Below are 141346 nucleotides of genomic sequence, written 5' to 3'. Positions count from 1 at the left end.
TAATTTTTTGATATTCTGCTTATGTTAATGATCTGCTATGTGACGTCATTTTAAATTGTTGTTTGTTGTTTTGTAACCTTCACTGTGGTATTTAAGACAGAAATATGATTTCACTTTGAATGTAGCAATGCTTGAAATGGTGACATGTTAAGAAAATTGCTGCATACATTCTGATCCCACAATATGACATCACTTGAGAGCTGGTTCTGCACTGTCCACTTTGCCCATATATGACCATGCTCAAGAAGCCTTCTGACCCTTTGGGGCATAGAAAATGCAGTGTAATATTGATTCCATGAATTTAAATAAATACTGTTGATGCATAATTACAAAAGCCTTGATTATTGTCTTAGAAAATGAGTGAATGCTACATTTTGTTGTGACAGGCCCAGGCTACACTGTTGTACTGCCCTACCTGTGGTTACATTTGTGACAGCAAACCTTTCATACACCCTATTAGCTACCCTTCAGCTGCAGTGTTATAGCAGTCTAAATCCAATTCAATTTTGCCAAGATAAACAAAATCAGATCCTATTTTAATTCATAGACGCACCAACGTAATGGAATTGTAACGCAAGATGATTTAGTGCTTTACACTATTTACTGTACGATAAAGTAACGCATACGCGAAGACAAGAGGCCAAAGATCTGAGACAATTAGTGAACTGAATAAGATCTGATTAAGGAACAATTGAACGAATCCTCTCAGTACAAACAACTCCCCTACCTTTGAGATCTGCACTACTAACAGCTTTACGCTACATGCAGGGCAAGCAAAAGTTTGCAGATATTTTGTAACAATTGTAACAACTTTTCTCGAGTTTGTGTGAGTTAGTAATACACAGGTGCTGAGAGCGTCATTAGCGGTGTCACGCCCTATTGTGCTTGAGACCACGTGTTTTCCCTCAGCAACATGGCGACCCCCATAGATTTGGAGTTAAAAAAGGTAATGTTTGATGCATTATTACGATATTTCGGGGTAATATCTGCGTTCATGATGCGGTTGTTAATGTTCAATGTTGCCATTGTACCATTCAAAATATCCATTGTTCCATTAAAAATGGAAAAAGGCCCACAACGTGTACTTCACGGTATTTGGCTAACATTTTGGGGTAGCTTGAGCTTGCTAGCTCGCTACTTGGCTGAAGGTTTAACGTTTGGCCTAAAGTTTATTTAGATAGTATTGCGTGCTCAATGTGTCAGTGGATTAATTGATATATGAACTGTTTCATACAGTAACGAGATTATTATGTCAACATTTTCGTCCTACTGCGCTAGCTAGCTTCATAGCAATATAGCCTTGTGTTTGGAGGTAATTTGTTTTAAAGTCTGATGGCGCGTATGATAAACGCGAAAACATTGTCATAACTATGATTTGTAACTCTCTGATAACGACTCACGTTGATAACGTCTTGTGTTGCCTGTTTTTCCTACCTACCCTCCCCTGCAAAACATATTTGGCTATTATATGTTCGCTTTGTCCTAACAGGCCTTCGGAGAGCTGCAGTCTAAAGTCATTGATACCCAGCAAAAGGTGAAGTTGGCAGACCTGCAGATTGAACAGCTGAACCGTATAAAGAAACATGCCAATTTGACACATGCCGAACTAACACCTCTTCTTGATAGTACGCGGATGTACGAGGGAGTTGGACGAATGTAGGTATCGCCTTTGAGCTGTAACAATGATCGCCCCCCCTTCCCCCTAAGGATATTTTCATTGAAGGCCTTTCTGGCTGTCGGTTATAAAAGCAAATAGTAGAATTGATAAATACAAATTATGTATATGGCACCCAAATTGCCTTGACAACTATTAAGCTAGAGAAAATATTAATATTTTGTTAAACTGAGTATCATCTCTGTGTTTGTAAGGTTTATCTTGCAATCTAAAGATGGGATCAGCAATCAACTGACAGAGAAGCAGAAGACAGCAGATAACAAGATCAAGGAGCTTGAGGTGAGCCTCATAAAGTGTCTGTATATAGCACTGTGATCTTGATGTACATTTATTGAATTGAATATTTGATTGACATAACCACTGGTGAATTATGTTGCAACACTTGTATTTGAACATAGCACGTAGAGCAGGACAGTAGTAGACTTAGTTTATTTGCTGCCTTCATCTTATTTGCATTTTTTCTGACAGACTTGGGTCAGACTAATGGGTTTTGTTCTTCGCACAGAAAAATCTCTTTGTAGTTGTTTTGTGGCACATAAGTGTTTATAGACACTGGAGGTTAAAACTGGTCTCCCTCAAATTTCATAGTATGGTTTAAAACAGTATAGTATGTTTAGATGTCATTTCAGTCATACAAAGGAAAAGATGTTAAATCCTTGAGTTACTGGTTGGGAACTTCCCATAGCGGCCAATCCATTTACTGTCACTTGCAAGCACTTATAGCCAGCAACATAACCAATATAAGAATTGCCCAACCATAGATACAACAAGACACAACTGACTATAGACCGCTGCAACACATGCTGTATGTTGTAACAGAGATCCGGAAAGGCACTCCTTCACTGCCCTACCATAAAATCTGAGTAGCAGGAAGCAACATTCATACATGCCACTACCAGAGACAACAACGGATACACCTTGACAAGATTTCACGTTTCCCAGTTTTAGTTCAGGTTAATTCACGACCCCAAGTAGTCTGTGAGCGCCTCAGCTACAACCACTGGCTCACTTTTTCATCAGCCTCAGACAACTCCTTTAAAGCTCCTTTGAGTGACCATCTTTGAAAACCAAAATCCAACAGAGGTGCTGTGGTTGATTTAGCTACAAAGCCTCTAATACCTAATACCACTGGTCCTGTGTGGGCTTGCCAACCTCATTGCCTTGCTTCCCCTACCAGTTCTACATACTTCCTTTCAAATGCTTCCTCAATCGCATCTTGCATAACTGTTATTAACTCAATACACAATGCGCTCCCACTCTGAATACACTGTGTCTGGTCTCATAGCAGTCACATACAGCATCACTACTCCATTGCATCTGCATGGAAGCTCTGATGAAAACCTACGTAACATCTGTAATGAAGAAGGCTCTCGTCACTGTGGTTTAGGATACTGACTCAGCTGGTAATTTCCTCATATGTTGAAATGAATTTAAGTTCCTTTCCAGGGTAGATGACTGCAAGTACCACTTTAGGAAACGTCAACGCTTTGGTATTTCCATTCTGTCCTAATAACCTAATGGCCTTTCACTATTCTTGTTTTCACTTGGCATCTTGGATCTTCAAAACATGCAGAGCAATGCATTAGATTCATGATAAGATGCTGAATATAAGGGTGTCACTGCGGCTTTGTGGCCGGCCACCCTCTGCTTGTGGACATGTGACCCATGGCAGACCATAAATATATGGTTCGTCCAGAACATCTATTTTAAGAAAGAAGCCGTGTTTTTTTTCTTCAGTGCAGCATGGTTAGCCAAAACATAGAGGACAACCCTCAAACCATACTTGCTTAGTGACCTTACTTTACACACAAGCCTGGATACTTGCTTAGTGACTGACCTTACTCTACACACAAGCCTGTTGCTTAGTGACTGACCTTAGTCTACACACAAGCCTGGATCTGTTTGGGAACGTGTGTGTGTGGGAACAGGTGTGAGTGAGGGTGTGCCATGAGGGTGAAATGACCAGGGCATTGCAGTGACTCACCCAGCAGGCAGCTGTGCCATCGTTAGTGCGTACGTCATGAAGGCATCCTGGTTTAAAAGGCTGTTGTAATATTTTGGCCTGTTAATTAATAATCAAATACTTTCTGATCCCCCTCATTTGGGAGGCTGTTTTTTTTTTTTTTTAAACAACATTTGGTATTTTTGCGATTTGGGATATTTAGGGAAGGTACATTACAATTACAACGTCTCAGGCTGGTGTTTGAGGTCATACCCCACTGTGCTGTGATGTGTTGGGTTCTGCACGGCGTGTTTTGCAGACAGGTCAGAGAAATCCATGGGTTACCGTTTCCTCATTGCACAGTATTGCATATAATTGTTTCTGATACAGACTGACATACTGTCAGAGAGCGTGTGGATTTTGAATTTTGTGCCCAGTCAAGAGCAATGTGTCAGACATGTCACTGAAAGCACTGAGGCATGTACAAGACTTAAGTGTATCTTCATCCTCTCCCACACAATATTGTAATGCGTATCCAAACATATGCGCACTATATACAATCTATATACAATCCTTTTAGTGCCCTATCCTGGCACTTAGTCTTAGCCGTGCCGTTACAGGAAAAGCTGACTGAAAGACCACAGGAAAGAGAATGAACTGGAATGTACTTGAGTCACTGGTATAGTAAAAGAGGTTGGCAGATCAAATGAAGGAAATCGGATGACTTGTTTCCTGTCTGGCAGGAATTGTAGTGGCTTGGGTTGAATATTAAGCTCCCTGACTGACACTGTGCAGGTGGCAGGCAGCTTTCTACAGACTGGGAGGGATGGGTCATAAATTGCTGATAGAATGCGCTAGACTAAACCTCAGCTCCTCAGGACACGTCTGTGCAAATCCTTCTGTCGGTGTGTGTGTCGTAATATTACTAGTGTTGTGAGAGTGATGGAATGTTTACTTTTCTGATTAGGGAGAAATAAATGATTAAAAAATACGATTTCCTGGCTGTCCAAAATCATTACCAAATCATCAGATGAGTTTTCACTCATTCATCCAGTCATTAATTCACTGTTTGTGATTTATTTAACTGTTTTTTAGCAGTCTCTCCAATTCCTTTGTTGAGAAGTTGTGAATTTCATTGAGGGTTAGTGCACGTGATGTTCTGAGGTCTGTGTGTGTGTGTGTGTGTGTGTGTGTGTGTGTGTGTGGTACTGACACATCTCTTAGTCTGGCCGGACTGACGTGTGGCATTCAGCAAGGATGTGTCTGGGTGAGTGTATGGCTGGGTGACGTATGATGTCTAACATTTGTGCCTTCATGTTGGCCTTGATCTTTTGGAATCCTTGAGACATACATCAGATAAATGTTTTATCACTTTTCTCTCTGGATGCCTTCATCGTTGTGGATTTGTTTGTCATCAGCATGGCAACCGTTTTTTCCCCTCTCTTTGTCCTAACATGCCACTCCACACAACCACAGTTATGGGTGTATGCCACCCAGTGGACAACATTCCCTTTTTTTCTCTTTTGGAGAGTTGGAGAACAAGTTCTTACAAAAAAGAAAATCATAATTCAATGGGTATGTTGGTGACCAAATCAGTATGCGTCCTGAATTTGGTGCATGAAAACAAATTCCTTTTCATAGCTTTCAGTATCAATGATGTGTCTTTCATAGTAACTGTTGCTTACAACATGAACTCTTCCATCAAGGCCAGGAAATGTGAACTGGTTGTCATTACATTTAAGCTATGAGTACAATGTACACTCATCCACTCACACTCACTCACTCTCACACATACACACTCACACTTAGTCACTCACACATACATTCACACATACATTCACACACACACACTCACACATACACACATTCACACACTCACATTAATATATACACACACACACACACTCTCACTCACTCTCACTAACACTCACACATACACACTCACATTCACTCACTCACATTAATACATACACTCACTCTCTCACACTCACTCTCACACATTAATACATACACACGCACTCACTCTCCTACCCTAACAAATACACACACACTCACACATACACACACTCACACTCACACACTCACATTGATACATACACACACACACACTCTCACTCACTCTCACTAACACTCACACATACACACTCACATTCACTCACTCACATTAATATATACACTCACTCTCTCACACTCACTCTCACACAATAATACATACACACACACTCTCACTCTCCTACCCTAACAAATACACACACATACACACACTCTCACTCTGTCACACTTGCAGGTATGCATTGCATGCTTCCCCCAAACACTCCAAGGCAATGAGCATGTGATGGGCACAAACAAATTCACATGACATACTCCTGTTTAATCAAAATGATGTGAAGAAAAGCAAAGCTTGGGGGGTGAAGGAGTGAGCTATGGGATGTGTGGAGGAGTGCACTTGAACAGAATGTGACCTAACCTGGTGCTCAACATGAAATCTGGAGAGGAGAGTATAGAGGAGAGTTAAGCGCACATTATCTCAATTAAACGTACTGTATTCATGAAGCTATAAAGTAAGAAATAAGTAGTTGATTTGGAGCTTATCCTACATGCCTATATTTTGCGTGCACTTGAGGTCTTAGCTAGTATATTCCAACCCTTGAAACGTAACTAGTTTCATTCATTTATTTTGTGTTCTGTGTTGGAATTTCTTTAAAATTATTGTACAGTTATTTTTTTATTTACTTACTTATTTTTTGGATGCCTGTGTCAATCAAAAATCCCTATGAAATAAACCAAACTGACCAGAACCTTGTAGGCCAGTATAAATATCTGTAAGATATAAGATTCCACTTGATCATTTAGGATGTTCTCCATCACAGACTTATTTGACCATTTGTCAACTCAACACAATAGCTTGAGAAGTGGCTCTACTCCTGTCCCAGTGATGACTTGCAAACAAAGGACTGTTTATTTTTTGTTGTTTTTTTCATGGCGTCATAAGCAGAAGGTGACAAACTAGGAGACCCATTCACTGAGAGACAATGAAGAACCTTTGATTTGGCAGATAGAGCAAAACCACAGCTTCCCCCAGACTCTGCTTCAGGTTTCTGTGGCTAAAGCTGCTGTCTGTCTGTCCAAATATGTGTAGACTGACTACATTGCACCCTGTTACCCATCATATCTGTTTTAAGCCTGTGTGATACACATGACTTCCATGGGTCTGAATTCGCATGTATTTTTTCCCACATTGTCATAGAGGACTTCCACTCTGATATTACATTAGTGTGTGGTAGAACTTTGGAACATTGGCACTACAGTCTGGTTGAAATCTGCTTAAATTCTTGGGGGGTGTGTGTGTGTGTGTGTGTGTGTGTGTGTGTGTGTGTGTGTGTACACGTCAACATCAGTGGACCAGAGGATGACCTCAGTGCCTTGGATCTAGAGCACTGCCTTTCCTTTGAGTTTTTGTTTTAGTCGCGCTCTCCTGCGTCACCATGCAAGCGCACGTAAACTTCCATATTTAGTGAGGCGTGCGCACCTGCTGGACACAGGGATGACAGTCACAGCCCCATGGGTGTCGGCACCTCAGCATATCTGGATAAGGACCATGACCAATCTCTGACCTCTATTTTTTTAACGGCTGTTTTCAGTCCCCCGCCTTCCTGCATCTCCACTTGCTATCTAAAATGCATGTTGGGTAGTCATGCTTAAGACCTAGAAATGAGCAACTTAGCTTGAGTCAAAGCCTTGGAGTGCATTGTTGATGCATGTTTCTTTGATCAAAGCCAGCCTTGTGTGTCTTGATGGGACAGCCCTGTTTCAGATAGCACCACCACATTGACTACAATAAGATGACGTCCTACGCTTTCTCTCTCAGTTCCCACCGATTTGTTTTGCTATTGTACAAGATAACAGTTGTAAGACATGAAGACAATGACTACTCTGTCAGGGTGCCTATTTTTGTATACTGGATAAACCAGTTACAATAAGTAACCTTTAAAAAGTTGTTATCTTCTTTTTTTGTTCCCTCTGTGGATGTTGCTGGCTGGAAAGTGTAGGCTTGCACATCCCTACTGACTGTAATTCCACTTGCAGGTGTTTTATTTAAAGCAGTTTATAAGTGAAGTGAAGTGATATGCAGGGTGTGTAAGACACGTCCAGTCATCCACCAGTCGTTTCAGATGTCTAAGAGCAAAAATCAGTGGCTCTTGGCTCAGAAGAGTTCACATGAGCTTACTGACTGCTTCACCATCTCTCTACAAGCCTCACATATTGAATTTAGTGTTCAACAAAGCCCATGAAAAGCAATTTGGTTATTTGATATGGAACATTTTCATGTTGTTGAGTGTTTACTGTGAAGTGAACTGTGTGTGTGTGTTTGGTCGTTTGAGGATGTGTGTGAAATGCTTATGTCTTCTCTCTCTACAGCAAAAGAAGACTTACCTTGAGCGCAGTGTGAAGGAGGCTGAAGACAACATTCGAGAGATGTTGATGTCCAGGAGGGCCATGTGATTTATGTGTTTATGCTCACATTACTCTCACACACTCTCACACACACACACACACACACACACACACACACATATATGTAGACACACACTTTTTCTAAGTTAAAATCCTGTAATACACATCAGTAGGTTGAAGTGGCTGAGTTGTTGTAGACAGCCTCGGTGTCTCTTTGCTCAGTGCATGATGCATGTGTCTGTGTCGAGTGAGGACTTGAAAATAGGCAGGAAAAAGGTGCAGTGACCCAGAACTGGGGCCTAAGGACTTTTCTGTTGCAACGTTAGTTTTGTACAAGATTAAATGGAAAACTGTTTGTTTGTTAATTTGGCACAACAATAAATCCTGTTATTATTTATTGTTTTGAAATTGAGGTAGTAAAGCTGTCATGGTTGCTCTCCAATTCTGTCTGGATTTGTTTGTACTTGTGTTGTGATCCCCTCTCGTACATGTCTTCATCTTGTCTCAGTGGAAGGCCCTCTGCCTCAGCCTGTTCATGTACTGATGGTTGGAGCTATGGAGTGGGTTTGACTCCCATGTAACCCTCCTTACAAAGAAAGTACATTTCCTAGGTAACAGGTGAGGACTACATGCACTTGGATACTTGTGATATTTATATTTCCCATATAAATTATTTAATGTTTAGAACTCGATTAGTTCCACATTTCAGTAAATTTTTTACCCTTTTCTCGCAGTCTATTAAGAGGCTAGCAAATGTAAGTAGTAAGGAATTATTAATATTTAAAAAAGGCTTCTGTAATCTGGAAGAAACCATCAGTTGACGTGAATTTTTCAGAGTCAGGTAGGACCTTGAGAATGTTTCAATACCACATTATAGGTGAGAAGTACTGAACCCTATGAACAAAACCTGGGGCTGCCAGTGCATACCTGCTAAATATATCAAAGTTGTGTTGATGCTCGGCCCCTGGAGTAATATTAGCACCTAGTTTCAGACAGCTTACCTTTCACATACATGTAGATTTATTGGTGTTGTCCACCCTTGCGGTCTCCAGGGTGAGCTGTTATCTGTGAGAATCTTTTAGTGGTATTAGGTAATTCAGCATTTTCATGTAGCTACTAATAGCATAGTTAGTAAAGGTCCTGTGAGGATGACCTCTCTAGCGCTACAGATAAGAACAAATCTAAACTCCATCTCCACTGAGGCAGTCTGTAAAATGATTGTCGCCCCCTTGTGGACAGTACATAACCCTGGTTTGCAAGGGGGCACATACTGTAAGTCTACCCAAGAACTGTTCTTGTAAAACAACAATAGCAGTTGTTGACACAAATTGTACTATTCTTCACACTTTCTCATGGAGTTTTTCTCAACTTTATATATATCATTTTATATAAATAATTGTATTAGTAAGTTGTGTCATTGCATTCCTGCTCTTGTTTGTTGCCACCTATCATATTAAGATGTATTACCCCTGCACAACCTGGCCAAAACAACAATAATATATACTTGCGTGTTACAAAAGGAGGGGAAAGGTGATGTGTTTTTCCTAAAGCACACGCACAGACTTGTTGAGGTTTTTCTTTATGAATTCTTTTAACTGGATATCGTGGACATAGCAGTGGTCCTGTAGTTTTTTTGGATGTGGTCGAAGCACATGAGCAAGCCATGATCTCCCAATCCAGGTTGAGAAGAGAAAGGGTTGTTATTAATGAAAAACAACGTGTTATGCCACAATGGAGTATGGAGAAAGGCTGAGAAGATATAATGGACAATTTACCTGGTGTTTTTTTAGCTGGGCCCTATTATCACATCTTTTGGGGTCCAGATTTTTACTAGGGACAAAAACGAGCCACTGACTCATAATGAGCTCATCATTTTGTTAAAGGTGTCTGAGAACATGGAAAGGATCCCTACAGACAACAGAGAAATAAGACAAACACACATTTCCAAACTTTTTTTTCCGAGTTTAAATAAATTTCGCCTTTCGTTTGAAGAGAGGGTCTCTAGCCTCACCATCCCAGTTGAGTTTAGTCATTGGCAGAATCTCTGATTTGGCCAGTTGATGGAGCCAGACACCCTACTATAATTACTGATCAGCAGACAGACTGATTTCATGGTGGTGAGACTGATAAGATGCCTGAGATATGTCCACATTGCCTAATGGAAGCAGCCATTTTTCAGAGCTATATGTGCAGTGGTATATCTGGCCAGCCCATCTGGGTGTTTCCCAAAAGCATAATTGAACAGCTACCATAGTTAAATGATAAAGAGACTATCATTTTGAACACTCTCTCTCTCTCTCCATGGTTACCACGGTGGTCGGTCCATGGCGTTTTCAGGAAGCACAGACCAAGCGGTGAAGTTCCAAGACTGCCTCTGTGAAGTGAGTTTCCTGTTTAAAGCAGAGATCAGATCTAAGTTTATTTAAGTTCATATTTTTGTTCTTTGTGCAGATTGATATAGTAGTGACTGATATTTAGTATGTGACGATGTGATCGTCACTACGGATAAATATGCTCTCTGGCTGCCATGCCATTGAGCCGGGCTCTTTGGTGTGGCGGTCAGAGAGCATGTTTGGCACCCTGTAGACCTGGGTTCGAGTCCGAGTAGGGTGACCCTGCTCTCCCTTCGCTACAAATGGTGTCAGAAGTGGGATGCCCTGCTGTGAGGTCATCGGAGGCGCACCCGTGAACATTGTGTGAGGGACCCCCAGGAATGTTGACCCCGTGTGAAGGACCCCATGGTTGGGTGAAGCACTTGTGTGTGTGGGGTGCTCTGGATGGGAGAAGCATGATTGGTGTATGCGTGAGGGATGTCTGTGTACGTGAAGCGCATGGGTGCGCTTCCCGAAGGTGAGGGCAGTGTGACGATGTGATCGTCACTACGGATAAATATGCTCTCTGGCTGCCATGCCATTGAGCCGGGCTCTTTGGTGTGGCGGTCAGAGAGCATGTTTGGCACCCTGTAGACCTGGGTTCGAGTCCGAGTAGGGTGACCCTGCTCTCCCTTCGCTACATAGTAACAAAGTGTGCAGCACAGATGTGGGGGAAGGTTTTAATGCACAAAAACAAACTTGTAACAGAAACATGCAAACGCTCAGAGTTGGAAGGTCAGTTGAACACCCAACTGTGTCTAGCAGGCCTGGAGTAGAGTTGTGATATTATAGCAGTTAAGCCATTGTCATTACATCTTAAGATTTGTTTTCATAAGCATTAGGCATGACAGATAAGAGGGAAGATGGAGAGAGAGCTTATGGCGAGGTAGTGGGACATAAAAGTAAGAATCCTAATAAAGAGTAATGATAGCCAGGAGGAGTGAGGTTGCGGTGAAGTGTAATGATGGGAAGAGAGGCCTGCCTGCTCATAAACATCCTCAATACATTTGTGGCATAGCACAAGCACATACACGCATGCATGGTTCATTTTCTCAACCTTCCTTTCTCAGGAACTCCAAATTCCCGCCATTAAACTATTAAGATCGGCAGTTATGTTTTAGCTCTCTGCTCTCTGTTCACAATAACTGACTCCAAGGATTGGTATGAGGTAGTGCCACTCTAGCCAAGGGGTGATATTTGGCTCCATAAGCAAGTTTGTCAGAGATCAAACTCACCCTATTGCCATTCATTTGGTTGTTGTGGTAAATGTGAAAAATAACTCTGCATCGCTCCATAATCAGAGGTGGGAACTGTTTACCATTGAGTCTTCTCCCGAGACTTCTGACATATTCACGCTGCTTGAAATGTTCAAACTTGGCAAGAATGGGCCTGGGTCTGATTGGTGCCACTGGAGTTTGGAATGCGTTTGCGTATGTTCTCTTTGTCCCAATCCGGTGGACTCGGCGGAGGTAATGTTGTTTATGGGCTCTTCTGGGATGTTGAGTTTGTTTTTCAGTAATGTTTTAAGTAGGCCTAGGCCTAGTTCCTCTGGAGTTTCCTTGTTTGCCTCTTGAATTCCATTAAATATTAGATTGTGTAGTTTCTCCCATCAGCCCGGTTTGTCTGGTCTAGTCTGTCGTGTTGTGTGTCATCCTGTTAGGTGAAATATCACTCGAGTTACCTCAGGACTCCGGAGTTGCATATATATTATATTGAACAATAACAAGCTTGGCGGGCTCACCCACGTCTTGGCAGGCCAGATAGAGGCCCACTCTCAGACTGCAGCAGACGAGAGAGAAGCAACATTAAACACATTACACAAGGTATAAATAGAAAGAAGTTAGCATTCTCTGATGCCAAAACATTTTGCCAGCAGGGATAACCACGTGGTTGGTCTCTAACGTCCGAGGTCATCTTACTATGCTTTTTGCAACGTAATGCATCAGCAAGGCAGAAAAGAAGGACTACTAGTTCTTCTTATCAGCCCTTGCTTACGCACACACACACAGAAGGTAATATTAATAATTTATTTTATTTGTAATGCACCCTTCATTCAAAAGAATCTCAGAGTGCCAACATATTAAAAACTAACTATAATAATACAATAAAATAAAAATGAATTAACATAAGCATAATAGAAAACTTTTTAACATTTTAACATACGATTTAACACAAGGCCAGAAATGCCTTCCTGAATAAAAATGGTTTTAGTGCAGCTTTAAAGGAGTCCAGCGTCTGCGTTGCCCTTAGGTGGTCAGGGAGGCTGTTCCATAAGCGTGGCGCTGCCGAGCAAAAGGCCGAGCAAAGGTACACTTTTTTTAGCACATACAGAGTTAGAATCGTCAGCACTTAAGAATCAAAGATACACAGAAACAGAAAAGTCATGTTTCAGCTAACAAAGGCATATGATTAACACACATACATACTTGATTACAGCCAGAGTTTCATATTTCCCTGTCACATCCTTTATATGTGAATATGTAAATGCAAAGCATTATGTATTTTTTTGTTACTGTGATGCATCATACTGTATTTTGTATTTTGTAATTCTGTATTTAAAAAAAAAAAAAAAACTCCTGGGGACACATGGTGTATGATGAGTCACAGATAAATGGAGGTACATCAGCCCAAAGGTTCACATTCCACACTCCTTCTCTCTTTATGGAAATGAGAGATCCTTCTTGCAATCTCCTTTCTGGGAATGAATGTTGTTACATGCTGCAGCTTCCGTACGTCTTGATGAGCAGTAGTGGGTAAAGTCCAGGCGAAAGGGGAGATTATTAACCTGGCTAATCTGCGGCCCCTCTCATTCACGCCTCCTTCAGTCAGTGGTGTCCTGTCAGTGAAGGAGGTCAAGAGCTCAAGTCTACAAACAGAAGCAATCTACAAACATAGGTGCACATAGCCACTGGCATACGTACCTACACCGGCAAGCCAATGAATCACATTGACGGCACACTGGACCACAAGGTAAAGAATATGTCACTTTATTTGATTATGACTTAAGAGGTCTGTAGTAAGAATGAAAAGGTTTTTCTTGCAGTGGTTGCAGGATAGGACTCAACGGTTTCTTGTAAGTTTTTGTAATTTAAAAAAGAATAAAGAATGAACTGGTAAAATATACTATGCCAAAGACTGTATATTACAATATTTCATGGGGAGTACAATTATAATTTTGGAAATGTACCTACATACATACATAAACGTTTCTGTTGAATATTTCTTTGAGTAAATTATTATTGGAAGCATATCTCAACCTGACAAATTGTCTAAACATATCCACACTAACCATTACCTAAACCCTGAGCTAAATGTGTTGTGGAACATTTCTGCCCTTAAACGAGGTAGTCGTGGGTACCGTCGCAGTTACGAAAGTTCTGAGAATTGTGTGATTTTGACATTCCGGATTCCTGCCAGGATGAGGACAGGCAGGAGCAGCCTGTTGAAAATGGTGGGCCACCCTGCACAGCGAAGCCCCAGGCGGGGTTTGACATGATCTACCGGATTGAGGATGTACCACCTTGGTATCTCTGTGCGCTTCTTGGCCTACAGGTGCGCACACATGCACTGCTGCACAATCATGCATAAATGCTGTTCATCTTTATCACTTGTCTGGCATGTCGGGGTTGATGTTTTAATGCGTCTCTGTGTGGTCCAGCACTACCTGACCTGTTTCAGTGGAACCATCGCCGTGCCCTTTCTGCTGGCGGATTCCATGTGCGTGGGCAAGGACCAGAACACTGTTAGCCAGCTGGTGGGAACCATCTTCACCTGTGTGGGCATCACCACCCTCATTCAGACCACTTTTGGTGTCAGGTAAACATGAACTGTGGGTGTGTATGTCTGTGTGTCAGCCTATCTTACATGCCTGCCTTCCCACACACGCAAAATGAGGAATTATTCAAATACAAAATTGAATTTGTCCTCTACAGGCTTCCTTTGTTCCAGGCCAGTGCATTTGCCTTTCTCATCCCTGCTCAGGCCATTCTAAGCCTGGATAGATGGGAGTGTCCTCCCGAGGGTAGAGTTTGCCCTACATCCCATCCATCTCTTTAGACACGAAATAAATAGAGCACAATTAATTATTTATCTTCTGTGACATCACACCGTAGTGCTGTCTTTAAAGTCTAGCTGATTTGCTTGTCAATTCCACAGAGGAGATTTATGGGAATTGGAGTCTTCCTCTCAACACCTCTCACGTCTGGCACCCCAGGATCAGAGAGGTAATTCCTGACATGCCATGTCTATAGGTATATTTCATACTGCTCACCTAGACAGCCTTAGCATTCCTAGTTGGTGGAATTGAATGGATAGTGGCTGGTAGCCAAGATGTTTGTCTTTAACGCTGTCTCTTTTGTGTGTGACCTGCAGATTCAGGGTGCCATCATTGTATCGAGTTTGGTTGAGGTGGTGATTGGTTTCTTTGGACTCCCAGGCCTACTGCTGAACTCCATCGGCCCCCTGACGGTCACACCCACCATCTCTCTCATCGGTCTGTCTGTTTTCCAGACCGCAGGGGACCGGGCCGGGAGCCACTGGGGTCTTTCTGCGCTGTAGGTCGGCCTTCTGTTCTGTTCTGGTCTGTTCGGATGTCTTCTGTTTCTTCTGCTCTCCTCTTTCTCTCTTCTTCTCTTGTTCTTCTCCTTCTTCTTCACTTCTTTTAATTTTCTCTTATCCTCTGTTTTAGGTTCTGTCTCTTATTCTGTGAGACTCCAACTGCTGTAAATCTCACTTAATTCTCCTCAGTTTACCGCCTCGATGAAAGTGTTTCATATTAATGTCGTGTTAATTATATTACTGAAAGCCATATATCATATTAATCATCAAATAAGATCCTATAACACTTTTTAATGTTGTGCAATTGTGTGTGACATTTTCCAGGTGTATTTTCCTCATAGTGCTGTTTGCTCAGTATTGGAGAGACTGGTCTATGCCCATACCCACCTACAACAGAGAGAAAGGCTGCACAACAACCAAATTCCAGATATTCAAGATGTTTCCGGTCAGAGCCTATACACACTCATAACACACTCATAACGCACCCATACACACTCATACACAGCCATACACACCCATAACGCTTCAAGAGACCACCTTCCATCACTTACTGATACTGATTACCGTATATGCAATAGACTGGTCATGTGTGTTATATACATATGGATGCATTGGGGTTTTATCGGACTGGGCCATTTCTGTAGTTTACATTAAATTGTCTTCAGACTGGAACAGCCAGGAGCCCACTGAGGAATAAACATATTCCTTAAATGTAGTGGTGGTGAATGTTCTCGAAAAAAGCAGCGGGCAACCCTGTAAATAGACTTAATATATCTGATGTATTGTGATTGTAAATTCAACTATTCATGTTACTTATCCCCCCTCTACATTGACAGACTGGTTCAGTGTATCATGTGACTTGTTTTTTTTTATGTGATAAATATGTGTACACACTCTGCACTTTCCCACAAACCCAAAAGCTTGGTATTTTATTCCACCCCCCCTCACAAAGTCACAGATGTTCATTGCAAAGAATAATAACTGTATCCACACCAGCGTTTTCTTCCAGTGGTGCTCAGCTGTTTGTATCCTAATCTATAGACTTTGCTTTATTTACAGTGCTGATGAGAACAGACAACAATGAGAGTTTCTCCCTGTTAGCTCAAAGGTGTCTAATAGACTGGTAGATATAACTAGACATGCAGGAATTACAAACTCCTGACATAGTTTATCTTGACACAGGATACCAGATCAAGTATAGAGTTGTGTTTTGTAAATGTTTTTTTCCCCCAATTTAACATCAGTGCTGAACCCTGCTTTGTGATTTGTTTAGATCATCATGGCCATCATGATAGTTTGGCTGATATGTTACATCCTCACACTGACTGACCTTCTTCCATCGGATCCAAACAGCTACGGCTTTAAGGCTCGAACGGATGCCCGTGGAGATATCATGTCCCAGTCCCCCTGGTTTCGCATACCCTACCCATGTGAGGAGCATATTTAAGCCTGTTCATATCACCCAGCTATCCCACTACATTATACAGGATTGACCAAAGGATTCACACTGCTGTATTACTTCAGACCTGATTAACCTCTAAATAAACTTAAGATACCGGTAGATCTTTTTTAGTGTTTTAAGGGAAATGTCAACCTTGCCAGTTTTGTAATTGTTCTTTAATTGCAAAACATCCCTGACTGTGATTTTATAGGTCAGTGGGGTTTGCCCACGGTAACCATTGCTGGGGTGATGGGCATGTTTAGTGCCACCCTAGCTGGTATCGTCGAGTCGATTGGTGATTACTACGCCTGTGCCCGCCTCTCGGGGGCACCCCCACCCCCTGTTCATGCCATCAATAGGTGAGAACTAAATTATCTTAACTTAATTATTAATAATTAACTTAATTATCTCATGAACTTCCTGCACTTTTTTTTATTTTCTATGTCGTTTTTCTATTTCTTATGTAAAGTAGTATTTATTGTTACACCAGGTTTTTATTGCTCTTAGCTCTCCCTTGTACGTCGCTTTGGACAAAAGCGTCTGCTAAATGACTAAATGTAAATGTAAATGTATATCGGAGCTTGAACAAATGTGAGTGAGATGTAGTCATTTGCTATTGCTGTCATACTTCTCTCATCACAGGGGGATCTTCACTGAGGGCATATGCTGTGTCATAGCAGGACTTCTGGGCACAGGGAATGGCTCTACCTCATCTAGTCCAAACATTGGAGTGTTGGGCATCACAAAGGTAGCTAATTAATGACAGCCCGTTTTAAAGATAATACATAATAATTGTATTTTATTATAATGAAAGTTGTATAGTCAGGAGATATAGTCACATGTGGAGTATAGACAGAACGTGGGTTACATATCTCTAAATCAGACCATGTCACAGATGAAGGGGTGTGTCAGATGAAAGGCCACAGAGATAATTAGTGCTATCGTTTCCAAAAGCTCTCACGTGGTTCCATGTAAGATAGTATCCCTTCCCTTGTTTATTTGCCCTCATTCCTTTGCCCTTCTGTGGCAGGTCATGTCATGTACACCTGGAATCTGAGATACGGCTCATGTAACATACTATAAAACTGTGTGTAAATTGATGTAATTTTACAAAACAGTATATTCTCTAATATCACTGCATGTGACTGGATGTTATGTTTACCATGGTTTGTCCCTTAAAATAGGTTGGCAGTAGAAGAGTGGTCCAGTATGGAGCCATTATTATGTTCATTCTGGGAACAGTGGGAAAGTTCACGGCCCTGTTCGCCTCTCTGCCTGACCCCATTCTTGGTGGCATGTTCTGTACACTCTTTGGTAAGGAAGTGACATCCTTGGCATGGTATGTGGTCATTGACTGTAATACCCAATAATGCCCACTGGGTGGCAGTATGGTGATGATAAGCATTTTGTTTATGCCTAAGCTGGTGACATTTTGGAAATAGTTGAATCATGTCTCTGTGCATACGTTTGTCTATGTATATCCCTATATGCATTCCCCTGACTCTGTGTTCTGTCTTTTCCAGGAATGATAACAGCTGTGGGACTGTCCAACCTGCAGAGTGTGGATCTGAACTCCTCCAGGAACCTCTTTGTTCTTGGCTTCTCCATGTTCTCAGGACTCATGCTGCCCAATTACCTTGATTCGCACCCAGGAAGTATTCAAACAGGTCAACTGGAGTAGATTTATATAATCACATAATCATGCAGCTATTCTTCAGGGTATTGTGTGTCTTTTTAAGCCATAGTTGTTTTCCATTACAGATACCTTCTAGAAATATTCATATATGCATAGACAAGCCATTACATGAACTCTAAGTCCACCTAGAGATGGACTTACATATACTCATTAACTGTTCATGTACTCTTCCAGGTGTTCCTGAGCTAGACCAAATCTTCACTGTTCTACTGACAACAGAGATGTTTGTTGGAGGTTTCCTTGCATTCCTATTGGACAACACCATTCCAGGTATGCTGAATCCTTGCATGCCCTGCAGAAAAGGAATTCTGTGTATATTTTTGTACAGGGTTTCCGTTTCACCAACCCTTCCTATGTATGAAAATATGACCGAAGGGCAGGTTTTCATTATTTCCCACTAAGGCACCTAAATGTGATAGTATTACACTGTATCATACGTCAGTGTTGGTAAAATGATCACAGTTGAAAAAGGCTGTTGAATTAAATCCAGCAATTGAAACGGCTAGAACGAAATGTGTAAAAGTACCCATTGGTGTTTTATGAACAGGGACGATGAAGGAGCGTGGACTACTGGAGTGGAAGTCAGATGGCAGCTCTAGCGGGAGCTCAGTGGACACGTCCACATACGACTTCCCTATCGGCATGGGCTGTGTGCGGCGCCTCGGCTGCCTGCGACACCTACCCATCTGTCCCAGTTTCCGTGGGTTCAGCCTGTTCAAACGAAAGGCCAGGGCACAAGGAAGGGAGGACCTGGAAGAAGATGAGGTTGTGGAGGCAAATCATTCTGTGAAAACAACTTCCACCAAAGTATAACCTCACTGATGTCCTTGTTGAAACAGTTTGATAAATTATTTTTTATAGGAAACTGCATTTCTCACAGATTACTTCTCAGCTGTGCTATCAATAATGTATTTCTTATTTATCAATCATTAAAAAGTAACTCAGAAAAATGTATTAATTATATTGTTTGTATTGAATGTTTATATGTGTATTTTCAGTTTGCCTTTCGTCCACTGCCAGCCTGGGATAATAGAAGTCTTAAAAACTCATTGCATGTCACGTGGTCCCGACTAATCTCAATGAAAGTTGGACTAGGTTGTCAGTTATGCTGTCAATTATCCTCACGAGACATGTCTTATTTTATACAGTATTAAATTACAGCATTAACAGGCCTCAATGCTTTCATAGTTTTTTTTTTCCACATGTGTCATGGCTGCACTCACAAAGCAAATGTAGGCTGCTACAAATGTATTGTAAGCTGTCTGTGGTGAAGGGTCATGTTTGAATTCACAACCTAATATTATTGTTGTAAAAATAGTTTGCATACTTGGTTCAGCTCTGAGAGGCAGTCTTAATCCAGCCTAGTGCAGACAGAGTCATCACATCACACTATCCGCCTACTCATGTTTCACACATTATCATGTCAATTACAGTTTTTAATACCATTTCAGTACTGAACAATAAAATCACCAAGGATATTAATCGTGTATGTCTTATTTATTTCTTAAATGTACAAAATGAATATTCAAGTGATCAGTGTTGTTAGTTATGCAGTAATTTAAGAGGTGAAAGCAATAACATAGGCATGGAATATAGTACAAAGGTGCAATTTGTCTCTATTAGGAGTAAAAGGTCAAATGTAAAATTTTCGATGCACATACTAATATTGTCACTGTGTGCTGCAGTGAAAGAAAGAGTAACAATCAACAGTAATTGCCCACTATTTACAAATATATTATCATGAATACAAAGAAAACTGTAACACAGTTCACAAATATTTAAAGCCATCTTTACCATGAAATGAAAAAATATTATTGTATAGTAGCTTAATGTACCTTGGAATCCAGTGCAGACAGGACAGTACATCCAGTAGGTTTAAGGACTGATTTAAGAGAGGGCATGTTTGCAATGATCACCTACAACTAATCAATCATAGCAACATTGATCCCCTGACACTAATTTGAGAAGTTCTGTATCAAAAATGACATTATATAAACAATCCAGTGACATTTAAGTTACATTCAAGAAAAAAAAACACTCCCAGTAAACAATGGTGCATAAGGCTGTTCAAAATCCCCCAAAACTCTGCTTTACTCAATTCAAATAATTACACATCACCCAACATAAACACTGTATACAAAAATATAAGAACTCTTGAGTCAGTCAATTCTTATTTGTCACTTTTCGGCACACTGGAAAGGACAAAACAACTGAAAGGTTAGTTCAAGGAAGTGCGGTTTTCTATTTAGAACATCTACTGTACAGAACACAAGTGAGCAAGCACCACTCCATCTATCACTTACATTACCATAGAAACTATTTCCACCATGTCATTGTTGCTGCTGCTCTGGGAAATATGAAACCATTTCCACCCCTTCAGTGGATTCATCAACCAGGGAAGAGGTCAAACTCCTTTTTTCCTGTGGTGTGCTGAAGTGTGCTCTCAATGTGTGTGTGTGTGTGTGTGTGTGTGTGTGTGTGTGTGTGTGTGTGTGTATCAATTTGTAACAATCCTTTTTAGAGGTAGACTGTTACATGTACATTCCATTCACTTTCTTTAGGTTTAGTGGGCATCCTGTTTTCAAGTAGAGATCATCCTCTCCAACACAGCCTTGGAGCAGAACATCTGCAACCAATGTGGGAAGTGTCTTCTGTCAATGGTGAGGGCATCTATCTTTTGGTTGTCAGAGGTTGTTGGTATTTTGGTTAAACTTTACTTTACAGTGATTTATTTATATTTTATTGTTCACTACAGATTTTGTAAAACATCTGGGAATACTCTGTTGAGGAATCCTCTTGCCCATCATTGGGATGTAGTCTACAGGATCTTTAATCAGACGCCTTCTCTCGCTCTTGCTCTCATTCTCTCTGACTCTCTCCCTCTTTTTCTCTCCCTCTCTCTCTCCCTCTCTTTCTTTCCCTCTCCCTCTCTTTTGCTTCCTCCCTCTCTCTCTCTCCTTCTCTGCCTCATGCTCTCTCTCTCTGGGCCACCCTCTTCCGTTGGCTCTGCGTTCCCTCAGTTCCACCCCTTTCCTTCAGCTATGCTCACTGACAAAAACTCACTATGATACATCCTTACCAAACATACATAAATTGATAATGTAAAATAAAAATATGCATCAGTGTAAGAGACAAAGAGGCTAAATGCAAAAGGTTTTGACTTCTAAACTGTCACTGTAACTGGTCTGACTGTTGCACAGGCCCTAGAGGCTGGAAAATGCTTGCAGATCAGAATAAAATAGAAAGGAAGTTATCACACACTGATAAAAACTGAAGACTGATATGATTATTAACTGGGACGTTGCCCACCCATTCAAAAATTGACCATCAATATTCTATGTTGATTTTGAGTAAACTACACCATGATAGCAGTTAGACACATCGTAATATCAAGCTCTTTTGATTCCTTACATTGAAACATAACATATGACATATTCAAGAGGCTGTTTCTTGCAGATATGGTTCACAAAATGCTTCCATTATTGGTTACAGACATTCCACCCCACACAGTGCATGGTAAACCTCTATGAGCAGCTTATGGAAACCTCGGCACCATTCTTCAAGATACAGGTTACCTCCAGGTTACCTCCAGGTTACCTCAGGGCCCGGGATGTGGCAGCACCTGTGTGTGAGACTGCATGTAGGGCAGAAAGTTGGGGGTGTACACGGCCGGGTAAGGGAGCGGCATAGCGCACGGAGGGGACATCACAGCGCTGGGCAGCGACTGCTGGGGCAGCAGCACCTCTACGTACTGGCATGTCTCTGGGTCGAACAGCATCTTGCGCTGTGGCTGCAAAGGAACGTCCACGTAGAAGCACCTTCCGGTCTCGGGGTCCAGCAGGAGGTGGCGAGGAGCCCCCTGCCCCTGCCCCTGCATCAACCCCCCGCCCCACTCTGGGTAGATCACGCTGGCACTGCTGTGTCGACCCTCAGAGGTAAACATGGGGAAGGTGGTCTGGGTGGCACACAGGTAAGGCTGCGCTTCGGGAGAGGGCATTTTTGGCTCACGGACCAGACCCCGGTTCTCTCCATTTCCGGTCTGCTTGGGGGAGCCCTTCTGTCCCTGACGTCTCTCTGTGTAGCAACTCATGGCTGGCTGTTGGCTGTCCTCTGACATGTGCTTCACCAGAGGACTGGGTCCAGTGGATGAGACGGGCTGAGCTGACGCCTGCAGTATCACTGGACCCTGCACAAAGCCCATCGCGCTCATGTGCGGTGACATTGCTGGGTAGCTCAGAGGATTAGCTTTGTAGTAATACGTGGGCAAGACCTGGGCAGGGGTGATGGTTCTGGTGAGCACACAGGCAGGGGGGGCCTGGCAGTGGGGTGGCAAAGATGGGCTCTGGAAGCTCTCCTTGAGGAGTGCTGGGGATGGGTAGCACTGAGATGCTGCAGCAAAGCCATGCAGAGGTACTGCTTGTTGCTGCAGGTGCTCTTCAGCGGGACCTCTCGAGCGGGACCTCTCATGTTGATCTTGATTGTTGTCTGACACTTCTCCATCAGTCAGCAGCTCAGCAGAGGGTTCCGGTAAGGCCTGCGGTGGCTTCTCTGCTCTGTCAGTGTGTTTACATTTTGGGTTGTCACTCTGAGCGTCAAGTTTACACAGGCTATCGCTGCTATTCATTCCTTCCATGCCGTCTGACTCGAGACAGCTGCTGGCAGCGGACCGACTGTTTGGACTAACCTTTGTAAATCTAGTGTCACGCTTATTAAGGCCTCCTCGGGGAGTGTTGTGTTGAGAATTTAAATCCCTCATCTTCTGTGCCTGCACAGGTGGAGATGAAAGGGCCTTCTTCCCCAGCTGTTTGTCTCCTGACTCGAACACATTGCCTTTATCGCCTGCTCTTTTGCATGATTGTGTGGCTGGTTTCAAAACACTAAAGCTTTCCTCGAGTCCCTGCAGTGTGCCACCAGGTCCCCGGAATGAGAGGTTATAGGTGTTTTTCACCAGACTTCTCATATCCCTGACCACATGAACCGGTGCGATTCCTTTCAATTTGTCATGGGTACTCACATTGCCAAATTGTCCTGGTACCTTCAGGTCCCCTTTTTCTGTTAGCTGCTCCTTCTCTATCCCTGTAGTGCACTCAGGTGTCAGGGGCTGATTACTTTCATCTGGACGTATCTCCAGATCTGAGAGCAGGCTGGAGATCTTCTGTGGGCTTGGTGGCATTTCTTTGTTGCCACACAGTCTATCTTTCCTGGCGTCTTTCTCCCACGTCTTGGGTTCTGGTTGGTTCTTGGTGTGCTGTTGTTTATGGTTTCCCTTCCCCACGCAGCATTCCTCAAGTGTGGCTTTCAGGCAGGCCTGGGAGCCTGTGGCCCTGCTTATCACTGCACTCGTGTTCCAGCCTCTGCCCTTTGCTGAGTCACACGATAACTTCTCTCCCGGGCTCCAGCGAGCCAGCCATGTTGCCTCGTCTCTGGGGATCGGCTTCTCTGCTTTCTTACCGTCCGCAATGGAGGTTATTTCTGGGCTGTCCTGATCCTGAAACTCAGCCCATCCACCTCCACAGCTGAGAGGATTGAATCTGTTATTGGTGATGGGTTTCTGTTGGGGTTTGGAGTTGACCCTAATGTATTCTTTGATTGAGCAGCTCGGAGCCTTCACTGGAGGACTGTGTGAGGGCACCTTGTGCTGTGAGGGTACACTTGAACTTAAGTTAATTTTTGTGGGTTCAGCAGGGAGTTCCTTGGCAGATGGAGGTTGGTAAGTATCATTACTGTTGGTTTGCGCCGTAAGAGTGGCAGAAGCATTCTCCTGCACTTCTGCATTCCGAAAGCCCTGCTCATGTTGCATCTTCTTTGACAGGACATTCTTTATCAGACAGGAGGCCATTTTGGTTCTGCTGGAAGTCTCGTCCAGTGACAGGGATTTCTGCAGCCTCTGTTTACGTTCGGCCTGAACTGACCTCTGCTCAGGCCCATGCGACTCCTGGTGAAAGGCTGCTGGTGTGCTGTTCTGACGCAGAAAGCCGTCCCTCGGACGACTGGGCCCTGGAGGGGCCTCCCGGGGCTCGTCGTGGTTTTCGTTGGTGTTCGACTCCGTAGTGTCCTTTCTCTTAAGCTGGATCTGTCTCTTGGGTACCGTCTTCATGCTGCCTCTTTGCACCTCCTCATGGGTTTCCAGGGCAACGTCAATACATTCAGCGCTGCTGGCCTCGGACCACGCCGATGTGTTGTGGTTGTTCAGCGAAAAAGCCATTGGCAGCTTAAAGGAAACCTCGTCCTCCGCCCAGCCATTGAAATTGCTCTCTATGTAAGGCTGGGTGGAAGACCTGCAGGTGAGGTTGTAAACATCCAAATAGTTTGTCTTGGGGCAAAAGAATGTCTTCTTTGGCAGGTTACTAAGAGTCTTGACCTCACTGTCAATCTCACTGAGCTTCGTGCCCATGTTGTTTTTTCCACTGCTCTGCTGCGTGGCGCTGAAGTCTTTCCCAGAGCTGCCGCTGAGTTTCTGAGGGAGCGCTCTAGACCTCCAGGCGACTTGCCCGCACTGCTTTTGCCACCTCCGCAATTCGGGAGGACTATGCGGCTGGTGTTGCTGCCCGGTTGCGAGGATACACTCAGAATAACAGTGAGGCGGGATTCCTGGCTTGTGCACACTGCCTGTGAGTGTCGAGATGCAGCTTGCAGACACTTTCCTATTTCTGTCCCTGACTGACAGTTCAGCCTGCTCCACTCTGCAGCTGGCCATCGTGCCCTGACCCTCCCCCCCCCCAACCAGGCTCTTCTTCATAGGCTGACCCTGGTGCAGTCTGCTCCACTCAACCATATGGCTGCTAGCAACCTCTGCAAGACATGGCCCATGTTTCAGGAGCACCTCTGTTGGCATTTTGCCACTGATTTCTCTTACCCTGTCCTGGTTGTATTGATTTCCCTCAGGCGTGATCAAAATAGTTTCGAAGTTAGACTGAAGAGGTGGAAAGCAGAATCCTTCCTTGGTGTTGGTGTCAGTATGAGTAGACATTTTGACTTTAACGATATCTTTTGATGGGACATTAATTCTTGGGGAATGAGAGGACTCTGACAAAAATACACTGCCTGTTTGAAAACCGTTGTTGGTGGAGCCATGTGCTGTTTGTTTAAAAGTCTGATTTGTTGTTGTAGGTGCTGGTGAGATGTGATGAGTTAATGCCAAGGAACTCCTGGATGTCTGTGATGATGAAATAGAGTCGGGCGAAAGTGAGATTTCCACAGGTTCATATGAGGAGGGCACAGAAAAGGACTTCTTTAAAATGTCTGGATCACTGGCCTCAAGAGATATAGCTGACGAGTTTTGTGCAGGAAGTAGAGCAGTTTTACTGTCGATCTCTTGTACAGGAGCAGGAAGAAGAGCCGTTTTAATGTTGGTCTGTTGTACAGGAGCAGGAAGAAGAGACGTTTTAATGTTGATCTCTTGTACAGGAACAGGAAGTAGAACAGGTCTACTGTCAATGTCTTGTATTGGAGCAGGAAGTAGAGCAGTTTTACTGTCGAACTCTTGTATAGGAGCTGGAGCCTTGCCTTCAGGGGGATTTCCTGGTCCTAAGCAGGGGCAACAAGTTTTGTCCTCAAGCATCTCATCATGGTCACTTAGAGAACAGACAGCAGAGCAGTATGAGCTGCATGTGTCATCGATAACACTGTCGCTCAAATCAACGTCACTATCTTCCTCTTCTGTCATTGGACAATGTGATTGGATGGCATCCTCAAAGATGTCACAAGGAGAAGACCCTTCTGACATGGCAGTGGTTAGGTAGATTCACTGATGTGTCTGGGATGGTTGGTCAATGCTGCAGGACTTGTGATCAGTGACTCACTCAGTCTTATAGTGGCACAGTGTTATCACAAGCAGAAGCCCTAAGGTTCTGGGGACATGAATACTGCAGACAGCAATAGACATAGAGAGAGAGAAAAAGAGAGAGAGAGAGAAAGAGAATATTTAAATTACGCAATTGAAATGAAATACTGAGGTCAAGATTGTTAACAGTGGAAACAACCAAAAACACCAAAACATAGCCAATTATATCAATGTTTTTTTTGTAGTATCACTCTGAACTACTATGTGTACACACACAGAAAGTGATATTCCATATTCAAAGTATGTGAGCAGCCTTAAAACTCAGAAAACTCTACTATACCCCCTAGTGTTTGTTTATTATATGATACGTGTCAGCCACGTGACAAAAAACAGCTCTCTGTGACTTTAGCGAGCCGGGCTCCAGTTTCCTTAGTCCTAGGCAAGCATATAGGCGCATCTCCATCGACTGTGTGCAGGATATATGTAAGTGCATATACTAACCTACACTTAGAGCGCAATCCTTCAGTAATATTCAGGCATGGTCTTCTCCGACTTCTCAAACTCTGAAAGAAGAGTCACACACCTTTAAATTGCAGATGATCACACTATCTATAAATCTAAAACAAGAAATTAGGCCACATACCCTCCAAAAAAAGCACCAGGATGGGGGCACTGGGCTAGATGAATCAGACCCTTTTCTCCCCCTCCTGAGGTTTGACCCAAGTAATGTGGTCCAGGCCCTGCAGGAGCAGAGGCGATGGTCGAGAGGTGGCAGTTAGCTCTAACAGCAGGTGCTGGTCAGGCTGAGATAGAGCATGCCTCTGGAATTCGGTTAACATGGCCAGTGCAGTCACAGGGCTGGATAAATATAGCCCGACCAGTCCCACAACACTATCATCAGGGAGATATGGGGGTCCTATGGGTACGCCTTGGGAAGTACCGGGCACACAAAGAGGTTGCTTCAAATAGCTTGCTTATGTGTGTATATGTGTTTGCTGTTGTTGGGGGTGTGTGTATGTGTGTGTGTGGGTTTGTGTGTGTGTGTGTGTGTGTGTGTGTGTGTGTGGGGGGGGGGGGGGGGGGTATTGAGGGGGGTCATTGGATTCACAACATATGCTCTTTACTGTACAAGACATGACGGACAATCTATGGAAGAACTGCCAAGCATCTCATCTTGAATAAATAATGATTATTTAATACCACTCAGCTCCTCAGGCCTGAGCGGGGTGTATGGGATGGTGCCAGTAGTCTTTGGCTGACATAGATTTCATGGTGATCGTGACATGATGGTTGTTAGTTCCTCCGTGAGAAATGTGTGATGGTGTCGTGCCAAACGGTTCTGGGAAAAGAGCCCAGTGTTTGAGCGGAATGGGGTGCTGTATGAGCATTTGGTGTAATTTATCTTACAAGTGCCAATTGGTTGGATGCTGTGAAATGCTTATGATGAATATGAGCTCCGCTATCCCTCCTACACAAGACTAAAGCTGTCCCATATGTGAATGCTAACACATACTATGCACAGTAGATTAGGGATATCAGTTCCTGTGGCGTGAAGTTGGCTTTGAGGGGACATTTCTATGATATTCTATGACGGAAATCAAAGTAATGTTTACTTTATGACAACATCGCACATTTTCCTCTGTTTCAATTTGACTGTTGATCATTAAAAAGTAAATATGACCCAACAGTAAAGCTCATTCCAAGCATATCACACAGCATCGATGAGAATGTTTTCTCTTCATCATGTATGTTTCATTTGTGGTTGAACAGGTTCAATGTCCAATCATTTACAGAGAGATTTTGATGCCACCTGTTGGTGAAATAGAAAGCCAGCACTTTCCTTCTGAGAGAAGTTTTCCATACGTTCTAAGATTAAAATGCAGTTACTTTCTAGAAAGGCCCGATTCAGTAATTGTATGCTATAGATAGAACACTTCACCAATCTGTTGTAATAAAATAAGCTGGACAATCACATGACTACATGACTCGTTTTGACTACATGCTAATTTTCTCAAAACTAGTACATTTCAGTCAATCAAATTTTCTTTGAAAATCTTAAATTAATCAACCACCACTTTATTGGTTCATGTCTGTCAATTCGTGAGTGCAGAATCAGACAGCAGAGAATTTAGAGTAAATTCCTTTTTAGCAGACTAAAAGTAATTTAAGGATCTGATTAGTTGAACGCAACTTTACTCAAACACAAAGGGTTAAAGACTCAGTTCAGGATCCAAAGTTTATTCTCCATGAAATAGAGGAAGCAACAGAAGACCTCAAATCACTTAGTTTTTGGAAATTAGGTGAGTAGGTATTTCCATGTGTTATGTGTCTATTTGTGTAATCCACTTTATTTTCCTTCATAACTGGGTTCATTAAAGTCAAAACAACAAATGCTGGTCCTTAGAGAGTCCCAGTTTATCCTTCTTTAGTCCCTGGAAATGAACATGAGTTCACAGTACACAGTACACAGTACAACCTGTCTTTAAATCTGCCCTTTAAACATTTATAGAAACAGTTTGACATTTTTATAAATGTAGGTTTCACTGAACATAATTGCAAGGGCACTTATGCCTCCATCATGCTGTTATTACAGCAGTTATTTGAGGGATTTGAGGGTGATTTAATGAAAACCAAAGCTACTCATGCGCTTTTTGATCGTTGATTAAGGGTAATTTCGCTCTTTGGTAAATGTCTACAAACAGGTATATTTCCCATTTGGTTTATCTGTTTTTTATAAAGGGGTTTTAAGTGTTGTCTTCCTGCAACACACTCACTCATGAAAAATTCAAAGTACGCATAACTGAATGAAGTTATTTTGCATTTTAATTCATAGTACAAGTTTGAGGTTACCAGTGGTACACAGGATAACAGTGATACTGTAACATGAATTAAATCTTCTTGCTGATTCTCTTGAGGACGATAGAGCCTGTGGTTGAGATCTACATAGAGAAAAATAAATAAAATATTAATAATAATCATATATATTTCACAGTCATTATGTATCATCTTTTCTTCAGAGAAGATTGACATTGCAAATCTCACCTCAATTAGTTTTCCACCACTGATCTCAGATGTGTGATGGTAATTGGGAAACTGTACACTAAGTTTGCCCCCATCCATGGAAACCGTGGCCTGAACAGAACAGAGAAAAACATGATCCACAATTCTTCCATTGTGAATCTCTTGCATCATAACCAAAGAAGGTGGATTTAGTACTGGCACCCTTCACTGTAATGTCTGAGTTAGAGAAAGGGGTGGGGGTGAGAGAGAGCGAGAGAGAAAGGGAGAGGGAGAGCGAGAGCGAGAGAGAGAGAGAAAGAGCGAGAAGGAGACACTTAAACAGGAGATGGTCAGAGAGTACAAGCTGCCAGAAGATTCTTTTACCTTGAACTTCTTTCCACCAATAGTCTCCATGTCACTCTCCTTGCCGACGACAAATTTGTTGGAGACCGAGTGGTTTGCAGGATAGTGCTGGGTCCAGGTGAACTCATCACCATTCTGGACCACTTCAGTCACCAGTTTGTAATCACGACCTTTCTCAATGACGTCATCAGGAATACCTGGAAAGGTATAGAGCATTAAATCATAAGCATAAGCTAGACAATGTTGGGTATTTACCGACAGCAACAGTGTTTTACACAACTCAGAACAGGCAGTGGATTCCAACACATTTATAGCATATTGTAGGTGTAATCCAGATGCTGCAGCTAATTTGAATCTCGGTGTGCTACAAACTGTTGCTCAGTGGTTTCAATTTTTTCAAATGAAAATTTCAACCAAATCTTCTTCTTACAAATATGAAGAAACAGACAAAACCCATGTTGGTGAACACATCCCATGTTGGTGGTACACATGTGTAATAGGACAAATTCAACAACAGTCCACAGCAATTCGGGCAAAATAACAGTATGTAACAAACAGAAAATCTGATAATAATCTGTTAATACAGAAAGTTACAAGATTTGTAAGAGATTGCAAAAGTTGTCTTACCCATGATCTTGCAGAAGGCATCGTACCCCTCCTGGGACTCAGTCTCGTACTTGCCGGAAAAGGCCATTGTAGATCTGGCGTAGGTGGGTCACAAGTGTGTGAGAAAGAGCGATGGGTGAGATGAGTGAGAGAGGTAAAGAGGTAGAGACTCACTTGGCTTAAATAGGGGATTCTTTCCTCAAACTCAGCCCACTTTTCAATAGTACGATGCTTATGTCACCATCGCCAAAAGTGCCATAAATGTTTATGGGTGACAGTACAATACTCTTAAAAAAAAGCCTCAAGTCATCAAGGAGTGTGTGACCATGGGGTTGATCACCCCCAGTGATCAGGAAGACTTAGATGAGCATGTGAAAGGAGGACTGTTGATTTCTTTAGATCTTGCCTCAGTCTTAGTTTATGACACATCTTTCTAGAAGGTGCACTGTGTAACTTAACCCAGAGGCAATTAACTGCCTTGCAGCTGCATCTGAATTCATTATTATCATCTTTATTTCAATGAGTTTATAAAAAAAATAGGCATTACTCAGAATTAGTCAGTATGTATGTCAAGTCAAGTCAAATGTATTTATAAAGCACATTTAAAAACAACTCACGTTGACCAAAGTGCTGTACAATTAAATCACAATAAAATATCAAATCAAATAGAAAACAGAAACAAAACAATTAAATTATGTATGTTAGGAGAAACAGACCTATGTTAGACAAGGCGACTATTATCAAACCTAAAAAAGGCCAAAGCATAATTGTCTAAAGGAGGTTGAATCATATTGCTACAAACTACATACTGCAACAGCTTTACAGACCAAAGACAAGGCAATACAACATCTATATTCTTTCATGTGCTTTCCCACGTCATTGCATATTTTGTCTGTTTATTGTTTATTCAGTTAATTTTTTTTTTAAACTAAACGCTATTGTTATACTTTACTGCTAGGTCTGGCAGACGTTCAGGAAGGCTCAGACTGCATAGAATGGCTGATAGTAGGGTAAAGGGAAGTGTAGTCTTGCAATGAATACAGTGTAGGCCAGAAAACCTCTAACTTAATTAAACTTGACTTTCACTCTAAGTCACACAAGTAAATGTGAGTGAGGCCTACCTTGTCATGGCTTAGTTGTGAATAGGCATTCATAGTGAATAGCCCTAGAATGATTTAAGGTATGATTACATCTAGTAGCACATGGTTGATGTCAGGTTTTGCCCATAGCTTGTACCAAAAGTATAATAGCCCAATACGTGGGCTTTTTCAGTTCTGAACTGTCAACTGTTCAGTGGGTAACTTGATTTTGGGCAAATGATGGTGTCATGGGCAAATGATGGTGTTATTTTATCCAAACATGTCTAGGATTGTTATTAGTGTTATTACCCAGGCTCTGGTCTGATAAGAACTGCCTTTGTTAAATCAGGATAAATGACCAAAGACAATCTGCATTCAACGTCAGAAGCCTTTAATAAAAATATGGTTCTCTATACAGCAACGACAGATTGTAATAATGGCTCTTTAAATGTTTCTCTAGCCCAGTGTTTTTACTTGTCATAGAAAATGACACTTAAAAACGTTAATCACACTTTTCTGAATATGTATAGTTTGTATCTACACATCTATCTTGTCACTTTTAAGCAACTTATGAAAAGGGTCCGACAGGTCAACCAACCCCAGAACATGAGAAAGGAAGCACACCTAGAATACGTAGTGACCTTTTGACTACAGTTTTACCTTTTTTTAAGTGCCCTATAAACTTCTGTGTCCTTCATTTCCAAAATTCCCGCCTTGGGAAGCTTTGATTACTGTTGTAAACTTTGGTAAAACATCAACTTTTACAAGGCTAAGATTATCACTCCGAGCAAAATTTAATTTGGGTGATTACAAAACTGGCATAGATATTACTTAGTGTTGGAAAGGTATAGGCCCCAGTAGGATAAGCATACGATTTTTAGCAACTCCTCTTTGCAGCCTTAAACTGTCGTAAAAGCCATGCTATAATGTGGGCAAAATTCCAACTCTCCAACTCTCTGTAAGCTGTAATGTGGTAAAATGTTTACCTGGGTATTACCTCTGGTTTAATAGAAACATTATCAAAATGCAGTACAGCTTGACTAATCATTATCAAGAACTTAACATTTACATTTAGTCATTTAGCAGTCACTTTTATCCAAAGCGACATACAAGGGAGAGAACAATCAAGCTACGAGCAATAGAGACCTAGTGTAACAATAAATACTATTTTACATAAGAAATAGAAAAAAAAGTGCAGGAATGTAACTGCTGTAAGTGCAAGTTAAGTACTAGTATAAGTGCAAGTCAACTGCACTAGTTACTGCACAAGTTAACAATGCTGTAGTAGCCCCTGACGATAAAAGAGAATCTCTAAAGTATGTCTGTAGGTCACCAGACCTTGCTAAAGGTCACTAGACCTGGCCATGTACATTTACTGTCATCTTGTGGTTGTTGCTGCCATCATTTCCTCAGGTGACAACACCAGTGGCATTACAATAGGAGATACAAATGCTGTCACTGTTTACAAATATGTAAAACATTTATGGAAAAATTACAGCAGGTTACAGTTAGAGGTTAGCCTACTTCTTCTTTAGGAAAATTCTTAGAAGGCTATACTATATTCTGGCTAAACCTAGGCAGGCAGTTATAAAACTGCCAAAGAACTGTATATCATGAGAGTTTAAAGGCCTACTTGTTAGGCTTTAAATCTCATGTCCTTAATTACTATAAATTCATAATTAACATCTGTACTTTTGGGACTTTTTGGTTACAAAGTTGTTACATATGTTGACATTTTCTTTATTTTGACTGTGTATATTGACACATAGAAGGATACAGACTAATAAACACTGACCTACAGCACAAACTCGGATTCATATGGTTTGTGGACGACAGTGGATGGGCCTAGTTGCTAAATGAAAATAAAGGTAATATTACTGCCCCTTGTGGCACTAACGTTTAGTCTCACAAAGACCAAGTGTATTGACAAAAAAGAAGCCAATTACAGTCAAGTTTCCAGGGATTTCTCTTGATTGACGCTTTAACGAACACTACAGTTATAGCTTTGTACTTTACTAACCAATCCCAAGTGTCATTGGTTTTTAGTGGGCGGGCTCACATCTTATCAAGGGAGAGGGCCAAGGACTGGTTGCAAATCGGAAAGAAAAAATGGCGGCCGTGGCTGCAGAGCCAGGAGCTGCTGCGGCATCAACAACAGCAGGGGAAGAGGTCGAGTTCGAATCGGAATCAGCTGATCATGAGGTAAAACTGAGTGCAGACGTAACTCAGGGCTCTACGCCGATAATGGACCTTTGTCAGCAACACAGAGATGTGGATGCAGTTCAGGAATGCAGTCAGCTCCAAATGGAGATAGTGAGAAGGCCGGACATAGAAGCCGCGGGAAAAACCCTCTTTGCTCATGGAGATGATGAGGACGACAAAACTGGTCGTCTCAGTAGCGAAGGGCACAATACCGCGGATGATGATTTTAAGGACTACAAACTGAAAGACAATTTAATGACGGAGGGGTGGAAAGAACAGTGTTCCCCTAATTTGGAGGCTGCAAACGAGGTCAGTCCTCACGACTCTCACGCCTGCCTTTTGCCTAGCTCCATCTCCGTCTCTCAGCCATCAGTGGTCTTTTTGCATTCTCTCCCTGCTCATCCCTCTGTAACAGAAACTGGGTTATCACTGGCTGAACCGGCCGAACCAGCAATCGTGGGATTGAACCTAGAATCCATCGATCATTTCAGAGAACTGATAAAGCCCTCTTGTGAAACAGACCCAGTTCCCGAATCCGCATGTGATGCTCCTGGTTCAGAATCCATGCCCCCGGAAGATGCTCTTCACGAATGCCCGCAACATACCGACCATCCACAGTCTTTGTCAATTTCAGAGAGTAATTCGAATCTCGGACCATCCGTGGACGAAGGCTTCACAGGTGACTTTTCAGCCGTTACTGCAGAGCACTCACCCCAACTTCCCCTTGTTGGGGATACGGTCCTGTCATCTCCAGTACCAGTGGACTCATGCTCGTCCCAACGGAGGTTCGAGACGGATCCTTGCGAGATAAAGGCTGAGCCCAAATCATCCTTACCCATATCAGAAACAACAGGGTCACCGCTCGAAACAGTCGAGCACCTAATACCTGGCTCTGAGGTTCGAGTATCTTTGGATCACATCATCGATGACGCATTGGTCGTGTCATTTCGTTTAGGCGAAAAAATATTTTCTGGAGTGCTCATGGACCTCTCTAAGAGGTAAATAACGCTGTAATGTACCGGTTGTGTTGATTATGAGTAGGATTTGCGGAGTTGTTGAATGCCTTGGTACATTTGTCCCATTATCAGTCATTATGTCTTAATCATAATACCATCATCCCCTTAAATAACAGTTCGACAAAATAGCATTGTCTCTGAGCGTTGGAGTGTGCTCGAAGCAGAAATGTTAATCAAGCACTGAGTCACAATGAATGCTATCAGACAATGCTTTTTAAATGATTCATATATGTGTACATAGGATTACATTTAGTGTTTTCATGGTATTCCTGTCCATACTGCGTTTTTGGCCTTTATTTGTTTACATTTTAGGGACCTGAAGTGTAAACAAATCTATCTACATCTGAAATCAAAGAATGAATATGCAAGAATACTCAGGAATATAGTGAAATTGATCTAGTTACCATTGGTTAAACTGTTATTATATACCTATAAGCCTTTTTTGGACAAAATTAAATAGCTTTCTAGTGTGAATTCTGCCATTTATAATTTGTCACAGACACTTAAAAGCTCTAGCTGGGTGCATGAATGTGGTTTTGCTGTGTTACCTAACCCAGCTGTATTAATGTGTTTTACCAGCAAGTACACATATTCTGTTATTGTTGTTACTATTGGTACCCCATCAATAATGGTGTTATACTTTGGTTCAGGGAAAACTGCAGATTTTCATGTCAGCTAGTGTGTACTGTTGTTAGATTGGAGTTAGATTTATGTAAATGGGAAGATCCAGACTTTTGATGTCAGTGCAGGTGAAGGCTAACAAGAGGAAGACCCATTACCTAATGGGAAATGCATCACTTTCTGAGCCTCAGCTTCAGTTGAGAGCAGTGCTGTGCTTCAGGTAACAGTAGTGACAGGTAACGCTTATTTTAGGTCATACTGACATTGAAAATATGTAGCAACTTGCAAGCGATGGGTAAATAATAAGTCAACCCCTGTAACAAAAGTCTCAACTGAGCTTTTCTGTATTAATGGTTATTTTTATGGTTATTTAGCTATTTCTTTATACCAGTAGTTAATACCAGTAAATTGTGAATATGAGTCAGTTTCAGACATAAGGTCCTTAAGCCCACCTCTATGTGTTGAATGCGATTGATGATATTACGCATTCATTTTGAAGCAATGCTATGTGGAAAAGGCTTCATGAAATGGTGAGGGGCTGTTACTTACTGACAGGACACTGTTTTTGACAGGAAGTTTGGGGTTTCTGAAAACATCAGTATAGTGGCAAGAAATATTAGCAATTTGTTTTCCAGAAATATTAGCAAAGGTAAAAACGGTTTACAGGTGAATATAACAGTTCAATGAGCAGTGTACCTCAAAGAACTGAGAATATGTACATACTTAGAGGATATTTCATGTGTAATTGGGTTACCCTTAGTTCTCCATTGCAACATCACAACATTTAGGGGATTTTCTGTGAAATAGTGTCTGGGACTTCTCTTTTCTCTTAGTTTGAGAGTGACATGGTGACTTGGTCTAGACCACTGTGGAAACAGAGTTTTCCTCCCATCCCCTCCCCTCACTCAGTCCAGCAAGCCTGCATCAAACCACTCTCCTTTGGCTCTGCAGGTTTAGTTGCACTCCCTGCCTGTGATGCCTAGACCTGTGATGTATAATTTACTGTTGGCTGGTATCTTGGTGAAAAGAGTCTATTACAGGCCCCAGCAATAGATGCTGATCCGGAAAAGAAAGGAATCCAAAAGCACTCAAGTGAATCTTTTTTTTTTTTTTTTGTACTTAAGAAGTTCCTGAGAGACCCAGTGTATGAGATGCCCTGGGCGATTCAACCATATTTTGTTATAACAAATTACATGAGCAGGCCTGAGGTCTATGGTAAAATACTCATTTGTCCTCTGTATGTCACCCAAACAGAGTGCAGTGCGCATTTATCGTAGGTTAATATCTGGTGAATTAATTATTTAACATAGATTTACAAGGGGGTTCCTTTCATAATCGTTACACCTGTCTCTGGCTGCCTAGTTTCATGGTAGTTTTATTTACACTTCCTTTTTTATGTACTACGGTTTGGAGATGTTCATGTATGAGGATTATTTTCTGCTTTTAATAGTTGATCTTACAGGTTTGAAAATGACCCCGTTTAGTTTTTTTCCAGATGGAATCTGTATATTTGAAGATGGTATGGATGTAATACTTCTCTTTTTTTTTTATCTCACCCTAGGTTTGGACCCTATGGAATTCCAATTACAGTACATCCGAAGAGAGAATATAAGGATAAGCCAGAATCTATGCAACTAAAAGCAGTATCTTCTCAACCAGAAATCGAGAAAGGAGGTAGTCAAGATGCCACTGATGCCCCCCGGAAAGACCCAGCGGAGGGTTGCAATGTTCCTGAACCCACCCCTGAACCCCGGCCAAACCCATGGACCTCAAAACCACCTCCCTTGTTTCAAGATGGGGCTCCTTACCCGCCGCCATTGTTCATCAGGGACACGTACAACCAGTCATTACCTCAGCCTCTGCCCCGAAAGATAAAGCGCCCGAAGCGCAGGCTATACCGAGAGGAACCCACGTCCATAATGAACGCCATTAAGCTGCGCCCACGACAAGTACTGTGTGACAAGTGCAAGGGTGCCGTGGCAATGGGAGACAAGCGGGAGACGCGGCGAGGCCCGGCGTCTGATTGCCGGACCGATGATGCCAAACGGCGGCGCAACGACAACACCGCAGCAGCTGCCGCCACTGGCAAACGGCCCCGGAATGACCACCGGCCTGAAGAGAAAGTCCGTAGTTCTGACGGACCCAAACGGCAGACTCCAGGCATCCGTATCTCCTCCACATCCTCCTCTCTTGGCTCAGTGAAGGGAGGGGCAGGTGGGAACAGGGGGGTGTCAAGCACAGCAGGTAATAGCTCGAGAGTCCAGCTCAACACCAAGAAGGTTCTGCAAAGCAAAAACATTGACCACGCCAAGGACCAGGAAGTGCTCAAGATGGTGAAGGCGCAGCGACAGCAACGGGAGACGGTGTCCGGCAGCAGTGGCAACACCAAGGCTTTGACCAGGGCCGCCGCTCTGCAAGAGGCCCACCAGAAGGTTCACTTCACCCGACGCCTGCAGCAGATCAGCGGGGGTGGCCCTGGCATCTCCAACCCCCTGCCACCCAGGATGCGCATCAAGCCCCAAAGGTACCGTAACGAAGAGAACGACTCTTCTTCTTGTAAGCCTCCTTGCCTTGAGAAAGTGCCGGGAAGTGGCCATTTGTCGCTGCCCAAGCCCGGCCCGCCCCGCTGCCCCTCCACGCGCTCCTCCTGCTCCTCCTCCTCCAGCTCCACCGGTGAGGCGGCCACTGATGCTGAAAGCCTGGGTCCCGCCAAAGCGACCGACCCTGAGCCCAGGCCGCTGGGCCAGTCCCAATGCCAGCCCCTCCCTCTGCCAGAGCCGGAGCCTGAGACGGCCATGGAGTGCAGGGACACAAAGGTGGGGCCCGAGGAACAGGAGGGGCGGGAGGAGGAGAAGCAGCAGGAGGAGAAGCGGGAGGAGAAGCGGGAGGAGAAGCGGGAGGAGAAGCGGGAGGAGAAGCGGGAGGAGAAGCGTGAGGAGAAGCGGGAGACACGCGGGAGCAAGGCCGGCAACCTCGTGGTTTACGTGTCCCTTAACCCCAGCCAGCCTGACTCCTCTAATACCTCCATGTGCAGTGTTGATAGCGCAGATGAAATAAAGTCTACGAACTCTGAGTGTAGCTCGACCGAAACCTTTGACTTTCCCCCTCCTGGCGCTTTGCCCTCGCCCCCCGCCCCTGGCACATCCTCCGCAGTTGTTACCGCCGCCGCTTCCTCGTCCGACGCGACGGACGAAACAAAACGCAGTAAATCTCTCAAAGGTGCAAAGGTCTTTTCCAAAAATGTCTCAAAGTTCGTTGCCTTGGATGGCAGGACCATTTGCGTAGGGGACATTGTTTGGGCCAAAATATATGGCTTCCCTTGGTGGCCGGCCCGCATTTTAGTAATCCAACTGAGCCGCAAAGATAACGGGCTCTTAGTCAGGCAGGAGGCCCGTGTCGCCTGGTTTGGTTCGCCAACCACCTCCTACCTGGCACTTACACAGCTCGCGCCCTTTCTAGAAAACTTCCAGTCACGCTTCGACAAGAAGAGAAAGGGCTTGTACCGTAAAGCCATCACAGAGGCGGCTAAGGCTGCCAAGCAGCTCACACCTGAGGTTCGCGCCCTCCTCACACAGTTTGAGACGTGAGGCGCTTTGCCTCTGGGCAAGTGAAAGGTAGGCAAAGCAGGCACCCACTTTTGTCCCCCTGTCCCCCATGTGAGCTTAGTCTTCAGCCATCATTCTGACATAAAGAAAAGTGTCAGGTTAGGACTACTTTTACTTTCCCTAGCACGTGGAAAGGGGAACACCACAGAGAAAGGACATATCAGAACAGAAAAAGAGGTTTGGGTGTTCAATGAAGGCTGTTTTGCATCATGATTTTAAACACTACATGTTCACATTGGATAGGTTTTTTGGTTGTTTTAAAGACATTTTGTAAACATTTTGCAGATGGTAACATAGCAGCTAATCTCAACATTGAGCTCCTCTGTCTAGGTTTTATCTTTAGATCTCATGTGATTGCATTCTCAAACATGCCTGTCTTTAATGTTGATTACATAAACCATGTCCATCTGATAATTTAGGAATGAGTGTGCAAGTTAGGTCTGTACCTTTTAAGATGATACATTTATTTGTGAAATGCATGAAACATTTTAGGTTGTAGAGAGGGCTCAACATATTCAAAGCAATAGGGTTTTCATACCACAGGTAGTAGTGCAGACACACTTCAGTGTGGACACCCCCATACCCATGAATTTGTCAGATAACCCATGCTCTGGAAAAACAGAAAAACATTTCTCCCATATAATTACCATTCTCCACCACGAGGGCCTAGACTGTTACTATATCCACAGAAACAAAAAGATGTACCTTTTTACATCGCCAATGATTATATTGTAAGTCCACGTTATCTTTATCCTCTACCTACTGTATAAGACCAGGGGCTGTCTGTACCTTGAGAGTTAAGCAGGCCACGTATGCTCCCGCTCCTACTGGCACTAGCCCCAATCATGAGTTCAAATTCCAGGGAGCACAAGCACTGATGAGGTGTATGTCACCACAGTGAAATGTGTCTATAGTGTGCACAGTGAGCAGGTTCCTGCTCTGTTGCTACATGTAAAAGGGAAAAAAGATTGTTATTTTTCCCTGGTATGGATATTGATGCTAATGGCCTGTAGGTTCTGTGTGAAGAATACCCAAGATGAAGTATTATATGAGAATCATGGAAATTGTTATGATTATTTTGGAGCTTTATGTCTTGGTGAATAGTATGGATTGAGAACACCTTTTTCAAGTGTTAAAATGGTAAGAGCGATTGTCCTCAGAAATGTTATTCGAATAACGGTATTGTGGAAGACACTTCTAATCCGTTTGAATGGGTAGTTGTTCCATAGCGTCTCGCAAGGTGTCCTGTGTATTAGATGATAGATGATAGATGATAGTGTGATGACACCAGTGAGACGTCTATGGAAGCAGCTGTGTTTTGGATTGCGTTGTTTCGTTGAACCTATGGCTGGCCAAAGCTGCCGGTTGTGGAGTTCTGGCTCTGAAGCAGAGAAAGCTCTTGATCTTGCCGTGGCACAAGGCCAGCAGTGGATCTCCAGGCGGCGGCACCAGTGTTCTGAGGAGCTGCCCGTAAGCCAAATTCACCTTAAGTGCCCGTGAGAGGAGTGCCATGCTGCTCTTGTCTCCCCCTCCCCCTTCCCCCATGTTCTCCCTGTATGCCTGGAAAAGAGATCACGGTTGACCGCAGAGAGCCTGGCAGCCGACCACACGGCTTTAGTATCTATAGCCCCAGCTCTTTTTACCTCTTGTTTGTCTGATTTACCCATGTGTGTGTCCCATTTATTTAATTAAAAAAAAAAATCCAGTCCCACCTTTTTATTCTGTTCTGGACAGTGGAGCTCATGTTTGGTGTATGGCACGGGTAGTGTTGTATTGAAGGTGTGCACACTTGAGATGATCGCTTTCATTTGTATCTTACTGCAGAGCACAACAAATATGTGCATAGATGCAGACAACCTAAACCTGTCACAACATTTCTTTTGTGCTTTGAGCTGTGTGGGGCTTTTTGAGGTTTGTCAAAAACTAAGTTGTCCCAAATAGCTTATTTTTGCGAGTTGTCTCAAATTTTAGTGTTATGATACAGCTGTACCCTTTGCTGGGCAATGTCTTTGAATTTTTTCTGTGGTGTGCCTGAACTTTATTTTCTGCCATTTGACTAGTTTGGCTTGTCCGGCTGTGAATCTTGAATATGTACATAAATGCGAAAATATGCAATTCATGTGTACGTAGATGCAGTGCTCGCAAATGGAACTGAGGCTTTGGAAGAGACAGCCTGAGAGCCTGCCTCAGAACTGAGAATAAAATGGTTGTGCGTTCATGTGGTTTGAAGGGGGAGATTTTTGAGAACGTACTACCTGTTCCTATTTCATGATGGTTCACTCTGTGACAAGCACATCCCATCGAACTTCTCTATTAACACCCTTCCACTATGAAAAAGGGATGTACTGTAGGCCAGCCTGGTCTCTTTTTCCCCTCCTTTGCTCTCATTCAGTAGGTAGAGATCTTAAGACCAGAGTAAGCTCAATTGGTATTTGACAACACACTAACTGACTTTGACCTTTTGTCAAAACCAGAGAAATTTTTTTTTAATTTATTTTGGTGGTTGGTTTGTTTGTTGTTTTGATTTTCGATTTTTATTTTATTTTTAAAAACAAATCTGTTTGCAGGTCAGAGAATGCTGTAAATCCTTTGAGAACAAGTTACATTTGAAAATATTGTGTAAATGTTTCTGTTTCAAGATTATATAAATAAAATGTGAACAAAAAGAATTTTAGCGTAGTTGTCATTATTTTAACCTTTCCCTGCCCCCACCCTCCCAGACCCCCAAAAGCAGAAGGCTTAATTAAAGTACGTTGAATAATAATCTGTGTTAAACACAGTTGTTACAATGATTTTTGTCACCACTGATTGAAAGGGGGTCTGAAACTACCCATATCCTGTCAAAGAAACTGGACAGATTCTCTTACCTGCAAACAGACTTAAACATGTGTAGCAAAAGTAACTGACAGATTCATGGTCATGTCTGTGTGAAGCTGTTGCAATGGAATCCGTAATTAATGCCAAATGAAACGGCAACCCACAGAACACATTTTTTTTTTATCAGAGAGCTTGCATCTGCTATCATGGCTGTTCAATTTGGGCACTTTAGATAAACACAAAACTGAGGACATAGAAAAGAATATTTAATGCCACTTCACACCAGACATTTATAATATTTTCTCCAGAATACGGTTTTAATATTAGTTGAAGTCCTTAGTCTAGTGAATCTTATTTATATTACCGCTTTGTGACTACAGTGATATTTGGCCTGAGGGGCTATATACCATCTTCTCAGAATTAGCACAGAAACCTTACCATCTGTGCCATGAAACCGTCCTTGTTTTATTGGCACAAAGGTGGACTACCACTGTGCTTCTGATCCAGTGTCTGAGCAGACACTACCTTTCGACAAAAATCAATGTCAATAGCCATCCCCTTCCTTCCTACAGCAGCTTTATGTGGGGGAACAGATGTTGAGTAAGTGGAGAGGCTCTGTCGATATTTTTAGTTACTTGGACCACATAGCTAAGTAAATAGAACTGTTGCAAGGCTTCTAGCACATATCCTTCTGTTGGATTAGTGGACATAAACAGGCTTTGATGGGCAGGCATCCGGCGTGCATTGTGTTGTCTTTGCCAGTCTTGTTCATTTGCTAAACAAAAGTGATATTTCAATACTTGGGCACTAACCGTAGCTCACAACACTGCTTCTTTTGCACAGGATGCTTATATCTGATATATTGAAAATGTTTTCAGAAGGAATATCACGGCCTCCTCACTAGCAGTATTGAACTGTTCATGAACAATCCTAGGAGTTGTATGTGTTTTAAAGGCTTGAACGATTCAAACTCTGTGATTGCACTGCCTTGGGTATGTGATGAATGAAATGGGGAATCGGATGTCATTTTGATCATTGTTTTCCTCTGCTCTCTTCCAGTGCTGCAACACTGAAGGGCTGCTGATAGGTCCATGGTTTCCTGAATACACTGCCAGAGATGGAGAGATGGTCAGAGGAAGATGCAGTCTACCCAGGGACACATGGGCCAAACGAAGATATTATTTTTATTTAAGAAGATGACATATATTTATAATGAATTGCTGATTTGCTCCAACTCCAGCTCCTTTGATTACGTGAGACACCTAAGATCTTGCAGTGCTTTTCTTTCTCCTTGAACGAGGATCCGTTTTCGAAGCATGTTTGAGTAAGGGCAAGGACAAGATGACAAGGCACAGAGCGCTACAAGGACAGAGGATGCTGGGAAATTAGCAACGGGAAATAAAGTATGTAAAGGACAACACCTCGGTTCGAGATGAAATGATGAAGACTGTGGTACAGATTGCATGTGTTAGGCTTATGCTCTCACAGAAGTGCAAAGATGAAGGATCAGGCTTTTGCTGTGCGAAGTGGTCATGAAATTCCTTTCTTTTGCCCAAAATGATGTGATATTTGTTCTAATGATGGGCTATATTTAAAGTGACATGGCCTTAACACGTGGGCTATTTGAAGTACATTTTCTGTCTATGTTTATATAAAGAATATGGGGGTTGGGAATAATAGTTGAATTTAGTAATTTATGGCCATCTGGCTAAATCAAACATACAGACATAACAAGCTCAGTACAGTACACCCACTCTTTGTCAAGGACTGTTTGCCTACTTTACCCCTCACACACTCAGTCACCCTTGCTCTGCTCTCCAACACCCCACACACACACAACATCAAAAATGTTAATTTGTACTCCCGTCTTTATGGTCCCATGATTAGTTTGTCCTCTTTGCTTATAAAACCTTCCCTATGGGGCCCTGTTTAAATTAAATGTGTAGTGATGGAGGGGGGAGGGGGGGGTCTCCAGTGACAGTGGCTGAGCTGAAATGTCAAGAGAAGGAAACATCGGTGAAAAGCTGCGTACACAGATCATGTGGCTTTCCTCTTTTGTATATATATATGCGTTTTAAAACAATCGGATGACTTTCTTCAAGTTAACATATGAGAATGATGGTTGTGGGAAAGTGTTCTGTTTTTACTGTATCTGTATATCTCTATGAACTGAACATTAAACATCTGCTTTTGCCTTTGGATGCGAGAGAGCATTTTTGTGTGTGTGTGTGTGTATATATATAAACCTTACCACAAACACTGGCACCAGAATCTAATGTACAAGAAGGAACTAGAATCCTCATTTGCAACAGAGTTGGTTATTTGCCCGATGCACACTTATAAGAAACACACCCAAACATGCAGTCTTACAATGTAGACAAGGTTTCTCACTACTGTTAATCTCAGTGGATGGTGTCCACAGCCTCTGAGATACGTCTGTCTGCATTTATTTGTGTATGCTTGTAAGCACAGCATGAGATTCACAAATTACACTGTGTTGAGTTGGCAGAGTACAAAAAAAAAAGTCAAACAATGTGTGTGACTAAACAATTTTAGAATGGACTTCAATGATTCGCTTCCCACTGCAGTTAAGTTCATAGCGAATTGCCACACAGTTTCTGGCGGTGTTACTGGATTAGCTTCCAGAACACCATGCATAAGATCAGTATCACTCAGTGTTTTAAAAGAAAGCTAGTTCAACAGCACAAGAACAGCAGTAGAACACCAATTGTACTTTTTAGACACACAACCTGATATGGACGATATAAAACCACATCTGCATTATTTGTATCAACACATTTGGACTGATAGTTGATTCATGTGAGAATGAATATGACTGCTTCACTTCAAATACACTAGCCATTCCCCTACATATTATTTGCAGGACACTCAACAACACTAGCACAGCAGGACATGATGGTCTTTTGGCTATTTTACATTTCAAAAGCAGTGGTATGGCCGTTGTGTTATCTTCTGTTGGTACCAGGATTCTGCACAAAGTTAATGGAGTAGGATCCAGAGCCGGAATCCTGATTGACCTGGAAGTTTGATGTAGAGAGGCCAAATGGACGCAGGACCATATTGCCCAAGTCTTTTAGTTTACCTGTGAACACAAACACACACGCTTATTAAAGAAGAGGTCCAATAAAGATATTTTAACTGATATTTTTTGGAGTATTTTTGTCGCTTTTCCTTGTATTTTCCAGATCCTCTATTACAAAATATCAACTCTGTTTTCCATTATTATCAATTTTCAGGCAGTGGGGTTTCAGGAGGTGCTGTCGCTCTTTCAAAAAGGCAAGGCAATGTTGAGCATACTCAAAGCAGTGTTCAGAGAGATTTGGCCAAGCGGGAGAAGAAAAGGTCAATTGTATTTTAGATCTCGGCCGTGTCCAGGTGCCCCTTCCCTTTTAGCTCCCCTATTGATTTGAATGTATTCTAAAAAGGAACATGATGGCAACCAAACAAACAGTTGATGACGAGACCGCTAGGCTAATAGAATATTCAGCACTCCAGCAGATGCTCACTTTAACTGTAGTGCATCTCTTCCCTTCTTTATTGGCCCATGTTAGGAACTGTGACACCATTTTAAGGCACCCAGCATTAAAAGACAGGAAGTGTGAATGCAAAGACAGGAAAAAAGCTCATACTCATCATCTCCTCCTTCAGCCTCTCATTGCGCTCCTGAATCTGCTGAGGTAACCTCTGGGAGTCCAAAAGAGAAGACACAATCAGAGGTAGGTACTGACATTTGCTCAATACAGTCAATCATCTCCGTTTATTTATGCATTTGACATGCTCTATGATTCCTAATGTTATAGTATGGAGTGGGCCAGGAAGCCTTCAGTGTCTTAGCCTATGTGAAGAACTCTGGTGTTCTTACAAAGTCCTGGCTCTGAAAAATGGGAAACAGAGAAAGGGGGTTGGACTGAGCCATACACTATTCCAGCCAATAAACGAGTTGCTTCAACAGCTCGGAGGGGAGGAGTGTAATTTTATTGGCTGTTGAGAAACATTATCAACACCCTTTCACCAGAATTGTGGCCTGTAACTTTAAGGTGCTGCAGTTGTTGGGTAGAGATTAGAGGTGTGAAAATATAACACATCAAATCGTATCATTCGATACCACCTCGGAGATTCAGTACACACCTTTACCATTCCATATATAGATCAATCAATAAATAAATAAATAGAAATAAATGAGTCAGCTTAGTGTATACTAATGCATAGCCTAGGAATTGTAGAATACAAATGCAAGGATGAATACGCCCACATTTCATCAAGAAATGTATTGGGGACTTGGAGGTTGCGGGGTTATTTCAAAACCGGACATTGTTTTGAATGGTACAGGTTTTTTGGCCACTAGTGGACATTTTTTGGCCACTAGTGTTCAGAGTGTAACACAATGTAAACAATGGAGAGCTAGACAAATGCTGATAGGCAACACACGACTGCTCTATGCTGTATTCTCAACCATCTTTAAATTATGTTTCCAAAAGTAAATTGTGTTACCATAAACCTTTTGATAGACTTATGGGATTAAGTATCCCATAACATAAGTGGACGGACCAGCTACTGTGGCTGATGGACCAAAACGTTTGTTTGCACCCCTGGTCACTGGAAAGTGTAAGCAGCCTTTAAATACATTTAAAAAAGAAATTTGGTGGCCTCAACTCTCATTTTGTTGTATTAAAACCAAATAGAATCAAAAGGCAATCGAACCGTATCGAATCATGAAAATTGTGTATCGTTACACCCCTAGTCGAGATGGATGACACGTACCATGCATGCTTCCCTGGCCACTGGAAGACTTGGATCTTTTTCTAAGACACTCTTGTAATCCTCCAGAGCCTCATCCAGCTTATCAGTCTTCTCATAGAGTTCAGCTCTCCGCAGAAGTGCACGCACATAGTCTGGATTCAGCTCTATAGCTAGTAAAGAGAGCAAAGACAAATGCCATGTTCAAGAGTCTAAAATATATGACCTGCAAGATTTACTTATCTCAAAAAGCCAGAGAAATAAAAAATCACAACCATCAAAACAATGTAGACAAATACACAAAAGGGCACTGATACACATTTAATTTGCATAGTATTTAGTTAGCAAGTAAATACTAATCTTTTCAACATAGTTAAAACATGAAGAAGAAGCAGCACACAATACATAATTGCCATTTTGTTCAGTATTACCTTTGGAGCAGTCCTTGATGGCTTCTTCCTTCTTATCCTTGAGAAATATTCAAAAATAAAAAAGTTAGGGTGGGATTGGAGATGACACACTATGCACATGACCTCATATCAAAACTAGTTGGTACCCTTAACTCTCGAAAGACTGCCAAATGGGCCACTGATTAAAAACAATAACATGATGAACATTTTTTGAAGATCACCCAAATCCTACAAACTACATTTTTGTAAGACTACCACTAGATGTCACCAGAGCATCGGATCAAACATCCTAAAAAAACACACACAACAGAAAATTGTAGAATGTAAGGGTTGACCCAATTAGTAGCCTGTTTCAGTACTGATCTTACCTGATGTGAGCGAGCAGCAGCTCGATTTGAGAAGAGAATAGACCTCTCTTTACTGCAGCTCACGGGACAAATATGCAAGGCAGCCGTGTAAGACTCTTCAGCCTCAACATGCTCTGAAATTTTTTTTTTTTACAAAATTTCAACACAATTACAAGAGAAGTTTAACTGATATATATTTGCTGATATACATGCTAACCATATAAAAGGGAGGGGAAATATGTGGCAAAACAAATGGGCTTTGCTCACCTCCTTCCTTAAACTGGCTGTTGCCTTTTTCCTTCAGCGCCACACTTTCTTTTCGTCTGCTCTGAGGTAGATTGTGAAGAAAATAAAAAAAATTGTTAAAATCTTTTGTTTCTGCAGATAAAAGATAGCAATCCAACACTATTTATTGAAAACAGTTTTTAAAAGCACGAGAATAGATCACCTCTTTCTCTTCCTCTGTTAAGTCCTTTTCTATCTCTTTCAGGTGCTCATCATCAAACTCTGGTGCAAGTTCTTCTTTTAGTTCAGGTTCTGTATCTGTCCAGTCGTCTTTTTCCTCTTCAGTTACGCTTTCATGTCCACTGTGGCCATGGCTCCCGTCTTCTGGTGCAACCGTAGATTCACTCGCTTCCCCCTCAAGTCTGTCCACACTTAACTCTTCAAAATTTCTCTTCAACTCACTTAAACCTGAACTGTCTGAGTCTCCACAACTTGGTGGTGCCCCATTCCGTGAATTTTTGACAGTTCCTTCACCTGCTCCGAGTTGTGACACTGCACCGTCATGTAATCTTTTACCATGTTCCTGCAAATTTTCCTCACAGTCAAAAAAGCAATCTTCCTGCGGTTCCATACTTCTAAGTTCTCCAGTAGCCTTGCTGTCCGAGTGTTTTTACTGATGAAAGCCCCTCCAACAATCAGACACGTCCCAAAGCCCTGTCCATATCAGGGACACTCAATTGTCCTTGTTTAGTGAGAGAAAATCAATTATTATTACATTACAAGAGATTCAACACCTTCACAAAATGTCAATGTCACATACCAGACCTTAATTCTTCATGGCGGCTGTGTTTATTTGATATGGCTTAGACTCAGAGAGGTTAGCGTGCTAGTAACCTACACAAAGCACCACTTCAGTCGATATCTTTTAACACTTTTTCAGCTGTACACACCTGCCAGACCTCTCAGATCACTAGAGAACAATCTCTTGGTAATACCTATAGAACTAAACATAGTAAAGCAGCTTTTAGTTGCTATGCTGCTCAGCTCTGGAACCAACTTCCTGATGACATCAAAGGTGCTCCCACTGTAGTTTCACATCTAGACTTAAGACCCAACTGTTCTCAGATGCGTTTTGTTAACTGATCAAATACACTCCACTTATTTATATTGTATAATTTAATTATAATTGTATCTTTCCTTCCTTTTGTCTCTAGCTTTTATTTATGTTATGTATGTATGTTTTTTATAGGCAACTCATTTTGTTATCTTCAAATTAATTTTGATAGTATGTCGTCATGTGAAGGAAAGATAAACAAAGCCGTCTTTCCCATCTGTCATAGAGGCTGGAACCCCCCGCGAAAATGTAAGAAAAGCTACAGCACTGCACTGCCAACTGTATCGACGCAAGACACGAGCTAGCATTTTAGCACGCTTTTGTCAGCGCCAACTCAGCCGTTTGTTGTGATGCATGCTTTTTATGTATCTAGCTCACCAGTTTTAGACAACAATTACTTACAGTTGCTTTAATTGGACACTAATCAAGACTACACAATGGTCGTAGTTCCTTTCATTCAGATCATTTCTTTACTCTTCAATACGCAACTGGAAAATATTACCGCCCATCAACTACCATAATGAAGCGTCTACCAAACCTCATAGTTTGCTGATATGAAACAGTGTCTCTGAGCAAACCATAGTATGAAATCAAAAAACAGGGTGATGAGAAGGGCGATATTAGTGTTAGTGTGGTCAAGTACGCAGTAAATCAACACTAGTCAGAGATAGCTAGCTTGCTACTTAGCTAGAAAACCGATGACATTTGTTGGAGCTTTACTATTTCTGCCCCCAATGCTAGCTAGCATGGAGAAATGGACAGCTTTCATCCTGTCCTCTAGAAGTAAAATGTAAACGTTGCAATAACATCGAAACCAATGCCTTTATATATGCCAATGAATACAGATTATTGTATAATTGACCATTTTCTGTTATTGTAATTGAATATTTAAGATGATAGCGCAAGTAAAACTTGTTAGCCACAGCTATGTAGCAAGGCATATGCTAAAAATCTAAGGAGGTTAGTTTACCCATGCGCTGACATGTACAGACAACATGCCAGAGTGGAACGAAAAACATGCCTATTGTGAATGATTTTGAAAGTGTTGGAAAGAGAATACAACAATGTTACAAAAACAACCCTGAATTATAATGCTGTCTCATGTCTTCTGAACTTACCTTCTACAACCACACGAATGAAAAAGACTTCCGCAACACGAATGAATACTGGGATATGGAGTCCTATCACGTGGGGATTACATTATAGGTGTGAGGGCCTGGCCCCTGAAGGCAAACTTCGAGATATTCCAAATATACATCCGATATCTGCGTCCCCCAAAAATGTCTTACCCATATGTAACAAAGGTTATTGTTATTATTAGTAACTAAAGTAGTAGTATTGTTGTGCTTTCCCTATCAATAACAGGCAACATTAATTATTTTAAATGCTGTAAAAAAGGAAGACTCAGAGATCTACCTAAGACCTGCACAGGAGACCAGGATAGCATTTATATGCTGTTTCACTTTTAACCATGATGATGAATGTATGTGATGTGGAAAAACGTATGTCTTCTCTGTGGTTGTGCTTGCCCCTGTATTTTGGTGCTAAATCACCAAATATAGCATATGTTACCATTTCGATGGCATCCAAAGTTATTGCATTACCAGAGAATGATCCTCAGGAATGGCCCTGATTAAGTGTTCTAAACTCAGGCCTACTGTTGGAAAATGCTAGGTCAATGCCTTGTGAAAGAGTGTCGGAGGTTGACTGAGGCCCTGAAGGCTTCTCCTTCAAAGGTAGTCAGTGGAAAATCCCCTGTCTCCTAAGAAACCAGTTTGTCCATTAGTCTCCTAAGAGACCGTCTTTGATGTCAGTTTTGTTTGCAGAGAATGTTCTCGGTCAGTACATTTTCCATTTTAGCTCAATAAAAAACCCCTTTGATACACAATTAGTATAAAATGTCCAGCATTACTAAACTTGATAATGGTCTTTCTAAATGTTTACGTTACTCCCTCCAAATGTTAAATGTAAAATAAATGATGAAAGTAAATGTAATGTCTGATTCTTATAGGTGCTTTGTCAGCTCATAAAGGCTAAGTATTATAAGTAGGTTACTATTTAAGGAGTATCTTTACAATTGATTTTTCTTGTATAAAAATATCAGAGTGTGCAGGGAGGTGGCACATTACTGCATGTGTGTGTATGTCATGTAGTGATCCCAGAGTGCTGTATGAATGTGTCGAGAATGCCATGCGATGTATGCAGCCATGCAATGACCTTGTGTCTTCCTTCTTGCAGTCTTGTGTCAATGTTAGGTTGTATTTCTGTTACCATTTTCAGTCAGTGTGATACATGTAGATGCCTTAGAGTGGGATCCTGTGCAGTTGGTGTATTTGTCCATCCTTACTCTCTGTGTCATGTAGAAACACAGAGTCCCTCATGTTTTCCCATTCACCATCAGTGTTTCTTGTGTGTGTCACAATAAATGGTAGAGAAGCCAAAGAAAACTGCACATTGGGCCTCATTCTCGAACGCAGTTAAGAAGAATTTAAGAGGAATTTCTTCTGAATTGGATATAGGACAACATTTGGCATTCATGAATGTTTTCTCATCTGGGATTTGCTCTGAACTTCAGAAGACTTTCCGAACTCGAATTAGCAGTCGTAACTCGGCCAGAGTTTTCTCAAATGCGATTCCTTAAAAAACCACAAGATGGCCCCGTGCGCCCTCTTGTGGTTTTTTGAGGAATCGCATTTAAGAAAACTCTCCGTGTTAATGAATTTGTGAGAAATCGTTGGTGATTGCGTTCACATCAACTCTACAGATCCTCGGATTAAAGTATCATTAACAATTACGTTTCACATGTAGGCCTATAGTCATGATTCTACGAGGCACCGTGATGTCATAAAATAAATAAAAGGACTACACCGGAATGCTGCGCTCGTCTAGTTTTTGGCACTGCCGTCTGTGCAAGTACGGCAATCCAGAATTTTCAAGTAGTTCCACGTTGGTGGAACGAACTGCCTAGCACTACCAGAGCAGGCGCGTCCCTCTCTACCTTTAAGAAGCTTTTGAAGACCCAACTCTTCAGAGAGCACCTCCCTTCCTAACTGGCACTTCGACTAGTGCTTAACTTGCACTTATAGCAGTTACATTACTGCACTTCGTTTTTATTTCCTATTTCGTTTTTCTATTTCTTATGTAAAGTAGTATTTATTGTTACACTAGGTCTCTATTGCTCGTAGCTTGACTGTTCTATCCCTTGTACGTCGCTTTGGACAAAAGTGTCTGCTAAATGACTAAATGTAATGTACACGAACACTGCAAATGTAAGTGAATAAATAAATAAGCACTAAACTCAATCACGTTGATATAGCTATAGTGGAATAGAATGGACACATCTACATCCTGCAACAGTCCATCTCTGCACCGTTCAAGTCATAGACATGACTTTCCGCTTTGACATGACTCGTTTACGAGTTGCTTTCGTGTAGATTCGGTCGATTCCGACTGCACACGTCACTACGGTTGCGTGCCCTTATAAGGAGCTAGCAGGGCGTGTATGTATGCAAATTCAGGAGCACGAGAACGCGCTTTCAATTTAAGAAAACTTTTCCGGGGGAGCACAGCCCAGAAAACTTCTGCTGCGTAGGACCCCATTTTCAAGCGTACATGAATTTGGCGGATGTCTTTTGCTTACGTTGTTTTTCCGAAGCCCGTAAGAAACATTTCAGAAGAAACTTCAGAAAATGTTCGAGAATGAGGGCCATTGTTCCTGCTCGACATCGCATTATTCTTTATTGTCTCAGTTAAGTAGCTCAGTAATGGTTTAATGCAACTTAAATATTTAAATCAGTGGTTTTATTAAATTATATTTAATACAAACACATCGGACAAAATTCTGTCCAAAATCTTATGGTATCTCAGCACTTTCAAGTTATAAGTTAAAATAATGAAAATTCCCATTTAAGATACAGTGTAATTATGTGGATGCACGTGGGGAAAGAAGAATAGAATCATGTACATATCAGTGTGTTACAATCACCTTTATTGAAAATCTTTTACATACAGAGATAACTTAGGGATGACCTCATTTAGATCATGTATGTAACAATAACAAATTCTTACTGTCTAATCCATCCTAAGACACACATTAAAAGTAATCGAGTTCAACTTAGTGATAAAAGTAGTAGGTGATGTCCTGAACTGCGGATACGAAGGAAAAAGGCACATGTTCATATAAACAATTTAATATTTCAATATTACTCAGTCATCTCGGGTGTCTGGAGAAAAGTAGTTGCAGCTGACAAAAAATGTTGTTTCATTAATTTCACGTACTGTCATACACACATACTACTTTTACCATTTTGCAATACATACCAAGACTAAGATGTACTACACCATGAAGACACAGAACACCCATGGTTTGAGTCAGACACAAACTGAATATAGAGAGAGTTAAATCTAATCGATCAATGATGTTTACATTGCTACTTCTAGGGGGTAATGGTATTACACATTTCAGTGCCTCGCTACAATTGCTCCTAACATGTGGTTCAAAAAGATAAATGACCTGGGTCTCTCTAAAAAAAATGAATGGTCAGAAATTGTACATCTAGAGTATGGACATTTAATGCATTTGCAAGTGACTAAAAACTGTACACTCCCAAAATATATAAAAAACATGACGTAATATTTTTGAACATTGGAGGAATAAATAATTCATGCAACGCAATGCAAACATGCTACATCTATTAACTTGCTCTATCCCCATCTATCTATCTTCGGAGTCAGGCCAAGCCTCTACTCAGCAACGTAACAAAATTGCGTGGCCATGACTAATCATGATTGAAAAGGTAAACACAGACGGTTTTCAGTCTGAACTGAGAAACAGAAACAAACACAATGATCATGATCAACTTTCTCACGTTCTTTACTCCAGAGATCCACTAAAATCTATGTTAGAGCTTTTCCCTTTATCCATTTATTAGTTTTATACGTAATGGGTATGTGATAAATAAAATAAAATATTTACATATAACATGATTGACAAATTAACATGTATTCTTCCTAATACATTTTGCTCTATTGTCAATACATGCTACATTTATGGCTTTTACAGAATGACTGTAACAGATTATTGTTGGGTAGGGGTGGGTAGGTCCCTCTCAATAATGGAAAATACAACCATATTCACGTCAACCATATTTTTGCAAATAATTATCACTAATTGTGAACATATTTAACCATGTTATATCTTCATATAGAGATACATTATATCCCTATATATCTACACATCTCATCTGTTCCAGAATCAGTTTTAAACCCTCAGTTCTGTTTGGAGCTGTGGCAGCTGAATGATGTGACGGGTTTTCTGAGTGAATCAATGCCATTTGTAAGTTGTTCTAAACTTTCTGTCTGGACTCCACCCATCCATTACCTTATGGAGATATGCTGAATAAATACATCTGATGTCAAGCATCCCAACTTTGTCCAGTTAGATGGCAATTTCCTTAAGTAACAATCATGCAAACAAGTTGGATGTTCATGCCAGAGATTATGCACTAGTATCCCGGTTAACTTATTTTCTGAGGAAATCTGACTTTTAGCAGGCCAAGCCAACACATGCTATCAGTAAACGCATAGGCTTATACTGTAACTTATACATAGCAGGGTTTGGTTAGGTCCAACAAGCAGAGTTGCCTATAACCACTTTGAACCAAATTATTAAAAATATCTAACACAGATGTTAAATATCTGTATGGGTCTCACTAAATAATTTCTTAAAGAATAAATCCTCCTAAGTTTTCTATATAGCTACACATATTCCACATATTTAGGTGCTATGTAAGCTGTTCTTACCTCTTTTTAAGATATTTCTCTGATATATTGTTTTCTAAATTGCATCTGAGGGGGGATAGTGTCCTATCCCCATGTTGAGATGAAAATGATTCCACTGTTTTCATCATTAGCTAATGTTCCATAATATTTAAAGAAATAAGACACAACCTTAATGGCAATACGAGAATATGAGTAGCAATATCTATCTATTTTATTATTCTCCCAATTTATTTCACCTTCCCCATCATGTGTGCCATCAATATAAAACATCTCTGTTCACTTCAGATGTCACTTTTAAGGCATTTCTCCTTTTCTCTACAATTCTGATCGCCGGTCGGCAGAGCTGTTTTGTCAGCAGGGAACAGCAGAGCCATTCTGCCGGGTTTGCTCTGGTCTGGGCAGACAGTTCCAGCAACAGACTGAATGTCACCTGGAAATGGGCTCCCAGACATGGAGGAGGAGGAGGACGAAGACGGGCCCCATCCCGGTAATTGACCCAACTCCGATTTGGACACTGTTGCCTTGGTAACAAAAGCAGGGCTGGGATGGATGGAGGAGAGGGTTTGCTGACTTCCATTGAAGCAGGCTGAGTGGATGTCCACATAGGCGTGGTTAGAGGAGCCAAGGTTGGAGCGGTAGTTATATGCCGTCAATCCACGATGTTTTTTGTGCCGACACTGACATCTGAGGATACGGATGAAGGCTTGCTTGAACTCGCGGCTGTAGCAAGGGTATATGATAGGATTCAGGCAGCTGTTGAAGTAACCCAGCCAAAATATCACTTTAAAAAAGGTCTCTGGTGGACGTAGGCTGGCATTAAAGGATCCTGAAAGATATAATTGGTAAGAGGCAAAGACATTTTAATAGGGTGGAAGAAGTTTGTCCACAGTTTAATTGCACTATTAAAAAACTGGACGCTGCGTAGGCCTATAATCAGAGTTAGTAGTGTGCTTAGTGTTTACCCTATTTTCTTACCACAAGATGGCATCAGTTGACATCAAAAGGCTACACTCTAGAACGGGTCTCCTTTCAGTTACACAACATTGAGATTACTCATCTCAATTACCTCAGTGTTATTTTACAGCGAGCTTGAAAGCAAGAAATATTTTAAACCATTTGCAATTCGAATCGTGTCATAAGCACTCACTTATTTTTTTTTGTGATTTAACTATTAAACCTTATCATAATGTGCAGTCGGACTCCAGAAACCTACAGACTACATCAAAGAAGCTGTTCTCAAGTAACAGCAAACTGCAAGGATGTTCTCACATGATTGTATTTGAGTCCTGATTGTTGCCTCTTTGACTCTCATGCCATCTACGGGGTGTAGAGTCTTATAACAGAAGCTTAAAGAGTCTCTCCCATTCTCCCAAACATAAACAAAAGTTAGACTTCCAGCAGTTTTCCAGATTTTCCCAATATAGCATAATACATTCAATATTCCCCATGGAATCCACCACTGGGAGAAGACTCTTTTACTGCTTGCCCTGCCGCATCCTAGCCCTTTTTTGGCCTTATCGAGTCTGACTCAGTGGCGTAGTAAAGCAGGGGCTCCGGGCCACTCTGCTATTAGCACTCATCTCTCTGGCGCTAACGCTGGTATGTTTACTCACGCTCTACCAAATTGAATCATTTTATAGGTACATCAAACTGTTGTAGCCAATTAAGCAACTGTGACTGTGTGCCATTAAGGTTTTTCTCTAGAGTTAAGATCCATTTTTTTGTGAAGAATAATAACACTAGGCACTCAACAAAAGCTTTCATACAGATGATAAAAAAACGTGGCAGAGCTCCTGGATACAGTCATCAGGTGCTTTTAACTTTAAAATGACAACTCATAATTAAAAGCCCTACATTAATCTAATTGTATTTGAACCCCAGAGTTCTGGCTGACAGTAGATTAAGTGGGTAAAGGCAGATGTGATGAAGTGAAACAAAAGCACTCTGCGGGTATTGCTATATATAGCTTGAAGTACAGATTTGCAATGGGACAAATACAATAAGAATAGTTAGAAAGATATACATTATATCTGTGTAGTAATGGGACAAATACAATAAGAATAGTTAGAAGGATATACATTATATCTGTGTAGTAATGGGACAAATATAATAAGAATAGTTAGTAGGATATACATTATATCTGTGTAGTAATGGGACAAATATAATAAGAATAGTTAGAAGGATATACATCATATCTGTGTAGTAATGGGACAAATATAATAAGAATAGTTAGAAGGATATACATTATATATGTGTCGTAATGGGAGTGCCTCACTAGAGTGTGCATCATTAATGTAAAGAGGTTAAGTCAGAACAGAAAGTGACTTTAGAAGAATCAGTGTAATGTAGCATGGCCCACTCTCAAAAGCTTTTTCATTAGATTGTCCCACTCTTGGGTTTTCGTCCTGCAGCAAGGATACAACACAACTAACACAGTAAACACTGGTCACTGGTCTTTGCAGCGTGTATGTTCTCTGTGTCCCCTTCCTACTCTGACATTACTTGCCCTTACAGTGACACATGGAGAAAATACTGCACAAATGCCTCCTCATCAGCAAAATAGTAGATTCATTGAACTCCTGCTGACAAAGCGCTAACCATGCTTTTTAGCTTCAAGGAACACTGGGTCGTACAGGCCAAAGCAAGGAATCGATTGTTCCTCTGACCCTGTGTACACTGGCCAGTGACAGCCAGAGACTGCAGTAGCAACTTTAAGTGCGCCATGCCAGCATACATGTGACCTAGCATGAGTGGAGTCTGTGTCACCTCTAAGCAAAATCATACTTTCTTTCTTGCACAAAAAGCAAAAAGCATGGTTAATTTCATGCACTAAACTGACCACATTGCTTTGATATGTACATGCCTATCATAATGATGAAGCCATGGCATGGTCATAGGGTGGGGTAATGTGCAATTGGACAAAATGTTGCAAGGATGCTCTTAGCTCTTAGAATGCTTTTAGAGTGCATTTTGCATCACTAAACACACTGCATTGATGAAAACATAGCAGTGGTATTGAAACAGATGTCAAATAGTTGCTGTGCACATCGTCAGTATTTCAATCAAATAAATATTATATATTAGGATGTCGCATTTTGCCTTTTCATGGCACAAAATGCATTTGTGTAACTTGCTTATCAAATCAAGAACTGAATCGGACTAAATGGCAAAGGCTTTTGGTGTTTGTAAACAAATTGAATCCCACATTGCATTATACCCATTAACCTATGACAGTTTGGGACCCTATAGTTAAGAGGTTGTTGCATACTATGATTACACATCAGCTGTCCAGAGAGGCTAACCAATGGGACATAACCATTATTTGCTGAAACCAATTCTATGCAAGGTCATTCACGCAGGATTGTGGCATTATTTCTATCCTACAACTCATTCAAAACACGGTACTTAAACATGTTAGAGGGATTCAAGTTACACAGCTCAATCACTCAGATCAGCACTAAACAGGAGCCAATTGCACATCTCCCTCTTCCCTATTCATTTGGCGCATGAAACTTCTGATGATAGGAGTAACAGATTTAGAATTTGACATTTAGCAGCCTGTCATAAAGGGGCTCAGGGACATCATATCCCATGTGGTAGTATCTTTGGTGATCATATCCCATGTGGTAGTATCTATGGTGATTGCAGCCTGGATGCAATAGAGCAAGGAGGACCAGTTGATCCTATGTTGACAGTGGGTTCTGTAAGAGGACCAGTTGATCGTATGTTGACAGTGGGTTCTGTAAGAGGACCAGTTGATCGTATGTTGACAGTGGGTTCTGTAAGAGGATCAGTTGATCCTATGTTGACAGTGGGTTCTGTAAGAGGACCAGTTGATCCTATGTTGACAGTGGGTTCTGTAAGAGGATCAGTTGATCCTATGTTGACAGTGGGTTCTGTAAGAGGACCAGTTGATCGTATGTTGACAGTGGGTTCTGTAAGAGGATCAGTTGATCCTATGTTGACAGTGGGTTCTGTAAGAGGACCAGTTGATCGTATGTTGACAGTGGGTTCTGTAAGAGGACCAGTTGATCGTATGTTGACAGTGGGTTCTGTAAGAGGACCAGTTGATCGTATGTTGACAGTGGGTTCTGTAAGAGGATCAGTTGATCCTATGTTGACAGTGGGTTCTGTAAGAGGACCAGTTGATCGTATGTTGACAGAGGGTTCTGTAAGAGGACCAGTTGATCGTATGTTGACAGTGGGTTCTATAAGAGGATCAGTTGATCCTATGTTGACAGTGGGTTCTGTAAGAAATGCTTTAGAGGTGCTATATTTCAATCTCTGTTGCAATACCCCGCGATAACAATCTAAATCCAATAAAAACACAAACTTAATAATTTCATGCCCAAAACCTCAAATGAAGTTCGTAATTTCTTAAATTCTTGCTGATTAGCAAAATATTAGTAACAATATGCATTCTGCTGTGCTTCTGCGGTTTCAAAACACTCCCCATTTCTGTCTCTAAGTCAGAGTATAAACTATTTTTGAGCTTTTTGAGGTAGCTGCATAATGTGACTCTAACTATGGTGGCTTTTGCAGATTAAATTATGTTATCTAATACCTCTCCAAAATATCTCAAGCTTTGGAATGCAATCTCTGGACTGGTAGAAACTGCTTCTATGCTTCCCTCGTGGTGGTATTTATTATCTGTTTTGTCCTTTTGTTTGTGTTCCTGAGTTAAATCTGCTGATGTTCATGTTGCACAGATAGAGCCCCTACAGGAGTACGAGTGAAGCTACTCATATTTTACATTTACCTCTGCTGGTCAAGCTTTTGGGTAATATGCTGTCTCTCCCTGTATGAAACTGTTGTGGGACCTTTTCTATAACATCTATAATCTCCCTTAGTTTATCATCATTTTCCATGATTGATATGATGTGCCACTATTGGACATATCTGTTGTGTATCTTAGGAGTAGGCGACCTCGGCTTGCGTGTGTGTGTGTGTGTGTGTGTGTGTGTGTGTGTGTGTGTGTCCCATGTCGCCACCCTAAATGCACGTGTGTGTTTCTGTGTGTTGTTTGTGCCAATACACTGACTTTGACTTTGATCTTAGGAGTAGGCTAATGTCTAGTGACATTAAGCAATCAGACTACAAAAACATGAGCTATTTTGAAAAGTAATAGGCAGAGTAGTCAGCTATATTGGCAGCTATAACGAATATGGTGATTACTAAAACTTCTACAATATGTATATGTCATCGAACTGGGAAACAAATCAGTATCATTTGCATGTACAGCAGATAACATTTGTAATTCTAATTCTAGATTGTGACATCACACTCATCTCATCAAAATTTAATGAGGGAGAAACATCACTGTTCGTGTGTAAATTATCCTTGCCTCCAATTACAATTTTGCTGTCAATCAGCATCTGTGAATCTCTGATTTACTTCAAGCTGTCAATTTATATATTTAGTTGTATGACCATGACTGTTTTTTTAATTATTCTTTGCTCAGTGTAGCTTTCTGCTATGTTGTCTGATCCCATGTCACAGGTACAGCTGACCTCCTGACACATGTAGACTAGTGGGAGATATAATCTCATTCACGGAAATGACTGCTGTATCCATTTCATAAATGTACATTAGGGCTACAACATACTACATATTGCAGAATTTCACTCCAATGAAAACAGTGGGGTGATCAATTATATAAAATCAATATCAATTATATTATATATATCAATAATATATTATATATATACCAAAGGCCCATGCAGACACTTTTGTGCGTAAATGAGAGATGATCCACTGAATTCAGGTTAGGCTATAAGGATGTAGCTAATGAGTATTGATCCAAATTATGCTGACAGTGATAGAATCAGCTAACAGCTCACTTCAAGAACGCTGAGATCACAGCAAATAGAGACAGTTAGTAAATGAACCTCTCAGATCCGTCCATTAGCTTACCTAAGCAAAGGCCTATGTGACTTCCTGTTTAAATTACCTTACATTACCCACATAATACAACCAATTAAAATGTGCCATCTTTTCTAGCCCCCTCAGTGGCAGGCATATTATTTGTGCTTTTCAAATGAAAGTGCATCCTCTTTGTCAGTTATAACACCACCCACTGACTCACAGGTTCTCCTCAACAGATGGTCTAGAAAGATAGATAGATAGATCGAAAGATAGATAGATAAATAGACATATAGATAGATAGATAGATAGATAGATAGATAGATAAGATAGATAGAAAGATAGATAGATAGATAGATAGATACAGTAGATAGATACATAGACAGATAGATTGATCAATCACAAATGTTCCAATCCCTCCACAAAGCCTTGTAGGTTAATGTTTGTGTTTTACACCTTAAGATGCTTGAGATAAGGTTTCTTTGTACTGTGTGTAAGATTGAAAGATGGGTCATTCCACGCCAAACGGGACAATGGCTCCCACTCGACCGTCTCAGATTTGGCTGAAAAAAATCAAGGTTGTTCATACACTTCTTAATAGGTATAGTCCAAAATATTAGCTCCCTACTCCCAATAGTTTTGTCACAAAAATATGTTTTAGGGGGGAGGGAGTGCCTGTACTTGAGATGCTTTTTTAGCAGCGTTTTCTGAAGAGCCATTTTCAAATTGCTATTACTAGAAAAGTATTTAAGCTAGCTCCTTCAAACTTTATAGGCTTTAAATATGATACCATTACTTGAAGATTATGGACTTCCAAGGGTGTGGCTTGGGTATATCATAGTATTCGGGGTACTTGAATTTGCGCGAAAATTTTACTTTACGCTTTGTTGCAGCATCTTTGAAGGCCTGTGGAAAGCTCAATGTTAAAGCTGGAGACTTGAATATACTTTTCTAGTAATAGCAATTTGAAAATGGCTCTTCACAAAACGCTGCTCAAAAAGCGTCTTAAGTAAAACATCCTATTGTAACAAAACTATTGGGAGTAGAGAGCTAATATTCATATTAAGAAGTGTATGAACAACCTTGAATTTTTTCAGCCAAATCTGAGATGGTCGAGTGGGGAATTTTCCTTAAATTGTCACGTTTGCCGTGGAATGACCCAGATATGCTTTCTTTCTGTCCCTGAGGTCCTACAATATGCACTTTGGTGTATACACAACGTCCTTGTTCTAATGAGGTACATGAGGAACTTAGCAGGACCATGGGGACCTCCCTTGGGCAGACATGAGCCACAATGTGACATACCTGGCCTAAACAGTAGCTGTAAAAAACTGTAAAAATGGGACTGTATGTGTGTCATGAGTTGAGTTTGTAATAAGAAAGGGCCTTGCCCCACAGAGCATTGGATTTGTCTCACATCTGTTACCTGTTTATTTACTTTTTAAACTGTGTGGTACTGTCTATGTTCCGTGTATACTGAGAAGACAAAGTGCCCCCCCCCCCTCTCTTTTCCATTGCTCAATGCACAGTTAGCATAGCATAGAACATATAGTGGTCTGGGGCAGTGCAGCTACGGTTTTTGACAGAGCATCCACTGCTTCCAGTTGAGTTGCAATAGTAGTCCTTCAGAGTCTGACTATCAGGCACAGGTTTGGTTTATGAAACAACCTCACTGTTCCCACTAACATTTAGACCTAAATCTACCATGGCTGTCCCTAGGCGTATGGTGCAAAGAAATTGGGCTCTGCAAGACTAACTTCATGCCTGTGTTCATTCTGGTGTTTGATTACCAGACAAAAAACACTTTTTTTGTGTTTGTCTTTTTGTTGATTGCCTTGCAACATAGGACTTAAGTCAAATTCTCTGTTGAAATAATAGCTTTTTAGAAAAGGCCATCCAGAGTAATCACATTGCATTAGTAGTCTGACATATCTGACATATGCTCCCCGAATGCTCCTAGTGTACACCTGCCTGTCTCTTTCTTTCTCTCATGCCCTCAACAAAATACTTTAGAGCCTCCACTTGTGTCACCCTCTTCCCTTCCTTCTTTTTGACAGATTTTAGTCACTTTGATTATGGTGTGACTGAACCTGATACAAATGGTTTGCTCAACAACATGGAGAAAATATGAACAGAGGATGATTGCATCGTCCTGACTCCAATATTGAGGCACAGACTTGCTATTTTGGGGACAGCTTGTTTCTATTTTAGAGAGCTACATCAAGTTGGGGTACACAAATCAAGGATGCCATAGTTGGGAATGCATTTCATGATTTAGAGAGGCAGTTGTTCCTGGCCGTGAATCATTTTCTTCAAGGGAAATCTGCTATGGATCTCCTAGTGATTTCTTGAAAATTTGCCAAATGCAACAAAACTGCTGAAATATTCTTAAAAGGACAAACAGCCTCAACATGTTTTTATAACTATTTTGTTTAATTAAAACTACTAATTTAAACTACATTTTTAATTAAAATAACATAACATATAGGCTATTTCCCTTTTAATATATAAAACAATACTTGACCATGTAAACCATGCCAATCCAAAGAGCAGGACATTTTCAGTACATGTAGTAATGGGTACATTTATAGTAAGACTGACAACAGATAGCTAATGTGAACTGTGGAGGATGCCAACCTGTGAACTGAACAAGTAATGTAAACTGTGCGCGATGTTTTTTTGCTGGCATATTTGATAGTTGACACTACAATAATGGAAAAATAAATGTTTTGCCACATAGCCTGCACCTTTTTCATTGCTATTTGCCATGTTCCTTTTACATTGAGAAGTATGAAAAACAATTGCCTATAGACCAATGAGGAACATTATTCACACCAGTATCTACAATAAAAAATGAGAAGGAATGGGGTGTGAAAGGATTAGACCTGACATCAAGGTGGAGCGCGATAAACTTGAATAAATCTGGCGTGTCTTTTCGCAGGGATTCATATAAATGTGATTATTATTTTTGAACAACAAATGTGCTACTACACGATGATAAACACACACTGGCGCTAAATAAACGGCGCGATCAACGATAAGATATTTGGGGGGGAATCTTGACCGTTGCTTCTTGACCTTTATTTAGGGGCCTGTATTCCAGTGCAACACATTTACTCCTGCGTCATGAAACAAGAGAGGTGAAGGTGTTCAAGAGAGAGTGTTTGTAAAGTGCCCTCACTTGAATAAATGCGTCCTATCTAACTGTAATACACGTCACTGTTGAAAATGTGTCAGGGTGGTCATCACTGTGAAGTCAAATATTCACTTACCAATGGGCAATGCGAGGAAAAATGGCAGCCAACATAAAATAAACATGCCCACTACGACTCCAAGTGTTTTAGCAGCTTTCTTCTCCCGGGAAAACTTCAGTAGCTTCAGTGTCAGTGAGCTCCTGGCTTGACCCTTAGATGTCCCACCGCAGTCGTCTTGTGTGTTGGAGCCTCTATAGTGAATCCGAAGCGTAAACTCATTTGAGTCCATGCGTTCCTTCATGACACCTGCCTCTAAATTCTTAGTGGTCCTTTTGGCAACAATATACACGCGCCAATACATGGCAAGGATAACGGCCAGTGGAATATAAAATGAACCCAAAGAGGAAAAAAGAGCATAAAAGGGCTCCTCTGTGATAAGGCAAACGGTGTCATTCTCTGAAGGAGGTTCTTTCCATCCCAGCAAGGGTCCAATAGATATTACAATGGCAAGAGCCCACACACCAAGCATGGCAAAAATCGCTCGTCTCTCCGTTACAAAACATGGATATTGCAGTGGGTAGCGGACTCCAATGTAACGGTCAATAGATATTACGCATAAGCTCATGATAGATGCGGTGCAACATAAAACATCCACCGCGGCCCATATATCACAAAATATTCTCCCAAAAACCCAGTAGTTAAGAATCTCCAAAGTAGCAGACACAGGCAGGACGGTAGTGGCCAGCAACAGGTCAGCAATAGCTAAATTTATGATAAAATAGTTTGTTGGGATACGCAAATGTCTGTTGCAAACAACAGACAGAATAACAAGTATATTCCCAACTATAGCAAATACTATGAAGGCGCCGAGGACCATGCCCAGTGGCACGGCTCGGGAAAGGGTAAAACGGCTGGTATCATGTGTCTCTGTCACATTTGTGTTGTTTAAGTTGGAGTTATTTGTCCCTGATCTCTGTAACACTTCGTGCAGTTCTGTGGAACCATTGTTCCAAATATCCATGGCATCATCAGTATAAAAACTCATCTTGACCATCCAGCTCATCCATATCAAAAGGCGTGCGGATCATCTTCAGTGCATCACAGAACAAACACCACTGTTTATTCTCCAAGTTACAAAAGCCGTGCGTAAACTCTCGGTAACATAGGGAAACTGTTTAACCGTCACTTTTTGTAAAAGCCTCCTTTATAATGTTGGTTCAATCCGTTTGCATTTTCTTTCAATCTTCGATTTTCCATCCTACACTTCTTTTGCAGTGCTCCCGTGGAGGTGTTCCAATCTATTCTACGCAGCGTCCTTGGCCACTCCTGGATTTACAGCAATGCCCCTCCTGTTCGGGCTCCCTCCCCCGCTCTCTAATGCACCCGATGTAACCTGAAAAGATGCATTTTAAGTTAGGTTAGCCCTGTCCACAGATGCTATCTGGTTTGCAAACAGTTGCGCTGTTTTACCTCGCTTTTCAGTGTAGCCCAAGCTATTGAGAAACGGTGTTGGTGGTGTTAGTAATGACCAGTAATGCCAGTAATTACATATACATGTATTGATCAAGTGTGTCGCTGTACCCCTCACATACCAGTCAGTCGGATAGATTTGGCTTTAAACTAACCTGAACTTTATCGCATCAGAATAACTCAATTTAAACCTGGAAAGTAATGCATAACTGAATAATTAGAATGTTATTACATTCTAGCGAACAGGCAAAATCAGATCTTTTCACTTAACATGTCGATAATGAGAGACAAATACATGCATTCACTCACCTGCTATTCTTAAGTAATATATAGTTTAGTGGGCACGGTCTTATGCTTACACAAGACAGTGGGCAAGGGTAGGCAAGACACCAAAACATCAGGTAAAAAAAAAGTAAAAAAAAGGTAGGGCAAAAATCAAAACACATCCAATTGCTAACAGAAAAATACACACTAACATCAACCTAAGAGAAAACCAATGGACATTCCATATTCGAACATTATCACGGAATTAAAAATAACGCACTCACTCTCGCATTCGCACTGGCACACTATATGTCACCCACAACACTCGGAATACACACACGTGCACAACATGCTCACTGCTTGCAACAATACTTTGGGTATGGAATTTAACATCTGCAAAAGGCCTCGCTTCACACACACCAAGCTTTCTGCATTCCCTGAGATATAAATCAGATTGGGCTGCCTTTGCAGTTGATCCAAATTGTTAAATTACGTTTGGCATCGGTGAGTGGGACAGCAAGATTAATGCATTCTGACGCATTAAAGATGCTGAGCACAGTGGAAAACCACACCAAAGCATTGTGTGTAATCTAAGAGGAGTGGTTATAAACATGAACACAGACAGACACACACATACACGTACACACAAGCACACCTATGCACACACAATCTACATTACCCTCTCACCCAAATCCCTTGTGAACCATCCAGCATAAAACACCAACCACACTTCAAGTGAATTAAAGAGATTAAATCTGCCCTCCCTTCTTTTGACTAACAAATAGGAGAGGGTGATGTAGGAGTAAGATATAGAAAGTCAGAAACATTTTGACTTCTACATCATAGTGTGCTCTCATCTACATAATTTGTAATTTCTGGCATGAGCTCATTAGGGTGATCAGGTGTCATAGCAATTCAACCCTTTGCCCTGCATCCCGCATATTGAGGTAATGTCTGGCACTTTCATTTGGTTTTTAATTGTCAGAAATAAGAACAGAGGAATGCGGGTTTTTTTTACCCACCCGGCACATGAGCTGCTTATGTCGTTGCTGCATAGTTTGTACTCTATTTAGTAGCGCTACGTCAAAGGAAGAAACTTGGCTCATACAAATGCATCATGGCGAGGCTTTTTCTTAAAGAAGAGAGCAGTGAAGGCAGTCATCAAACTGTGCAGACGTGTGGTTGGTGAACTACGTCTCAAAAAACAAACTTGCACAAACTTTGCAAATAAGGTAAAGGCTACCAGGTGACATCATGGCTCATCATATCTTTAATTTAGCAAAAAGCTGTAGCCTGTATCTTTGATGGCCTTTACTTACGCATTACAGTTCAGAGACAAATTCTGTTTTCTGTTGTCTCAAAATCAAAGTTTTGGGTTACCTCTAAACATGCCCCACATTGTCCCACACAAACTTACTACTCATCCCACATTTGGTCTGTTTGCATCTGGTCACCCTAGAGCACATCCAGTGAAAATGGCAAATGCTGTCAATGCTCCCCTATCATGAATCAAAGTGACACGCAATAAACAGTCATAGAAATTAAGCATTGACCACTAAGGGTATTTTGGCTGCTCTAGGATCACAAATTAATTGAAGAGAGCAATAGAAACTGCTTTGACTGGGTAGCCCAAATGTATTGCATTGGCGTTGTTTTGATTATGTTCATGATTGATTTAGGAACAAAACAGAGGAGAAATTTCATAAGGTTCATTTCTTTCTCATGTGGCTAACTATAAACATGTTTTGAAAATGTGTTATGTAGAAGGAGAATATTATAGTGTTCATTTAAGAGAATCATCTTAATTGTAAGAATAATGGTCAAAACGGACTGTCTGCAATACCATTACCTTCTTCTTCGAAATATATTTCCTCAGGGATGTATAAAGTTCATGCCTCTGTAATTCAGTATTTGTGATGGAAAGTTGATCTTACAACCAACAGCTAAGGACTCTGCTGTACCATTCTGGAATGATGCTATTCTGGATGTTTTGAGAGGACTCTATAATGGCTTATAGATAAATCACAACAATTCATGTCTGGACCCAATTTAGACCTTGCAGTACTATTATAAGAGATAAGTATTATGAAAAAACAGCTAGTTAGGATTTTATTCCTATGCCAAATTCTTCATTGTGGGAAATGCTATGATGAAGAATGGTAAATACAATGTGTATTCTTATGATAGAACATATTAGTTTTATTTACTCATTAACAGAAAAAATACATCCTATGCAGATCACAATTTAAAAAAGAAAGTCGGCACAAAATGGCTTGCAATGTAAATTGCTTTTACCAATAAACACTTTTCACAGCGCACAACCACTTGAATCTGACTGAAATGAGTGTGGCGTAAGAAATCACATATTTTGAAGATGAACCGTATCTGAAAATCCACCTGTGAGAAATGAGGAAAGTAAGAAAAAGGACTCACTGAGTGGGCAGATAAAAGTAGGGAACGTTTAAGCTGTCACTGGTAGTAAATGGTTTATGACTGCCCTTTTGACCTCGGGGGTGGGGAGTATATCAGAATTCACTCACAGGACTCCTATTAATGCGCACGACTGGCAAGACTGCCATACTAAAATTTCTGTAACATAGCAGGAATGCTTGGCCCAGGTTCTACAAAGCAAAATGCAGATAAAGGTCATCTCATGACCTTTTAAAACAGATCCACATTAGCAAAGTTTTCGCTGCTGTTGCAGTGGAGACTCCAGGCTCGATTCCTTAAAAAAACTTTGTACATACATTTTTTCAGTTTTCCAAGGGGACTCTATATCAATCTTTTTTTTACTGAAGACTTTTATTTAATATAGAATGAGTACCAAGCAGCTCCCAAAAAGCTTTAAAAACAACATGGTAGTGTAGAATGTATTTTACCGGTTCTTTAATCTTTTATATGATAGTCTCACAGGCAGGCTAAAAGCAAACCAGTAGGTAACACTAAATTAAATTGTTTGAATGGGTTGAAATGCAATTTAGGACTTAGATAAAGTCAGACATTAGATAGGCAGGCTAATATGAGGCCATGTTCTGTGCGCGTGATGTCTTTAGCTCTCAGCTGATTCAAATATTCAAAAATGGACTACCTTTTCTGGGCCACTATTGTCATTCTTTTCTTTATTGTGTGTTATAATAGGCAGAGTTATATCACCACGTGGTAAGTGCATTATTGGTTTTTATTACATTTGCTTGGGAGTAGCTGATTTATCTTCCATCTTATACACAGCACTTACACACTATACTTTTCCCGCAGTTTTTGTTTTGTTTTTATTAATAAAATCATAGATACCTTTTCTATATGTGTTTTCTGTGTTTCTTTAACTTTATCTCTTTACTATTTCTTTGTTGTCTTTAAACTAGTGATCACGACAGATGGAGATGGCAGATATGATAAAATCATCCGTTGTTATGACTTCCATTGGCCCATTGTACAGTGTTACGCTGGGAATGAATTGCTCTGGTTCTTCATTGGTAGTACACCGTGAGGGATCACAACTGAAGGTTAAAACTGAAGGCTGCCTTAGGCCGTGTACAGTAGTATAGCATAGCTGTTGATTTTAGAATATTACAGAATGAAAAATCACGTAGTACTGTAAAAGTGGAGATAAGTGTAAGTCTGAATAACTAACTTGTCAAGCACACATCCAGTAATTCTGCTCTATGATCCTTATTTCCTTCTTGGCCTCCTGTGTGGATGTCTGTGCTGTTCCTGTTGCGTGTCTCTGTTCTCTAAGTTCCTGCCATTATTGACTGTTCAACCGTTCCTGTGGCCTGCGATCCTCGTGTCTCACCTGAAGTTCTTCACCATAATCAACCACATTTATAGACCCTTCTATGTCAAGCCCTCTTTGCCAGGTTATCTCTATGAATTCTCACATCAGGTTCATGCCATTGATCTTTGCCTATTTCTCCATCATTGACTTTGCCTGTAATTTGGATTCTGAACGTCTTGTACTTTTACCAAATTCTGGATTTTGGATTGTGTTGACCTTGCCTGTCCTTTGTTGTTCCTCTCCCCAAAGGTTTTTGCCTGCTTCGGGCTTTTGACTTCTCCCTGTCCTTAACTGCTATCTGGATTTCCCCGTTCTCTCAGCCTCTATGTATTGAAACTGCTTTTTGACTGGAGTTCCGGCACATCAGCTATCATCATTGATGAATTTGATCAAACCCTACTCTTGCTGATCTTTTGGGCCTGGTTTACACAAGTTGTAAAGAATAATTGATGGCACTGAATCACCTAGTCTTTTCACTCCACAGTACACAGTATATGTGATGGAGATAATTTCCAAACACTGTTAATGACTTATATAGAATATAATAATCAAGTGCCTTGTGTTATTAATTACCTTATATGAATCATGTACTTATGTAAGCAGGAACATGGCTTTTCTGTGTTTCTGCGTGTGTGTAACTTAGGATATTCGCTGCCACTTAGTCTGCATATCTCCAAGAGCATGTTTAGACCAGAGGTGATAAGCTTCTTCCGACCTGGCAAAACTTCCATCCTTGCCTCGGACGTCAGAGATCCACCACGTGGTTATCCCTGCTGAACGCTAAACTTCTGTCTATATAAACCTTGTGCAGCCTTGTGCTGGGAGTGAGCCTGATTGCAATTGTTGTTGTTGTTTTTCTAATAAATATACTTATATGCAGCTCCGGAGTCCTGAGGTAACTAGGGTGCATTTTTACCTAACAATATGTGTGGTGTTAAGATGGTGTTTAGAAACAGTTTAGATTTCTGAACGGAATAATTCATTTGTTTGTTTATTTGCAGGTCTTGCAAGAGACTTTGACTGATTAGCATGCACACATGATATTTTGGCATTTAGTTTGTAATGAGGCATAGAGAGACAGATTTCAGCCTTCAAAACTATTCCCGTGTTCCATACACCGCAAAGCTCCGGGAATGCAACTGTATTCACACTTGGGAAATCCCATACAGAACAGAGCAGGACAGAGGTTTAATATTGACACAGCACAGTGGGTGGGTGGACATATACGCTAATACACAGGGAATCGCAAACAGGCACGTACACATAGTATAGACTCTAAAAAAGGACGGAACACGAATACATTTTAAAATGGAACACAGAATCGAACATTAACCATTCTAACAGGCACATGCGCACAGCATTATGGGGCGAATTAATAAACACACACACAGAAGAGTACAATCCCCCTGCATGCTACCCTACTTAATGACAAAGAAGTGGAGTAGAAGGTGAGGTGAGTACATGAGCAGAAATGCACACTGCATTCAGTTCATCCAAAAAACAGTGATCTGTACAAGCAAAAATATTTAACATCAGATCAATACTTAAACCTCAGACTGCTTCAGATGTGCTTTTCAGTAGAACCTCAATATGTTTGATCATGACCAGTACACTTCAATTTCTCTGAATGAGGACAGGAACATTAATGCCACTGCCCCCAAGGGTTAGTATTCATGTCAGTGCGTTAGGGTGAGTCTGACTAATGCATGAGGGGGTGTAAATAAATGAACATTGATGAATTTGTCAGATTATAATTCATCCGACAAACAGGCAAGCACGCTTCACACAGGGTGTCAGGCTAGAGGGAGGAGTACGCAAACAGACAGAGAATGACAACCTGCTGGCAGCAACAATTATGGGATAATGGAACATGGTCATGGTCACTATCATGTCAGGCAGCTGGTGCCACAGTCATAGGCACATTGAGAAATCAATAGCAGACTCGGGGTAAGGAACACCAATTTACCTCTGCTGACCTTGTGTGTAATTGTGATCATTTATCTTTGGTCCATTGATATAAAGATAGAACGATTTTGCATTTTCTTCAAGATCCAAACCTTGTGTTCAAATCATGAATTTCCCCATGACATACTTGTTGTCAGAATCGAAACGGTTAACATGGCTGAAGGGCACTTCTCCATGGGCGGAAAATGTCTAGGATGAAACAGGTCTCACGCATCATAAACGGCCCACATGCATTCATACTCACTTCTCATGAGGATGATGGTTTTACCTCAAATAAATGGATGAATGCCTGTATAACAACGCAAAGGGTTACAATATGCTATGAATGGTAGAGATTGTTTCATGATCAAGAAGAAGTGTTGACATTGATTTGACTTAATTTAGATAACACTTTCAGCCAGATGATGTGGACCTGACAGATCTGTATGCGTAACTTTGTAAAACATGTGATCATAAGGATTCTAAATCATCTAACAAACCAACAGGTCTCCAACAGGTAGGGCATAATGCCCAGTGATAAGCAAGATAGACATTTACCACCATCCACACTGTACACGGAAAGCAGAACACACCATAATTTACTGCGGACAGATGGATGGAATTGGTTTTCCCCCTTTCACATCTCCTTCTGTCGCATGGCATCATATAATATCACCCCCATGCAGCTGAAATCAGATGGTCAGGAATAAAGTATGACCGCCTGGAAAAGTCTGACCGGTGGTCAAGTCCTGGTAATGGCTTGGGGAGCAACAATGTCATAAATCAGAGGACACCAAGAGCCAACAGGAACAGACTGAAACTAGAGAGAAGACACTTCATTAGCAGTCCATTAATGTATCCCAGAAGTACTCACAAAAGTGAGCAATATTAGTGTGTTTGTATGATGGCAAGGGTCACCATACATTTTTAACCATCATTAGAACAGAATCTTATTTTTAACCATCATTAGAATCTTCAAATTGGTTGTTTTATGTCCCTTTCCCTTGTATTCCTGTATTATTTTACATATATATATATAAAATGCATATCATGCATATCATTTTTTTTTTACTTCAATGTATTAACTTTTCATTGTACCCTCGGCACCATTCTAAATGAGGGATTTTTTCCACAATGCGTTTTCCGAGGCTTAAATAAATAAATAAATCAATTTGGTCTTGAGCGCTGTGCAAATTAGCAGTCCATTAATGTATCCCAAAAGTACACACAAAAGTAAGCAATATTAGTGTGTTTGTATGATGGCAAGGGTCACCATACATTTTTAACCATCATTAGAATAGAATAATTTGATCTTGAAAGCTGTGCAAAGCAGTCATTGACTTCTTGATATGAACGTGACGCAACATGACGTGCACATTCATGATACAATGTAAAGACGTCATGCAGCTAATACAGGACATTACATTTTGATCTCACTGTGGAGATTCTCATTTTTATTGAAGGATAACATGATTCCCAGGATAAATAGAGAGGTGTTTGTACAACACCTTGAACATCTTGACTTCAGCACAGTTATCTTATACTGTTCACTATCACTAGTTTATACGGTGGCCTTTAGGGAAGGAAGAGGCCTTGTCTATGTTTCTCAGTTCTCTAAAATGTCTGCAGACATCAGAACGCTGAGCATATACTGTAGAGGTGCTGTCTATAATATCTCACCACTCTCTACCCACTCAAACTTCAAGGGGTCTTCCAGTTAGCAGTTGGAACTGACAGCCTTACCAATCTGGATTGTATGTGTGAGTGTGTGTGTGTGTGTGTGTGTGTGTGTGTGTGTGTGTGTGTGTGTGTGTGTGTGTGTGTGTGTGTGTGTGTGTGTGTGTGTGTATGTGTGTGCACTTGTGTGTGTGTGTGTCTGCATGTACGTAGACACAGACTATAGGGAGAACAACACAGGACTAGATTTTCTGCATTAGTACCAAGAGATAGAATGACCTTTTCAATTAAGGAGTTGCAATGCAAATTACTGGTTAGAAAATCAGTGTATAAGAGCATGGATAACATCGTGATGAATACTGAATATGTAATAGCAGGAAAGACTGGTTGTTTTTTTGTCCTTAGTGTTTTTTAATGAGAATTCATTCTGGCAATGAATGAGTGCTGCGGCATGAATATGGAACGGCCTTTTTTCCCTCAAGAGGAGAGAAAGAAAATAAGCAGTGCAGACAAAAGTAACATCTGCACACTTAATGAATCATCTTGGACTCATAATGACAGAGTCCATCATATTACCATATCGACAGCATGAATTTTCCCCGCAGATGACGAGACACTTTATTCCACTTCATACAATAGGCAGCACCTCCTCACAATGAGGCATTCATTATATGAGTTGTGTTAACTTCAAATGATAAGAAAAGGCCTATATGAGCACAGAGAGCTATGTGAATTACACCAGGCAGTTTTCTTATTACTAACGTACATGATTCTGTAAATAGGCCAGGGTATCTTTGTAAATGATGATAACTTTGTAGTGATTGTTAAGATTGAGCATTTTATCTGATGGCCCTTAGAGAGTCTTCTTATATTTTAAAACCAAATCTACTATATCACTTTGAAGCTGTCGCTTTTAAAGGTAACCGCTGAATGGTTTGCTACGTCAGAGAAGAGACCGATAAAACACAGTAGAAACAGTTATTTTCTAGTTTCTTTACAGGTATTGAGGTAAACAGACGCAGATGTGCCTCTGTAGGGATTGTTCATTAATTAATGAGCCTGTCATTGGCGAAAACAAGCAGTTTACACTGACGCAGATGCTTGCCTCATAGGGCTGCAGAGCCGTTGTATAACCGTTTTGCGATTGCTGGTTTTAGTGTTCTAATACTGGACCAATTTGAATGGATAAGAGTCCCTAGTAAAACTTTGGACACAAAAAGTTTTCCTTTAAGGCTTAGATCTCCTAAAAACATCCAGATCTCTGAATTAAACTGAATATGCCATTACTTGGGAGCACTCAAAAGAGAAGAGACTCCTCTCAACCTGATTCCCTATAGGCAGAATGACCATACCAAACATTCAATTGACATAACATAACGTTAAAGGTGGATTTTGTAACCAATGTGAACTCATTCTCTAATGCATGATCATACTTCTCAGGGGGATCTTCTGCACACCCCTCACCCTGGGTTCTTTGTGGTATGACCATACTAAGGTGTGAGCTGTAATTGGAGGCAGGATGAGACGGAGGCTGGTTTGTTAGAACTAAGCTTGTGACTTAGATCTGGACGTTGTGTGAGGCCCACTAACCAGTAGCACAAAGAACATCTCATCCTGTGTATAACATATAATAAGCTTATAACAAAATAACGACTACTTTTTCTTACCCTCTTTTTACTTTTACAGACACAGATTATGAGCAAATAAGTGTGTCATAATAAGAATGAGGAATTGGAACATTTTGCATTTTTATTCCAATATCTGCTGCTTAAAATACTTTCGATTCATGTCTTGAGGTAAATAGCATTCACAATTAGATTTGTTTTAGAAACTGAAAGGGAGGGGTGAACTAATTTCTAGCTGTCTTGAATCAGAAGTTAAGTTATTAGGCACAAAGACTGGGAGTGTTAAACGTGAAGTGTTTTCAATCTAAAGTTAATCTACTTGGCACCAATATCCCAATTAAAATGCATGTGCATGTGCCCCTGGCCTTCCCCGACTCATTTGGGTGTTTGCAGTTCTAAAACAGGAGCTGAGTCAGCTGCACCGCTGCCAGCTCGGCCCTCAGTCATCCTCCCCTGCTCATCCTGCAGTAATGAAATCCACTGTCATTAAAGCAGTGACTCCACTCACTGGACCATGCCTTGTTCTCTTCTCTATTTCATCTCTACCCCTTCAGCCATTTTCCTCTGTGTTCCTCTTCTCCCATTAGAAAAAGTGCTGTGAACAAACAGTTTATACTTGTAAAAAAAAAGCATCAAAGTGATTCAACCACACATCTCTTGAGATAATGACACCAAACCATGAGTTTCAGATGGACTTTTATCGCCTTTACCATCTTTGAGCTTGTCTAACGCCACTCCACACACTTAAGCACCGCTCAGCACACACTGAGTCATATCTACACTGAGGTTTGTTTCACAGGTCATTCTTCTTCTCTTTACTCTTAAGTGATGACTGGCACTGTTCAGAATGTCCCCTTATTCACTCAGTAGTGAAGTAGTTTAGTGAATCAGCCATTTTGTTGTGGCGCTGAACTTTTCAACTATAAAATTCACTGTATAGTGCACTGTGAAATCCCCATGATGCATTGCAAATGGTTCCATTATACCACAATTCATTGCAAGGTGAACCCACAAAAGAAGAAGCAATTCGTTAGTTTACATGCTAATTACCAGTTTGTCACCTGAATTTTGTATTAAGCTATGTCAGAAAATGCTCAGAATTAAGATCCACCACAAATGTTTCTTCTTGGTTATGCTTTCTATAGGCTAGTTTAATTCATATTCAGTAAAGAAAATCTTGTATCACTATTGCTATGTTAGCGCCACGATGTTGCCAAAGCATAGAGAAAAAAGTTATCAAGGAGAAAAAAAAACCTTTGTTGGGAAGAGCCTATTTTATGAGGTTTTTTTCCCTAGAAGGTTCCAGGATTAATAAGGTTGCCCTTGCCAGAGATGGGCTACTTATGACCACGCAGCATGACTTATGTGTCTTAACAGTGAGCACTTCCCATGAGTCATGTGAGGGTGTACGTGAGGGTGTATGTGCAACATGTGCTGCCTCCCCCCAGCATTTCCTCTAACTACACAGGAACACATACACAATTTTTTGTGATGACACCAACAAACACAGTCCTTCACACTGCGGATTATCTTCAAAGTGGTGAATGTCTACAATGGTTTACTTCACCACTCAATCGCACACACAATATATATTTTCTATATCTACAACCTCACGGCATAAGTGTCAGGTTAACTATAGTATGTTGATGTGACACATTGATAAATTACATTATGAAATTATGCTATAAACAACAACATATAGGATAATATGTAGACATGTTTTGGCCTGGAAAGAAGCATGATGAACCAGACATGCAGTATTCCCCGCGGCATCACTCCCCTCATACCCCATAAAGATAGAGGATGAGAGAGAGAGAGAGAGAGAGAGAGGAGATGAAACGTCTTCCTTACTCATATGTGGAGATGACTCATCTTATAAATAATCTGGATCTCCACATCGACACACACCACACATACACACAGCAAATCAGAAAGTGTCATAAACACTGCCATAAATAAACTGAACTACAAACCCGAGACTGACACCAAGGTGACCACGCTTAGTGTAATTCTCTGACGTCATCTTCAGTACTGAGGTTGTTGTTCCAACCAGACAGTCCAATTAAGTTATTGCCTGCTGTGATTGGGGCACGCGCACAGACATTTTGGACAGTGGTTCCTACTAAAACTTGGTACCCCCTGCCATACCCCATCTGTCTACAGTAAAACATGGCCGCCAGACCATGGTAGGGGTTAAACATTCAGGTTTCCTTGGGATTTCACACACTGTCATGTACCTGAATGGTGATCTGTAAGTCATGGTAACTTAACTGTTCCCAATTCAAATGTATAAATGAAAAAAAAAAAACTACTTTACACTGTTGTGTAGCTAACACTGTGTTGCACACACACTCTCTTAATGTAATATGCATGAATCTGGATAGTTAGCATTGTACATGTACATGTTACTCAGCAAGCTTGTTAGACTGCTGATGTTATACAAGCACTAAGAAGGCAATATTGCAATGCAACAAAAATATTAGAAGCTGTGCATTACTCATATGAGGAGACTCTTTTTTTAATACACCTCGGTGGACTATCATGGTCACGTGTAGGATGTATGAAATAAGAAATATATTGATACAATTGTTCCTATTTATAATATTGTCCTACCTTACCAAGCGGGTCAAATTGTTAAATATTTGTAAAGGCTTACAAAAACACTTGTACCGGCCCTTTCTGATAACAACCATGATGTGAGCAGGAATTTCTGTACTGTTTTCACCATATTAGGTGTCTTTGTCTTGTGTAACTTAAATTATACCGATAAGGAGATCATCAACTGCTCTTCGGACACAGCCCTCAGCATGTTTTCCCACACTATTCTAGGACCTTTGTTCCTTGCGCCTGGCATTATGGCTTGGGTGGTGTGACAAAAAGGAACAAACACATATTTTTGTGCTGAGATCAAACACTGCACTCTTGTGATTTTAATTGAGTTAGGTGGCAGCCTTCAGGGGGCAGAGGAGCCACCATGTGGTTTAATCTGTTTAATGCACAGTGTGAGTGTGGGTTTTGCTTGGTTTAATGAATAAGGGTCTCTCAGCGAAAATGGCCACTTAGAGCAAATGGCCTACATTAGGGCATAGGCGCTGTCTAGAGCTCTCTGTTTTTGGCAGTTAAGCCACCTGCTGATATAAAGTGACTTTAAGGACCTCAAGTGGAAAGGTAACCTGTTTCCAGTTCATCCTAAGCTTTATGTAAAATGGACAAGTTGATAAACCAAGGGCTGGTATTTATTTTACGTTATATCTACAAAATCTTTAGCACATGTTTAAATATAGTCATGAGAGAAATCTCCCGTTTGCATGCCACAGTGCACAGTCCAAAAAATACACATCAACATTGTGTATATAATAAATAAGTAATTCCATCTGCTACGATTATGCTACTGCTACTGCGACTATGGGATGAGTTATAGTCTTGTGTATATGTGTGTGGACAAAGGTACACATTCTCTCTCGTTTTTCTCTCGGTCTCTCTCTCTCTCTCACACACACACACACAAATACATACACATTTTTGAATGTGATTTTGTATAGTAAAAAAATCACATTTGGCAATAAAAAGCCATTGTTACATTCAGCGGTGTTGTGTGCATTACGAAGAGAAGACCCACAGTGCCCTCCTGTGGAACAGAGACATCTGTATCATACATTGCAGCATGGACCGAAGATGCCTTGCTCCTCCCTAAACTAAAACTCTGCTGTGTAACCTAAAATGCAGAAGTAGCCTAAACGACAGACCACATACTAAAGGGCTTCCAGAACCACACAGAACCTTCCAGAACCACACAGAAGTTTAATTTCCCATTTGAGACTCCTCCGCCCTCATTTCTCCGAATGTAAACTTGAGTGCCGTTTTTGTTTTGGAGTCTATGAAAACAAACACGATAATATCAAATCTATTAATGGGATTTGTGCACTAGTCCCATGGTGTATTCTCTTGGGGCCGTCAGTGTGCTCTGTATAGATATCTAATGGGTTCCTTAGAGTGCAGAAGCACAAGCCAAATTAGTCTGATTATATAATATTCTGACAGTATGTTTTATTTTGTTGGTACAACACAGATGGTAGCAAGCATTCTTTGGTAAGTAAATGGTGCCTCTCAGTAAAGCTTTGTGCATGCAGAATGAGGGGTTGTATTTGGGCCCCAGACAATGTGCCAATCACTGAGCGGAACTGAAAGAAGTCGAGTCACACAGTGTTGTGCTTACACTGCAGTAAAACAGTCTGAACCGTTTGGCAAAAGGAAGCTGAAATAGAGTGCAACCTCAGGGAGAACATAAAGATTGAAGCAGTGCGCCCAAGACTCTGAGAGTTTTTAGTCTTATATTTCTAACTATTATCTGTGAGCTAATGTATTTACCAACAGCATGTAAACATATGTCCAGAAACCTATAGCCAGTGAAACATTTTTTTTACAGCTGTATTTGTTTATACGAATATGTAAATTTGCAGAGTAAAATATGTTCAACTTATAATGAATTTGGTTTTAAGCTATCTACTTAACACAGACCCAATATCACCATAAAAATGCATGTATGCTCTCTCAAGATAATGGCCTCTTAAATATAACTAAATGTTAATGCTATGCTAAACTGAAACACGGATACCTCAGATACTTGTTGATGAAGATATTATTTATTTTATTACAATAATCATTTCAATGGAAATTGCAAAAAAAGCATTTCACACCAACAACAAAAAAACAACCTCAATTCCAGAACTGAAAGAACAGAAAATGGGAAATACTCTGTCAACCTGTCGGGAATGGAAAAGCATGATCTCATACGAGAGGAAGTCATGTGTCCACACAAGTTTATTTGCGGTTGTGTTCACCCCGGGAAGACACTCTTCACAGAGACACTGTCTCACCATGTCTGCTGCCTGCTGCTGCATCTCTGTATCCTGTGTCGTCCTTCACCTGCTCTTATGTAAGTACTTGGACTTAGTCAGTATGTAAGATCCTACATTCATTACCATTCATTTTAAGCATATAGGATATAGAAGTAGAGTTCATATATCTAGTTTAAAATGTCTAAAATACTACACGGGATGCTCAACAACAAATGTTGAGGACCATTCAATATTGATTACAAAGTCTAAAAAATCCATAATTTTAATAGCCTTTCTCTTAAATTTTCAGGTTTAGTGGGTGTAAGTACTGACACTGCAGTATATGGCACTGAAGGAGAGAACGTCACTCTTCCATGCTCCTACAATTCAGAGTATCATGGCCCAATACGTATATGCTGGGGAACAGGAGATATACCAAACATGGGATGTAATAACAATATTATCACAACTGATGGACATAAAGTAACGTCTAGAGTATCTGACAGATTCCAATTATTGGGCAATTTAACAACAGGGAATGTTTCTCTGACTATCTTTGATTCGATGCAAATTGATTCTGGAAAATACTTCTGCCGCATACACATCCCTGGATGGTTCAATGATGAAAAGCATTCAATCAGCCTTCTCATCAAAAAAGGTAAGTTTACAGACACTACCAACCAACGTTTTCCACAAGAACAATACTAGAGGTAATACAACACATGTAAGAACTGACTCAGTGTTATTTTAGGTTTTAGTATCTTCTCTTCAGTACCTTACCCATCATCTCAAAGCATGACAACTGGACCCTCAATCACCGAATCTCATACAGAAGGTAAACCTAACTTGGTTGATTATCAATCTCCTGAGATTGTGTGTCACCCTGTGAAGAGGACATCAGTTTATCTACAAGCCAAGTTTTCAGTTTATTTAAAGTTCCTCTTTTTTTCTCTTACGCTTGAAGATCACCAGCACACCTTCCCAACTGGACCCAACGATACAACACCACAGTACAGTGAACTTGTGAGTATTAATACAACAACAGTAAAAATACAGAAATAAATAAGTAAATTAAAAATAAACTACATACATACTTATCATTATATGCATAGGATAAAGCGCCTTGAGACCATTTTATGGTTTTGGCGCGGTATATTAATAGTTGAATTGAATTGAATTGAATGGAATTGAACAGGAAAGTCCACAGGTTTCTCATCTCCAAGGAGTGCTGGTGGCTGCTGTACTGCTGCTGGTGGTGGCTGTAATTGTGGTGGCTGTATTCCTGATGAGTGAGTTTATCATAACTATGCATTTTGTACTGGTTAAAGTACACGTAGAGGCTTGATTTCCTTCTGTGGTGATTACTTTTGGAAAACCTGAATTTAAATTACTTCTTCTACAGGAAAACGACAGAAAAAAAGTGATCAGGATTTTCAGATGTAGGTTCATTTTTACATATATGTCCCCCAAAATTCTAGGTGTTTCTTATATAAAAAAACGATATTATTTGTGCTTGCATTGTGGTAATTATCTCTATCAGTAACCCTTAACAGAGCTAATGAAAGTTCATTCCACTTTTGTCCAGCAGATCCCAGGCCTCTGGCAACACAGCAATCTACAGCAACTCTGTCAGCAGTGTAGGACTCTTCTCCAGGGAAATGGCAATAGAGAATGTCTATCATCTGGAAGAAACAGATGTCTATGAAGAATGCCCCTATTAGCATTAGACACTCTCCATAATATAATGCTACATGCCCCCAAGTCCACTGGGCGCAGGCGCTGCATCCCCTATAGTTACGGGAGGAGGTAAATAAACACTCAAAGACGTCATGGGACAAAAAAAACGCTGCTCCACCTACTGTTCTGGCGCTGCATTATTTTCAGCACTCACAGCCTTCGAAGAACCATTCATCAAAAAGAGTCCATCCAATCCGTCCGCCCGCCCATCCGTAACAGAGTCGGAGTAGCCTAAATCAGCCTTAAGACAAGCTGGTAACATAATTAAACTACATGTGTCATTAACATAAATATCTACATTTGAGACCACAATAATAGCCAACTTGAAGAACTGAACAGATATTGCAGATATACATTGTTTACACTGTTTAACTTTTATTTTGTTGTCATTTCATATATTTGGGATCCAACCGTTAACAGGCAGTAGGGTGGGGTGGTTAAGCTGAAAGGTCCCTTGCTCTAAATAGATGTTTTTCTCCGAGTCAGGAGTTAATTCAGTATCTTTGAATTGTACATTATTCACATGGCAACCCATTTGATTTGTTTAGTGTCTTTTGTAAGTTCAACTTCTGTTAATAATATACAGAGCTAATAAGAATGCAACAGGCCATGAAATAAATGCACACAACTTCATGCTCCATGTTTAAGTTTATTTCCACATTGTATGTAATATTATTTTCATTTCAATGTAATAAATTCTTTTAACAGTAAAACAAACAAACGTTGTTGTAGTCATTACCTTAAAAATATAACGGACTCCTAAACATTTCTCTGTGGTTTTATATATCCATTGTATTTGTTTCAGACTTTTGAGTCCTTGAGGGAACTTTGAGGGTGAGGGAAACATCATATCAATACAAACAGCACAACATATTACATCAGGTTTGTAAGAATCCACTCACTGAGCACATTTCTGACCTTCGTGCAGTTGGTTTGCATAAAGCATGACCACAGAACAGATCAAAACTCCCCTCCACAATAGTATCCACCCCATCCCCTGCCATTGGCATAGTGGTCAGGGTGCCTGTCCTGCTCGGAGATGTCACTGGCAGCAGCCATGAGAACACAGAAGTCCATTCACATGCTTTCCTCCGTGTCTTCTGGTGGCACCCGGTACCACTACTACTGCTACCGAAGCTCCCCACAAAACACACTTCACACACGGAATGGCTGCTCCGTCAAGCTCAGCTCTGCTGCGATGGATCATTCTTCTAATAGTCTCAGGCAAGAACATGAAAACACTTGAACCAGAAATGCTTAGTGATGTTGGCATGCAGTTTGACGTTTGAGTTAATGTTCGAAAAACATTCAGAGCCTTAAGCTTATGCTGTCTAAGAATCTGGTTATCTATCGCATGTTTGAGAACTTCAGCAAAGGCATTTGCGCTACAAGTAAAATGATCTGTTACAATTGCCTTTTTATTCAGGAGTTGCTGTTGATTTTTACATTTACAAAAATGTACTTAAGAAATTAGATTCTATGCTTTTATTTCAATGCAATTATGTCAGACCACAACACCAGAGCAGTTTACTCTGAAATGTTTGAATAGTTTGATATTTCACAATGTTGATACAGTAGAAGCAATGATTATGATGTTTAGAACAAAGATAAAACCAAAACGATTTCCCTCAGGTATGCTTAAGCTGAGCCTGTCGGATACATACAGAACTACTAATGTAGGACACAAATGATTATTTCAAGAGAAAAATATATTTATAACCGTGTAGAAAGAGTACCTTCCGAGATGATCAAGATAGTCAATGAGTGCACTGATGATAAATTAGTTAACTTCTGGGTAACTTTTGTAACTTTTGATGATGATTCCGACAGTGACAAAAACAATGAAGTCAATGAGCTCAAGATAGGAAAAACTAATCGGTTTAATGCTCTCTCATATCTAGGGGCGGCCCAGTCATCGGACCAGCCATTTAAAGTGACAGAGGGGAGCTCTGTTGTCCTTGCCTGCCATTATTCAGTGAGGCATCATGGCATCAGCCATGTATGTTGGGGACGAGACTGTGGGACCTTCTGGTGTCACGACATTTTAGCGCAAACAGATGACAATGGAGTTATTTCAAAAATCTCTGAGAGGTACAGGATTATTGGTGACATTCTCTCAGGCCAGATGGACCTGGGCATTCAGAAAATCCAGCAAACAGACAGTGGGTCGTATTGCTGTAGAGTAGATATAGATGGACTTTTCAATGACAAAAAAGTGTCCTACACATTGAGGGTTTCAAAAGGTAAGTGCATACAAGCAAAGCCATCACTGAAATACACCCTTAGTGTTTTAAACTTCTATAAAGAAGCGACACAAATCAAACATAACATGGAACCATTTAGATCTGAGTATTCACTTTCTAAGTACATATTGTGAGATATATATGTTATTTGATTATGTATATATGTTTTGTCTTTTATGCAACGTTTTCTTTAAGTACTTGTTTCAATTTAGCTCCGACTACAACAGCACCACCTGCACACAGCACAGAGCCTCCCCCGGCCCCAACAGGTGAGCTAGTGAGCCTTTTAGAAAGAGCAAAATACTTAGTTTAGATTGGACTTAAGAGATTTAGATAAAAATGTTCATTATTTAGCTTGGGATGAAGAAGGTGATGCTAAGCAATGCTATAGAGCCCAAGTAATCTAGTATTGTATGGGAGAGGAATCTCTGGATTGCCAAGGACAAGTTTTGGATTCAGGCGAGTCTTGAAATTACTTTGGCAGGTTCTTGTGTTGTTCAGTGGTTCACTTGATATTACAGGTTATACTATACATTCACAGTAATAACACAGCTAGATAATCTTGCCATGAGTTCTATTTCTTTGTTTTTGTGCCGCACTTGTTCTCTTGCAGTCAACAAAAATGATTCAGCAATGCAATAATCAGTGAAATAATCAGTTTGACATGTGTATCACACTTTCGACAGGACACTGGAGGAGTGCCATGTCGTCACATCTTGATATTTTAAGGCGGAATTTAAGTCATATTCAATCTGAAACACTGGTGAGTCTCCAACATTCTCCAAGCGATGTAAATGTATCCATGCTCTTCCAATGGAGCCAACCTAATACATAATATCCTTAAAAAAGAATAAATCAAACTCCAGAATAAAAATGATGACTTATCTGAATTCTTCTCTATCGTTCCCAGTTTGAAGACTCCTCTCCAAGCATCACGCTCCAGATCAATATACCAGTGCTCTCCCTGTCCCTAAGTCTTTTGCTGCTCTTCGTGGGTGCTCTGCTACTGCTGGGTTTCAAACTTTTACTCACTGTTTTACCTACTGCAATGACCAACACGGCAGTGTCAGCCTTGAATGCCTTTGTTGTTTTTTTTAAAGCCCAACATACCAATGTATCGATACAGGACTGTATCTAGGGTCTGTTTCTAGACTGCCACCTGTTACCTCATGTCCGGCTACATTTTATTGACACATTCATTACATTTTGCATTTTCACTATCGCTTAAAAGGAAACAAATTGTAATCCAGGTGTTTTTAGTTATACCCTATTGTTCTTCTCTTGTAGGTGGACTTTACAAAAATTCTCTAGAGGGAGGATGGTAAGCAGTAATGTGACAGAACAAATACACTTTTTCACCACATTTGAATATTAGTATGTTTTTCAGTTGGAGGCGGAAATGGTAAATGAAAAATTATAACTAATCGTCAATCCAAGTAAAATAACACTGGTAGCTAATTCCTGTCTTGATTTCACTCTGCAGCTTGCCATCAAAGGAGCCACCTCATATCATCTATGAGATCAAGACCAGGAGACCAATTGCGGAGAATATCTACACCCTTGAGTAGGACATCAAACCTTAAAGCCTGTGGCAGCTCCACAAGTTGTATTATTGCAGTAACTCTAGCACACAAACACAAGTCATTCAACCCGTTATTTTACTCTACACATTTCCATATATGCAAATCCATATTCAAATTATAATAACACATAAAAACCTTAATGTTTATTCTGACTTTGTCTATTGGTGGACCTGAGGTTTTGTTTCCATTTGTTGTTCTATCTTCTGGCTGAGATGTCTATTTGATCGAGATGGTATTTTTTAGATGAGAAATGTGGAAAGTCATTTAGACTTTATTAATCATGTATTTGTAAGTAATGTTGCATAATTGTGCATCAATGCTAATACTGAGTAAGAGAAAATGGCTTTCCACATTTTTGGGCTGTGTTGTGAGAAGCAGGATATCAATTGAGTTGAGCACATGGGGGTGCCAAACAAAGGTCCACCATAGTGATCAACATAAAAGATCAGCCTTATTAATCAGTTTCATAAAATAGGTACATTCATTACCACATCAATAACTAGTAAAGGCTGAATACCTAGATCGTAGAAGTTGGCAGAATGCAATCATGTGTAACATTATCCAAACCAGCATAGTATGTAATGAACAGCATTTATTAAACAGAACATGAAATGGTGAAATACACAGCAAATGTGATCTAACTTAATGTACAAAACTAATGTTTTAAGAAAGGCAGTGTGTTTGTGTGTGCACATGAGGCGTGGGCATGTGCACATGTCTGGCTGTGCCAGGAAGAATATTTGTAAATATCTTTGTACAGTTTTTACATGTTGTGCATGCATGTACGTATGCATCAGTACACAGGCATGAACTGGTGTTAGGTCAGAAACCAAGAAATGTGGAAAGCTGGAGCTTTAGATTTCCTCTCTGTGTCTTCATATATGTCACTACCTAATAACCATGAACAAATGTCATTGTTTCATTGGATGAATGAAGTAGCAGTAAATGAACAACACAGTAATGATTGGTAAACGGCTGCTTAGTCATGTTAACAGTTAGGCTATGCTATTTATTATCCTTTTCTTATTGTAGCCAGCACTGAAGGCTGAGCAAATCGCTTACGCATACAAGTTAATTAATTAGTTCTACCAAGTTTAGTTTCAATAATGAGACTTTTTTTTATTGTCATTCAAATGAACAAATATCCATGACATGAATTCAATTAAAAATAAAGTATCAACGATCAAATTAAGTAGAGTCCTTCCACACTTTCCCCCTGAATAAACTCAGTCTCTGAGCAGTTTTGTCATGTGTCATGTAAGGTCAGGCAGAGAGGCCTACGTGCAGAGATGAATGTCAGGTCAAACAGAGAGGCCTGTTTTCTAAAACCATGACAATGCAGTTTCCACCGATGCAGGTGTTCAGAGGCAGCCACATATTAATTAAAGGGTTATTGCATAAGGGACGCGGAATGAGTCAAAGGGCAGGCAGAAGTTCCCCAAAAAATTGTAAACAGAGTTTTGAAAACATAACCGGCCATAACCGGGAGTGTTGAAAACATTGATAAGGACACATCTGCTCATTATAAGTCGTCATTGTCTTGAAAGGTGTTTGGGCAATTAATGAGCAGAATATTCTGATTGGCTCAACTTGGATAAATGTTTAGGTTTGAGCAAAATATTCTGATTGGCTCAACTTTGATATGTTTTTAGTTTTCGATTGAAAAAACATAGTGAGGGAAAACGTAGTATAAAAAGTTAGTGCACTGATTTTTGACATGGACCACCAATTGGATGAAAGTCTGTAAGATTGAATACACTTCAGTTCATCGCATTCGGTCGTCTGACTCTCATTCAAGTATCAACTCTAGAGATTGTTTCGCTACAACATTCTCTCACTGAGCCTCTATATGGGATGATTGGGGAGACCAGGTACAGTTGTAACACTTGCATTTAGTTTGCAATAAATCAGCATAAGCAACACATTTCATTTTAACATATCGTATTTTCCCTACTGTTAACCGCACCATCAAATTTGGAGAAAAACTTTGCGTTGTGTTTCCTGTTCGCTGTGGTTATTTTGTTGCTATGCTAGCTAACCAGCTAGCTAGCTAAGGAAACGTTTTAATAACCTTATTATACAAATGGAATAGTTCCATTTGCATGAAATGGCAGTCAGTTATTTAGCTGATGTTACCTGTGCCTGTGCAGCTTCATATTAACGAGTTCATATTCACACATGAGCTCATCACACGCTAGCAGCTGCCAACTGTTAAGATGGTTCTCTTAAGCTAAATATAGCTAAGATAGTTACAAAGGTAGGGCCAATGATTTACCGCGATAACGGAAAACGGACGGAATTCGCGGAATGAACACTTTGAAACGGAATTGCAACTTTGAAACGGAAACATCATTTTGTGCATACAAATCGCCCAAATTCCCCTGTATTTTGGGCTGCAAGGCTATATTTCTTTCAAATAAACACAACAACGATTGCAACGATGAACAAACATTAATTAAAGAACAAAACCACTGAGAAAATGTCACGTCTGCGCTGAACTCTGCGAAGAGAAATTCCTGCATTAAAATATTGTGACACTAACAACATAACGCTGTATCATGACAGTCTGGATGATTTGAAGTGGTCATTTATTATCACACTAGCATTCAATTACCACGGCAAACTATTACGCTGAACCCGAAGTAAAGTACACAAAAGTTAAAATAACAAAACCTGTAATTATTACTTGTGAAGGGATATCATTCACGTTTTACTAAACCTAGCCACGCGAAAGTGAACGAGAGAAATTCCTGCATTAAAATATTGTATCATGACAGTCTGGATGATTTGAAGTGGTCATTTATTATCACACTAGAATTCAATTATCACGGCAAACTATTACGCTGAACCCGAAGTAAAGTACACAAAAGTTAAAATAACAAAACCTGTAATTATTACTTGTGAAGGGATATCATTCACGTTTTACTAAACCTAGCCACGCGAAAGTGAACGAGAGAAATTCCTGCATTAAAACATTGTATCATGACAGTCTGGATGATTTGAAGTGGTCATTTATTATCACACTAGCATTCAATTATCACGGCAAACTATTACGCTGAACCCTAAGTAAAGTACAAAAAAGTTAAAATAACAAAACCTGTAATTCATTACTAAACCTAGCCACGCGAAAGTGAACGAGGTAAACAAATCCTTTCTGTTTCCCCTTCTGAGTCTATGCAGGTCACGTGAAAAATTATCCTAAGATCCGTATCCGAAGACCCAGTCAAAATGAACGAATCATTTCTGTTTTCTCTAGCTACCAGAGCCTATGCAGGTCACGTGGAAAATGAACGATGAACGAGATCTGATCTGTATCCGGCAGATGAACGAGTCGTTCACCTACCGACCGTGTCTTCGGGTAAATGAACGATCCGGCAGATGAACGAGTTGTTCACCTCCCGACCGTGTCTTCGGGTAAATGAACGATCGGGAGGTGAACGATTCGTTCATCTGCCGGATACAGATCTTCGGGTCAATGTTTCGTTCTTCTGCCAACCGAGTCTTCGGATCAATGATTCGTTCATCTGCCGGATACGGATCTTTGGATCATTTTTCACGTGACCTGCATAGGCTCAGTACTGGTAGCTAGAGGAAACAGAAATGATTCGTTCATTTTCCGACTCGGTCTTCGGATACGGATCTTTGGAATATTTCCCACGTGACCTGCATTCAACGAATCATTTCTGTTTCCTTGGCTGAGCCTATGCAAGTCCCGATGCGTGGCCACGAGAAAATGAACAAATCTTTTTTTGAGAGGACTCGTTACTCTCGAGTCCTTGTACGGATTCGTTCAAAATGAACGAATCGTTCACGAACGACACATCACTAGTGCATCTTCATATAAACAGGAGTTCATATTCACTTCATATGAAAATGAGTTGATATCACACACACTAGCAACTACGAACTGTTAGCTAAGATAGTTCATATCCAGGTTAACTGGCATGAGAACTTGCACACCTTTTGCGGAGGTTTGTGCTCCATAGCATCCTGCTAAATACAGTCTGGTAGGAATACACGACACCCCTTACTTTATCATTATGGAAGACTGAGTGTGAATGAAAATATGTTATCCATCCGATGTTGTTTTTTGTATGTGAAAGATGGAGAGGGACAGAAACCCATGTGCGCTTTATTTGGCAGAGTTACTGTGCGCATTACTGACTGGGGGGGGGGGGGGGATCGATGTATAATTAATATACATCTTTCGTCTCTATATTTACGTCACAAGCATATGTGCCTTACTTATTCACTAATATCCATATAAATCAGGGATTTTCAACCGGGGGCCCCCTGGTGGTCCGCGACGGCATTGCAGGGGGTCTGCGACATGAGCCTATGATGATCGATTACCATTGAATTTTTGTATTTGTATAAATTCCCTTTGATATTTCAATACATTTCCAGATTACTCTTGAATATAGTGAAAAATATCTAAAATAAGGAAAATATGTCAATCTAAATAGTCTGAATACATTGCCTGAAATATACTGATGTAGATTCAGCGAAGAATTGACAAGTGGTACAGGCGGAATATGTGTGCGGGGGGGGGGGGGGGGGGGGGGGGGCGTGGCGACGGCGGTTAGTGATCTACCCTGACAATTTCACATATTTAAGTGTTATGGGCAGAATATCTGTCCAGGGGGGAGGGGGCGTGGTGGCCTCGGTTACAAACACGCACGCGCGCGCAGGCACATCAGTGGGCCGCGAATTGCTTTCTAGTCAGAATGGTGGTCCCTGGGACAAAACCAGTTGAAAACCCCTGATCTAAATGCATAAGTGCCTTTGTACCATGTTTGAAGGGGTAAAGTCAAATTCGTGGCGGCAGCCATGCATTATTCAAACCAAAATCAAACCAAAACGGATAAGGGTTTTTCTGTAAGTTCTAGTCTTTACAGCATTTGTTTTCAAAATTCCAGTGAGATAGACCTTTACAAACCAAGTGAGACATTTTTTGTAAGTAAAACAGGGTTAGCACTTTATGATTAAGCCAATTCTACTCATCATACTTGGGAGGCTTCAATTGCATGCCAAATATCTGCTCATAATAGAGGCTAGCCTATTTCACTTGCTAGCTATACTTGCTGGTTGCAATGGATTGTATAGGCGAGTGTTAAAATGCACATTACTGTAACGGGAGTGTGCTCTCCCTCTCCCTCTCTGTGTTGTGTTATAGTGGATAAATGACGTGATTGCACAACTACCCTGGGTCTCGCTACTTTTATTGCCTGCTCTTGCAAACACCCTAGCACTGGGGGGGGGGGGGGGGGGGGGGGACACAAACCCTTGCTCTACCCACGCCACACCCTCTGCTCCCTACATAAGTGTGGGAAAATAAAAACACACACGCACACAGGCATATAAAAAGGGAACTGAAAAGCGAAACACCTCTTGTGAGGAAATTCAGGGAAACACATTCAACTCCATTACATTACAATTGTCTCAGCTGACCTTTCCTAATATTTAAGAAGATAATTGGAACATAAAACATTGTATGCAGCTAATGATTATACTAGCATCTAGATTGGAAATCACTGACCCAAACAACCTGTTATTTGTGTTACTTAAAGTGAGTCACATGACGCCACATCTTAAAAAACATGGGTCTGATGAGGAGACAGTTGGTTTGAGAAGATGAAAGTTTTGGATCCACAGGGCGTCTGTAAAATCACTGCAGACACTGACCACCTAGAAATGTCTGATACGTGGCCACTGTCAAGTATAAGGGGTTTGCCTTTCCATTACTGCATGCATCTCATACCCTCATTGCCTTTGATTACTCCCTACCACGGCTATTGCGGTAGATGCAATTGAAATTAAAGTACCAAGACTTACCAGCATCAATCACCAAGTGTAATTTAAATTACCATCACGAGAGTAGAAAACCCAGCTTTATTCGCAAAACATCACTCAATGGACACAAAAAACATTTGCAATTGTGTTTTGTCAACGTTGAACTAGACTAGAAGAGGTTTGGTTTAGACCAGTCTCATGTCACTACCGGAGTTTGGCTGGAAAAGGGGAAAAACATGTGGTACTCAATGGGAAGTTATACCATGTTTAGGTAATGCTTTAAAGTATCAGCAACAAACTTGACAGAACGGCTAAAGACCCTCTCTTTAGAGTGCTCAAAAATTCCATCTTTTTGGAACTATGGAAGTACTCAATAAGAAAAAACTAATTTTTGCTAATAAAGGTTGGTTTGTTTGCTTCGATAAACTAATACATTTGTCTTCTGATACCTTGCCTGATCGCAAGGTTGACAAGTCAACCGGTGCCATTTTCATTACTCTTGCTACAAAGTCTGTCCAATGTATAGAAAATTGATCATATCATCTTCAGAACGAGTCTTACAAAAGTTTTTAAATGGATTGATTATGCCACACCTACTTTGAATGATGCTCAAACTTGATGGGCAAAGCAATCAAACAGGACGTGTCACCACATCTCTACCAAAAACTGGTAGACTGGCATTAATCTGGTTATAATTTCCATAAATTATATATAGAATATTTTCTTTATTTGAATTGTGTTACACTGATGACTTTAGGTTATGGTGACTACTTTAGTAGTAGTAGGTAACAATTATTTATCATATTTATCATCATAATTAACGACCTATACGTCACTTTTTGATTAACAGGTCGGTTTGACAGAGAGGTTGTCGTTCCTGTTCCGAAGCCAGTGAGGGCTGGGCAGGTGCCAGTGATACAAGAGGAATAGGGCAGAGAGAAGACGAGGAGGAGGAGAAGAAAAAGAAAGTTCAGGTCCTAGCAAAATTTGACACCCATTGATTCAGTCACAAAAGGCACACAGTATGAGAGTATGAGTGAGTACTCGAAGGTTGAAATTACTTAAAATGCTAGTTTTATAGTAGCCATGAGAAATGTGTTAAGGTTAGCTAACCTTAGCTGAAGCTCAAAGCTTACCTGTTCAGAAATACAAATAAACATACAAATAAAACGTTAGTCAAGTTCTATATCAAACTTTTCAACGCTGAGGCACGAAGACAACTTCAAACGTGGCTTCTCTTCTCTCTCGTCTCTCTCCTTCCCGCGGTTTGCGACCTTTTCAGCCCAGTAGCACTTCAGTGCATACAAAAGTGATCAAATAAAATACATGTTCCATTCAAAAATTTGAATATTACATCTTACACTATACATTTCACTTTTCTAATGAAATCTTTTAAACAAAAATCTTGAACATGAATTAGAACACATGCATGGCATTTTATACCAATCACTACAAACTCCAACTCCCAGATTTCCTTTCATTTACCCCAAAATGAATAGAACTGAGATAATGCACTACATAAGCTTATTTCTTGAGCTTAATACTTCAGTAATATCCTATAACTTTACTAATATCTTTATTATAATTTCTTAGTTCTAATGTGTAATTATGACCTTTATTCAGTCTTAGTATTTTAAGACTTATTTATCTTTCTCACTGCGCTACACTGGGTTTCCTTGTTCTTGTTCTCTATGCTTTTGCTGCTGAAAGGTGTTTACAGTTCTCCAAACGCTTCCGGGTAGTATTCTGGTCTGCTACTGAAGGTCTTGGTTGGAAGAGTGAGCACACCCTGTTGTGGTATACAGGAAGACGGGTCAGGGTTTATGGTTGGGAGACGCCATGAGGGCCTATTTTCAGTGTTTGTTCAGTCAGTGATGCATAGAGATAGAGATTTGCCACTGCTGCTTCGCCTTCTGTACATTTAGTATAATTTCAGCTTTTGACTCGGCTGTTCTTTTTCTTTTGTATTTATCTGCTTGGCATTTGACACTGCCTAAGCCTAGGCATGATCTGGGTCTTGTGTGCCTTTTACCGCCTTCATTGTTGTCCCCTCACTGCCATGGTGCTAAGGCAATAGGTGCAGTACTGGCTGCCCAGCACTGTTCTTCCCTGGTTGGGGTAACCCCCCTAAAAGATTGAACTCTGCCCTTTCCCCAGCCAGTTAGTCTTAACCCCACCCCCTTTTCCTTTCTCCTCTCTAGAGCAATACAGAGAGTGTTGCAGCTGTTCTATGGGGCAGGTCGCCGGATCTTATTTTATGAATCAGTGATAAATTTGCCTGGTGATGGTGAATGGCATGTTGACCGACTCACAGTTCTCCATCACAGAAAACCTGTAGCACATTCGGTAACACTTTATTTGGATAGTCCGCCGCCTACAGAGACTTGATATGTATTCAGTACGTCAGTATTGTTTGTTTTCTGTCACTGTATTACGATTTCCCTTACTGTTAAGACTGACCAGAAATATGTGAATGTATTGAAAGGTAAGAAACATAGTTAACCATGGATGAAGAACACTGCAAAAAGTCCAGGGATGAGGGTAGCATGGTACTGCCTGCATCCATCAGCAGGGTCCCCTGTTTTGCCTGGATTATCTCGCATTTCAGGGAACTTGACAAGGAGGCTGTCCTTCAGCCGTGTAGTGTGAACTGTGAACTGTGTCCGTACTATTCCATGCTTTTTATTGCTTTAGTTCTTTATACAGCAAACTCTATACAATACATTTCTGGTCTCTGAGAGTAACATTTGTATGTCTTTGTCGGTAAGGTAAACTTTGATTTGTTGTTGACATTATAGACAAGTTAAGGCAGCTTCAGAGCATTAAGGGTAGTATTTCTTGACTGTTTCGATACGTGTCTGTCAATGTAAAATTGATTGGGTTGGTCAGAAAGTTGTTGAATAAATCAAAACAAATGTACTTAATAGATTATTTATATTAATTGAGCAGTCCCATGGTGAAAAATAGATTTCATATATTTAAAATTGGCTCAATCGGCATAGATAATATTGACAATTACAAAATGCACCAATGTATGACATTAAATGATGTAATGTGTCATGCTGTGAATGTCAGAATAAGAAATGCAATGCAATTAATAATATGATTCAATTAATAATAATTAGTGCTGTCAAACGATTAAAATATTTAATCGCGATTAATCGCATTTATGTCATAGTTAACTCAAAATTAATCGCGATTAATCGCAAATTTTTATCTATTCTAAATGTCCCTTCGTTTATTTATTTTTTCCATAATTTTATTTTTATTTGAATGCCCTTATCAACATGGAATGTTTTATTTTATTGAAAACTAATATTGCCAAACAGGGCGGTACAAAATAAAATTATAAAGTGCACATTTCAGGTAAACAAGGACTCAGCCTATAGTGCAGTTAAACCATGGCTTAATATTTTCTTTTTTTCAAGTTTGCTGGGAACATAGCAGTCAGGCAGGGGCGGTTTTTCCTACAGGCGGTATAGGCGGTCGCCTAGGGCGCCACTCAGAGGGGGGCGCAAAAAAAAACAAAAACAAGAATTGTGTTTTTTTTTTGCTGGACAGAGTTTTTTTTGCGCCCCCTTCTATATCTCCAACCAATATTTTGACATAAAAAAAAAATTCTAACATTACGGTAAAATGAGCCAAAAATCGAAAACGGAAAGGGTACGTACGTCCTTGGTGTTGTCACAACATGCTAGCACAGTGAGGCGTTTGGTTAGAGTGTATGTGTGTTCAAGAAACTTTGAAGATCAAAATAATGAAGAGGCAAAAGCCATCCGGGGCGCAATTTAAGAAGAAAAGAAAGGAAGAAGAAGAGAAACGTGCCAAGGTAAATCCTTAAATCCTGTTCTAGCCTAGAATGAATTCCAGATAAGAAAACGTTCACGAATGCGTGAATTGCCCCCGGGACTTTAGTGGAGTTAAGAAGAAAAGATGTACCTTATCATTGAAAGTTTTCCTACTCCCTGTCACATAGTTCTTTAAGGATTTTACAGAGGCGGGTATATAAAAAATGATATGTCCATTTATTCTACATTATACAAAAAAAGACATGATTAAAATAGGGGCGCACATATAAAGCCAATAGCCAGTGCAACAACACTACACATATCATACTCGTTGCATAGCACACCCATTAAGGAAGCCAAACACGGCAACTTGTCAACAAGTGAGGAATACTGGTAAAAATCCAAGTGTTGTATTGCCAACTTTAGCGGATGGATTGTAGCCTATGTAATTTTGCTAGTTAGCTAACGCTAGCTAGCCAGTGACTTGTGACGTTCCTTGTTATTGCCATTCAGTCGAAACATCAGTTCAAGTTCAGCTGTAGCCTACCGCAATTTGCGTCATTTTGCGTCATAAAAATTTGAGTAATCAAATTTGGACAGCTTTAGGTTTGGTGGAGCGAGCTAGCCAGTTTAATTAGACATGATTCAACTAATCAAGAGCTATGCATCTTGGAATAAAAAAATGTCAGGCTGTCCAAATACACCAAAATGCTTAATAACTACATAATAGCTAAATTTAACAAATTATGATAATACATACTTTTGTTATATAATTTTAGATTCACTTTTAGAAGACTAAGAAAACATTATTTGCAGGCGATTGGGAAGATGACGTGGAGGTGTGTGTGTGTGTCCATCAACAGTTGAACAGGGGGCGTGGCCGGAGCGTAGTCCAGCACAGGCGTGACATTTTCTCAGTGATTTGTTCTTGAATTAATGTTTGTTCATCGTCGCGATCGTTGTTGTGTTTATGTGAAAGAAATGCAGTCTTACAGGGCAAAATAGCGTTTGAAAGTTGCAATTCCGTTTTCGTTTCCGTTTTCGCCAGGAGTGAAGCTCGCCTAGAGCGCCAAATGTGCTAGGGCCGCCCCTGCAGTCAGGCCTCTTATTTCAGAAACATTGAACCGTAACAGTTAGGTTACCAATAAAAGGTAAGCCTACTACTTCTTTGCTTTCAGCCAGCTGCCTGTTGACATTTTCAGACAACAGTGAAGCCCGCTTCTTTTGCACAACACAACTTTTAAAAGTAAACTTTCCATTCAGAAGCTTTTTATCATCCATTTCGCCGTATCGCGCTCACCATTCACTCAAACCGTAACGTTGGCCTACTACACAGTTTGCGAGGCCAAAAAGAATGTTTATCTAAAAAAAAAAAAATTAATAAAAAAAAATTCGCGTTAATCTCGCGATAAAAAAATAACGGCGTTAAAATGGGTTTGCGTTAACGCCGTTAATAACGCGTTAGACTGACAGCACTAATAATAATATGATTAAATTAATAATATGATTCCTTTCAATCTTTCATTGATGCTCTAAGAGACCTGTAATATGAAATATTTGTAGAATTGAAAAAAAAAAAAAAAACAACAACCTAACAAAAACCCATTCAACCCTCAGTAGAAAGCATATTACCATTAAAGAGACAGTAGGAATAATTTGCCACTTTTTGAAGCATGTTTTTATAAGCAACTAGTACTGGTATCATTTACAAAATAATTGTCATGGAATATAATCATGTGAAGGACAGATAAACACACCTGTTCTTCCAATTAGCCACCTTGGCTATGCACTATGCAGTTCTGTGGGCCTGCGAAAAAGTAAAAGGTAACCAACTCGACAACTACATCACTAAAAGACATGAGTTGGTATGCTAGAATGCCTTTTACCAGTGCCAACTGTGCTGTTGTTGGTGTTTGTAAGGTTTTTTCATGTCTTTTCCGTAGTAAGATTGCTAGTTTTAGACCAAAACTCTATACGGCTGCTTTAAGCAGTATGATGACTGCGTAGTTGGTCATCTAATGGGTTTTCCAGAAATTTCACAGTACTGAAATGGCAACACTCGATATGACTTTGGCACTTAGTGATGAGTTCACATCTGGGGACAAGTTGCTGAATTTTCATTGGAACATGGTGGATTCATTTACAAATTGAGCATCATGGCTGTGTCCTGAGTCAACGCAGCCACTTAAATCCAGCCTCCTAAGATACTGGAATGGTTTAGACATTTTAATTAAAAGCTTTAGACTTTTTTAACTGTTTCTTTTCGTAAGTTAAATTCCCCAATTGTTGTCCCCAGATGTCTACGTTAATGTACATCTGGCCCTGCCAGACTAGTACTGACTGTGACCATCAAATCTTAACCAGAAGGTGGAGCTAGAGGGATTGAGGAGCTTCTGCCAAAGTTGTTTATTTTGGACAGCCCTCTTCCACTGTATCAATATTCATAAAAACATTGCACACTATTCCAAGAACTCCTGTACTCTCTCATGGTAGAGGTATCACAAGAATAAGAAATCATACTTGCCTTTCTCAAATGCAGAGGGGTCAATACCCTGTGTAACTCAGCTGAATCACTCACTAGATACTGCCCATTAAATGTTCACAACACACACCAAATTTTGACACAGTCACTACACACCAAAAAATGTCTACTATTCTGTATCTACTATAATTGTTATTATTTTAAATACACAACTACAAAAAACAACACAGTATTCACTGTTTGCACGTAAACAAAATGCATGAATGTATTGGATATATTCCAAGTTCTACCAGAGAAATGTTAACACGTACCCAGTGGAAGTCTGTTGAGATAAAATTTGAATGTTTGCAAACTGTGTGTCCATTAAACCTATGGAACACCATTACATAATTACTGTCCTATGGCATTCACAAAAAAGTCTTGTAATGTTTTGAAAAGTCTTTCTCGTAAAGTCATTCTTGTAATGTTTTGAAAAGTCTGTCTTGTAAAGTCATTCTTGTAATGTTTTGAAAGCTGTATCGCTTCCATCTGAATAGTAGTGGGGAGATAAGCCTACACACATACAGCAGAGTCCAACATTGGGTACCATTCATTTTTCTAAGGTCATGATCAACACCCTAATGTTCACATAGACAGTTTTGGTGGGTTTTTTTCTATCAAGAACTACAGATCACTCAAAGGGGAACTACATACTTACTGTGCTATTTTGTAGCTTGCCTTCTGAACTCACTTGCACAGGAACCATGAATTGACCTAATTACTGCAATAGCTACATATGCATACTGACCAAAAAAGGCTACAATTGGCATAAATGTCTAGTGAAATATAACCATTATTAATATAGGAGGGCCGTTATTTACAAATGAAGTTGGCGTAATGCCCTACATTTACCTTACTTTGCTTCGTTGTGTGCTTTATCTTGCAGTGGCAAAGACAACACAGGCAAAATATCATGTATCCCAAAAAGGTCCTCACATCTAAAAAGTTGTGTCAATGTGAGGTGTCCTATTAATGTATAGTGTTTTAAATGAGTAACCAATACTGAATGTCTTGGATAGATCTCAATAACAGTACTAATATTCTGCTGTATAAAACCATGAACTTCTTAAATCCTACATTTTTATTTCTGACAAGCTGATTGAACTATGTATCTAACTGAATGCGGAGGGGAAAATACCAACAAACATGTCACTGGAATCCAAATAAAACAAAGGCAATGAAATTAAGTTAGGAAAATAAAAAAGTGACAAAGAGACAAGGTCATCACCACCCCCAATACAGTATGAAACATGTTATCTTCACTGTCCATTTCTGTATCATTATTTTGTTTTCAGGGGATGAAAAAAACTTTTACAGGAAAATCTTCTTTCTCAAGATCTCATCTGTATTCTGAGGTTTCTGGGTATTACATCTTAAAAAAAAGATTGCATGGTCTTCATAATGGGTTTTTGTGGCATTTGGGGCAATGTTCGATTGTGGGTGATGCAGACAGGCAATCTGGGATCAGAGAGGTGAGCTGGCTGCTACTGATCTGCTGGTAAATCTCTGTCTGTTTCTGCCTTGGAAGGTTGGCTTGGAGACGGTGTGTGAGGTGGGCGGGAGACAGGGGCAACACCATGAGCCATGGGCAAAGTTCCAGCAACAATGCCCTCCATAGCAGCACCCGTGCCCATTAAGCCTCCTGCAGTCACCCCAACCAGATTGGAGGCGAACCTGATCAATAGAAAAGACAGTGTCATGCACATCAAAAGAAGTATGGATAATTACTGGATTAAAATTGTAAAAATCATACACTTCCTTACACTTAAATCATAAGACTTCCTAGCATCTCTGCAATCATACACTTACGAACATCTTAAAGGTATGGACCCGATTCTAATCCCATACACTGTTTGTCAAAATCAGTGAATGGCTCTTCACAGTCCTCTAGCTGTCCGTTCAGTGTTTGCGCTAAAAAAACAAAAAACTCTGGTCTCCGTACACAGTCCTGGCTCTGTAAATGGGAAATAACATAGTGGCTCGGACCGAGCCATACACAATCCCATCCAATCAACACAGTACTTTAGGAGGGGTGTAATTGAGGTTGTTGAGCTCAAATATTAACAACCTTTTGCAAAACCGAATCACAGACTCTCCCTTTAAATTTTATCTTAATATGAACTCCTCTTTTAAGTTATTGATGCCCTAGTCTTTGTCATAGCAAATTTGGCCTTCTTTCACCATATATCCAATGTCAATGAGGGAGCAGTAGGCATGTAAGGTTATGCCTCCTGTATCAAACTATCCTGACATAGAGAAACATGAGACACACCTCTTAGACAGAACACAATATTACTTTCCTCCAATATTTATTTTGCTCAAGTTGCACATTTTAATACATTTACACCACCCAGATACATCAACTGAATTGAGCATGTTCTGTCTGCAGTTTGCCTCTGAACTACACAGCCAGTACAGGGTGGAAGTACTGGCTGCGGGGAAACATGGTGGACTGGAATATCTTAGTAGTTCTGGCATTAGTATTAGATAGCATTAGAGGAGACTACCTTACTCAAACGACTAGTGAAGCTTTTTTGGGGGGGCCGAGATGAAAAGGAAAGCAGTCAGGCAAAACAGCAAATACAAACAGATTTGGTCTAACTTCCAGTTTGGTGTCTGCCATTGCATTTGCTGATGCTCAAAAACCATAGAGTTCATCTTGGCTTCTCAAAATCTCAAACATTTTCACATAAATCCTTTGTAGTCTTGTGCACACTATGATAATTAAAAACTTTCTACCTCACAGGACAATTCACTACATGTGCGTAGATATGTATACAGTATGTATGTAACTATGATGGCTCAAACCGACGTCACAGATGCCATAATTGGTTCTACGGGCTGCCACTGTAGACTCCAGTGGTGGAGATAAAAATACAATAATCTACATCTAAAACAATAACTACAGCCAATGTATGTGTTCAGGGGGTGTGTTCAGTATTTCTTCCAAAATAAGATAATTCTCACTTTGAACCAGAGGTACATAAGTAGATGTAGTTGTTTTCACCTATATGCACCAGCTCCATTAAGTTCAGGGTGTACTGTACTGGGGTCCATGCTAGGCCACTGGGGTGTAGTCTTTAGATATTCCTTATTCACACAATTCTTCAGACTATCAGGAATGCGTCCTATGAGAAAGACAGAATTATGTGCATCAGTCCGACATAAATATTTACTTTTGATGCTTTCTTCTGATAGGCTGTTATATATTGAGTGTTTCTGATATCACACTATTCATAGATATCCGAGACGAGACACAGTACCTGTTATGGCGCGTCGCACCTCTTTAGCTGCCTCCTCCCTGGCCTCAACTGAGGCCTGCTCACTGTACCAGGATGTGTGGGGTGTACAGATAAGATTTGGGGCATCTTTCAGGGGGCCTTGGGAGAAACTACACAGAAAAATCATTCCTTAAAAAACAGATCATTTAAAATAATGATATGCATATGTAGTCCATTCCTCACCAATCATGCTATGTAGAAGTACACAAAAAGAAAAAAAATATATAAAATAGTGAATCAAGCAAAAAATGTTAATTCAGGTGCATCACACGTTTTACACAATAAAGTGACCATCAAAAAGAGGATAGACTGCTCCGTTGATTAGACACTGAAAGCAATAACATGGAGCAAGATGGTTGGGCTGCAAGTACAAGTACTAGCTAGAAAATCATATTTTATAGTCAAGATGACAAGTAATAATAAACTAATAATGCTAAGTTAATGCTAGCTTGTTGTGTAAAAATGTAAATGCTTCGAGACCTACAATAAAGACATGTAGTTGAAAGGTGTTCCTCTATGCTCTATTTTGTTGACAACTGAGAGGGTCTGGATATGTAAAAAAAACACATGAAAAGGGCTGAGTACAGTGTAGTATTTACCATGACTTCAGAGTTGCATCATCAAAAGTATCAATTCGTTTTTTTGACCATACAAATGGTTCAAAACTAAGATGCTCTCCCACAAATAAAAAAAAACTGGGGATGTCCTATGTGAGCCTCAGCTAAAAGACTGATTTCACTGATTTCTCTACATGTTAACATTTAGTTCACTGTGGTGTAAGTTCATATTATTAGTTGCCTAGCTCTCTCACATCAACCAACGGTTAACTCACTCTCCCAGGTCAAAACTATTGGACTCCGTTATTTTTGGAGATCAAACAGCAAGACAAACCTGCCTCAACACGCCATTACAAGGATATTCAGAAATTCAGAAAAACCACAAAGTGCTCCAAAGGATAAGGGTATGTATGTGTACTAGCTTTAGTAATGTGCTCCATGGTGATAAGATGGTAGAAAAACAAATTAAAATCATATTCAAATAATACACCTCACAGGTGATTAATATAAACAGTTTATGACTAAAATAAGGTCAAAAAATTAATACTGAGCACATGAAATACGGAATTTATCAAACTTTACCCATTTTCATATATTTTGTGGTTGGATACCTCTGAAGGATATACTAATTCTAATACACAAAAGCCTCCCAGATCAAGCAGAGTTGCATACTCTCTTGCAGTTGCCCAGAATAACAGCTCATGCAGTCCCTTAACTTGATAAAATTGAAAATGCAAACCTAAAGGGCTCAGTCTCATGTACATCAAGCGCAGCCCCCCGTATTCGGCCCTCCTTCAGAGCCTGTGCCAGTGCCTTCTCATCCACTAGCCCACCCCTGGCAATGTTCACCAGGAATGCCCCCTGCCGCATCTGGTGAAGCAAGAGAAAATACTTTATATGGTATATAAATATATATACTATATATTTCAGTCATGACATTGCATTACACGCTTACACAGCTGAGGAGGGATGTTTGTCTAAAAGCGTACTGGATTTCATGAAACCATACTTTCTTGGAACTTCTCTTGCCCTTACATTGCTTACCTCTATATACAGCAGAGATGCCTTTAATTTATACTCAATTGGATCACATGGACAGATCCTGCCTCCACTGTGTACTAAATATGTTAAATAGGATGCATGGTATCAGGTGCTGTATTCCTTCTTTCAACGCTAAATTTGACAAATACAAGGTCATTTGACACTGATAGTTCCTGAACACATTTGTTATCAGGTCTTGCATACAAAAAAATCTGATAATTTTTTTCGTCATGAATTCATATTAAAAATCCATTATTCCTCATCTGTCAAAAGCTTGTATTACTTTTTCAATATCAAGGTGATCGCTACATGAAATTCTGGAAAAAATATTTTAACACATTAAGATAGAAAACATTGTGACACAGTTTACACACAGTATATACAAGAAGCGCTGAGCAGAAGGGGTACGAATGTTCAGAAAAACTTATTTAAAAAATAATGTGAACTGATAAAAACGGTGAATATGCTTGTGTGCATTATACATGCATTAGTCATTTTTTAAATTGTAAATTCTGAAACTTTGGAGGTGGTCAACCGCTAGCAACATGAGTCGATACCCAAATCCTGTCAAAACACAAGCAACCCCCAACACATCCTCAGCTACACACGACTGATGTTGCATGTGGGTTACCCAGCAACGGTGTCTCTTAGCATCTCTTAGCAGCGGTGTCTCTTAGCATTGAAAGACTAGAAAGACTTGAAAAGTGTTAAGAAGGCTCTGGGAAACCCATTCCAGATGTTTAACTGACTGGATATCTTTCACATTTAAAAAGTATGGAGAGATGCTTGACCTGCCTGTAATTTACTATTTCAGAGATTACACAGATACATTTTACCTACAATTTACCTCCCACGGCTAACATATTGACACAAACATTAACATTAACTTTTTTAACATGTAACTATTTTAGTGTTGCTGGTTACATGTCACATGTCATAATCTGCCACACCAGATCTGACAGAGAACCATGTCTGAGTCAAATGGTGCTATATCTGATATTATTTCTGTAGGGCACCACTGATAAGCTCTTTGAACACATCTCATAATGAGAATGAACAGGCCAAACTATTTCAGTGGTTTAATCATGAATATTTCATTGCAGTTACCTGTTTGATGGTGAAATCATTGATGAGATGATGATTGTGTTCATTTAGACTGCAGTGTAAAGATACACAGTCTGAGTGAATGAGGAGGTCCTGCAAGGTTGTCATTCGCTGAAGACCCAGGGAACGTTCCACTCCGTCAGGCAGATAGGGGTCGTAAAATATCACATTGAACCCAAAAGCCTTTGCACGCAAAGCCACTGCCTGACCGATCCGTCCTGTAAAGCATAGATTAGATAGATTAGAGAAATGCATAAGACTATACCCTAATAAATCTTTTACACTAGCAAAATCAAAATGATTTAAAAAAAAAAAAAAAACCCAGCTACTAGCAAAAGCCCTTCTTACCTAGACCAATGATTCCCAGAGTTTCTCCACGTATCCGCGCAGCCCCTCCTGCAACCTCCCGGATCTGCTCTACACTTGAGGCCCGTGTGCCCTCTCGCAGCGCTTGGTGCATCCAGGTGACTCTCCGGTATAAATTCAGGATGAGACAGAGGGCTGTGTCGGCCGTCTCCTCCACCGATGAAGATGGCACATTGCACACCGCAATACCTGCACAGAGAGATGGTGAAAGACCATTTAGATGATGAATGAGCCGTACTATTTCAGGATGCCAAACAACAGGTACTTAAATAAAATAAAATAGTTTATAAAGTTTAAAAATAAAGAAGTTTAGATGGCCTACTGACTGGCTGCCTGTGCTGGTTTACTGTACCACATTCAGGGGAACTTCAGAACATTAAAGCCAGATTGAAAGACACAGGTTTGTTCACCACAGGGGAAAGCATTGTTTGCAGCTAAGTGCATATAAAGGCCACCGACAGCTTGACTGTAGCCTATATAAAGCTCTCTATGATAATTTCTTCAGAAAAGATTGCTGTCAGAGTACAGGCTCAGAACAGCAAGGGCACAGAAACCGCAAAAAAAGGACATGTTGCTAAAGGCAGTGGCTGCTTCTGCATAATGTGCAACAGTTAATTTATTTCCAAGCAGAGAATACTCAGAATACTGTTATGATTGTAGGAACCATAATTGAAATGACTGTTATTTTAACGACACATGCATAAAGATGTTCCATGTATTTTCTGCAACGGCTTTTGAAGGTTTAAAGCAAACCTTTATAAAAAGCTATACAAGAAATCATTTCACTGTATAACTGTCAGGCCACTGTGTAATACATGTGTAATGGGCAATTTAGAATGGACAAAGATATCAGTTCTGGTCAATTCGATACACAGAGGATTTGCTGCTGACCTACTCTTTGTTGAAGGCAATGATTACAGACAGGTCAACCTAACTGCACAATAATCAGACAAAATGCTGTCATTCTATGGAATAGACAAAAACATACAACAAAAAGGCAACCTGTATAAAAGCATTGCACCTGGACATTCAAGCAAAGTGTTATACGGACACCACTGTACTAGCCCTCAGGGGACTGAAATACATTGATGCATACTCTAATAAAAGACTCCAAGGGGTTATTTTTGTTATGATATTCTTTGCATCTATTTAAACAGGATGAAGTTAATATTGAAAGTGTTATTGGGATATAGATAGATAGATATAGATATACATACATACATATATATATATATATATATATATATATATACCGGTACATATACATATTCTTTTCTTATGTAAAATAGTATTTATTGTTACACTAGGTCTCTATTGCTCATAGCTTGATTGTTCTCTCCTTTGTATGTCGCTTTGGATAAAAGCGTCTGCTAAATGACTAAATGTAAATGTAAATATAATGTAACGGTCTGGTATTTAGCAGACACTTTTATCCAAAGCAACTTACATACTCATTCATGAATACATATTAATACATACCTAGCTCTGCAGCAGCTTTGATGTCCACATTATCGAAGCCACTGCCAATTCTTACGATGATTCGCAAGCTCTTGAACTTGTCGAGGTCATCGCGAGAGAGTGTTATGGTATGGTACATGAGAGCTCCCACTGCCTCATTTAATACCTCAGGGGATAAAAAGACATTTTTTCTGTGACATGAAGTGTGTGACCGTATGATAGGATGCAGAGAAAGTGTGTTTGGGATAACATATGAGACATTGTAGATGAGATACTGCGAAAACTAATCACTCTACTATAGAAACAATGGGTGATATTTGGGATCATCTCTGAGCTGACCAAAAGCAATACTGCCCTCCTCAATTTCACTAAATAATTGAAGATGAGATTGAGATTTCACAGATTCTTATGAAAGAGTTGTAATGAAAAACATGCTAACTATCGTTTCAACTGGAAAGGTAGAATTGATTACACCTGATATTGCTAGTATTAATTATTTGAAAAAGATAATATATACAGGACACTAGCTCTCAACATGTAACTTTGTAACACACTGTAATAGTGGTTGATGACTTCAGTGATGAAACCCAGTCAACTAATAGCATCCCAATAGCAGCACACCTTCTCGTGTATCTCCGTGGTTGATTGGGCATCACAGAATGCAACAGTTGCCACATCCTTCAGAACGGGCATTTCCACAGTACAGTCACGGCCATCTAGGAGTGCCACCAAGGGCCGTGGGTGCATGGGCCCATTCAGGATAGGGGGACGAATTCCTGAAAAAGAGATTTATCAGGCTGGTAATTTAGGACTGTTTGCATTATGAAATAATACAATTAGATTGCTTCACTTAAGTATTTGTAATAAATGCATTCAAAGGCACTACAATTAGGTCAATATCCAAGGGCACAAGGACATTTAAATCACAATAAAACAGCTTACAGACTTCAACACAACATTTTTAGGAAGGGTTGGAAGGGAAGACGTATGTACGACGTACGAAGTATGTATATAGACTTGACTTAGCACATTTAGCACAAGCTAACATTCAACATCTTCTGCAACAGCTCTCATGTTATGTTTAAAATGAATGTTCAAGTTGCAGGTTGGTCTCAAGAATTTAGAGATTTTTTGTGTGGTTATAGTTGCTTTAACCAAACTCCATTGCTGAGGACAGAATGTAGATGGGCTGGTGTAAACCAATTCTCATCCCATGGTAATTATTTTAACATCCTCATGTACTAATCTTATTCTGTGGTAGATATTTTAGTCAGACCCATTTTAACTGAAACCCTATTAATGCCAGAAATCAACAGAACCATTGTAGTTCACACTGTTTAGAGATTGCCTAATAAACACTGACCAAAAGGGATTCGTAATATGTTGATATTATCACCCATCAAGTATTTTAACATATATTCTCTTAATGTGTTAAATTCTGTATATTTACACTGCAGGAGAAGCAAGCGCAATGTAAAATGAAGATATAAAATCCTAAGATACAACATGGAGAGCATATGAGGCTGGCAACACTCACGCCATATGGTTGTGGATGCCTGCTTGAGTGTTGGAGGCCTACTAAAAGCACCATAATGGCCATGCAAAAATGCCCCTCCTTCAGTTCTCAGTCATTCCTCCCCCTCTGCCTCTGAGAGTCTCAGCCAGCACGTAGGGAGGGGCTGAGTGGGTGATACTGCTGCAGTACCCCACCCTGCCCCCCACACAGGGCGGAATGCGCATGCGTGCACACACACAAAAACAATGCAGGAAGAGCCTACAGGAACACTAGCTCACAGACAAGAGGAATGAAAATATAAGCATGCAATAATGGAAACCTTTCGGCTGCCTCCCCATTATATCACTCCCCACTCCATTAGAAAAACAGCAGAATTACTCAACCCCCCAACCTTGCATGCTGCAGCCGACCAGCCTGTCTTCCTTTCTCCCACTCCACTTACACTTGCCGTCAAAGCGCTGTAGCTTGGCGTCCTCCCAGCTAAGGGCTCTCCTCCTCCTTTGAAACGCAGCGGGCCAATCAGAGACAAGGGTCACTTTGTCTTACCCAATCAGCATTACTCTTGTTTGTAGAGAGAATTTTATTGGCCAGTTTGCCCAAGTGTTTGTCCTTAATGTCTTTAAAGAAGCAGTATACACCATGATGGTTTGATGTGTGTTCAGTTCTTGAATAAAAACTGAACCGTCTGAATATTTCCTGTCTTGCCGGCAAAGAGCACACAAAATGAAGGTCACAGATATCACATGGTGTATGTAAAAAAAAGGTAAGGTAATCTAAAAGTGTTCATTTGTAATGTTCACACCATGGTTTATATGTGGTCTTCTCATCATTTGGCAACACATATCCTGGCTATTTTCAAAAAGACTACTTTCCTATAAAAACGACTACATGCATTATAGAGCTATTTCATCTTAGTTATCTTACAAGAAAACAGGAAACAGCAATACAAGAGGATTTTGAAAATCTATAGGCCTCCTTCTCCAATTTTTCAGTTAAATATAAATATCATATAAACAGAAATGCCATTATGAACAATTATGCACCTCAAGGCCTATGTGTTTCTTACATATTCATTTGTCTCAATGCACTCTTTTTTTTGTAATTGTTGGCCCGAAGACAATTATACTTGTAACCTCCCTACACAAAGGGCTATGCCAATTATGCATAGTTTCAGCCAATGAAGAAAACCTATTTCAAATGTGACCTGACAATTAAGTGACACATCCCGCTTACAACCAAAGGCGTTGGGTTGTGTGTCCCCCTCTGAAAAAAATAACGGACTTTTTTTTTAACAGCTTCCTAAAGTGGGGGAGGGTACTTTGGACTTTTCTCTCATTCCCCCACCCTGGCTCTGTCCCTGCAATTAGTCTTGAAAACAAATGAACCATAGAGGTTGTTTCTTTCAAGCGTGCTATTATGTTAAAATAATCAAACTGAGAAATAAAGGCGACCAAACAATTTTTCTTTTCTTTTTTTAAGAGATTTTATTATTAAATCCAACATCATGTATTTCTTTGTGAACAATGATTGTGGTGTTTGGACTCATCAAAAGAAGGTTTTTTGTTTGTTTATTTAAAGCAAATGTTCTCATTTTACATCCAAGTAAAAACAATCATATGCATAAAATCCGGAGTCTCTGCATAAAAGGTTATTGATTATGTACATATTTCCGACCCCCCTGAAAAATTTGATCAAATGTTTCATGTGTGTCTGTGTTTATCCACAAGAGCACAGCTTTAATGTTACATGGACCTCACAATCCTTGGCAAGTTTCATGCAAATTAGTCTAAAATCTAGTCCAGTGCCATGATTTTTTACCCCAAGTACATTGCACTGGGTGACATGTATCTCCTGTTCTCACATGTTCACTGTCAACACATCGCACATGGGCTGTACTCTCTTGGCACATGAAGAAGGGGAAACTCAAACTGCCCGCAACATACCGATCCTTTGTTCTTGCTAAACACGTGTTTAGCAAAAGCATGCATATACGTGCATGCACAACACAAAACTGCAGTGACCACACAAGCGTAGAAGAGCACACGCTCTCCGTCCTTAGCACATACACGCACATATAAACACACATACAGTACATCCTGGTTCCACAGCTAAAACCCATCAAGAGGTTTTTATTTTATAATATATTAATAATATAAAATTACAACAAGGCCTGGACTCTCTGTGAGGGCATTTTATGATAGCATCTCATCTTCTACATGTTATAGTCTAAAGCCACTACATGTTATAGTCTAAAGCCAAAGATGTGTCTGAGGCATGAGGGCCCTAGTTACTGAAAAAGTATAAGAAAAATAAATCAAGTGTCAGGAAAAACTGAGGGTTATGAGTTGCTTAATCACTGAAGGTACGTGGAAAAAAAACTCCAAGACTGGACAATTCAATATCGTTGTCAATGGTTTGTTGTAATGTTTGAAAACCAGCAGTGTGAATATCGTCATCTTCCTCCCGTCCACCAGCATCCTCCAACTGAGACAAACCTGCACCAATGTTTTGCAGCTTGGTCATGATAAATGCAACAGCACAGCACTTAGTGGGCCTGCACCAAAGCCACCTTGAACCAAAGCCACTAAACCAGAGCTTCCTGCAGCCAAAGGCACACTTAATGGCCGCTGGTGTACACATATTACCCTTAGTACTGTTCAGTCTGCAGGTTTGGTACCTGTTAAAACATAGGCCTGGATAGGGTATCCACTGTTGGCAAGAAATAAATTCAGCCAAACATCCTTCCACACAGAGTTGTCATTGGGGCTGCCTGGCCACTTCCTGAAAAGGTCCACGATGACCCTCCTGTGGTCCACCTCAACCTGGACGGTAATTTGCAGCAATCCTGTGAGCGCCTTCCACAACATGATATCCTTGCTGCACCTCTTGTGTGTCGATGTACTTCTTTGAATGGCACAAAATGATATTCATCACAGCCTCAACTCATCAGGATACAGATTAGAGTTGTCCCGATGCATTGGATTGCAACACTATTTTCACAATACTGTATCAGTAAGATGTTAAATTCCTCGGGCTATTGGTTGGGGACTTCCCGCAGCACCCAAACCTCTCACTGTCACATGCAAGAACTCATGCCCAACAACCTAGCCTATGTACTGTATTATAAGAACAGGGGGCACTACAATCATCATACTGATACTTAATACTTAACAACAGCAACAACAATGATGCCTTTGTGAGCATTACACTGGGGTTGTCAAGTGGACACCTTTGTCATTGTTTCATGGAATTAGGCCCACGATACCTCCAGAAGGCTCAACAGTGTTGTCTGGCATCCCTGACCCACCCCTCTCCATACTCATAATAGGTTAGGACACATGTCAATACCATCAAAGGTGTCTTAATATGTCCTGTTGAAAGCTTAATAGCATTTTTTTTCCATACATTTCAAGTCATTAATTACTTTCAGAAGTACCATTGTGATACTTTTGTGACATGACGTATACTGATGTATTGTATTATGATATGTATGTGTTGCATCATGGGGAAGGTGGCAATAGCCTGCCCTAGTACAGGCACCTTTCTCGACCCAAATCTGGCAACCTCCACGAAGCCTCACCGTGTATCACAGAGCTTCCAAAATCAGAATATGAGCTGAGGGCAAAATTGCAGCGAGTGGCCCTGAAAATATTTGGAGCCACCAGATCATGTAGTTGTTGAATGGCTGCCAGAGGTAATATTATAGCCTATTCTTTACATGAAAACAGTATCTTCACATGAAGTCTGCATTGTTATCATCATTATTAGTAATAGATGCTGACGCAACTTTGCTTCACTTTTAATTTCAAGAATGAGCCACAGCTCATGTTGAGTTTTCAATGTTTTCACTTTGTATATATACAACCCCCACACATACACACACACCATTTTTACCTCTCCCATTCATTGTGATATCTCTTACATATTATTTTCCTCAAATTCAATGTATTTACCTCTCACATAGAAATATTAAATATAAAGTTATATAAAAATGAGCAAATGATGAATGTGGGAAGCGAAATTAGCAAATGGACATATTTATTTCTATAAGAGAGGTACACGTTGAATGATGGCCTATTGGTACTACATACACATTGAACACAGATATGGTAAGCACACTTGACTCTTTAACTAACTTTCTCAAGTCAGTCTTCGTACTGTCAGTCTGCCCCTGCCAAAGCTTGGAAACTGATATGTTATATGAAAATCTTACCAAAATGAGCTAACTCAAGCGTTACCTTACCTTAAAGTCAGTTTGTTGGATCCAAACTGTCAAAACTGAAGTAATTTAAGATGAACGTACCATCACTTAACTGCACGACTTCACACACATTTTTTGAGGCAAGTTATCAGATGGCATTAATCACCAGAAATAGCCTAAACAAAGTCACCTGTATGTGTGTCTGCATGCATTATTACAGCTGCTATGAATGGTGTAGCCATTTTTATTAATATAAATAGTATTATATACTATTACAAAGTCTCAGCTCTCAGGAACTTCAAAAAGACATCCAGCAATTCAGCTCAACCTGAAAAACAGAAAAAGGGTCATGCCAATGACGAGGGCTAATCACTTCAGAGAATTTTACATGTTTATTTTTCATTTTTGAGAGAATCATCTCCCACGTTTTTTTGTTTCAAGGCAATGACAACCACTCTCTTACTGAAGCCACCACTCTCTTGAACATGCACTTTCTTAGTTTGTTGGCGGAGTTATGATGAGCGTCATGTATCAACCCTCTTAGATAAGACTTCAGAGAAAATGTACGCCGACACAGAGAATGCAGTTAAGTGTCCTTAACTTAAGTGGGAGAGCACATTATACTTAAAAGTGGGCTTACAAAAAAAAAATAATAATAATAAAAAAAAAAAAATATGTAAATAAAATAATAATTGCAGGGTGACATCCCTCGGACAGAATTTTGGACTGATGCATGACATTCCGAAAAGAAAAGAAAGAAATACAACCACCTATTTATATTCATCATCATCATGTTAATCCAGTCCCATTTCTCAATTTGCCAGTTGACAATACACTGAAAATAGCTCAAACCCCTGCATATTAGGTGCTGGTGCACACACAGACGGTTTTGCTGCCCTCTAATCACAAAATTAAATTAATTAAATAATAAACAAATAAATAATACATCTTCCATGATCTGTTTGTTGTAAAATAATTTCCATTAACTTTATTGTACACAAACTGAGTTTGGAATTTCAAACCATCTTATAACACATAGTTATAATAATAATAATAATAATAATAATAATATCTAGAAGAGAGTAATGACCTGTTTCAGTCTCCAAGCTAACATCTTTACACAGAACTTGTTTTAGACAAATGGTTGCTGTACAATACAATTACAATGTGCCCTCAGAATACAGTGGTTGCTGACACTTTTTTTTGTTGTTGTTAGACTTTTTAACACAGTGCATTCATTATTAATATCTACATATCTCTATTTTTCAGAGAATTAGTTATATAGAGTAGAAATATTAAGAAAAACAGTTGAAAAGAAACAGTAAAAGGACAACAGCTACACAATTAATTTCCTAATAGTATTTTAAGAGCAAGACAGAGCCAGAGAGACAGAAAGAGAGACTGGAATTTTAAGGCTTATGCTGGGTCACTCATTTCACCAGAAAATAGAAAGGATTGCAGAGGAAACTGCAATACCACACTGCCCTTTTGAATTGAACTGAACAAACACCGAAATTCATCACCGTCATCCAAGAAACTCTACTGCACTACTGAAAAACTTGAAGAAAGATTTAAAAAGAAAGAAAGCAAGACGTCAAAGACTTGTTTTCCACATATTCTATCCAAGTCAGCTTGAGGGTGAATTAAGAAGACATCCAAAACATTAAGGGAATATCGGGTGTGTCCAGGATTATGAATTTTCACGACCCAAAGAATGTCTCAGCAATTGGTTTTGGAATGTACTATGATGGAGAGTCAGCATCCATGGCTACCTGTATTACCTGGTTTTATTGACAGTAGTCAAGAGATCATTGTCATTGAGTGTTTGTGTTCCTGAGAGCCCTGTCCCTGTGAGGTCACAGGGGTTTGAAGAAAGTGTTGAATGCTGGCAATGGAGGGTGGGGAGTTGGAGATGTTTCAATTTCATTTTTTTTTTTTTTTTTTTTTTTAATTCTCCTCAATTAAGGAGATGTCCAGTTCTGTGCAATCCCTTTCAAAAACACTTTGTGGTCCTCCTTCGTGATCAGGTTCAACGTCTTCCCCCTCTTCCTCCTCCTCTTCATCGCTTTCACTAAGTGGCCCAATACTTGTCCTTCCAAGGCCTTCAGATGGAGAATACAACCCTCTGAAGTCTCCCAGAAAAGGCTCCAGACCCATGCAAACGTCCCCTCCGCAGGCCAGCCTTCCACGCTCCAGACAACTGAGGTGATCAGCGCCTCGAGTCTGGTGGAGAATATAAAATCAAATAGAAGAGTAAGAATTTGATGTTGACCACATACTACATCCATAGTCATGGAATTTAGAACAGCCAGTACACAGGATGATAGTGATGAAAATTCCAACTTCCAAATTCCAAGTGTGCATTTAACATGAGCTATATGATTGGAAAGATTTTTTTTTTTTCATTTTAAAGTTTATGGATCCTAAGTACTTTTATACTGAAAGAAAATTGATCACAGAGGGTATAAACAGTCAAGACATCACCAACTTAGAGGTAGACCATAATAAAGTTATTCCTATCGGATCTATTTGTGGAGTTTACGCACAGAATTAAACTACACACCTGTCAGTCTATAAGAAAAGAGTATGTGGTCACCAGGGTATAAGGTGTTCTTAAGCAACAGAAGCCAATCTATCTACCAGTCTACCATCATGAACATAATTTACCAACATCAATGGCAAATGACAAAATGGCTATACAAGCAACATTATTATGACAAGAAATAGATATCCTTTCTGTTAGCACTTTTTAAATTACTTTCCACTTGTAAAGAGTTCTGGAGCTTGACACACTTTCTTTTTGATAATATATATATAAAAGACTCATTGAAGTGGCCACTGTGAATATCTGAAACCATTTTGAAATTGCTGTTTTGACTTCCATAATTGTATGGAGAGACCACATTTACACAACTGATAACATTGTGGGAAAGTGGCATGAAGCCAAAATAAAAATAAAATAAAAACTGCTTGCCAAAAGTAAAAGATACAGCATTTCGTAAATGGGACTGCCTCTAATCAAGTGAGCTGTTGTTTTCCCCAGTTTCATGTAAAGTCAGTTATTTTACTCTCTCCAGTTATGGCCGTTTTCACTTGGCAGTTCATTCAATTTGTGGTCATTTCTGTGTTCTCAATCTGCTTAAGGGGAATCCAAAGGGAATTTGGTGAATAATAAACAAACTAACAAACCACTTGAATTAAATCAACATTGACCACTTTCTTTTGTCATGTCGCCCCTGCTGCAATTTCAGCTCATTCCAGTTACTTGGGGAGTCAAGACAAGATGAAGTTGGAACATTGAACACAAGTTTTGCATTAATTAATCGGAGAAATTAAATCGGGAAATCCCTGAAATGACCTGCCAAGACCAGGGAAATATGGTGGAGATGAGCCGTAATAACGATTTGGCCACAACTATTTGCAAATTTTTACCTGAGTCATCTTAGCAAAGTCCAGCACCGGCCTTGCACAAGGTCGGTCAGGGTCCCTCCTGCGCTTCAGACCAGGTTTTAGCAGAAGCAAGTCACAGGGCTGGGAGTGACAGCGTGGTAGCTGAGGTGGAATGGCCCGGCGCAGCGAGGCTGGGGTGCTACACGCAGACGAGGGGGAGGCAGGCACGGCTACTGGAGGGGCTGTGGGTTGGAGAGGAACTGGAGGTGGCGGAAGGATTTGGGCCGCAGCCTCTCGTATGAGTACAGGGGACAAGGAGAAGCGCCTCTGCGGAGGAGGGGGAGGATGGAGCGGAGATGGAGAGGAGGAACAGGAGGACGGAAAGAAGCAACAACAGGCACTGCCTCCCGCAGAATCACTGGGCTCAAAGGGGAAATTCCATGGTAGCGGGGAGTCGGGGGAAAGTGCAAGGCTAAAAAACGTGGGGCTGGAAGAGGAGTGTAGAGACGAGTTCAGAGAAGAGCTGGGGGCACGAAGCGGACACGGTCCCCCCGCTCCCCCTCCACTGTGGCACCGACGGTTCACAGGTGTCCAGACCTTCGAGGCACTGGGCCGCCAGGTGTAGCGGCAGCGTGACAGGTCCTCTGGCACAGACAGTGAGCGACAGTGGCGTTTGGGGGGCGGCGGGGGGGGAGGGGGTGCACCGGGAAAAGACAGGTCCGTCACTGAAGTGCTTGGAAGCAGGGGTCGGTGCAGATCTTCCCCCTCAGGTTGGTGCTCGTCGGAAGGACCCTGGGGCACAGGGCCTGGGGGAAAGCTCGAACTCAGCACACCCTGCAGGCTGGGCTTGGAAGGAGGGCAGAGCTGCCAATAGCTACTCTCTGGAGATGAGAAGAAAAAACAAGAAGAAAATATCAATTGTGAAAATGTTCAGTCCTGGAAAAAAACCAATATGACACTGGTATACTGATACTGACTAGATATTTAACAACAACAACAACAACAACAACAGAAAATAGCCTTTCACATCTATCTGACTATGGGTATTGTGCTGCTTTTGTGAATCACAATGGGGTTCTGGGTTACTTTTAATATTTACAAATTATTTTACATTCCTTTATCCAAGTCTTTAATAGCTAGTGGACAAATTCATCAGGCTCCAAACAGCATGTGCAAGTCATGGATGGCCATTTCATACTGGCCAGCATATAAACACCTAAATGTGGACCCCTTGATGGCCATTTCATACTGGCCAGCATATAAACACCTAAATGTGGACCCCTTGATGGCCATTTCATACTGACCAGCATATAAACACCTAAATGTGGACACCTCCAATTTGCCAAAAGCTTAACACATGCAGCAATCTGAATAAGGTTCCTAACATGCGCCATTTTTGGGTATTCAGGTTCTGGCATCTAGATTATCAGTTGCAATGGTTGCCTCAAATTAGAGCCCTCATACTAAGGAAACCAGTGTTGAATCTTTGTTAACACTAACCAGGCATCAAGCCATCTGTAGGCCAGCAATGTTTTTCGGTGCGGGCTTCTGGATGGGACTGTAAAATAAATAAGACATGATTAAGGCACCACTTTAGCTACTAGAAGAGTACAAAAAAATTTAAAATCAGAAACAGAAACAGAACGGAAATACTCAGCATATTCATCCACCCAAAGGAGGAAGATGACTCTTACCAGATTGCCAATCCTTTGGCTGGTGTTGCGGTCCAGACTGTTTGCGCAACGCTTGGGTTCTGCACGGGATCATGACATGGTGAGGTGGAAGATGGGAGATAATGGGGAGGGGTTGGTGGGAGGGGCAGTTGTCCCTTGACACCGTTGTCGGTCTGAAAAGGATGAATAACTGTAATTCCAACCTTTTCACACCTGGGAGAGGAGTCACGATGTCATGATGACAGTCACCTCACCTAAAAGAGCAAAAAAACATGTACCCATTAACGGACTTCCATCAGTGATGACACTTGGATTTATTCTACACACTTATTCTACACACTAAGACTACATATGCACTAAACAGAATTAATTTGAAATTACATAATAGTATTTTTTTTAATTATTGCCAACAAGATAATAGCTCTGGTTTAGGTAATGATTCAACAAGGTGCTATGTTTGAAACCAGTAAGAAAAAAAGAAAAGAAAGAAACACGACCACAGCTCTCCAGTTCAAATGGATTAAGTGGTGGAACTCTGGAAAAGAAATGAGCAGAAGTAGAAATATGTTCTGGCCCCATCCCTATGGTATTTGGTGAGGCTGATTAATTGACTCTCTCTTAGGCCTGGCGTGCAAACTTAGACCTCACAAGGAAAGTTTTCACAACAAAGTTATGACCATTCCTGATAGATTTTTCATCGCCACTAGAGACACCAAACATGGTGAACCTTCTGGAAATTATTACTTCAAAATGAACTTGAAATGAAGGGGAAGGGGCCACTACTAATGGAAAATAATTTTGTCAGGCACCTTTGTGCATTTATCTGTTGTGTAAATGTGCATCTCCGTCATCACAATTGTGACCACTATTTATTTCCACTCTTCCCACTGGGGAAAAAACCCTAGGTGGTGCGATAGCACTGGTTGGCACAACTGACTATTAAAATGTCAACTATCTGCATTGGAAAAAGTTGCTAATGCATCTTGGTGCTCATTTACTGAATGTGCATTTAAGACCAGGTCTGATTAAATTAGTGAAGATTTGCCTTCTTTCATCTTGCTCTGACGTCATATTTTACTCACAGAAAAATAACAAATGCCTGGATCCTGCCAAATCAACGTGATTTCAACATGGATTTGGTTCTACGCAATTCTGCACATCTGATATGCAATCCTTTAATTATCATTGTATTGTGCTCCTGAAAAAGAAAGCATCAAGTACCAATGTCTATCCTAATCACTGTTGTGGAAAATAATGGCATGCCTATTTTCTCCACTAAAATGGTTCAATTACTGAACGCTGAATGTTTAGCAAAATACCATTATTATCTTACCATTCAACTTCACACATACTAAGCTCTGACAATTTACAATGTTGAATACAAAAAAAAAAAAAGTACATGTGATTAGGATTCAAGTTACATCCACATTCCCCAAAAATGACCTGTAGGCCTAGTAGAGGGGAGAAGGTATATACCCCATTTAGCTCCCTTCATATTTGTCCAAGAGATGCAAAATTGAATTTGAGACTGCAAAGGGTTAGTGGGCAAGAATCCTACCGCTGGGTTGATACCAAACAATTGAGACCACAGTATATAATTATATGGTTGAGACAGTATAGGTAGCTAGCTTGCAAAGCTCAAAGTATTTTTAAAGATAGAACGTAACACTTGCTTGATTGACATTCCAATGGTTATTAGTGTCTCTATGGACGGTAATAACAATACCAGGAGATGTATCTGTTATAGTCTACTACTTCATCCGCTGCCAAGCACGTTAGCTGTCAATAACAACCAGGGGCCTTATGTACAAAGCCTTGTGAAGAATCCATACTTAAACACAGCATATGCACGAACCTGGAAAGCTGAAAATTCAGATGTATGAAATTGTGCGCATACAAGAATGCCCACACCTCTTCTCTGTACAGCCCGATCAACAAGAAACTAAGTGCACATGTATGAGCACTACCCCCTCCCTCAACTACACTCATTTTAATATGATAATAAATATAAATAGGCCTAGGCTACACCCATGTTCAGATTGAGACAAACTGGCAAAAGCAAGCGGCAAATCACCCAAAAAGGAATGAATGCAAGGTGTGCTCTTAACCAATGTAAAGGGACATTTTTTTTGTGCGTCATCTGGCATTAATAACCAAAGAAAACAGTATGAGTAGCTGAGTATAGCAGTGGCTATCAATGCAGTAGGGTCAAAGAACCGCACAAAATAATCCTCGGTCAATCTGGGAATTGGCAAGGGGGTTTAGCAGTCACGTCTTGTAACCAAAGTGTCTTGATGGGGAGTTGAACAATATCAAAATAACTGCACAATAAATTAAAAAAATCCAACATCAAATTAACTGCGTCCTAAGAATCATGCACCCTGTCACTTTTGGATTTATCATCAGTCGATCCAGGCAACCTTGCCACTACATTAGTCAGTCGCATTTCTGCATCACAGATAATTTGCACGTCGGTGGAATGAGAATGCAAACAAAGTCAAATTCTACCTCTGACAATGCCTTTATGCATGTGCAGTCAATCGCTCTGATTACACTGTGGAAAATGGCTCTCGTTGCAACTTGCACTTTAATGTTAGCCTGGTCAACCAGATCATATCCTTTATACACCTGGCTTACATACAAGATGATCCCTCCCCATCCGGACCAGTCTGCCTGTTCCCTCTGGAATACCCCAGTTGTCAAGAAGTACCGTGTGGCAAGTACTTGTAACGGACAAATGCGTGACTCTTTGGGCAGTGCACTTTAAAGCCGGACCCAATTCAGGACAGACTTCCAAGAGGATAGGTTCTTGGAAAACTGAAAGAGTTGATAAGCCAGTCATCATAGAGCAATTTTATCGTTTTATATTGGCGATGTCTCTACATACATATTCCCTTTTAATTCGATATACTCCATTAAGGATAAACCTGCCATTATTATCATTAGACTCTCATTAGCCTAGTACTGCATACAATTTGTGCATACTTATATATCCATTTATTTAATTGCATACACCTTGATGTATTATTATTTCCATTAAGGCCTGTGTGTCAGTACTGTGTAAACACATTTGAAGAGTAATACTTTTCACATGTAGGCCTAAAGATTCGTAAAAAAAAAAATCGTAATGTTAGTTGCACTGCATAGCCTCTAAGTGTCGCCACATGACTAAAACCATTAGAAATATGCGTACACTAGACAGGAGGGTGGCGTGGAGGAATGCACATTCATATTTATTTCATTCTTGATACATCTGACCATAAGCGTGAAAGATGGCGTTTGGACATGATGCTCCAGGTCACTTTGGACTACTGGCTAATTGACGTTAAATATCTACCCAGTTAGGTAGCTATGATGATGCATCCCTAATGGGATGAGTTAGCTTATCTACTTATCCTGTACATTCTGTAGTGGACTTCCGACTGACTATAACTTAATTTCATCGAGTTACGTTAGCCGACCTGGTACATACTAGGCTACTGCCAACACAGCCTTTCCAGTGAACGTACTAAGGTGATAACAGCTAGCCTGCTATAATTAGATGACGAATCCCATGCCACACCCCCACATAGCAAGATGCAAAGATGTTTAGCATGTCTCCATATCTCACTGGCTAGCTATGCCTACGAAAGATACATTTTAGCATTGCTGAATGATGCTGCACGCACATTCTGTTCTCGAAGAGAATATTCTGCAGTGCATCTCATGATTATGCAGGAGTCGAAATAGCATTGCGCTCACAAGTATTTACATACAGCTTGTTATCATGGACGGCCAATATAACCCATTGACAGCTAACCTTAGCTTGGTATTTTGCGACGCTTAATAGTGCGAGCCACCGCTGAGTAGCCCAACACATCGACAAATACACATAATCACATATAACGTTAATTTTCTCGATTCAATTAATGTTCCGTACAAAGGCACACGCGACCCCATAGTTGAACTGCTTGTCTCATCGTGGCAGAGTGCACACTGAGATTAAACCTCCAAGTCCAGTAGCCAGACGTTGCTGGGTAACATGGCTGGCTAACGTTACCTCGCTAGCTAGCAATACCTAGGTTAATTAGCTAGGATAGCAAAATAACGTTACAATGCACGTCAACGCAGTTAATTATCCAAACTGTGGTTATGATGAGCGTCACGTCGAATAAATATCGTCACCACGGTTTTAGCGATAATATTTCGTTAATGTAGCTTTCCTTCATGTTAAGAACATTACACTAATCATACCTATATGGTCACCCTAGCTGAAAAATCAACCTAACGCTAGCATCGCTAGCTTACTTACAGCTTGCAAACAAGACATGACATCAAGCACGCCACCCTAAACCCTTTCTTGTGAGAACTTCTGTAACGTTAACCCATTTTTCATAGTAGCACCACTACATAATTAGCTAGCTAATTATGGTTGGCTTGGTTGCTGGCTAGCGAATTCTTGATGGCTAGCTAACAGTCCAATCGTCCTGACAATAGCACAACATGGTAACTGTTAGCTAGCTTTAACACTTGCTTACAATAATGTGAAAATGCCAGTAACGTTACGTATTTACTGAAATAGGATGTATATAAATATGATTGCAGTAGCCGACAAATGTGGTCGTGCATGTATATAAATTCACTTACCTTGTTAACTGAAAAACACCGGGATGCAGAGGCCTTGAACCATCTTGCATAGTGTAACGTTAACGTTACTTGCTAGGGATAAACCAATTTGTAGGTGTAGAGGATGAAGAGCTAGCTAACAAGCTAACCTTGTAGTGAAGTCGTTTGTATTTATCGCACTGACCTCCAATAGCATTGCTAACTCATGAAATGGATGGTCCATTCATCGAAATTTGCCAAAATAGGAAGCCATATCAATCCCATGATCAGCAGGGCATTCCAATGATGAATAATTTCTTCGTTTACAATATTCAAAACAGCCGTTTTTGAAATTACACCGCCCCTCAATTATAAATAAAAACAACTAGCTCGTTAGCTAACTTACGCCCGTGAGTGATTGAAATTCTTAAATAATATTCACAGTTCCTGAAAACGCAAAGGTCCTATGACGCGGCGAAAATCATATAGGATGACCATACACGTTGATCATAAAATAAATCAAAGACTATCGTTACAGATGTAAATTAAGATTTCAAAACGCATCTCTATCAATTTAATGTCTTAGGATGTTGATGGTGTCATGTCAGATCGGACTAAACCAATTCAGGGGAGTAGGGTTTTCTGTGGCCTATAATAACAATATGTGGGAACCGTAGTGCTCTGGTAGTGCTTTACAAAGTAGAGGTCATGCGCGAACCGGCCCCGTGGAACGTTCGACTAGTCCCAGGGAACTCGTAAACCATCAAGGCCTCGTTTTCCCAGAGCCTTCTAAGTAAAACCTAAATTAGTAAGGTCTTACTTTATTTCATGTTACGTTATATTTTCGGTTCTGATTGTTTGTCTGTCTGTTTGTTTGTCTGTCAACAGATTACGCAAAAACGGCCCGGACGATTTTCATGTAAAATTGGTGGAGTGCAGCATGAGGCAATGAAGAGCAGTGAACTAAATGACATAAGGTGATGAAACACAACAGTATGGAGTCAGAATAGTTTAAAATTTCACAAATAAATGTATTTTTATGATTCCCAAATAAAATTCACACTTCACAAATAAATGTCAAGCGATTCACAAATGTAAATGTTGTTACAATTTATTTACAGACTAACAAACGTGCATTTACCAGGCCAGTTACTCTCTTTTGCTTCCTCGTTTCTTCGTAGCCTCTGTCATGAGGTCCATACAGACAATACTTGCTAGCTTCTTCTTAAAGATAGCAGATGGGTGTAGTTAGTTGTTGTTGAGTGAGGTGTTGCCATGAAGCCTTACGTAGTTCTCTCCAGAGGTGTCGTGCCCTGTTCACCAAAGTTACAATGGGCAATAGTGCAACAACAAAAAAGCAGTGGCACAGCACCATTCTCCGTATTGCAAGTCTGTGTACCACTGAAATGATTTTGAAGCTGTTATTACAGTACATGAAATTCCCTGTATTGTTATTTAAAGTTGAAGTTGTTAAAGGTTGAGCGCACCTGAAAGACTGAAGACATTATCAATAGAGCACATTAACTTGCCACTGCTAGCTAGCTTGCTAGTTAAAACGTACCCATGTGAACGGTCGAGTAAAGAGGTACATGTCAGTAAACGATGAGTGGAAAGGTAAACTATTGGTATACCCGGAAGTGTTTTTGTGTTACTTCTGGGTATACCAATAGTCTAACCTTCCACCCATCATCTACTGATAGCACATACTTGAACATTGGAGAAACAGAAAAACAGGACTTAAACTCTTTGATAAAAATATCTAAATGTATATATGTTAGCTATAACGTTACTGTAACTATCATTAGTTATGTTTATCATACTTGCTATCTACACTGCTAGGCAGCTAATGTTAACCAATATTGAAGTTAATTAACCTTATGGATAGCAAGTAACGTTAATGTTAAATATGACAGGCTTACAGCAAACTTCTTGACATACTGTTCATTTATGGTTTTAGGTCAAATATCTACACATTTACATTTAGTCATTTAGCAGACGCTTTTGTCCAAAGCGACGTACAAGGGAGACGTGCAGGGTGTAACGCTATCATATCAAAACGTTCTCTGTTAATACTCACCAAGCACTCAATTTGATTTATCCTTCCCCAGCAGGTCTGAGTCCAAGTAAAACGTATCCAACTGTCATGCAGTCATGACATGACCTACAATTTGATGTTAGTGACCTGTGGTTTGTGCATATCCCCTCCAGATATATGAGAAAATACGTCTTGACTGAGGATACCTCTGGATATTAACAATATGTCTCACATTCCAGATATGGACTGGTTATCTGTGGCATGTCATAAGAAGTATCTAGTAAAAAATATCTCTGGATACACGCCTTTATCCCACTGTGATCAATGATTTGCTGCATCATTTGCCTGTACCTTAAGATTGTGAAAAGTCCAGCTTTGTACCCTTTGCTGTCAGCAGTGATTTGGTACCTTTAAAATTAAATAAAGGTCTGCAATTATCAACTTCAGGACCATTTCCATATCTTAACGGGTACTTTTCTGTACCTCTTATTATTATTATTATCGTCTGCTGTTACTATGAAATGTTGTAACGTTTTTCTTAGAATGAGGCATAGAAAGGCAGAGATGTCTGGGATGCAACTTTGTTTGCAAACATACAGAACGGGGCAGGACAGGACAGAGGACGTATTGTGTGTACAAAAGCTAGATGGTGACGAACAATAATTAATAATGATTTTGACATTGCAGACCATGATGTTGACCTTTGAGTTTATTGTTATGTTCTAGGGTTGTTCTAGATGTTCTAGAGCCTGTAATTGTACAGTTCTCAGTGGCTTACAGTGCTGCATGCCATCATATTAGACAATAGTAACGTTAACTTTTAAGCTACAAGTTCAGAAAGAAATGGATTTGAAAAGACATCAAGATTCAGGAGCAGAGAAGAGGAAAAAAAACTTGGGATGACACTTCGGCGTTATTTGCAGTTACGCTTGAAAATGCTCATTCTTGAAATACTAAAGATCTTAATAATATAAGACTAGTCTGTGGGGATTACACCAGCCATCACTTAGTGAGTCAACTAGTGAGTGCGGTTACATGGACAACAGATTATTTATTCTAAGACAGTTATGGCATGATTTTTCAGTACCCTTTCTCTGTAATGGCCTCCCTATGAAACTACTAGCTTATGCATCCACCCTCCAACTTCAGTCCTAGCATTAGTATGATGGGGTGGAGTGGGGGTGGGGGTTACCTTAAAGCCATTCCACTTAGGGTACCCAAGTGACCAATAGTAGTCAGGTCCACAGCAAGCAGTGAATGTGCACATTCTCAAATAAACAGGTCACAACAAAGATGCAAAAAATCAGTACATTTGATGAATATTAAATTAAGTATTATTATGAACATCAGTCCTAAAGTATTCTGTGCAAAGGACAAAATGGTCCAGATGGTGGAGGTTGCTGTTGTTTGGTGTAAATCGCATGATAAAATGACCTGGAAACATTGGAAGCATTACATCATCACTTAGTCTTTCAGTCGTCTATGATCTGCAAAGGCAATAGAGGTACACTATGAATGCCCACTCCTACACCACATCATTCTTCAGGAAGTTGAAACAACTACGCTCTACCGAGTCACAGCCCTCCTGTTGCATGAACATGTTGCACGAACTTGCAAGCGTGCATGCATTTGGCAATATTCGTATGTGTGGAACAACCAGTAAGACACTTAGAAGACAGTTTCTCAACCACTGTTTAGTTTTTCTATTTTTGTGTAAGGCAAAGATGAACACTGCATGAGTAACTGAACATCGGAAAAGATTTAAAGTTTGACCTACATTTTAAACATTTCCACTTCCTGTTATATACAGAAACTATTTAGCAATTCTCAAGACGGGAATAATTTCCTACAGGGGGAATTTAACAACAAACTGAATTTGGAAATGGAAAAAAGAGACAACTTTTCTCTTTCTGTTTATCTGTTTGGTCCTTACATATACATTGCAAATCATATCTGCGTAATTATATTCACTTCAGTGCCAAACTTGCACAGCAAGTATATAGCAGGTTTGACTGAATGTCTCAATTACACTTGATATTCATGAAACACTGAGTACTCATATGATCTTAAATTTTGAGTGTTTCAGATGGAGCTGCCTTCTTGCGTTTCATTAATTATTTTACGACTTAATGTGTTAAAGTTGCCATTGTTAGAAAATAATGTTGTTTTTCAATAACTGTAAGCTTATTCAAAAGATGAATTGAATCAACTGCCTGTCAGGTTAGTCAGTCTTAAACCAACAGCCAATTGGTGGTATCTTAAAGACCATTGAACAGAAATTTGGTCAACTGGGTCATGTTAACCAAGGTTTAATAGAGTGGCACAGATGTAACCATTACAGATATGACTACTTTCAAAACGTCAAGCTAACAAAAATCACAGCCTCTACGAAAGCAATTATTGTAAGTATTGGGTTATATAATCCATACTAACTAATTTAACTTGTGTACACTTGGTTGTTCTTTACGATTAACAACACTGATATTCCAAATGCCTCTGGTAATGCTATATAAGTTGAACTGATCACAACATCTTGTATTTTGAATTTGACGAAAGTATGTAAAAATTAAAAACATTCCAGCAAAGTAGAACTAAATTAGACTCTACTAAAAGGGTTGTACTTCCCCTGTTATGCACCACTGTCATCAACAGGAAGCACAGGAGGAAGTCAGTTTCATTCTTTCTTTTCTCAGTGTTCTGTTAACTTAAGAGTGAATCACAAGCTAATATTTCCGTTTCTGGAATACAATTTCAATTATGCCTAGATCTCAGATATTTACAGAAAGTATTTTGGAACTTCACAAACCATATGGATGTATGATGTTGCACTGAAAAAGGATTTTCTTCCACTTTGAACTGTTTGACCTTTAGATAGGCATATGGTGCAATGCCGCCATTTTTCTAACTTTGTTGTCTGTAACCCTCCTTTATTTCTGTAAGGGTGGGTTGATCTAAACAACCATTGTCTAATATTTTTTAAATAGAGCTGATATCAGTGAAGCTGAGGAACCTCTTTTCAGTGAGAACTTCTGGAGGGACATGACTCGTGGGTTATAACAGCTCGGAGTTGCAGGCAATCTCTTTTTTGCGTTTATTCTTTCATCTGGATTGATTATTTAGTGCTACACTGGGTAATCATGAGTTCTGAAATTCCACAAAAATCTGAGGTCATGAACTGGAATGCTGACCGATTGGCCGCATTTTTTTCAAAGAGGGTAAGTCCATTTTTCAGTGCATTTCAAATGCTTTCGGCACAAATTAAGTAAGAATACAGTTATTGTCCTTTGTTCAATATCCATGTTCAATATCTTATTTTAGAGATGCTCTGCCATCTCTGTGGTGCATTTGCTGTGTGTTTTGTATGTGCACTAGTTTATTCTTCACCAATCAGGTGGATTTTTATGTTTGCATTCACAGCGGGATCTGGCAGGCTGTGATAAAGTTATCTTGAAGAACCACATAAATGGTCAGAGATTCTTGGTGAGCATACTGCTTGACTGTTGTCTTTGAAACAAATTACGTTGGCAAATAATCCAGATAAATTGGTTAAGAAGTTTATTTGATTATTCACAGTTTTCAGTATGTCAGGGTAAAGAAATCAGGAAGTATAAAAACCCACAAACTCTGTTTGGGGTTAGTCATTTCATAGCAGACATGGCACATCGATTGCAGATTTGGGAAGTGCTGAATTCAGAAATAAAACAAGGAATTCTGTGGCGTCTCTCTATTTTTCTAGAACATGTCAGAAAATGACTTGCAGAAATTTCCAAAACTACATGTGCCGTAAGTATACATAAGCATTACTACAATTGTTGATAACAGTTGTTACCTCACTGTAAAGGCAAACATAGATCAGAAGAGATACAACTACAAGCAATGTTATACAAAGTGGAATAGATATCTAATGAACTCGGAGGAAAATCAGGAAAATCGAGAAAAAGCCATGTGCGATCATGAAGGAAAACTTAAAGTTCTTCATTTGGTAACTCAGAGTGAGTGAAATTCTTCATAAAGAACAAGTCAGAGTAGCACTTCCTGTCAAGCTGCTGATACTGAGGTCACCAGTAACCACTAGCAACAATATTACCACCGACTATTGTACTGCAGAGTAATATATTTAGTTGGTTTTACATGTTCTTACACATCCAGATGATGTGATGTTAGAAGTCAGTCGAAGGATAAGCCAAGTTTAACATTGCGTATATATCTTTCTATGACATCTGCAGACTCATCTCTAAAATCAGCCGTGAAATCAACACAAATGTGGCTAAGAGGGGACTCTTTCCCAAAAGGCAAGCAACAATACTTATGTGGCTATGGTGAAATACATTCCTCTGTCCATAGATTATGGTGAAGTACATTTCTCTGTCCATAGATTGTTATGGTGAAATACATTCCTCTGTCCATAGATTGCTATGGTGAAATACATTCCTCTGTCCATAGATTATGGTGAAATACATTTCTCTGTCCATAGATTGTTATGGTGAAATACATTCCTCTGTCCATAGATTGCTATGGTGAAATATATTCCTCTGTCCATAGATTGTTATGGTGAAATGCATTTCTCTGTCCATAGATTGCTATGGTGAAATACATTTATCTGTCCATAGATTGCTATGGTGAAATACATTTCTCTGTCCATAGATTGTTATGGTAAAATACATTCCTCTGACCATATATATTGAATATAAGATAAGATATATTACTCTATTTTCACAGACAAGCTGCCACAAAGTTTGAGCCAGGTACATGCTCATTTCATGTATCAAATCAATTCAAGCTCTAATGTATATTTTAATATGTTTGAAGATACACTGGTATATTGATATATTCAGAGCTAACCATTCCTTTTATTTTCTAGAATTGGTGCGAAATGAACCGGTTGGTTGGGATCCTGAGGAGTTTGTAAGTGATGTTATTATCACTGTATTTGTATCAACATGTACACATTCCATAGGTATTACATGCTAGTCACAACCGTAGTATAGAATAAGTTAAAGCCCATTTACATTTGCACACGATGAAGAAGTAGATGTCACTCAAGAGTATTCCTTCTCCCCATTTCTCTTCAAAAATCTCCAAATGAAACATTCAGAATATGAATGTCAGTATATAAAAATTGCTGGGGAAATTAATTTACTATTTGAAGTCTCAGTAAAGGCCACAATGGCTGAGACTTCTTCAGTGCCTCAGAAGAATGTGTTGGCAAGTTCTGTATCAGAACCCTTTTGCTGACCTTCCTGTGTGATTTGACAGACAGTGTGCTGATAAGCTTATGCTAAACTAATGTTCCGGGTTTTTGACCAAAAGCACAAAACTAGCGAATAGCCTGTTTGGCTAATAAGAATCACATCACACGTGTCATCATATGTCTCCATCATATGACCATTGACCATCAAAATGAAAATTTGAAAATTCAGAAGTTGGGGTAATATTGCTTTCTTCTTCATTACTATGATACTCAGGATCAAAGCGATGATGACTATGAATCCCCAATATCAGAAGATGATGGAGGTAATAGTGATTATGAGTCACCTACAGATGGACCAGAGGATCAAGAACATGCTGACAGTGACTATGAACCACCCCCATCAGAAAAGACTGACGTAGTGAATCAGATATGTGCTGCGAAGCCGAACGCCGATAGTGAATACATTGGTACACACAGTATTTTTTAATCCTTATACAATTTGTTTATCTAATTGTTTATTCCCACAGAAAGCTTATCGTATGCATAACGTTTGAATTCTATATGTGCATTATTGTGATGTCTGTTCAGACGACAATCGTGCTCGGGGTGTTTCGATGAGGAACCAGCCTCCTGTGCCTCCAGAACGCCCAGGACCAGGGCCAGGTCCCGCTCTGCCCTTCGGTCGCCCAAATGTAAACCAGGAATTCTCTTCACTATGTTCATATAATATCATTGTCTACTTTGTGAATTTTATGCTAATCTTTTGCCACAAGAACTGCAAAGCTTTTACCCACCATTTCCATAATTGTTTTTGGTAGGCCCGTCCAAAGGCAGATCAGTCTCCACAGAGACCTGTTTGTAGACCCCAGAACAGGCGTAAGTGCTGTAGCGTTTATGCAGTTATATTATGCAGTCTCTCATATGTGTGTGCATGTGTGACTATGGTGATTGTGTATGTATACGTGTGACGTTGTTTTTCTTTTTGCTGTTCTTTTTGTCATGACACTCTGGAATGTGTTTCACAAGTGCCCCCTGGTCCTGGTCCTGGTGCACCTCGTGTTGATCGCAGTAAAAAACCTTCGACTTTGGAGCGAGTGAGTGTGATACATCTTTATCTGGAATTTTCAGTATATTCCAATGTTCTTTAATTAATAAGACTAATTTGACTTCATCTGGCATCCATAGCCAGCTCCACAGCCAGCTCCACCAGGAAAGAGGTAAGACTGGACAAACACACACTTAAATGACCACATTAGATCTAGGGAATTAGTCTTCTCTTACAGGTGAGGTGTCTTTTATTTTCAAAATGTAACCACAAAGCTATTCCTTTTTAAGACTACAATGCAGCCTAACATTAAAAATTAACACAAAGATAGACATGGTGACATGACACGTTTGACATGGTTACAAGCTTTGCGGCGTAGACTTGGAGATAAATGAGAGGTGGAAACCTATATGGATGAGGGCTTTGACTATACAGCGTCTGATCTATACGTCTATACAGACTGATCTTACACAATGTCTGTGATGTAACTTGTGTGTAAAATTAAGAACTTTGCTTACCAGGCATGTGAAACTTTGTTAAACCTTTAAGGGATCACAAGGACAAGAAGCCTAAACCAAGCCTTTAGTGGGAGATGTAACACATGTAAATAAACATCAGTCCTATAGTTGTGCACAGGCACACAGGCAGTCACAGTCACTCTTTTCACATAGTTTAATGCAGCGGTGGCCCCTATAACCAATATCCCCATAGCAGTTTTATAACACAGCATTGCAGCATAACAATATTTCTGCTCCAGACCTCCTGTTTCTGATAAGGATCCACTGGCCAAGCCTCCTTTCCCAGGACCAGGTGTGCAAAGGAGTGTTTCAGCAGCGTGTAGAGGCCCCCCTATCAGGTTGGCCCCTCCAACGTACCCCTGTACCCCTTCTGTACCACCCAAGTTGCTCTCCGCTGAAGGATTATACATGCACTCATTTTCTAAAATGCTACACAAGAACATAGTTCATAGTTCATAGAACATACATCTCGTTTTGTTAAGTGCATTTTTAATTGCCCCCCCCCATCTTTTTTCTTTCTTTACAGGCAACCAGCTGGGGATGTAAGTACATAAATTAACAACTTGAAACCTTCTTTAAATATCTATTAGACCTTCCAGAGACATTCTTAAGCAACATCACTCGAAAGGCATTGGTTCGTAGAAAAATATACCACTGCTACTGGTTGGCAAAACATGATGCGGAGTGACTTAAATGCCTTTAGCTGTGAGTTCAGTGGCAACCACATCATTAGCACCAGCTGGTCGTATCAGATAAACACAAGCCAAGGAAGCATCATCACAATTGTAAAACTGAAAGCATTACCATACAATAGTGGAATCTCCAGCAATGGTGATGAAAATTACATTTGTGTAGAACTCAAGCAAATGCATTATAAATTATGTAAAGTGTGTTGCAAAATGTTAGAGATCATTCGTGAAATTGTGTTCCCTTAATAGAAATGTATCAACTTAATGGCCTAATATTGTTTTTCTACCTTTTAATTTGCAGTTCAGTCACGAAGGTATGAATTTTCATCCATGTTCTGACATCCCTTTGTTCTGAAATACGATGACCTCTATCTATGTTGAGTGTCGTACAACAACACTGACTCAACAATTTCTTGATTTCAGAGCAAACGTCTAGACTACCATTCAGCTCCAACACATTTCCCCTGCCGAGGAACCCCTCTCCTCGCCCTTCTCCGCCTGGACTGCCAGGTGACAGGTACGTTCTTCCAGGGCCATGGCTTTATTCTTCTCTAAGATGAAACTACGGCTCATCCTAGAGCCACCAGACAAATAGAAAAATGCTTTGCATCTGTAGTGATTGTATATCCACACATTTTACACTGTTCTTCCTAGTTGGCCATCTATTGGTGGTTCTGTCATTGGGCCTGGAAGTAAATCTCTACCTGGCCACTTAAAAGAAGGTATGTATGTTGTTCCATTCTGGAGAGGACTCTACAATTCCAAAGATGATTTCCCCAAAACTGACTTTTTTGTAACTTCCCTTGTGGTATTTTTTCACTCAACAAAGTGAAGAATTCAAGGAGACCTTCACCACACAGAGCTCTTGGTTCAGGCCAGGTAACCTTAACAATTATTCAGAGTTTTAGAGCTTCAGATTAATTCAAAGGAATAAGGGATAAAGTTTGGGAAAGGGGTCGTTATAGAAGTGAGGGTATTCACTCAGCAGGTGGCAGTGTTGCACCACTTGTCCACAGATGTGACTTATTACCCGAGTCATGGTATACTAACAGTGGAATTTAAAATGTCTTGCAGCCTTGCTCAAAGTATGAAGATTGGTTAAAGCAAGAAAATACTTCCATGTTGTTTTCATTTTGTAGGATATGGACCCTAAGTGGTATTTGGGCCAGGTGACACGTGGACAAGCAGAGGGTAGATTGTTGGGAATTAATAAGGTAAGATACCTTACAAAGAGTAAGTTCATTACAAAAAGTAAATGGACAACATCAAAACCAATATTGTTTTATATGGGAACTGGTATTGAGGATGCTCCAAACTGATACATCTTAGTTACATTTGGTACAAAAATGTGACACGTTTATGTTTTAGGATGGCGCCTATCTTGTGAGGGACAGCTCACGAGGCTCACCAGCCCAGCCTTACACACTCATGGTCCTCTTCCAGAGCAAAGTCTTCAACATCCAGATCCGCTATGACACCGAGCAACAGGCTTTTCTGCTGGGCACAGGCCTCAAAGCCACAGAGGTGCTTAATTTTATGTTGTTTTTCACATTATAATGTAGAGATGATGTTTTGAGGTTAAAGGTGCAATATGAAAAATACCAACAGATGTAAAATAGAGATTGATGAAAATATTTATAGACTAAACCATGATGATGCAATAATTGTTGTGTTTTTGACGACAATAACTACACAGTGCACCTGTACAGTAGAAAAACCCAAACGACAGTGACAGTTACAAACCTGCTTTTCTTTTTTATCACAGAGGTTTCCAACCGTCAGGGACATCATTGAGAACTACAAGCATATGCCACTGCTTCTGATAGATGCAAAAAATCGTGGTTCGGGACAACAAAATCAGTGTCCTCTAATTCATCCAGCAGGACATTGAATCCACTCGGTCAAAAGAGCACACAAACATAATGGCCATTGAACAATGGGCCTTTTTTCACTTGGCCAGTAATAGTGACTGAGAGCAAAACTATTATTCATGTAAAATCATACTGTTATGGGATATTCTTGAACAGCTGGATTTTTACAGTTTCACCCAAATAATGCTGAAATAGTGGTTTTACAAGTCAAACATGTGATCCCCTTATGTTTGACTGGACATCACCACTGAAATGGTATCACTCAAAATCGTAGTTGGATGACTATTCCTGAATATTCAACAGTTCCAGTGATGACGGCCTCTGGATTTGTGTTTCTAAGACCAGTTACATTATATATCAGTGTTGTAACTTTTTTGAGAAATTGTAGAGATCAATGTCATTCATACTGCCCTACATATGTGTGAGAAATACTGTAGCGTACCCCATGTGGAGTACTGGACTTGGTAGGGCACTGAGGCTGAGGGAAATCTTATTTTGACTTGACTATATTACTTTGTGTATGTGTAGCATAGGCTGCTTACAGACAAATCACAATGTTGCAATGTGTTAATTGTGGTCAATGTTTTAAATTGCCAAGTAACCAGATGGTGTGAAGAAAGTCCAATAAAGCAATGGCTCATATGTATTGTCTCATGAGGGTAATTTGGGTTGCCTTCCAGATCGAAGACTTTAAAACCTATAACCTCCATTTAACTGAAATTTCAAACTTTGCAGGATTCAGCAGTTCTTTAGTGTGGGCAAATTCTATGAAACCAGTTATATGAGATATTTTAGCCTGCACAGTTCCAGATTGGCTGGATTATGAACAACCCTGAAGACTATAAAAATAGTACTCAAAATCATGCTCCTTATTCTTACACTTCCATGACACATAAATTGACACTCCTGGAGAGCATTTGGTGAAAGTACCATTCTTGCCTGAATAGTAAAGTATAGGTAGTAGAAAGAAACATGGACATAGACTATTAAATCTTATTGTAATACAAATATATATATATATATATATATATATATATATATATATATAGTTTAATCACCTACATTATTCAATGTTCAAGCTGTCTGAAATATCAAGAGAAATGGCAAGTGAATTGGCATCTCTGTGAAATCATGGACCTGGGGCGGAGAACAATTGCTTTGACAAGTGGACCACTTTCAGTTGGACTGTGGCACATGTGAAGGGGTTGAGCCCCAGGGCATTGCATTCTCATGTAAATTATACTGATAAAAGAGTGGTCAACACAGGCCTTTTAAGAGTGATGTCTTGTAGGTAGTTTGTGGGCGGAGAGTATGCTAAAGATAACAAATACAACTATCTGATTCCTTTAATGTGAATGATTCCAACAGGTAAACAAATTAACATTCATATTCAAAAGACTTGGCATGGTATCACTCAATCAATCAAACTGATCAATCAAATTAGTCTTTATTATAGACTCAGGGTCCAGAAAAAAAGACAAGACATCACATAAAATGAATTACATATAAAAATACATACATACACATGTATACTGTATATTACCTACAAAAGCACAATAAGAACTCATGGTTCAAAAGAACATAAACCAGTATCCAACAAAGAGACAACTGTACCAATGTCTCCACAACTAGGATTGGAAGTGTGTAGCACCAAACCTGAAGACGATTTCATTTTCAGATTCATCAAGCCGGCAAATACATTTATACACGAGCGTTCTTAAAACAGTGTGTGAGGTATCCCTCCTGCAGCCACCAACATTTCACTTGCACTATACCCTCTAGGACTCTTTGGTTATTCTCATGGCATCATTATAAGCTTGTCTGCTTGCTTCTCTGTAGTTTGACCACAAGTGTGCAGTATAGAGTGCATTACATTACATTTAGTCATTTAGCAGACGCTTTTGTCCAAAGGCGCCGTACAAGGGAGAGAACAGTCAAGCTACGAGCAATAGAGACCTAGTGTGACAATAAATACAATTTTACATAAGAAAAAAAGTGCAGGTATGTAACTGCTGTTAGTGCAAGTTAAGTACTAGTAGAAGTGCAAGTTAGGAAGGGAGGTGCTCTCTGAAGAGTTGGGTCTTCAAGAGCTTCTTATAGGTAGAAAACAATATGCTCTGAACAGAGCCATCTTCACTCCACCTGTCCACACACTAAACTAAAGAGAATATTTGCTTGTGCATACATCATGTGGCCTTGCCTATAAATATCTTCATCATCTGTCATAAATTCTGTAATGAAATTTGTAAGATACTTTACCTTATTACAGACACTCAGATTTGTGTCAAACTATTTAAAGTCAGGACATTATAGACATTTGTCCTCTTTGGTTCTACAGATTGTGATGACAGTCTTACTGGCATTATATTTAATATCATGTTCCATACCACACACAGAACATATAGTAAGGAGATTCTGATTATGATGACACTCTCACTGGCATTATATTTAATATCACCAATCATGCACCCAGTATTACAGGCTTTCAATTGCTTGGACAAATAATCAATATAAAGAGAGAAAAAAACTGGGGGCAAAATCCCCCCTTGTCTACCTCCATTTCCCACCCCACATGGGGCTGAGATACTATTGCCCCATTGTACTGGCATAGTCTGGTGGACATACCAGTAAACTAGAATTCTCACATTGTATTTGGACACCCGTCTTTGACTCAATTTAAGAAACAAACACAATCAAAGGCTTTGGAAGCATCAACAAAACATAAAAACTGATGAGTTTTTACCTCTATATTTCTTTACAAATTTCCTTTGAATTTGTCATGTTGAGCTTTAAAACCAAATAGGTCAACTGTGGAGTTAATTTCATCTATCCAGCAGAATTCTTTCCAGGACCTTTGAAAGTATTCTGGCCTATGTAAACTTATGGCCTATATATTTAGTAGGTTATAGTTTTAAAATGTGAAACCCTTACATTTTGTTTTGTAGTCACATAGTCCAGTTAAGAAAGAACTCAGTGTTCAGAGGACAAGTTCTGTCATTTTGTGTGTGTATTTGAGTGTGGCTATTATATGTAGTTCAAAAGGATGACTAAATCAAATTCATCAGAAATGTAAAACTAAATATTTAGAAACTGAGTGGAATATTCCTAAACCAGGAGACATTCCACACCTTGCTAACCCAGAGGAAACAAATGAGGTGTGACACTCCTAAGAGACAACCAATCAGAATGGATAGAGGCGTCGCCAAGCTTGTATAAACCAGGTACAACAGGTGGCAGTTCAGGATGCAACAGACAGACCTCCTAGAGCTAGACTCTAAGTCAGCAGAACTAACTTTACCGGAGGAGACTGAGAAAGCCATCATCAGTATTCAAGATTCAGGACTTGCTTTGTAAGAATGACTTCGTATGTGCCACAGGGTCTGTCACCTACTCAGGTAGGGGCCCAGTTTCAGACGATGGGAACTCAGGAGCCCCAGGAGTTCAGCCTTTACGGTGACAGTTTCTACAGTCCGCCACCTCTGCCAAGCCCGCAGCAGACCTTACCACCTACCTATGACCTGGGAGACTACGCCGGCGCAACTGCTAACCCGTACCTGTGGTTCAACAGCTCGGGGATGAATGGTATGCCTTACTTAGGAGGAGCCCCAAGGACACCAAATGATCCATTTGCGTCCCAACACTACGGCATGCCGAGGCCATATCTGGGCCCAGGTGCCAGTGGAGGGGACCTGAGCTGGTTTTCTCTGCCATCTCAGGAGGACCTAATGAAGCTGGTTAGGCCACCATACTCCTACTCTGCCCTTATTGCCATGGCCATTCATGGCGCCCCAAACCGTCGCCTGACTCTCAGCCAAATATATCAGTATGTGGCTGACAACTTTCCATTTTATAATAAAAGCAAGGCTGGCTGGCAGAACTCAATACGACACAATCTTTCACTCAACGATTGCTTCAAGAAGATGCCCCGTGATGATGATGACCCAGGTAATTAATCAAGATTTCATTCTCTAATGTGCAGATGGCAGACTAGTTTTACTCATCCAACTTGTTCACACGTTCTGCATTTTAAGTTGTTTTTCTATGTTATTCTATTTGTCCCTGACATTAAGACAAATATGTGTCCTATTTTTCTTTAGGCAAGGGGAACTATTGGACCTTGGATCCAAATTGTGAAAAGATGTTTGACAATGGCAACTTCAGGAGAAAGAGGAAGAGGAAGTCTGACTCCCTGATGAGTGAAGGGGAGAATGGCAGCTCTGCTGGCCCGACCTCTGCAGAGTCCAGCCCCAAAGGCCACTTGGCCGAGGCCCACAGCCCCTCAGACCGGGGCTCCACTCCAGACTCTGTGGGCCCCTCCCCCTGCCTGAAGAGCTTCCTGACCCAGATGACGGAGGCGTCATCGAGTGCAGGTACGTTAGGTGTGGACACGGTGCTCCGCCCCTTGCCCTTGGGTTTGCCGCTCGAAGGCTCTCAAAGGGCCTCTCCGGCCGAGGGCTTCAGCTCGTACTCCCCCAACGCAACAGTCCCACAGTGGGAGGCCCAGATCCCTCCGCCAACCGCCCTCTCTTCCTCCCCGTCACACTTCTCAGGAGTCTACACCGACTCCCTTCTCAGCCACTTCGCCGGCAGCGCCTATCAAGGCATGGAGACGAGCGGACTGGTGTACCCACGGGAAGGGACAGAGGTCTGAGATAGCGTCACGAGTTTTAACGGACAAACTGAAAACGCAGGCAGAGATGTCACAGATGAGGCCCTCGGGTGTTTGCCCGCAGGCACATGAAGGGGCAGCTTGTGAGCAGGCTGATAGCGAGAGCCTGACTCAGCACTGTCCTCCCCTCCACTCCACTGCTGTGCGAATGCTTACATTATCTGGTCTCAGCCTTGGCTGTTGTGCTGACATCATGTAATTCCAGCCAAACAGACTGCCAGTTTACTGTTTGTTTGATAAGCGCATCTGAGGTTATGACCAAGACTGCCAGTGCTGGTTTTATTTCTCGCTTTAGTTCATTTGGATCTAGTTAAATCTTTTTGAGGAACAATTACATTCATGGGGAAAAGCTGTGCTAAATTATATCCTAGGAATTACTACTGCTGTTTGTTAACCAGTGCAGTAGTAAATAGATTTTGTGTTTGTGTTTTGTATTTTCTTTGTAATATATACCTATAAACCCATATATATGCACTGTATTTATATTTGGGAGAGATGACTGTATTTCAACAACTTGTCTTCAAAATTGTATAATAAAAACATGTTAAAACATAAAAGTGTGTGTCAGAGGTTGATATGATAACGTGGCCAAAATGGCAAAATTACTCAGTGAAACTCAGACATAGAGACATGAGCATGCCAAAGGAAATGTACCACAATATCATACAAATCACACAGATTTATGGGTAAGGCCACTGCTTGAGGGGCGGTGAATTCAAATTTCTGCTATCTTTCATCAATACTGTCACTGATTCAAACTAACAGAGGTGGCTTGCACAAGACATGTAGAAGAACCGTTAAACAACAGGCTGGATAGAGGAGAAGAAAAAAAAACACAAAGAAAAAGGACTGGTTTGACAGTCGGAAAATATAAATGGAGCTGAACTTGTTCCTCAAGATCTTGTGGTTCATTACAGTGCCACAGACAAAACACTATTAGTCCACATATCAGTAATTCTGCATCTACTGAAGCTTTGAAACAACAATAACAAAATGATCACAGTAATTGATGATAACCGATCATTAGGGAGAGTCAGCCTTCAGCCAAGGGTGTGGTTGGGTGTGGTTTGTGTAAATTCTGGATGGCCTCTTGAAGTAAATCTTTTGGACATGTTAAATTGTACAAGTCACCTGCCACATACCTCCCTTAAGGGTGTGATTCCACTGATTAGAATTCAAATGAGTCACTAGCAAGCTTGAACAATGCACTGAAGAAGTAATGGGTGTTAATCCTCACTGACCTCAGTTCAAGTATTGCTTATTCAGTAAATTAAGATGCAACTTTAGATGCAACAAGACCAATACAAATACAATGTGTATTCTTGTTCACATACAAAAGATTATATGGAACAGTATACTTTGTAGAGGTAGAGGAGGTCTCAACATGTTGTAATTTTACCATTACCATTTATGGTATCTTTCAATACCTTTTGCACTGAGGTTGGGGTCACCCGAAACGTTTGCACTTGCACTTTAGGTTTCTTGTCTGGTGAAGCCAATAAACCACTTTTGGATGAAAAACTCGGTTTTTTTTTTGAGAGCGAGCTCCGGCCTTGATTTTTATCTTTCAATACCTAAAATGCTGTAGGAATATCAAGGTACATCTTTTGCAGTGTGAGTTAATTTTGTCCACCTCCATTCGGTTGAGCCATAGTCCAATGCAAAAGCTGAAAAACAAGTCTCACATACAGATATCTTTGAGGTAGATTCTGAAATGCTGAGGTCAACATCTGTGATCAGAAGCTTAATAGCGTGGGAAGGGCAGTCCCTTCTGCTTCCCTCTGACTTGGCAGTACTAGGAGTGGAGTGAACCAAGCTGCGAGATTATTCCCATATCTAGAGAGAAGAGAAGGATCCCTGAGCAGAGGCATCAGTCAGAGAGAAGCAGACAGACCGCACTACTGTGTTTATTTGAGATCTTCTCTGAGATCGCCACACTGACACAGGAGGGAGAGGCTGAGCAACCACTTTATCCTGCAGGCCTCAGCGAGTTCTGTCACCCTCTTCAAAAACCAAATTACCGTATCAGATTACTTAACTGTCAGTGGACAGAATGGTGAGTCTGCCTTTTCCATGGAATACAATAGTTTTTATATTGTGGAGAATTTACATCATTCCAAACATTAAATTCCAATATTTAAACGTGGGACAATGTTGGTTCTGTATGCAAGTCATTTTTTGAGTCACAGACATAACAGAGCAAAGGTTACAAATGGCTGAAAGGTTACAAATGGCTGAAAGATTAGTTACAAATAGCTGAAAGATTAGTTAAAAATAGCGCACATGTATACAGGGCAGAGGATAGACAATTCAAAATTAAAGTGAAGTGACACGAATGCAGCCTCAAATGATTTCATTTGATTTCACCCAGTCTTTTTTAAATATTCAAACATCCACATTTATGAGAAAATAACCACAAACACAAAAAGGAAAGTGCCATCCTTCTCCCACTTTAGAATAATTGCTTTGTTAAAGAAAGTTATATAATAAATAGGACAATATTTGTGAAATAAAAGTATTGTTCTGAAATACTACTATAAATATTAGCATTGATCTGACAAGACAATGACCAAATAATTACATACAATACACACAAGGACCACATTTTTACATACAATAAATAATATCTGGATAGTATAAGACTTGATCAGATGAATAACTGCACCCTGTTGGCCGATAAATTGTAAACAATCTACAAATCTCCAACTGCCATACCAACGAGCCTAGCTCTTTGGCATTGCGGTCAGGGTGCAGGTTTGGTACCCTGTAGACCTGGGTTCAAGGCAGAGTGGGGTGATTGCTCTCTCCCTTTGTCACAGTGTATTATTTTTGTTTTCTACAATTTTACAGTGAAAAAAGGAAAGGAGCACTGTGAAAAGTTCGAGCACACATCTGCGCACACATTTGCGCTCTCAGATAACGTTTTCAAAGGTTTGGGGGCCTTAATAAGCCTGTCAGGGCTCTGGTGCTGGTTTGGTACCCGTGATGGTGCAGGTTTGGCACCCCATAGACCCGGGTGGGGTGACTGCTCTCCCCCTCTGCTACAAATATGTTTTTTTTTTACTTAGATTCTTAAATTGGTGATATTTTTACGGTGATATCTATGGTGATTTTTACTCTATCTTATGTATGTGTAATGAATCAAGAATTGCCCATCCTTTTATTTTATTATTTATTATCATGGTTATTATAGTAATTATAAAGGTAATACAATGTAATAATAATGGTATGTTAAACAAACACTATTTTTTGTCCTATCTCAAGAGTTGAAACCAAAAGCAAATAGTTCCTGCAATTTGTAGAAGCGCTTAATATACTACCTACATCAAATAAAAATCAAGACAGCCTTTCCCATATCTGTCTACAATCCAGCAGAGCAGCACATGCACGTGTCCTATGTGACCCCACATGCACGTGCCCTATGTGACCCCACATGCACGTGTCCTATGTGACCCCACATGCACGTGCCCTATGTGACCCCACATGCACGTGTCCTATGTGACCCCACATGCACGTGTCCTATGTGACCCCACATGCACGTGCCCTATGTGACCCCACATGCACGTGTCCTATGTGACCCCACATGCACGTGCCCTATGTGACCCCACATGCACGTGTCCTATGTGACCCCACATGCAAGATGGTTCCGGTTAATCATGGGCTCTATCTGCAGTGAGCCATTCTCGAGGTAATATTTGTACAGTTGTGTTTGACATTTTTTATCAAGATGAAATTTGCATTGGCCCCAGACATTTGTAATCCAGCACATTAGGTGTTCCCAGCATAACAAACATAAAAGGCTTAACTGAAAACTCAAACCTAAGCACAACGGTCATTCCAAGACATTCCTACTTAAACCTTAAAGTTTGAATCACTAGTAGATTGAGATACTTGGTACAATGGGGAGTATTTCTGGGTGACTAGAGTATACTGAAGGTCTTAAGGTTTTGGACCAGCACCCATAGTGCTGATAAAATACAGCGGCTAACACTGACATACATTGAGCAAAAAGACATCTGCTGTCTTCCTTTGCAGAGATTCAACAGTTTGTTCCACACCTGTGCTCAATCAACCTTGAGGGCATCCTTAATCGACACGTCCATATCTGTTCTTCCAATCAGGAGTCTGTGTTTACAAACAATGCAGCCCCATTGAAGTGACATGTGTCACTAAACACCAGGCACACTTATTCTGTCGTTGAACAAGAGGTGGCTCATCATGATTACACGTCTGAATAGACTGCCCCATCTCAAGACTTGTTGAGATAGTATTGGGGCCTGTTGCCTCAATACAGAAGAAGAGGCGAGGACGCCTCTGTGTGTGTGTGTTTGCATTTGGCAGGGCGAGGTCTCCTGGATGTTTGAATTTGAGTGTGATTGTGTGAGTGACACATGTCAGAGTTATCTGCCGATCTGTGATGAAGGTGATTATCAGTCTACTGTTGTCATGTGTAAACGTAACAGTGCATGCCACATTACTGTCATTATGATGGTGAATACCAGCAATTTCAGGGGAAGGACAGTTGCCAGTTTGGTAAAAGAAAGGTAAAGGATGTACAGCATCTTTCTGCTCATTAATGTCTCATTATATATCTTCTGGCCAGTTTGTCTTTCTGGAAAATATATCTGTTAAAGTAGATTTGTTTTATTCCTGTGCCCAAATTACATGAAAATAATATGCTTTACCAAATGGACCAAACTTTTGGATCTCTCCCTGAGATCTGAATTCTGTGGTCAAAGTTCATCTGGTCATGTGTGGGACCTGTGTCTGTGAAGAGTTTTATAGTCTTAAACTAGAAGGAAGCAAAAGTTTTTCTATCCTTTTGTTCACCTCATTCCCTTAAAGGTAAAATGTGACTAATTAAAAGGCAATTGGAGGTAAAGCCAACGGTAATCAAAGTGTCGGTAAGTTCAGCCCAACAGTGTTAAAGTCTGTTAATTTTGGGATGCAGTAATGACTCCCATTTTCAATCTTCCGTTAAATCTAGTGTCTGCGCTATGCTGGCATATTTGTTTACATATGTCACGAGAGTCAGACTTTGGCAGACAGAAACTTGCACTGGGAGAGAGGCCAAACACTGTAGGAACAATCGATGCTTTAGTTAGCCACGTTTGCATTTTTTAAATTCAGCAATCATGAAAGACAATTTGCACTTGGATAAGGGTGGTACACCTCTGCTGGAATGAAATCAGGTATATAAGGGGAGATACTTCTGAAACCATACATGTGTTTATTCCAGACGTAGTATTCCATGATCTTACAGTTTGAAAATTCTGTTGCAAAGACGTGATGACACTTTCCAGAAGGGTTGTTGAAGAACACCTGCTGCTTTTGGAAACACATTTTTGGGAGGCTAAAGCATATCTTTTCTCAGAAAAGGTTTCAGGTAGGAGGAGGGTAATTTCTTTCTCTCTGATATCATTGAAAGGGACAGACTTAGGTGTCATTGCATGATATAGATTACAGGTTGTGGCCAGAAGGTTCTGAATTATTATAGACACACAAAATATACATATAATACAAATCACACACACGCATGCACACACACACACACACACACACACACACACACACACACACACACACACACACACACACACACACACACACACACACACACACACTGTAAGAGAGTCTTCTTTTCTCTTCGACTGCCTTTCTCCGTATCTTGTCCCAGCCTGTCTTTTCCCAGTGGTGGCTCATTAGACCCCTATTAGCCTGCAGCCTACCCCTATAGTGCCTCACCAGTCACACAAGATTCACTCAGGACAGACAAGACTGATAGAGAGCACAGGAGTAAACATCTTTTTACAAACAAACACCTTTCACACACACACACACACACACACACACACACACACACACACACACACACACACACAGACACACACACACACACACACACACACACACATACACACACAGAAAGAGAAAGAGGGCTCAACAACTGCCGCCATGTGCTGTATATCAGAAGAGTT

The 141346-nt window shown here is 40.4% G+C and overlaps 14 protein-coding genes across 26 annotated transcripts in view; 8 read left to right on the top strand and 6 right to left on the bottom strand.

The window, feature by feature from the left end:
* The window catches only part of hbegfb (heparin-binding EGF-like growth factor b), a 2320-nt gene extending 1991 nt beyond the window's left edge, over positions 1 to 329 (top strand). Inside the window, exon 6 of the mRNA XM_031572803.2 lies at positions 1 to 329. This exon is cut by the window's left edge and continues 570 nt beyond it. The gene's annotated coding sequence lies outside the window, so the exon portion shown is untranslated.
* A 508-nt stretch (positions 330 to 837) lies between these two features.
* Positions 838 to 8514, top strand: pfdn1 (prefoldin subunit 1). Its single transcript, XM_012835748.2, has 4 exons — positions 838 to 946; positions 1490 to 1656; positions 1870 to 1954; positions 8037 to 8514. Exons 1-4 carry the CDS (start codon positions 914 to 916, stop codon positions 8118 to 8120), a joined length of 369 nt encoding a protein of 122 aa, XP_012691202.1. The 5' UTR covers positions 838 to 913; the 3' UTR covers positions 8121 to 8514.
* A 4169-nt stretch (positions 8515 to 12683) lies between these two features.
* Positions 12684 to 19616, top strand: slc23a1 (solute carrier family 23 member 1). The gene is made up of 14 exons (XM_012835718.3): positions 12684 to 13414; positions 13862 to 13996; positions 14103 to 14260; positions 14377 to 14465; positions 14600 to 14667; positions 14816 to 14997; positions 15326 to 15446; positions 16275 to 16431; positions 16654 to 16801; positions 17085 to 17190; positions 17627 to 17756; positions 17966 to 18109; positions 18313 to 18408; positions 18686 to 19616. The coding sequence occupies exons 1-14, from the start codon at positions 13382 to 13384 to the stop codon at positions 18949 to 18951; spliced, it is 1833 nt and encodes a 610-aa protein (XP_012691172.1). The 5' UTR covers positions 12684 to 13381; the 3' UTR covers positions 18952 to 19616.
* prob1 (proline-rich basic protein 1) lies at positions 19617 to 26732 on the bottom strand. Its single transcript, XM_031571688.2, has 3 exons — positions 26565 to 26732; positions 26423 to 26484; positions 19617 to 26003 (listed from the first exon to the last, which is right to left on the bottom strand). Exon 3 carries the CDS (start codon positions 25862 to 25864, stop codon positions 21737 to 21739), a length of 4128 nt encoding a protein of 1375 aa, XP_031427548.1. The 5' UTR covers positions 25865 to 26003; positions 26423 to 26484; positions 26565 to 26732; the 3' UTR covers positions 19617 to 21736.
* A 1994-nt stretch (positions 26733 to 28726) lies between these two features.
* On the bottom strand, positions 28727 to 30063 carry fabp6 (fatty acid binding protein 6, ileal (gastrotropin)). The gene is made up of 4 exons (XM_031572802.2): positions 29912 to 30063; positions 29306 to 29481; positions 28964 to 29053; positions 28727 to 28860 (listed from the first exon to the last, which is right to left on the bottom strand). The coding sequence occupies exons 1-4, from the start codon at positions 29976 to 29978 to the stop codon at positions 28810 to 28812; spliced, it is 384 nt and encodes a 127-aa protein (XP_031428662.1). The 5' UTR covers positions 29979 to 30063; the 3' UTR covers positions 28727 to 28809.
* A 2949-nt stretch (positions 30064 to 33012) lies between these two features.
* On the top strand, positions 33013 to 43429 carry pwwp2a (PWWP domain containing 2A). 2 transcript variants are annotated; one of them, XM_012835716.3, is made up of 3 exons: positions 33013 to 34169; positions 36370 to 38422; positions 42290 to 43429. In XM_012835716.3, exons 1-2 carry the CDS (start codon positions 33079 to 33081, stop codon positions 38393 to 38395), a joined length of 3117 nt encoding a protein of 1038 aa, XP_012691170.2. In that variant the 5' UTR covers positions 33013 to 33078; the 3' UTR covers positions 38396 to 38422; positions 42290 to 43429. The 2 variants fall into 2 exon arrangements, with proteins under 2 accessions (XP_012691170.2, XP_042564374.1); XM_042708440.1 differs by lacking the exon at positions 42290 to 43429 and having other exon boundaries at positions 36370 to 41082.
* Positions 43430 to 43596: 167 nt separating this feature from the next.
* ttc1 (tetratricopeptide repeat domain 1) lies at positions 43597 to 49302 on the bottom strand. Of its 2 annotated transcripts, XM_031571687.2 has the most exons (8): positions 49203 to 49302; positions 47194 to 47712; positions 47013 to 47073; positions 46767 to 46879; positions 46420 to 46456; positions 46013 to 46161; positions 44881 to 44935; positions 43597 to 44333 (listed from the first exon to the last, which is right to left on the bottom strand). In XM_031571687.2, exons 2-8 carry the CDS (start codon positions 47599 to 47601, stop codon positions 44197 to 44199), a joined length of 960 nt encoding a protein of 319 aa, XP_031427547.1. In that variant the 5' UTR covers positions 47602 to 47712; positions 49203 to 49302; the 3' UTR covers positions 43597 to 44196. The 2 variants fall into 2 exon arrangements, with proteins under 2 accessions (XP_031427547.1, XP_012691280.1); XM_012835826.3 differs by lacking the exon at positions 49203 to 49302 and having other exon boundaries at positions 47194 to 49186.
* Positions 49303 to 51954: 2652 nt separating this feature from the next.
* On the bottom strand, positions 51955 to 64412 carry adra1ba (adrenoceptor alpha 1Ba). Its single transcript, XM_012835715.3, has 2 exons — positions 63000 to 64412; positions 51955 to 54691 (listed from the first exon to the last, which is right to left on the bottom strand). Exons 1-2 carry the CDS (start codon positions 63982 to 63984, stop codon positions 54147 to 54149), a joined length of 1530 nt encoding a protein of 509 aa, XP_012691169.2. The 5' UTR covers positions 63985 to 64412; the 3' UTR covers positions 51955 to 54146.
* Positions 64413 to 78227: 13815 nt separating this feature from the next.
* On the top strand, positions 78228 to 80972 carry havcr1 (hepatitis A virus cellular receptor 1). 4 transcript variants are annotated; one of them, XM_031571684.2, is made up of 7 exons: positions 78228 to 78612; positions 78825 to 79172; positions 79266 to 79349; positions 79479 to 79537; positions 79722 to 79803; positions 79917 to 79953; positions 80100 to 80972. In XM_031571684.2, exons 1-7 carry the CDS (start codon positions 78345 to 78347, stop codon positions 80233 to 80235), a joined length of 1014 nt encoding a protein of 337 aa, XP_031427544.2. In that variant the 5' UTR covers positions 78228 to 78344; the 3' UTR covers positions 80236 to 80972. The 4 variants fall into 4 exon arrangements, with proteins under 4 accessions (XP_031427544.2, XP_031427542.2, XP_042564373.1 ...); XM_031571682.2 differs by having other exon boundaries at positions 78230 to 78612; positions 79710 to 79803; XM_031571683.2 differs by having other exon boundaries at positions 78496 to 78612; positions 79710 to 79803; positions 80103 to 80972.
* Positions 80973 to 81399: 427 nt separating this feature from the next.
* timd4 (T cell immunoglobulin and mucin domain containing 4) lies at positions 81400 to 84701 on the top strand. 2 transcript variants are annotated; one of them, XM_031571685.2, is made up of 7 exons: positions 81400 to 81475; positions 82153 to 82494; positions 82707 to 82763; positions 83181 to 83257; positions 83405 to 83507; positions 83782 to 83815; positions 83978 to 84701. In XM_031571685.2, the coding sequence occupies exons 1-7, from the start codon at positions 81418 to 81420 to the stop codon at positions 84060 to 84062; spliced, it is 756 nt and encodes a 251-aa protein (XP_031427545.1). In that variant the 5' UTR covers positions 81400 to 81417; the 3' UTR covers positions 84063 to 84701. The 2 variants fall into 2 exon arrangements, with proteins under 2 accessions (XP_031427545.1, XP_031427546.1); XM_031571686.2 differs by having other exon boundaries at positions 83405 to 83485; positions 83978 to 84069.
* Positions 84702 to 95318: 10617 nt separating this feature from the next.
* LOC105907421 (C-terminal-binding protein 1) lies at positions 95319 to 106024 on the bottom strand. Of its 5 annotated transcripts, XR_004164114.1 has the most exons (10): positions 105894 to 105995; positions 104608 to 104762; positions 104008 to 104152; positions 102511 to 102717; positions 102166 to 102380; positions 100757 to 100887; positions 99443 to 99570; positions 99187 to 99307; positions 97989 to 98133; positions 97771 to 97853 (listed from the first exon to the last, which is right to left on the bottom strand). XR_004164114.1 is itself a non-coding variant. In XM_012835739.3 (9 exons), exons 1-9 carry the CDS (start codon positions 105898 to 105900, stop codon positions 97664 to 97666), a joined length of 1299 nt encoding a protein of 432 aa, XP_012691193.1. In that variant the 5' UTR covers positions 105901 to 106024; the 3' UTR covers positions 95319 to 97663. The 5 variants fall into 5 exon arrangements, 4 of the variants coding, with proteins under 4 accessions (XP_012691193.1, XP_031427540.1, XP_042564372.1 ...); XM_012835739.3 differs by lacking the exon at positions 97989 to 98133 and having other exon boundaries at positions 95319 to 97853; positions 105894 to 106024; XM_031571680.2 differs by lacking the exon at positions 97989 to 98133 and having other exon boundaries at positions 95319 to 97853; positions 105945 to 106005.
* A 4052-nt stretch (positions 106025 to 110076) lies between these two features.
* Positions 110077 to 120012, bottom strand: fam53c (family with sequence similarity 53 member C). 2 transcript variants are annotated; one of them, XM_012835808.2, is made up of 5 exons: positions 119393 to 120012; positions 114788 to 115020; positions 114594 to 114651; positions 113136 to 113974; positions 110077 to 111926 (listed from the first exon to the last, which is right to left on the bottom strand). In XM_012835808.2, the coding sequence occupies exons 3-5, from the start codon at positions 114598 to 114600 to the stop codon at positions 111651 to 111653; spliced, it is 1122 nt and encodes a 373-aa protein (XP_012691262.1). In that variant the 5' UTR covers positions 114601 to 114651; positions 114788 to 115020; positions 119393 to 120012; the 3' UTR covers positions 110077 to 111650. The 2 variants fall into 2 exon arrangements, with proteins under 2 accessions (XP_012691262.1, XP_012691261.1); XM_012835807.2 differs by having other exon boundaries at positions 114788 to 114939.
* Positions 120013 to 124026: 4014 nt separating this feature from the next.
* lcp2a (lymphocyte cytosolic protein 2a) lies at positions 124027 to 131341 on the top strand. 2 transcript variants are annotated; one of them, XM_031571678.2, is made up of 20 exons: positions 124027 to 124600; positions 124803 to 124865; positions 125122 to 125168; positions 125612 to 125677; positions 126105 to 126130; positions 126247 to 126290; positions 126851 to 127043; positions 127165 to 127268; positions 127395 to 127452; positions 127603 to 127670; positions 127762 to 127793; positions 128379 to 128477; positions 128666 to 128681; positions 129130 to 129142; positions 129252 to 129345; positions 129483 to 129550; positions 129658 to 129707; positions 129968 to 130042; positions 130197 to 130352; positions 130594 to 131341. In XM_031571678.2, the coding sequence occupies exons 1-20, from the start codon at positions 124523 to 124525 to the stop codon at positions 130717 to 130719; spliced, it is 1476 nt and encodes a 491-aa protein (XP_031427538.1). In that variant the 5' UTR covers positions 124027 to 124522; the 3' UTR covers positions 130720 to 131341. The 2 variants fall into 2 exon arrangements, with proteins under 2 accessions (XP_031427538.1, XP_031427539.1); XM_031571679.2 differs by having other exon boundaries at positions 124526 to 124600; positions 124777 to 124865.
* Positions 131342 to 134055: 2714 nt separating this feature from the next.
* Positions 134056 to 135350, top strand: foxi3a (forkhead box I3a). The gene is made up of 2 exons (XM_012835758.1): positions 134056 to 134644; positions 134797 to 135350. Exons 1-2 carry the CDS (start codon positions 134056 to 134058, stop codon positions 135348 to 135350), a joined length of 1143 nt encoding a protein of 380 aa, XP_012691212.1.
* The last annotated feature ends 5996 nt before the right edge of the window (positions 135351 to 141346 follow it).

Source organism: Clupea harengus, chromosome 8 (assembly GCF_900700415.2).
Source record: "Clupea harengus chromosome 8, Ch_v2.0.2, whole genome shotgun sequence".
NCBI classification, from domain to species: domain Eukaryota; kingdom Metazoa; phylum Chordata; class Actinopteri; order Clupeiformes; family Clupeidae; genus Clupea; species Clupea harengus.
The sequence above is the reverse complement of the archived record's forward strand: the minus strand, read 5'-3'. Positions and strand labels throughout refer to the sequence as shown.

Excerpts from the sequence above, each read along its gene's own strand:
- lcp2a (XM_031571678.2), top strand. The coding sequence starts at position 124,523 with ATGAGTTCTGAAATTCCACAAAAATCTGAGGTCATGAACTGGAATGCT. Across the intron at positions 126,291-126,850 it reads GTTGGGATCCTGAGGAGTTT|GATCAAAGCGATGATGACTA; the intron begins GTAAGTGATGTT and ends TATGATACTCAG. Across the intron at positions 129,551-129,657 it reads ACCTGGCCACTTAAAAGAAG|TGAAGAATTCAAGGAGACCT; the intron begins GTATGTATGTTG and ends CACTCAACAAAG.
- adra1ba (XM_012835715.3), bottom strand. The coding sequence starts at position 63,984 with ATGAGCTGGATGGTCAAGATGAGTTTTTATACTGATGATGCCATGGAT. Across the intron at positions 54,692-62,999 it reads TTTCCTCGCATTGCCCATTG|GATCCTTTAATGCCAGCCTA; the intron begins GTAAGTGAATAT and ends TATATCTTTCAG.
- prob1 (XM_031571688.2), bottom strand. The coding sequence starts at position 25,864 with ATGTCAGAAGGGTCTTCTCCTTGTGACATCTTTGAGGATGCCATCCAA.
- havcr1 (XM_031571682.2), top strand. The coding sequence starts at position 78,345 with ATGGAAATTGCAAAAAAAGCATTTCACACCAACAACAAAAAAACAACC. Across the intron at positions 79,173-79,265 it reads CAGCCTTCTCATCAAAAAAG|GTTTTAGTATCTTCTCTTCA; the intron begins GTAAGTTTACAG and ends GTGTTATTTTAG. Across the intron at positions 79,954-80,099 it reads AGTGATCAGGATTTTCAGAT|CAGATCCCAGGCCTCTGGCA; the intron begins GTAGGTTCATTT and ends ACTTTTGTCCAG.
- ttc1 (XM_031571687.2), bottom strand. The coding sequence starts at position 47,601 with ATGGAACCGCAGGAAGATTGCTTTTTTGACTGTGAGGAAAATTTGCAG. Across the intron at positions 47,074-47,193 it reads TAACAGAGGAAGAGAAAGAG|AGCAGACGAAAAGAAAGTGT; the intron begins GTGATCTATTCT and ends AATCTACCTCAG. Across the intron at positions 46,457-46,766 it reads CTGCTGCTCGCTCACATCAG|GATAAGAAGGAAGAAGCCAT; the intron begins GTAAGATCAGTA and ends ATATTTCTCAAG.
- pfdn1 (XM_012835748.2), top strand. The coding sequence starts at position 914 with ATGGCGACCCCCATAGATTTGGAGTTAAAAAAG. Across the intron at positions 947-1,489 it reads TAGATTTGGAGTTAAAAAAG|GCCTTCGGAGAGCTGCAGTC; the intron begins GTAATGTTTGAT and ends TTGTCCTAACAG. Across the intron at positions 1,955-8,036 it reads ACAAGATCAAGGAGCTTGAG|CAAAAGAAGACTTACCTTGA; the intron begins GTGAGCCTCATA and ends CTCTCTCTACAG.
- timd4 (XM_031571685.2), top strand. The coding sequence starts at position 81,418 with ATGGCTGCTCCGTCAAGCTCAGCTCTGCTGCGATGGATCATTCTTCTA. Across the intron at positions 81,476-82,152 it reads CATTCTTCTAATAGTCTCAG|GGGCGGCCCAGTCATCGGAC; the intron begins GCAAGAACATGA and ends TCTCATATCTAG. Across the intron at positions 82,495-82,706 it reads CACATTGAGGGTTTCAAAAG|CTCCGACTACAACAGCACCA; the intron begins GTAAGTGCATAC and ends GTTTCAATTTAG.
- fam53c (XM_012835808.2), bottom strand. Across the intron at positions 111,927-113,135 it reads ACTTTGCTAAGATGACTCAG|ACTCGAGGCGCTGATCACCT; the intron begins GTAAAAATTTGC and ends ATTCTCCACCAG.
- LOC105907421 (XM_012835739.3), bottom strand. Across the intron at positions 104,153-104,607 it reads CCACGGAGATACACGAGAAG|GTATTAAATGAGGCAGTGGG; the intron begins GTGTGCTGCTAT and ends TTATCCCCTGAG. Across the intron at positions 102,718-104,007 it reads CAAAGCTGCTGCAGAGCTAG|GTATTGCGGTGTGCAATGTG; the intron begins GTATGTATTAAT and ends CTCTCTGTGCAG.
- fabp6 (XM_031572802.2), bottom strand. The coding sequence starts at position 29,978 with ATGGCCTTTTCCGGCAAGTACGAGACTGAGTCCCAGGAGGGGTACGAT. Across the intron at positions 29,482-29,911 it reads TGCCTTCTGCAAGATCATGG|GTATTCCTGATGACGTCATT; the intron begins GTAAGACAACTT and ends ATACCTTTCCAG. Across the intron at positions 29,054-29,305 it reads TTGGTGGAAAGAAGTTCAAG|GCCACGGTTTCCATGGATGG; the intron begins GTAAAAGAATCT and ends TGTTCTGTTCAG.
- pwwp2a (XM_012835716.3), top strand. The coding sequence starts at position 33,079 with ATGGCGGCCGTGGCTGCAGAGCCAGGAGCTGCTGCGGCATCAACAACA. Across the intron at positions 34,170-36,369 it reads CTCATGGACCTCTCTAAGAG|GTTTGGACCCTATGGAATTC; the intron begins GTAAATAACGCT and ends ATCTCACCCTAG.
- slc23a1 (XM_012835718.3), top strand. The coding sequence starts at position 13,382 with ATGAATCACATTGACGGCACACTGGACCACAAG. Across the intron at positions 15,447-16,274 it reads AGATATTCAAGATGTTTCCG|ATCATCATGGCCATCATGAT; the intron begins GTCAGAGCCTAT and ends TGATTTGTTTAG. Across the intron at positions 17,191-17,626 it reads GAGTGTTGGGCATCACAAAG|GTTGGCAGTAGAAGAGTGGT; the intron begins GTAGCTAATTAA and ends CCCTTAAAATAG.
- foxi3a (XM_012835758.1), top strand. The coding sequence starts at position 134,056 with ATGACTTCGTATGTGCCACAGGGTCTGTCACCTACTCAGGTAGGGGCC. Across the intron at positions 134,645-134,796 it reads CCGTGATGATGATGACCCAG|GCAAGGGGAACTATTGGACC; the intron begins GTAATTAATCAA and ends ATTTTTCTTTAG.